The sequence below is a fragment of the Pithys albifrons genome, chromosome 1, assembly GCF_047495875.1.
Source record: "Pithys albifrons albifrons isolate INPA30051 chromosome 1, PitAlb_v1, whole genome shotgun sequence".
Taxonomy (NCBI): Eukaryota; Metazoa; Chordata; class Aves; order Passeriformes; family Thamnophilidae; genus Pithys; species Pithys albifrons.
This window is the reverse complement of record NC_092458.1, coordinates 69,823,833-69,962,672: the sequence shown is the minus strand read 5'-3', so window position 1 is coordinate 69,962,672 and position 138,840 is coordinate 69,823,833. Positions and strand designations below refer to the sequence as shown.

Genomic DNA, 138,840 nt, shown 5'->3' with positions numbered 1-138,840 from the left:
AGTTTTAAAGTAAAATTATAACTGTGTGTATACACTATATGTATGAAAAAGAAGGCAAACCAACCAATCAACCCAAAACCAACATAAGCTGTGGAGAAACAGTTCTCAGACTCTTCAGTAAAGTGTAGTCCTTGGCTTTATGCCCTAATTCTTTCTCTAGTTCCTGTCACAGAGGTCACGGTGGAAAAGTGCAGGAAGGGAATAAGCACTGGCATAACCCAGGGCAGTACCAATTCCAGGTAGGGAGTTGAGGCAGTTACCCATCAATGCTTGACTCCATATCCTGCCAGTTATATGGCTTAAAAAAATGTGACCATAGAAGCTGTTAACTTGTTCCATGTGTAAAATATATATGGATATTGAGCAGTAGAATTGTTTTTATTAACTATTCATAAGTGAGAGAAAACAGATCTTATACCGAGTAAATAAATGTTTTGGTTGCATATGTGGAAGGCATGTCATCTCCAGAAAGTAAAAATACTACAAATTAAAATGAAAACAACAATTCCAACCTTAATGTTATTGAAAGCAGTGAGAAAATAATTGAATACAAAGCAGGTACTCAGGTAAAATAAAATGAAAATTAAAGATACGCTTTGATACATCTATGTTGATACGTCTGTCAATGACAAAAAACAAAACAAAAAAGAAACAAAAATCCGCCCCAAAAAAAAACAAAAAAAAAAAATGGGGAAAACAACCCCAAACAAAACTAAACAAACCAACACACCCACTCCATTTTCCAGTCTGTTTCAGTGACTTCTGGAGATTACTCTTATTATCTTGAAATTATTCTTTCTTAATTTGCTGTATTCTGTGTGTATGAATTTATAGTGCTGCCTTTTTTCCTTTTTGTTTTTTACCTTTACCATTTACCTTGGAAATTGATTTTCCATTTTTCCATCTGATTGTACACCTACAGTCCTACTTCTTAATACCTGCAAAACTTGTACCAATGCAACAGATATTAGTACGGCTCAAGTTTCATGATTTTTTGGTTGGGGTTGTTTATCATCACAATGTTTTTCATTTCTTGGTTCACACAGTTATTTGCAATCCAGTCCAATTTGTTGTTCTCAGAAGTCCTAAGCATCTTTTTCTCATGAAAGCTCTTGGGAGAGCTGAAAATCAAGACAACTGAGACTGCTTTTTGTTGATTTGGAAGCAGTATTGTTATAACTGTTTCTATTTACTGAGCAAAAGGAACAAAACCAGCTCCAACACCCTCAAATCTATTACCAAAGTGCAGCTTTCACTTTTAGAGATGGTGTTCAGTCACAGGGTAGGTATTTAGTTACTCTAAGGGAATGTAATGAAAGTTACATTTGATTCAAAAGTCCTGATGCTGAAGGATATGACTACATGTATATAACCTACCATAATTTTTCTAAAGAATGAAGATTGAAATCTAGTTTTCATCTTCAGGTTAACACTAGACATTCAGCAGTTTGTCTGGATGGGATTTCATTTTGCAAAACTTTTTTGTTGCTAATTTCATGCTGAAAAAATTATTTATCTTCATATACTAGTTCTTTATTATGATGTTTCAGGCTATCACACTTCTCCGGGGACACCCTCTTGTCGCGGGGGAGAAGCTTGCGTGCCCTCATGAGATTGAGAGCTATGCTGGAGGTGGTTTGTGCCACCAGTAGGGTCTCCTATGCCAGACAGGTCTTAGCTGAAGGGTCAGACAAAGTGTGTCCACGGGCAGGATGGGCTCGCTGGCCGTCTGGCAACCATCCTAGGAGAAGGACAACTCCAACCCCAAACCCGGGCAGATGGAGCTCGTTTAGCCCTGTAAGGCCATCCATCTAAGAGAAGGATACTCTAACCAAACCTACATCCTGAGGTATTCGCTGTCACCGTCCAAGCTCGCTAGGCCGGGGCAGATGAACCTTAGGAGTAAAGGGTGGGACCAGTTCTGCGCACGCTGTGCCTCACCTAAAAAATCCATTGCGCAGGCTGGAAGGATTCACCCACATTGCAAAGCCCTGTAGCGACAGGTGAGGGTCGAAAAAGGCAGGTGATGGAAGCAGCTGGAAGCTGCAGACCCAACCCTGCATGCAGGCGGTTCAGGATATGGGTCATTAGAGACTTGACCCCAGAGATGACAGTCTCTTGCGGCAGCATCCTGAATGACCAAGCAGCCTTTTCTAGGGACAGCACTGCTTGCTCCACACGGAGAGGGGCCTAGCAAAGGTGGCCTAAACAAAGCTCATCTCCACACCCGGTTGGATAACCGCGGCCAACCAGCATCTTCCATGTGGTCAAACAAAAACAAAGAGATTTCAAAGGCATACACCTGCCTGCAAAGGTGTGCTCAAACTAACACTCGCATGTTGGAACATCAGAACCATGCTTGATACTGGGGATAATGGATGTCCTGACCGTCGTTCTGCTCTAATTGCCCACGAACTGTCACAGCTCAACATTGACATTGCTGCTCTCAGTGAAGTTCGTCTTCATGAGGAAGGTAGCCTTAAAGAACACGGTGCTGGCTACACACTCTACTGGTCAGGCAAACCCAAAACTGAAAGACACCGTTCAGGAGTTGGCTTCATGATTAAAAACTCCATTGCCTCCAAACTTGAAAATCTGCTGACAGGTCATTCCGATCGCATTATGTCCTTACGCCTCCCTCTACACAACAAGCAACATGTTGTTCTTTTTAGCGTATATGCCCCAACTCTCCAAGCTGACCCAGCGGAAAAAGACAAATTCTACACAGACCTGCACCACCTCACCCAAAATGTTCCTGCAGATGATAAGATCATAATCCTTGGTGACTTCAACGCCAGAGTAGGTAAGAATTCTGAAGCCTGGAAAGGAGTCCTGGGCAAGCATGGCGTTGGAAACTGCAACGACAACGGACGCCTCCTGCTAGAGTTTTGTGCAGAACGGCAGCTCACCATCACCAACACTGTCTTTCAACAGAAGGACAGCCTGAAGACAACCTGGATGCATCCTCGATCCAAGCACTGGCACCTCATTGACTATATCTTAGTACAACAGAGAAATGTCAGTGATGTCCGTCATACTCGAGTGATGCCGAGTGCAGAACGTCAAACAGACCACCGCCTTGTGCGCTGCAAACTTAACCTCCACTTCAAGCCCAAACCTAAGAGAGGCAGCATTCCAAGGAGGAGGCTCCAAGTCAGCAATCTTCAAACAGCCACAGTGAGAGACAGCTTTCAGGGAAACCTTCAAACTAGACTTAAAGATAATCCCATAGATCCCTCTCCTGAAGCACTTTGGCAACATATTAAAAGTTGCATTCTGCAGTCCTCTGAAGAGTCCCTAGGGTTCTCCTCCAAGAAAAACAAAGACTGGTTTGATGAGAACAATCAAGAGATCCAGGAATTGCTGAAGAAGAGAACTGCTCACCAAGCACACCTTGCTCAGCCATCTTCCCGTATAAAAAAAGCCGCCTTTCGTCTTGCATACAGTAAGCTCCAACAGAAACTTCGAGACATCCAGAACAAATGGTGGCTCGACCTAGCAGAAAAGACACAACTACGCGCAGATTTGGGTGACCAAAGAGGATTCTATGAGGCCCTGAAAGCAGTGTACGGACCCACACACCAGGTTCAAAGCCCCCTACTCAGTGCAGATGGTCAACTGCTTCTAACAGATAAAACCTCCATCCTGAAGCGATGGTCTGAGCACTTTCAGACTCTCTTCAGTGCCAACCGTGTAGTCCAAGGCTCAGCAATTCAGCACATTACACAACAACCAGTGAAACATGAATTGGATGCAGCCCCTACTATGGGAGAGATACTCAAGGCCATACAACAGGTGAAAACTGGCAAGGCAGCTGGGGTTGATGGAATTCCACCTGAAATCTGGAAGCATGGAGGTCAAGCACTCCATGCCAAATTCCACGAGCTTGTTGTGCATTGCTGGGAACAAGGGGAACTACCACCAGATCTCCGTGATGCAGTCATCATCACCCTGTACAAGAAGAAAGGAGAAAAATCAGACTGCTCAAATTACCGAGGTATTACTTTGCTCTCCATTGCTGGTAAAATCCTTGCAAGAATACTTCTGAACAGATTAGTACCCACTATTGCAGAAGATCTTCTACCTGAAAGCCAGTGTGGTTTCAGAGCCAATAGGAGCACCACAGACATGGTGTTTGTTCTCAGACAACTGCAAGAGAAGTGTAGGGAACAGAACAAAGGTCTCTATGTAACCTTCGTTGACCTCACCAAAGCTTTCGACACTGTGAGCAGAAAAGGCCTGTGGCAGATCTTGGAACGTTTAGGATGTCCCCCCAAGTTCCTCAAAATGATCATCCTGCTACATGAGGATCAGCGTGGACAAGTCAGATATGGCGATGCACTCTCTGAGCCCTTTCCAATAACCAGTGGTGTGAAACAAGGTTGCGTTCTTGCACCAACTCTATTCACAATCTTCTTCAGCATGATGCTCCAAAGAGCCACAGCAGACCTTGATGAAGAAAACGGCATCTACATCCGATATCGTACCGATGGAAGCCTATTCAACCTAAGGCGACTGAAGGTCCACACCAAGACCCTGAATCACCTTGTCCGTGAGCTGCTTTTTGCTGATGATGCTGCCCTCGTTGCTCACACAGAAGCAGCTCTGCAGCGCTTAACATCCTGCTTTGCAGAGGCTGCTGAGCTTTTTGGGCTGGAAGTCAGCCTGAAGAAGACAGAAGTTCTCTACCAACCTGCACCTCAAGAAGTCTTCCATCATCCTCACATCACCATAGGCAATTCAGAGCTTAAGTCAGTCCAGCAGTTCACCTATCTGGGAAGTATCATTTCCTCAGACGGTAAGATTGACAAAGAGATAGACAACAGGCTGGCAAAGGCATACAGAGCCTTCGGAAAACTCCATAAAAGAGTCTGGTCCAATAAACACCTGAAGAAAAGTACAAAGATTAGTGTCTACAGAGCCATTGTACTGTCTACTCTTTTATATGGGTCTGAATCATGGGTCATCTACCACCACCACCTGCGGCTTCTCGAACGCTTCCATCAGCGCTGCCTCCGTTCAATCCTAAACATCCACTGGTCTGATTACGTGACCAATGTGTCTGTTCTTGAACAGGCAGGGGTCAGCAGTATCGAGGCCATGCTGATGAGAACGCAGCTGCACTGGGCAGGGCACGTCTCCAGGATGGAGGATCACCGCCTTCCAAAGATTGTGCTCTATGGTGAACTCGCCACCAGCTGCCGCAAGAGAGGAGCCCCGAAGAAGAGATACAAGGACTCCCTGAAACAACACCTCAGCCTTGGCCATATTGACTGCCACCAATGGTCCTCTCTGGCCTCCAATCGGGATTCATGGAGACACACCATTCACGACGCTGCTGCTTCCTTTGAGAATGCACGGAGAGTCAGTCTTGAGGAGAAAAGACAACGCAGAAAGAACCGTTCCTTGCCAATGTCACCTAGGGAGACGTTCCGCTGTGCCTTTTGTGACCAGACCTGCCTATCCCATATCGGCCTTTTTAGCCACCAACACGCTTGCAGCAAGCGTGGGTAGTGCCCTTCTCAAATCTTCGTTCGCAAAGCCTAGCCATGATGATGAGGAGGCTATCACAGCACAGTATTTAAGGGGCATACCTCATCTTAATTTCTCTGATTCCATTCCAGGTTTTACTCTGAAAATGAGGAAGACACTTCTTTTTTTATTTTTCCCCAAGATTTTGAAGTTGCAAAATACAGTGTCCTTGAAAAAATATGCCTTTCTGTTATTGTGAGAGAATGTAGGAAGGTCAGGAGATGAATAAAAGGTTTACAGTTTTATACACAGCAACAGTAACTCTCCTATGTTATAATGTACCGCAATGCAAAGAGGAGTATTAAAAAGTGAATCCTTTCTGCCTTTCAGTGCATCCTAATTCTACCCAAATAAAACTTTTCAATTATCACTGTACTGTTCTCACCAAAATATTGCAATAGAATATGTTTCCTTCTGATAAGATATATGTTATCATGGCTGTTGGGTGTTAAATCTTTTTTTCTGACTTTTTAAGCCTCTATATAGTTCTTTTTACTAACTTTCCTCTTTGAAATTAGAGGATAATAAGCAATTCTTAACTAATACTGCTCAAGAATTAAAAGAGTACAGGGCTTATGTTGCAAACTTGAAGAGTGGGGATTTCCTGCTCAGGGAATCTTTTCCACCAGAAGCAGAATCTTCAGCTTCTACAAAACTGCAAAAGACTTGTACAACTTGAATGTTTACACTTTTCTGTCTTTAGCGATTTGGTTTATGTCCGCTAGTGCTCTCAGAAGATGTGCAGTTGATGTCATATAAACAAGTAATGTAGAATGTCCAAACTTGTGTGAGAATAGTTTAATGGCAGCCTCTGGAGTTGTAGAACAATGAGAAAAAGCTAAAGTAAATGCTTTAGCAATGATCCTAAGAAGAACGTGAGAAAATCTGTTTTCACAAATCTTTTTAATGTATGGATTGCACTGATTTTCATGGCCTCTCTATTCTCCTGTAGGTTTGTTACTCCAATTTTTTTTATTTTCTCGGGAATAATGTTTTTCTCACCAGAGCTTTCTGAACTGGAGATCAGGTGTCATCTGTTAGAGATGTTATAAACACTGGCCATTTTGAATCATCTGTTCTTGTAGCAACTGTGCAAAAAAGGAAGTGGCTTGGGTCTGCAGAGTATTGTGTTCATGTGCTTGATAGTACAATGCAAGACCTGGATGGTTTACTAACTGAATCAAGAAACAACATCAGCCTGAGTGACCTAAGTTAATTCTTGTTACTCTGTGAGAATGAGTATATAAATGCTAGGAAGCACATATGTTTTGTTTCATATTGGGATTGATAAATAGACTTTTGATACTTCTGCACTTCAGCAAATCCTTAGAATCATAGAATTGTTTAGGTTGCAGGAGACCTTTGAGATCATCGAATCCAACTATAAACCTAACTCTGCCAAAACTATTAAACCATGTCCCTGAAGCACCACATCTACACGTCTTTTAAATACCTCCAGAGATGGTGACTCCATCACTTCCCTGTGCAGCCTGTTCCAGTCCCTGCTTCAGAGATTTTTATCTCAAATTTGGCTTTAGAATTATGACACTAAAACATACTGTACTTCCCTGGGGCATATGGCTGTCCTCTTAATTTTATAGCAATATACACAATTCTTAGGATTCCTTTCATGAGGCAAGTCACATAAGAAAACAGTCACAGGAGGCAGTTCATACAGCAAGTTTGAAGCATACTTCAGTCAACCATTCTTTTGTAACGAAAAAAGAATTTTAATTATAGTCCTTGTATGCCTTATCAGATGACACATAATTAATGAACAGGTACTGTTGAAGGCCTTTGGATATTACAGCTGTTATTAAGAGTTATTCAGCCTTTTGTTAAGTCTATGGCTCATTTAATCCCACTTTCTTACATACCTCAATTCCTCTCTTTTGCTAACTAGACATTGAAAAGGATAACCTTTATTCATGTAATTTAAGTTCCTATAACTTAATAAACAACCAAGAAACCACTGTTTAAGATGAGAGTTTTGTTCACCTCTGTTATCACTGAAGGCAAAACTACCTCAAGATTGTCAGTCTTAAATTGGAAGACCTTGGCGAGTCGAGGGTCCCCAGTTCTGGAATGACTTTGCCATCTTATTACATGGAACTCACTTTTGATGCTGTTCCTCAACTGACATTTGGTAGAAGAAGGTTCCCTCACTTTCTGATGTGGAAATAATACACATTTATGTAGGTTCTGGTGACTAAGTAGTATATTAGCAATATTGTGAGAGTGTACTAAGAGACTGTAATAAGTACATTTGTTGCAGGTTAGGCCTAGCTGTTGCCAACCCTGGTCTGGCCCCCCTTCCCCCTCCCAGAACTTTCCCAGCAAAGGAAAGAAAAAAAACTACTGAAAAGAAACGCACTCTAAAGAAACTGATCTGAATAAAAAGAATAAATTATATTTACTAACATCTACAAACCACACTGTATACACAATACATAGGATCCCACGCACCAGGGGAGAGGGGAAGGGAGAAAAAGGGATTGATTAGCTGGAAAATAGGGAAGACACCAACCCAACCTAAAGAAACCGAATGAATCAAAACAAACACAATTAAAAACCTCAAGGAAGGGGAACAAGAATGAAACAATCTCACCCAGGACAGGAGAACCACCAGGGACCGGAGGGACCAGACTCCAACCACCTCCCACCAGCTCCTCTGCCAAGGAAGGGAAGCGCAGCAACAAAAACCACACCACACCACACCCCCCCCGCCCCCCCCCCCCCCCCCCCCCCCCCCCCCCCCCCCCGCTAAGTGGAAGACACGTGTGGAATACTTGTAACTTCCTTAGATACAATGGTTACTGAGGAAGCCATGGGTCAAACCATTACATTCTCCACCCCTTATTCCACACTGGTCTTTCCACGCAATCCTTGTATTCTTGCATTTGCTTATATCCCACACACATATATATAGTCCATATGCGGTCCTTTGAGGCAGATGTCTTGTCATCAAGGATCAACACCATCATCAGTTCAGCTTTAGTCCTTTGCCTTTTGGTTAGAGTCACAGTTCCAAGTTGAGGCCTAGTCCACAGTTTAGGGCTGCCTTATCGTTGGGCATCATGGGATATCAGTACCGGCTTTGTTTGGGTTTTTCTCATCTCATGTCTGGTTTCCTGCAAAACACAACTCAAAGCACATAATTAGTTCTTCCCCAAGGCTAGATTGCCTTGGGGCACACACTGTATCTCACCATCTTTCCTCATTATCCATCAGGTGTTTCCGGACCCTTGGGCAAAAACAATCCCACGAATGGGTTTGTCTTGGCCTGAGGGAGGGGTAATCCAGACAGATTTCCCTAACATGCCTCTCAAGTGAATCGCTGGAACTTTGTCTCCATCTACCGTGTGGAGGGATTCTGCTTGGGCAGGACCAGCTCGATTGATGGAGCCTCTGGTGTTAACCAACCAGGTGGCCTTGGCTAAATGCTTATCCCAGTTCTTGAAGGTTCCTCCACCTAGTGCCTTCAGAGTTGTTTTTAACAGTCCATTACACCTTTCAACCTTTCCAGCAGCAGGTGCATGATATGGAATGTGATATACCCATTCAATACCATGCTCCCGTGCCCAAGTGGCCACTAGATTGTTCTTGAAATGAGTCCCATTATCTGACTCAATGCGATCTGGAGTGCCATGCCTCCACAAGACCTGTTTTTCAAGGCCCAAGATAGTATTCCGGGCCGTTGCATGTGGTACTGAATATGTCTCTAACCATCCGGTGGTCGCTTCAACCATGGTAAGCACATAGCGCTTACCTTGGCTAGTCTGTGGCAATGTGATGTAGTCAACGTGCCAGGCCTCTCCGTATTTATACTTGTCCCAGCGTCCACCATACCAAAGGGGCTTCAACCTTTTTGCCTGCTTAATGGCAGCACAGGTTTCACAATCGCAGATAACCTGGGAAATAGAGTCCATAGTTAAATCCACCCCTTGGTCTCGTGCCCATTTATAGGTTGCGTCCCGGCCTTGATAGCCTGAAGCATCATGGGCCCATTGAGCTAGGAACAATTCTCCCTTTTGCTGCCAGTCGAGGTCTACTTGTGACACCTCAATCTGTGCAGCTCGGTCTGCCTGTCTGTTATTATCATGTTCCTCATTAGCTCGACCTTTGGGCACATGGGCATCTACATGGTGGACTCTCACGTTCAATTTCTTTACTCTGGCAGCAATGTCTTGCCACAGATCTGCAGCCCAGATGGGCTTCCCTCTACGCCTCCAATTCATCTTCTCCCACCGGTCTAGCCATCCCCAGAGAGCATTTGTTATCATCCATGAGTCGGTGTACAAGTAGAGCCTTGGCCATCCTTCTCTTTCAGCAATGTCTAGGGCCAATTGGACAGCTTTGAGTTCTGCGAACTGACTCGACTCGCCTTTCCCCTCAGTGGCTTCTGCCACCCGCTGGGTGGGATTCCACACAGCTGCTCTCCACTTCCGGCTCCTCCCTACGATACGGCAAGAACCATCAGTGAAAAGGGCATAGCCTGTCTTTTCATCTGGCAGCTGATTATATGGTGGAGCTTCTTCAGCTCAACTCACTGACTCTTCCTCTGCTTCATCTGCCAGGCTGAAGTTCCCACCTTCAGGCCAATTGGTTATAATTTCTAGAATTCCAGGGCAATTCGAGCTCCCAATTCGAACACATTGTGTAATCAAAGCAATCCACTTGCTCCACATGGCATTGGTGGCATGGTGTGTAGGGGGCACTTTTCCTTTGAACATCCAGCTTAACACTGGTAGTCGAGGTGCCAGGAAAAGCTGGGCTTCAGTACCAATTACCTCTGAGGCTGCTCGTATGCCTTCATATGCCGCTAGGATTTCCTTCTCCATAGGGGTGTAATTGGCCTCAGAGCCTTTGTAGCTTCGGCTCCAGAAACCAAGTGGTCGCCCTCATGTCTCACCAGGCACCTTTTGCCAGAGGCTCCAGGAGGGACCTTTATCTCCAGCTGTGGAATAAAGTACATTCTTCACATCTGGTCCCGTCCTGACTGGTCCAAGAGCCACGGCATGTGCGATTTCTTGCTTGATCTGCTTGAAAGCTTGTTGTTGTTCAGGACCCCATTGGAAAATGTTCTTTTTACGGGTCACAAAATAGAGAGGGCTCACCATCTGGCTTTACTCTGGGATGTGCATTCGCCAGAAGCCCATGGCTCCCAGAAACGCTTGGGTCTCTTTCTTGTTAGTCAGTGGAGCCATTGCTACAATCTTATTGATAACGTCGGTTGGAATCTGGCGACGTCCATCTTGCCATTTCACCCCAAGGAACTGAATCTCTCTGGCAGGTCCCTTGACCTTGCTCTTTTTGATGGCAAAACCAGCTTTGAGGAGAATCTGAATAATCTTTCATCCTTTTTCGAAGACTTCTTCTGCTGTGTCTCCCCATACAATGACATCATCAATATACTGGATGTGTTCTGGGGCCTCACCCTTCTCCAATGTGGCCTGGATCAGCCCATGACAAATGGTTGGACTGTGTTTCCACCCCTGGGGCAATCGGTTCCAGGTGTACTGCATGCCCCTCCAGGTGAAAGCAAACTTTGGCCTGCACTCTGGTGCCAGAGAAATGGAGAAGAATGCATTAGCAATGTCAATAGTGGCATACCACTTTGCTGCTTTGTACTCCAACTCATACTGGAGCTCCAACGTATCTGGCACAGCAGCACTCAGCGGTGGCGTAACTTCATTCAGGCCACGATAGTCCACAGTCAGTCTCCATTCTCCATCTGATTTACATACAGGCCAGATAGGGCTATTGAAGGGTGAGTGTGTTCTGCTGACCACCCCTTGGCTCTCCAGCTTCCTGATCATTTTATGGATGGGAATCCCAGTATCTCGGTTTGTACGATACTGTCGCCTATGTACAGTTGCAGTGGCCATTGGTACTTCTTGATCTTTGACTCGGAGTAATCCCACAGCAGAAGGGTCTTCTGAGAGACCAGGAAGAGTAGACAACTGTTTGGACTCTCCTTCAATCACTGTGGCTACACCAAAAGCCCACCGGTAGCCCTTCGGGTCCTTAAAGTGTCCTCTTTTTAAATAGTCCATACCCAGGATGCTAGGGGCTTCTGGTCCTGTCACAATGGAATGCTTTTCTCATTGGTCTCCTGTTAGGCTCATGTCAGCCTCTACCACCAACAGGTCCTGAGACCCTCTGGTAACTCCAGAAATAGACACAGTCTCTGTACTCTCATGTTCTGATGGCATTAATGTACATTGGGCACCAGTATCTACAAAAGCTCGGTATTTCTGAGGATCCGATGTGCCAGGCCGTCGAACCCACACAGCCCAGTAAACCCGATTATCATCCTCGTCCCTCTCCTCCTCCTGGCAGGAGGCAGGGCCCCTCTATTGTTGTTCCTGGTCGGAGCACTCTCCATCTGACATGTGCGATGCTCTGTCAGAGGCTCCTTCATCAGAATTGGGGAAGTTGCTTCTTTTGCGTCTTGGAGATCGATGTTTCTTTTCCGGGCTCTTTGCTTCAACTATGTGGACAGCTTTCTTGTCAGCTACTTTCCATTTTAATTCTTGCACTCGGGCTTTAAGTTTAGAGGTGGGTTCACCGTGCCATTTTTTCATGTTTTCCCCTAGTTTGTGCAGAAGGGCCCACAAGAAACCATGCTCACTCTGTGTCTTACTCCTGGGGCTTCCAGTTTCCTCTCGTGCTGCATGAGATGACCGAGAACGGGAACGGGAATGAGAACGAGAACTGGAACGAGAATAAGAACGAGACCTTCCTTTGCGACCTCTAGAACGTCTGCATCTAGGTTGTTCTTCATACACAGAGCATCTAGTATTCCTCTGGTGGCCTCTAGTTTTCCCTTGTGCTGCATGAGGTGACCGAGAACGGGAACGGGACTGAGAACGGGAACGGGACCAAGAACTTGAACTTGAACTTGAACAAGAATGAGAACGAGACCTTTCTTTGCGACCTCTAGAACCTTTGCCTCTAGGTTCTTCTTCATACACAGAGCATCTAGGATTCCTCCCTACCCTTTCCCCACTGTAGAGGGAAGAATGCTGGTAATTAGAGGGGACCCTCATGGTTTCCGATATTCTCCGTATCCAGTGACACATTCTGTCAACGTGTATCTCATTCTCGTCCATACTTAGAGGGTATGCAGAAATCAGACACGGCATATAAGACTTAGGGGGCCCATCCATCACCTTATCCCACATCAGCTGTGTGCATGGCATCTTCTCTGGGACCAAGATGTCATAGTAATTTGGATCGGAGTATATAATCTCCAGCATGGCCGGTTCCCGCAGATACTGGATGCCTTCTTCTGCAGTATTCCACTCTCTCGGAGCACTCATCAAATACTCTTTAAATGGGTATCTTGCCCTCACGGCACAGAGGATTCAGGTCCAGAGACTGGATGCCATCTCCCCCTGTCCCATTTCCTGTTCTATTTCACGGTCTCAGGCAAGAGATCCCAATTGTTGTGTTTCATGACCTTCCAGCACATGACTACTGGCCCCCTGGTCCCAACATCGCACCAGCCAGGTGAGGATGCGTTCATCGGGCCACCGACTGTAATCCCTTCGTATATCTCGAATCTCCTTTGGGGTCAATGATCGTATAATTTCACTTTCCCCCATTATTTCCTGTCCATCTCTCCCACGTACTATTCTCTCTACCTGTGTTTTTACTCTTCCACTCCTTCGTGGAACCTCTCTCACTTCCTTTCTGACCCTCTCACGTGAAGATGGGGATTGTTTATGCCATGAGGACGAGCTTCTATGGTGTTCACTCCGGGAGGATGGGCTCCTACATCGCCCACGCTGCGGAGAGAGACTTCTACTTCATTCGAGCCGTGGGGAAAGACTCCTAGCTTGTGCACCCTGTGAAAGGGAGCTCCTGCGTTGTTCATCAGGTCTGATGAATGGAGGTAGCACATAGTCCTTGGAAGGCCGGGGTAAGGGCCTTCCCCGGTCATCTATTCCCTCAAATGCAGGTCTAGTATGGGGAGGTAGAAGCACACCTCCAAAGGAGGGTTGCCTTTGGAGAGGCTGAAACGGTCCTTCCCTCAGGCTGACGGAAGCGCGTTGACCTCTTCTCTTCCTCCACTGGGTACTTGCGGATGTAGTCAGAGCACCAATCGTCGAATGTTATTCTATCCCAGGATGCTCGCACCACCCCTTTCCTTTCTCCAGGCATGCCTCTGGTCTCTTTTGCACGTGCCCCCAGTCCCATTAGGTGTGCCCCATCCCTTGTGGCCACTCCTCCCTCTCTGGCGGCTGCTCCCTCTTCTACTGTGACTATTCTTTCCTCTCGTGCCGTCGCTCCTTCCATCGTCACAGTAGTTTCTTCCTCTCTCGCAGCTGCTTCTTCATCTGCTTCTTCTTCTTCTTCTTTTTCTTCTTCTTCTGATTCCTCTTCTTCTTCTTCTTGTTCCAATTGCAGAGGTGGCTCTATGGGTTTTGTAGTCTCCTTTGTCCTCGTTGTTTTCTTCTTTATGGGGGCAATGCTAATCTTCCGGTCCGTAACTTCAGTTTGAGTTCCCACAGAGCAAATAGGAACTGTATCCGCGTCAGCTTGAGTCTGAGCTTCGACTGTGGTCTTGGTGGGTTTAGTAGGAATGGCTGCTTCCAGATCTACAGCTTGAGTCTGAGTTTCCACAGAGCAAATAGAAACTGTATTGACGTCGGCCTGAGTCTGAGCTTCAACTGTGGTCTTAGCAGGCTTAATAGAGATGGCAACCTCCAGATCTACGGCTTGAGTCTGAATTTCTATGGAGCAACCGGAAGCTGTATTAGCTTCAGCTTGCGTCTGGGTTTCAACCGTGGTTGTAGCGGGGACAGCAGAAATAGCCTTGTTCAGATTTGCAGCCTGAGTTTGGGTTTCTGTCGAGCAAACAGAGACTGTATTTGCTTCAGCCTGTGTTTGAGTTTCAGCTGTGGTTGTAGCAGAGACAGCAGAAATAGCCTTGTCCAGATTTGAAGCCTGAGTTTGGGTTTCTACCGAGCAAACAGAGGCTGTATTAGCTTCAGCAACTTGAGTTTGGGTCTCTACAGAGTGAACGGGGGCTGTATTAGTTTCAGCTACTTGAGTTTGGGTCTCTACAGAGTGAACGGGGGCTTTGCTGGCCTTGGCTTGAGTCTGAGTTTCAACTGTAGTTTTAGCAGGGACAGCGGAGATAGCCATGTCCGGGTCTGCAGCTTGAGTTTGGGTTTCTACAGAGCGGACGGAGGCTGTATTAGTTTCAGCTACTTGAGTTTGGGTCTCTACAGAAACAGCATCGACCTCATGCTATGTTTGGACTCTGCTTTCGGTAGTCTGAACGGGGACGACACGGGTCTCGGACGGCATATTTCCATATTCTATCCTGTCCTCAAGCCAGTGACAGCAGTCCATGGCAGAGCAATAAGCACTAGCCAGGCCCCAACACAAAGCAGAGACTCGGGTATACGGGTCCTCGTAGGAAAAACACTCTTCTGATAAACAGCAGGCCACCTCAACAGAGTCACACACTTGTTCTGACTTGAGCTTCCAATTAATGGGGGGTGAGATACACCCTAGCACTTTACCGAGATCCAACCAAGCCCCATCCCACCCCGGGACTGGCCTGTCCGAAGCCCCTTCCAAAGTTCCAGCGAGTCCCCCAAAGGCATAGCCTTTCTTAGGTCTGAAACAAGGGAAGCACCGAAGTGCCAGCATTCTTCCAATCTTATACAACAGTTTCATTACCTTCATAAACACTAGTGCTGTCACAACACAATTTAGGTAATAACTGGTACCAATTGTAACAGTAGGGATCTCTCTTAATAGGCCATTAATGTCATATTTTAACAGACCTTTAATGTCACATTTCAACAGGTCTTTAATGCCAAGATTCAGGAGGGCCTTACATGGATGACAATTATCAGGCAGACCTAGGTATGTCCCTAGGAGACCCCTCAGAGTGGGAGTAAGCGTTAGCACCATCAGTATGTAAAAGAATAGAAAGACACTTAACAGGAGGCCTTTCACTACAAGAGACTGCCAGGCCAAGCCAACATGGTTGGAGTGACCTCCTCTGGTACCTCTCAGGTATTTGCTAAAAAGGGTAAAAACCATTCTTTCTATTGTTTACCTTATGCCTGAGTCCTCTGTTCCCAAACAAAAGACCTTGTTTATATCAACAATGTACTCTTGGCTGCCTTCACAGTGATTGTTTTGAAAATACCACTTCAGCTGGGAGTTCTCCCGGACACTGTTCTCTAAACAGAGAACTATTTACAAAACAATCCAAGGTCAGTATCTCCGTGGAACCTCCAATAATGTCGCAGGTTAGGCCTAGCTGTTGCCAACCCTGGACTGGCCCCCCTCCCCCTCCCAGAACTTTCCCAGCAAAGGAAAGAAAAAAAACTACTGAAAAGAAACGCACTCTAAAGAAACTGATCTGAATAAAAAGAATAAATTATATTTACTAACATCTACAAACCACACTGTATACACAATACATAGGATCCCACGCACCAGGGGAGAGGGGAAGGGAGAAAAAGGGATTGATTAGCCGGAAAATAGGGAAGACACCAACCCAACCTAAAGAAACCGAATGAATCAAAACAAACACAATTAAAAACCTCAAGGAAGGGGAACAAGAATGAAACAATCTCACCCAGGACAGGAGAACCACCAGGGACCGGAGGGACCAGACTCCAACCACCTCCCACCAGCTCCTCCGCCAAGGAAGGGAAGCACAGCAACAAAAACCACACCACACCACCACCCCCCCACACCCCCCCCCCCCCGCTAAGTGGAAGACACGTGTGGAATACTTGTAACTTCCTTAGATACAATGGTTACTGAGGAAGCCATGGGTCAAACCATTACAACATTGCATAAATCAGCAAAGACACAAGGAAACACTCTTTGTGGTAAATGCTTTTTATAGGTGCAATTGTTTGGATATTTTGATTCCTAACATATTTCAGATAGGTGAAATTTGATAAACATTTGGTAAATGATGTTCAATCTTTGTTAGTTTTTTCAAGAATTGAACCATAGACATTAAAGATTCTGTATCTCAATGCATCCGTCTGTAAGACTATTGTAAAACTCTTTTCACTAACTCTTCACGCTTATAATTAATTTACAAGAGAAATAGCATTTGTATTGAAAGAAAACAAATCTCAATATTTAAGAAGAGGTGTGCTGTTCTGTTAGATTAAACCTGCCATTTTTTCTCAAAGGCAGTTGAGAGACAGAGACTATTCTTGAATAAATACTGAACTGTAGTAAGACATTGCTATGCAGCCTCTAGTGTCAACATTTTACTAGCTGTTGCCTGTGGTTCATATAAATTAAACAGTATTTTGCCTTTTTTTCTCTTGCCTTGAAAGGACAAAATAATAGATTATTCATTGCTTTTATTGCATCTGTAGGTTGCACTTTATAAATAAGACTTCTATGTAGATGCACTGGTGCGCTTAGACATTCAGTAATAAATTTATTCTCCTCTACTTTCTGTTATTTCATCAATGCATTAAAGCTGACAATATGAATCAACAAGATATTATTATCTATCAATGTGATTTACATTCCATTTTATTTCAGAGAGGTTATTTTACTGTCTCTTAGCTCTGCAGAGTCATATCCATAATATACTGTGGATATTGCACTAAAAAGTTTCATTTCAGTGTGGAATTAAATGCTCTGTTTTCGGTTCCTATTGCTTTGCTCTCTTTCTCCGATTTTGCAGTAGCTTTCAGTTTAATAATCTCTTCTTTTAAAGGTGAGCAAAGTAGAAGGTGTTTTGCTCCAAGTACAGAATGCACTGGATGAGGGAGCTGGCGAGGTGGTACTACAAGAGATGATGATGGGATTCTACGAAGTCAGACATCACAACGTTGAAATAGAACATACAGTTTCCAAAAAGTTGTTATCTGGAAGACAGGACCTGTGTCAGGTAACTTTCCCAGATTGCTCATAAACCCTGATCTGCATGGTGCTACACCAGTTTTGAACATGCTCACTAGATAAACTGACAGGATACTTTGAACAGCTAGTTAAAGGCTGTCAGTTAAAAAAAATAATTTATTGGAGTCTTGCTAATAGAGTAACACTCATGGGAGAAACTGAACAGTGCTTTGAAGAGGAAGACCAGTTGCTGTCATGGTGACAGGAGCTTCCATTGCAATCATTGTTATGGCATCTTCAGCTGGATCAAATGAGAATCACGGAACTGTTGTAGTCATCCTCCAGCTGGCCGTAGCAACTACTCCAGCATATACATAATCAATTTCTATCGATTATCTAAAACTATATGCAAAATATATCTAAGCTACTTTAACTACATGCATAGACTATTCTGTGTACCCTTTCCTTTCCTGCAGATGCAGGAACAGTTTATGGAGGTTATTTAAAATTACCACTACTATGTACATTGTGGTCTCTTCCTATGCCTGCAGCACAAACTGCCAGAGGGAGTTCCCTGGACTGCCTGGATGGTGAGTCCAAGAAGTTAGTCAGAGTACCTAAACAGATAACATCTTTACATTGGTCTGAGCACAGCTGGCCTGCCTAGGGAGTCTCCAAGGAACTACCCCATAACTCCCCCCCCACCCCGCTCCTGTGTTATGTAGTCAGTTCTTTCATTTTTAATCTGGGTAAGAGTTCATCAATCAGGAGTTCAGTTACTGTGCTGCAAGTCAGTGCATTGTCTCATCTTTGCAGAAACTAGCTGGGGAATTCCATCCTGTTGGGGGCGTTGCTGATGAGGTGTGCTCCACCAGGTGAGGCTTGGGTGGGAGTGAGCAAGGCCAGGGCATTTACACCTCTGATCGCACAGCACCCAAATAGGAAGAGCAGAGCAGTGATTGCTGGTGATTGTAGCTGGGTCAGCCTACATGGTTTCCTCATGGTGGCTTGTCTGCAGCTCCAAGATCAGACCAGGAACTTGAGTCCACAGGGTCTGGGTGAGAACCAGGGAGGTGGGAGGCTTGATGCAGATGTATTGGCAACATGGTTCAGCTGACACCAAGGGTAAGAGCCTAAGCTCAAGGGCATCTCTTGAGCAAAAGAGAGGCAGGAGTCTTCTCACAGCTCTCTTTCAAGGCTCCACAGCAGCACTGACAAAGCTGGCACTAAGCCCAAGCAGCCAGGCCCTCTAGAGAGTGAGAGACTGACAGAGCTCTGCATGAATCTTGTAACTACGGAGCAAACTCAAATTTCCTTATTTTATTGCAATTATAATGCAAATTCCCTAGATTCTGCCAGAAATACCTGTTTCATTTTGCAAAGGATATCCAGAAGTTTCGCCTTGCTGAAGATCAACTAAAAGCATTTCAACCTGCAATTGGGGTGGAACCGGAATGAGAGAGCAATGAGACAGAGTCACAATGTCATTTACAGCATGAAAGTAAGAAATCTTTCTGTTTGTATATTGACTTGCTCCTTGAGTATCCTAAATACTTATCAGAACCCTTTTGAGTACTTGTATGAAGATGAAATAATAAAATATAATTTGTAGTTTGTTTGCAAATGTTACCAAATTAGTGATTACCATGTGGCATCTGTGTAGCATCTGTTTAACAGATTTACTACAGGCATAATTACCAACAGCAGTTGCAACTCCTTCTGTCACAGTGCATTTCAAGAGAAGTAAAGAAAGTACTTTTGCATAAATCATCAGATGGTTTTTAAATAATTCAAATACAAGGTTCAAAACAAAGACCTTGTAAGAGCTTAAAGAACTACCATGAACTCGTGATCCCTTAGACAGACTGCAGCTCAGCAATATAACACAGGTGTTCATAACAGAAACAGAGTGTTACTTTTGTGTTCTGAATTGCATAAAATAAATGTGGGCCACTGATATAGGATTAGTTTCACCATCCTTCCTGAACGTACATTTTAAAAAAAATCTTTTAAACCTTTTATAAGCTCTTTGTTTAAACTGTGCATTACCAAATGCAAATCTTTTGAACCCCATAAAAAACTGGTCTCAGGACAGATTGGGAAATCCTGTCCCTCTAGAAGGCAAGGATCATAGTCTTAGTAGCACAGGTAGAGTATGCTATTTATTGTCCTTTTTCATAACTCAGCCCTGAAAAATTAATCCATTTGTTAAATAGTCTTTTAGTCAAAATACTACTTAGTGTTTAGTTAACTGTTAAAAAAAAGGCAATTCAATCCCTAAATGAAGGTAAATTGTGAAACTGAGTGGAAAGAGCTTTTATTCTTAGAGCTCTATAGTCAAAAAATACCTAAAGCTCTTTGGTCAGTGAAAGGTTTGGCTTTATTTTTAAGTCTGTTTCTGCCTATGTGTAATCAAGTGACTATTGTACAGAAATTTCCTGCAGTTAAGTGTACTCATTCTGTCCCCTTTTAGGTTTGACTTTGGTTAGACAGCTTAAATTAGCTGTCACAAGTAAAGTATCAATCAATTGAGAAGAACCTGAAAATAGGCTAATAAAGTTACTCTAGCAGGATCAAATAAGGCTCAGCTCGGCTTTAGTACATATGCCCTAAGAACACACGCTGGCAAGTCGTGAGTCTTTTCCAATCACAGCGCATAATTCTATAATCTCCTCCCCTTTCAATGGCATCCAGCCTGGAGCAGTCTTAATCATGCTGAAGCTATGGCTTTACTAATTTCTGTCACATGTGTGTCTACACAATAATCTGTATTCGGGGATTTCAGTGTCAAAAGAGCTTCAAAAAAGTAAATAATGGGGTTTTTACTATTATAGACATATTGCAGTAGTGGCATCTTTTGTAGGTATCAACTTGACACCTCCATCTCTGCCATAATATCAAATAACTTTTAGAAGGTCATTTTTACTCTTATTTTGAAAGAGTTGATTAATGTTTTAGAGATTAAAAGATTCTACATCTCCCTATATGATTCTGGAGATATCTATTTGTCAAGCACTGATGAATATTATACCTTCATTTCCAAAGTACAAATAGAAGTTCCAGTCATGGCATGCTGATCAACATTTTGTAGAGCAAAGTACTGTTATACTGAAAGTATTAATGTTTTAATCACATTTTTAATAGTGCACAAAAACTTGCACAGAAACTACTAATTTTGAGTAAACCAAATGAATTGAAGCTAAATATTTCTTTCCTTTGGATGATAAAGTTACTGTTCACAGATTTTAAGCTTTTATCAATGGCAAACACATCACTGGAGAAGTAAGATATTATTGTACTTGGCCTTTGATGTAGCTCCTTCAGTGCCAAGATCTGAAAGCATTTAATTAATAATGAAGGTATGCAACTCTAATCTTGATTTCTCTCATGTCCTCTGTTGTTACCACTTACCAGGATTTCAGTGTAGTCTCATGATTTAAGAAAATATTTGTGAAGTTTTCTGTCTATCGAGAGTAAATGACTTATTTTGAGGCAATCTTTCATAGGTTAAAGAAAACAATGGTAAATAAGAATAGGGAATATTGAAAAGCTATCAGTCAGGTTCACGCAGCTTATCTAATGGACCAGAATACATCAGTATGTTGAAGATTGTAGTTTAGTGCCTGGTTGAAAATTTTGCAATTGTTCAGTTACTGATTCGTTGCTGAACCATGTCTATTTTGTGAAACTTTACTAGAACTTATCTGGACCATACAGTTGATATAATTCATCAGTTTTTTCCAGAAATTAAGGAATTATTAAAAGTTTGTCATTTCATATCATAGTACTATTTTTTCTTATGCTTCACTAAAACTAGGTAGTATTTTCTGTGTTAGAATTTAATTTCAATGTACCTAAACACCATTTAAATTATTGTTTTGGGAAATACAGGCTTTAATGATGTCATTAAAGCTAGTTTGTGGCTTTTGTTTTGGGTTATTCTTAGGATATTTTTATAATGAGTGTTGGAAACTAATCACCAAATTCTATAGTTGTGATCAAAATCAGCTGTATCACTGAACTGAGTTTTCAGAATGTCTGTATCACTTTTCATATGCCTGCTTCTGTGTCACCATGGCAACAGACCAAAGCATTAAATGAAAACACATTGTTAAAACACAGCTTTACAGTAACACCTTGTTTTGAAGCAAAAGTTCTGTGCCTAGAGGAATGGAGTTACATTAGAGGCTTCAGTAAGTTTATGATTGTTTTCCTTTGTAATTTCTTCTGTTTTGTTAGAAGATAATTGTTTGTAATCATTCTTGTCATAGAGCAATCTAAACACAAACTTAGGCATGCTGTGATAGGGTAGAAAGCTCGTAACTATCTCTGAGGATGTATTTGCTCCTGCAGAACTTGGAAAGTTGACTTGAGTTGGCACGTGTTAGATCTCATATTTGGAGTTACCTGCTGTGTCTGTGCTCATGCTTCTCCTGTGGCTTGCAAAGACATTGTGATGTTTCCTCTATGAAACAGAAGCTGAGTGTCTGCTAAATGCTGCTATTATCCTTTTCTGCTTCAGTGACAAGGTTCCCCATGATGGGTCCTGAATTCTCCAGGTGGAAGTTGAGGCCATTTCTGTGTTTAAATGCTGACACAGAACCAGAGATGGCCCTTGTCATCCTAGTCCCTGTGAGACCACATAGACACATCATACACCTGACTAACAATTGTACCTCCTCCTTCAGAGGTGTCTTATGTTGAGTTCTGAACTCCTCTGTGACCTTGGGAGAAAAACATGCACAGTTTCATCTGAATTTTAGCTGCTATGACACTCAGACACCAAATCTATATGATTAAATAAAGTTAAGAGGGTTCTACACAATGCCAGCTTAATGACATAAGGGAAAGGAACTCCAAGGTGATAAAACCATTAGGAATGACATATAAATATTTCATAACTGGTGCAGCTAAAATTTTTTTTCTTTAAAAGATTTCTGTTAAACAAGTAAAAACACGTAAGAAGTAAGTTGTTTTCATTAATATTGTTATCTGCTTTATTTTATCACTGCCTTAAATGATTAAGTTAAAACATTTAAATTTAACACTTTTTTATTTATATAGATTATTTGATGGTAAGTGGCATTATCAAAAAACAAGTTTTATTTCCACTTTCACTCTAATCTGGTTTTATCCTTAGGTAATATCATAGTGGAATATCTTTTAATTGTATACTCTTTTTCTTCACTAAATACTCCCTTTTGTTTCAGAAACATTTATTAAGGATTATATATAAATTCCCAAGTCACAAAACTTAATGAGACCATGATCTTCATTTTTTTCAATATCACTGCCTTTCTTTGCATTTGCATTTAAACTAAAAATTTACAGTTATCTGAAATTTTGATGATCCTGGTCAAGTAAGATTTCTTGGAAACTGAATTCTCAATCAGACTAACAGGCAATGCAAGGTACTAATAGCAGTAAATGTGTCAAAACTTAATATTTTCATATTTCCATATTAAAAAAAACCCACAAAAAATGCTTTCCATGAGCATGTCCTAGTTTCTTCTCTGTTCTGTCTGCAGAGCATGCGCAAACCCACATCTAAGTTTCTAGAGTTATATTTAATCTTGAAATAATGTTCTGTATAATTAAGTTGCTTTTATTCGTACAGTTACTATTGGTTAGTAGAAATATTGCACTGATCAGCTAAAGATTTGATACTATTTCTGACATATGTGGAATAAATTTACAAGTTCATACACTACTCATCCAGTTGTAGAAAAAGAATTTAAAATGATAACACCATTTAATATGTACTGTTAAGGGAAAATTTGACTAGAAAACACAAACATTGGGAAACACTTAAGAATAGCTATTGTGTGAGGATGAAAATAGGGCATCTATATCTCACTCTTTCCAGCTTCAGGTTCTAGAGGGAGCAGCACAAAGACATCTGAGTTAGCTGCAAACTTGTTAATATTAACTTGTTAATATTATGTTAATAATAATAATGTTAATAATTACTGTGTGAACTTTTTAATATTACATTAATAACATAATAGGGTTTCCTGGCTGCAGGTTGGTTCTCTCTGAATATACTTTGTGGCTGTGATAATGCATTGCATGTTTTATCTACAAGCATCTTAAGGATAATGGAGATATGTCTGTAAATAGAAAATATTTACTTATAGGATATGCAGAGGATACACAGATTCATGATACATTAATAATAATTGAGGTCAAAACTCAGAATAGTCAAGAATATTTATTAAAATGTGCCCATGTAAAAAAATGCTATAAGACTAGCAAATGCAAGGCCACAAGTAGATGTAATGGTTGCAGCTCTCACATATCAAACTTGGGAGATTATATCCTGAAACACAGTGACTACCAATAACCCAAAGTTTACTATTCACCCAATGAGTCAACAATGTGGAATGAGTGGCAAAAAGAGGGAATGCTGTTCCAAACTACACAAATCAAGAAGTAGCAAAGAGAGATTATTATACTTTGTCAGGCAAGTCTTAACGAAATTGGCAAAATGACAATCAGAAGACCTTAAAAAAATAAAAAGCAAACCAAAACAAAGAAACCCAAAACACAAGACAACAGCAAGAGGAAAACCCAGCCTCAAGGCCACACATACTGACCCATCAGCCAGCTGGGAGGTGAGTCCATGATATTGTATGGTATCTTGTGCCTTTTTTGTTTCTTGTTTGTATTATCAGACGTATCAAATTGATTTTTAATGTTATTACAGAAATAAAGTAAGAAGCAAAGTCTGAAAACGAAAGCTGAAAACGGAAAAAAAACCCCATGCAGTTTTAGCAGTGAAGTTTGGAACATTTAGCCAGGGAAAATTATGAACTTGCCTTGTCTGAAATCCAGTTTGGCTGTCTCTTATAAAGCTTAGGTTATAAAGATTAGGTTAAATTAAGAAATAATTGGCAAAAATGCTATGTAATATATTATAGAGGAGATCATGTCAAATGACCTGTTGATCTTTTCTAACCTTTTAAGCTATGAATACCCGTGGTAAATCAACATGGTTACTCTTTGGGTATCCTAGAAACAGAAATTGTCTAACTAGTTTGGTATTCTCCACTTTCATCCAAAGAATTGAAAAGGACAGGAAACATAGCTCCTTCTCCTGAAGATGTAATGGCATGCAAATTAAACACCATCTTCCCTGGAGAGCCAGTCAGGGTTTTTATTTTTCTCTTTATTTAGTGGATTTTTCATGGATATGTCTATTTAGGAGCCATCTAGTATTAAACACATACATAGTTGTATAGATAAAATATAAAGGTAAATTAATTTCTCTGTATCTATACCTCTGCCTTGGTAGTGCTGCCATGTATTTAAAGTGGAACTTTTATCCTAGAAAATACTTGTGCCTCATGTCTTCAGCTTTGAGCAGTGTTCATTCTGCAAACAGCTTGGTTACCTGTTTCTCTCAGATAAAAATTTCTGTTGTGCTTGAAGCCTTTCTGGTTTGGCTGTCTTCTTATCTAAACATGCATTCAGGAAAGTGAATGGTAATTTAAAGAATGAAATATGTAAATAGGAGCTGTACCTTGTAAACTTTCTATAACCTTTTTGGGAATAAGTTATGGGACTACATCTATTAAATTTGCTGTTGTCATTCCCTGTCCTCACAAAATAAATAATACTTTATTGTTATTAAATAAATATTTAAGTGCTTATTTTTTCCCTCTGCTAGAGAACAGACTGCAAATCTGTAATTAAATTAGTTACCAAGGTGCTGTTCTAGATATCTAGATTTCTCAGGTCTACCTACTTCAAAAGTGGGTAGAGAATTATCCTAACAAAATGAGTGACATAATGCATAAGTTGTACCATTTATGAGGTAATACTGAATATGCTAAAACCAAATAAACAGGAACAGTTTAGTTTTGATGAGAAAAATGTTAAGAACAATTTCACACCATGAACAGCAATCAATTTAATCAGCTTTAATTTCATTAAGCTGAGTATTCTCCAGAAGATATTTTCAGTTGCTTAGAATCTGGTGGGGTTTGTTTTCTCTTTTGCCTCATATGAGTAAATGTTTCAAAAGAATGACTAATCATTTCTGTTAAATCACAGGGGTTTTTTAACTGTTGTGCTGCTGTTTGTATATACTAGAAATGTCCCTACAATGTTTGATACAGATGTTGCATTTGCAGCAGTGGACTGGAACAAACAAGTCATGGCTGAGGCTGGAATTAAGTTGTTTCAAAGGCATACAGTTGCTCTACTAATTAAAAATAAGCAAATTATTAAACCATTAAATTTGTAGGACTGTGTTTACATTTTACACACAAATATTTATAGAATCTCTCAGTGTTTTATTCTGCTGTAGTTATTGCTGCTGTAGTGGTTTTTCTCAAAGGTATTTGAATCCTTTTCACTAGTAAGTGAAAAAGACACAGCTGGCACTTCTAGCTGGCGGCCAGTCACTAGTGGTGTTCCCCAGGGGTCAGTGTTGGGTCCAGTCCTGTTTAACATCTTTATTGATGATTTAGATGAGGGGATTGAGTCCATCATCAGCAAATTTGTTGATGACACCAAGCTGGGAGGGAGTGTCGACCTGCTGGAGGGCAGGAGGGCTCTGCAGAGGGATCTGGATAGACTTGAGAGATGGGCTGATTCCAATGGGATGAAGTTCAATAAGGCCAAGTGCCGGGTCCTGCACTTTGGCCGCAACAACCCCATGCAGTGCTACAGGCTGGGCACAGAGTGGCTGGAGAGCAGCCAGGCAGAAAGGGACCTTGGAGTACTAATTGACAGGAAGCTCAACATGAGTCAACAGTGTGCCCAGGTGGCCAAGAAGGCCAATGGGATCCTGTCCTGTATCAAAAATAGCGTGGCCAGCAGGACCAGGGAAGTGATCCTTCCCCTGTACTCTGCGTTGGTGAGGTCACACCTTGAGTACTGTGTTCAGTTCTGGGCCCCTCAGTTCAGAAAGGATATTGAGGGGCTGGAGCAGGGCCAGAGAAGAGCAACGAGGCTGGTGAAGGGACTGGAGCACAAGCCCTATGGGGAGAGGCTGAGGGAGCTGGGGGTGTTTAGCCTGGAGAAGAGGAGGCTCAGAGGTGACCTCATCACTGTCTAGAACTATCTGAAGGGCAGTTCTAGCCAGGTGAGGGTTGGTCTCTTCTCCCAGGCACTCAGCAACAGGACAAGGGGGTACGGGCTTAAGCTCTGCCAGAGGAAATTTAAGTTGGATATCAGAAAAAAATTCTTTCCAGAGAGAGTAATCAGGCATTGGAATGGCCTGCCCAGAGAGGTGGTGGATTCCCCATCCCTGGAGATTTTTAAATTGAGATTGGATGTGACACTGAGTGCCATGATCTGGTAAAGGGACTGGAGTTGGACCAAGGGTTGGACTTGATGATCTCGGAGGTCTTTTCCAACCCAACTGATTCCATGATTCTATGATTCTAACACTCTGGAGCACCTACAAACAGAATCCAGCTGTGGCTATGTCACAGAAAAGCTCATTATCCCCACTAGAAAACATTAATAAAAGGTTAGGTAGGAAAGGAAGGATCAATCCAACCCCTTTTGCTTTCACTCATAGGAACTCCTTCTGTAAGAAATACATTTAAAACTCAAGAGGATATCTTAAAATATGTGATTCCAGGTTATTACTCTTACACATGTTTTGTCAAGTCCCTGGCACCTGGTTATTTTCAGCTCCTTTTTTCTCTTAAATAAGATAACATGCTGCAGAGATTAAATACAAAGTCTTCACATTAGTGATCTGTCTATCCAATGCTAAAATTGATTAAAATAAGTAAAATGACAGATAAGATTTTCTTTCTGACAATTATGACTTTTCTCATTCCTCCTTGTCATTAGAGTTGCTTCATTTAAATGTATTAGTTTAGAGATTTCTTTCTGATGACTGCAATAATACAGCGATTCCCCCAAGGAAAGAAGAAAGAGATTCCTATTTGTGCAAATCTTTCCTTCTCTGTTGGAAATACTTTCACTTATTCGGGCATTTCATTGTTCCACTTTGGAAAGCCTTTGGTTTTTATAGCATCTTTGTTCATAGCAAGAACAGTATGCACTTCTGGTTGACTTATTTTTTAATTCTAGTACTTCTCACAAACTGATGGTGGCAGTGATGACTTTAAAAGCTTAATCTGTGATTTTTTTTGTAACTTGTAGAAGGGAATCCAGTGCTGTTTGCAGAAGAGTAAACTGGGGAAGAACACAAAGCCATCAAATTCCTTTTTCAGTTTTTCATGTAAGACCTGGGATACAGGTAAAGGGCAGACAAGTTGCACTTTTCAGGCACTAGAATTACATATATTTGTTAAAACTTCAAGATATGGCTATATTATATTCTTACACCATAATAAGAAAAATTAAGATGCTTGGGTATACATGTCTAATGCTTTTTTTTGAGTCTAGGAAGCTTCAACAGTGTTCTTTTTCTCCTGCTGTTACTCTGTATTCGGAATTTATGCTTATGAAAAACTAACTCATTAATTTTATTTTATACCAGACCAAACACTGAAGCCTAATTACAAAAGCAGACTAACAGTGATTTATTTTAATTTAATGGGCTTTTCACAGGTGTGAACACATTATGTTTTCTAAATTAAGGTAAGGAGCTTTGTGGTCTGAGGAAATGTAGTTGGAGCCAGCGCAATGGTTTGCACTGGGGCAAGATCAAGTGTATACAGAACAGTCTACACTTGTTTGCCTGTCCTTTGAAAATAACCAGAAGCAGAAGATTTCATAGTGCCGTAGGTGATGCACTATATTGCCCTTGCAAATGGAGAGTGCTCCTGGCAGTGACAGAGGAGGGTTATAAGAGGTTACTGGGGAAAACTGTGGAATCTCTTTCACAGATGTTTCCATGAGAATTTAAGTAAACATGTGCTAAGGGTGGAGTAGATACACTTGGTCTTGTGGAGGAAGTTGCCAAGAGGGATATCCTGATGTCCTTCTGTTTCCAAGGTGCTCTGAATTGTTTTCATATGCATAAGATAGAGGCTCTTTTCAGTAAAAATACAAAGGAAATATTTGTACATTTTATATCTGAGAAGAGCTAGGATACGTGTTTCTTAAGCACTCCTTAATATAGACAATGATAAGCTAGCTTCTAATCTGCTGTTTAGTCTTTGCATGATCAGTTGTTATTACTAGAGTTACCTTTGAAAGTAAGTGCTGGCAAAAATATGAAGAAAGGGTTTTTTCCTTCACCATTGCAACAATATATCACACATGGGTTATGTGTGAAAGGTATACATTCATACTAAAGGCTAAATTTAGTCTGAGTGATGTATGTTCTGTAAGGACCTGTTTCTGAGGCACAATATATTTACACTCTGCCTCTAGCAAAGGCAGTGGAACAAGCAAATAGGGTGTGGTTTATTTGCTTTTTGTTTAAGACTTATTTTTCCCCCTCCTACATGTTACATAAAAAAAATGTGTGCTTGCCAATTACTTTAACATTGAAACCAGTTCTTTTCCCTAATGAGAAACCCTATTAATGCCCCTACAGGACCCTGTCCTGAGGTGTCTGTCTGCATCTTTCTTGTGCCTTTCCCCAAACCCTCATCCAGCTGAGGGCAAAGGATACCTTTGATTCAACAAGTTCAAGTGCGAGGCTGGGAGATGAACTCATTTAGAGCAGCCCTGCAGAGAAGGACTTAAGGGGTCCTGTGGATGAGAGGCTGGACATGAGCCAACAGTGTGTGTGCACTTGTGCCTGCAAAGCCAGAGCTGTCCTGGGCTGCATCACATCAGCGTGGCCACAGGGCGAGGGAAGGCATTCTGCTTTCATGAGACCCCACCTGGGCTGCTGCAGCTCTGGGGGCTCAGCACAGGAGACACGGACATGCTGGAGCGAGTCCCGAGGCACCAGGAGGGTGATCAGAGGGCTGGAGCAGCTCTGCTGTGCGGAGAGACCGAGCGGGGCTGCTCCGCCTGGAGAGGAGGGGGCGCGGGGAGAGCTCACAGCATTTCCCAGGACCTGGAGGGCGATTATAAACCAGAGAAGAGCAGCACATGTACACGGCCGGGTTGTGATAGGACAAGGGGGGATGGTTTTAAACTAAGGACAGGTTTCGATTAGATATCTGGAATTCTGAGCGGTGCGGGTGGTGGGGGCACTGGCGCAGGCTGCCCCTTCCCTGGCAGTGTCCAAGGCCGGGCCCGAGGGAGCCCTGCACACCCCGGTACCGCGGGTGGTGCCGGTGTTGGTGTCGGTGCCACTGCCCCTGTCCCGCTCTGCCCCTGTCTCTGCCCCTGCCCCTGTCCGTGCCGTGCCGCTGCCCTGCCCCTTTCCCTGTCCCTGCCCTTTCCGTCCCTGTCCCTGTCTGCTCCATCCCCTGTCCCTGCACTTTCCCTGTCCCTGCTCTGCCCTACCCCATCCCCTGTCCCCATCCCCTGCTCTGCCCCTGTTCCTGCTCTGCCCCACCCCCTGTCCCTACCCCATCCCCTGTCCCTACCCCATCCCCTGTCCCTACCCCATCCCCTGTCCCTGCCCCATCCCCTGTCCCTGTCCCTGTCCCTGTCCCTGCCCCATCCTCTGTCCCTGTCCCTGCCCCATCCCCTGTCCCTGCCCCATCCCCTGTCCCTGCCCCATCCCCTGTCCCTACCCCATCCCCTGTCCCTACCCCATCCCCTGTCCCTGTCCCTGCCCCATCCCCTGTCCCTGTCCCTGTCCCTGCCCCATCCCCTGTCCCTGTCCCTGTCCCTGTCCCTGCCCCTGCCCCATCCTCTGTCCCTGTCCCTGCCCTTTCCCTGTCCCTGTTCTGTCCCCGTGTCCCTCAGGCCGCTCACGCCCAGCACGCCCCGCGCGGAGGTCACGCGGCCCTGTCCCGCCCCTGCGTCACGGGCTGCGGGGCCGCTGATTGGCTGGGTCGGGCGAGGCCCCGGCCCCGCGCGCCGTCGGGGCTGTCGCAGCCGCTCGGCGCCGCAATCGCTGCAGACTCGCCCAAGATGGCGGAGGCGGCGAGCGGGGCCGAGGCGGCGGCCGGGCTGGACGGGGCGGACGGAGAGCAGCGGGCGGCGGCTGCCGCGGCGGCCGGGGATGAGGAGGACGGGGAGGAAGACGGCAGCGGGGCGCGCGTTGCCGTGGATGCTGCGGCGGCAGCCGGCGGGGAGGCTGGCGGCGGAGAGAGCGAAGAGGAAGAGGACGAGGAGGAGGAGGACGTGTTCGAGGTGGAGAAGATCCTTGACATGAAGACCGAGGGGGTGAGTGCGCGGGGCTCTAACGCTGCGGCGAGAACCACGCGAAAACAGTAATCCCGTTACAAATGTGATGTAACCCACGCTATGCACGGCTTTGCGAGAAACCTTTTTGTCCTTTACTCCACATTCGGTCTCCTCATTTGTGTATGTATCCTCTTCCATCTGGACTAAGTTTGGTTTTTTCCGTTTGTCTGCGTTGTTAAACTGCTCTGAGCTCTCGGGGCTGAACTGCGGTAGCGTTTTATGTAAAAGGTTTCAGTGCAGGCCCGGGCGGGATTGGATATAATGGAGAATTTAGAGGTGGATTCAAGGTATGTGCAGTGAGACTGTGGTCACTGCGCTACAAAACGTGTGAGAACCTCCTAAAATAAGACAAGCTCCTCCCGATTGAAATAACTGGCTGCAGTGATCTTCCCATTGTTTAAACAGAAACACTAGACCTTCATTTCTTTCTTTGAAAGCAACCTAGGCTGATTGAAGTTCTTAAAAAATTTCCTAAACCTCAAATAAAAAAAAAAATTAAAGGAGTTATGGGATTTTTTACGATTTTGTGTTAGAAAAATTTTGTTTTTGCTAATAGAAGGGTTTTATTTTAGGCTTCAGTCAGGTCCATGACTTTGTAAAATTCTGCCTGTTTCATGTAAAATATCAGTGTTTTGAAACCCTTAGGCTGGAGAACCTTCAGATCGGCAATTTCCTAGATATTTGTTATGATATAAGTGAAGTACCTTGGCTGAAATATGTTGATGGCTTAAGAATGTTATACTTTTGGGGCAATACAATGTTTATAGCTTTGCCCTAGAACGTGTTGGTCAGTGTAAGTCAGGCTGGAAAACAAGAGGATTCCTTTTTTCCCTTTTTTTTTCTTTGCCTCCCTCCCCCCCCTCCAAGTGATGGAACCTGAAATCTGTAGGTTTAGGTGGTGGTGATGAGGCATATCATTCCACAGACTTTGGAAGAGCACCGGAATGTATCAGGTACCATCTCCTGAAAGTGTCACTGATGTGTGCTGGTAAAGGGTGTCCTCCTTGCATTCTCTTCCAAGCAGCCCGTTCCACACAGGTGCTGAGCTGGGGCAGTGCAAGGAGCCTCACCATACCTGTGTGCCCAGCAGGGGTTCACTGGGGCTTTGTACCATGAACTCCAGATGCATCAGGTCCCCTCCCCATTAGAATCATAGAATCGATTGGGTTGGAAAAGACCTCCGAGATCATCAAGTCCAACCCTTGGTCCAACTCCAGTCCATTTACCAGATCATGGCACTCCAATCTCAGTTTAAAAGCCTCCAGGGATGGGGAATCCACCACCTCTCTGGGCAGCCCATTCCAATGCCTGATTACTCTCTCTGGAAAGAATTTTTTTCTGATCTCCAACTTAAATTTCCCCTGGCAGAGCTTGAGTCCGTGCCCCCTTGTCCTATTGCTGACATCCTATTGCTCTGCAGTGGGACCTGTGTCCCTGTGTGTCACAATTACAGGCAAGGCAGGAACTCCTGACTTCCCCAATGCCTGGGAAAAGCTGTGTATTGCCTGGTGGTGGAGTATGCATTCGAGCTGTGGTTCCCAGCCTGCAGATTGCCCAGTCTGACACAAAGACCAGGGGATAGACTGGGTTGGCCACTGTCCAGCACAGCATCACTGTGTCCTGTGTCACAGAGACAGATGTGTGGGAGCCCGAGAGCGCCACACAGAGCAGCTCTTTCCAGTCACAGGCCTGGTGTTGCTGCACCTGGTGTGGGATGAGAGACTGCACTCTTGGGTTGGGCTTGGGCTGGGGAGTGAGACCTGCAGTTAAATAAAACATTAACATGTCCTCCTTAAGAGAACAAGCAATGAAAGCTTGGGCATGTATTCTCTCAGCATTTCTAGAAAGCCTTTCATACTACACCACAGTTACACTGAAACTACAGGCTCCTGAGCAAACTGTGATGTTCCACAGTGGAAGTGGGTAATGCTCTGCTGTTTAATGACATGGGGGTGCCCCTTTCCATAGGAGCTGGTTCTAGCTCATTGCGAGTTCTCATTGAAGCTACAACATTATAAAAATGCTTGGAAGTGTTCTATTAATTTTAAGTGAAACAATGTTGACAGGTGAGTGTAAGGCTGCCTGTGTATCTTTAGTGTAATAATCAATCTCCTGTGTTCGTTTAAAATGCATTTTTGTATCGCTCTCCATGTATGGGATGTAGATTCATTCAACAGGCCAGTAGTCTGTGTTTCCTTTAGACTTCATTTTATCCAGCTTTCTAATTGAAAAAGGACTTCTAGCTCAGTTTGTATCAGAGTTGCAAGGGTGTAGCACTGACTCTCCCGCTAACAGCAGTCCAGCATCTCAAAGGAATAACCCTGTGCCCCAGGGTAGAGGGGAGAGTCCAGATTTGCTGGAGAGGAGCTGGAAGAACCCACAGACAAGTAAGCTGAACATGAGTCAGCAGTTCTTGCAGCAAAGGAGGCCAGCAGTGTAGCAGAAGATCAAGGGAGATGCTCCTTCCTCTCTAATGAAAGCACCCGGGTACTGTGTCAAGTTCTGAGCCCCCCAGGACAGAAGAGACATGGACACACCAGGGAGAAGGGCTATGGAAGTAGTCAGGGAGCTGAGAGCCGTGTTTCCTCTGCCATAAGAAGGGAAGAATCAAGGAAGATCCTAGTGGTATCTGTATCCATTGAATGGGGGGATGTAGAAAGCACAGAGTCAGATCCTTCTCAGAGCTGCACAGTGAAAGGATGAGAGAGATGGTGGAAACCAGCAGGGAATATACAGAGATTTACTTTAACAATAAGTGCCAAGGGGCAGTTCTTTTGAATCTTTCTTTCTCCAGACTTGGTTAGCAGTGTAAGGTCTTTCAGAGCATTATCAGTCCATGTTTCAAAGAAAGCAATACTACCATTTTTGCCTCTCCAAAGGTGCTTTCCACAGTACTTTTGCTAATAAATTTATTTTTAATGGTAAAAAACTTTCTGATCTGGCAGAAAAAACTACATAGAGACTAAAAGGTGCAATTTTATCCCCTGGTGAAGTTAAATACTGTTGAAACAATTGGTCTTGGCTTTTTGTATGTTATCTTTTACCAAAATCTTTGTAATTAACTCCACTGAGATGCACACTCAGATTTTTATCTAAGTTTAGGTTGATCTTATTGGTGTTTTTTGTGTTTTTTTGTTTTTTCCTAGTTGGTGTTTCAGCTTATCAAAAATGTAATTGATAACAAATATAACAAAAATGATAAATTCCAGTATGGAACTAGGTGAATGGTGTTAATTCATTAGATATCTTTAGGTTTTATATCAAGTTCTTCAGCAAAAAAAAGTAATTCAAGCTTGAAATATATATATATAATAAATATTAAACTTTAAAAAAAAGGCTTAATGAGAAAATCTACTTTGTTAAAATGCCCAGGAATTTATGATTTGTACAGTATAGCTGTGGTTCTAAACAAATGTGAGATATTACAAGTATTTTGGGTAAAACTGCTCCCATGACACTTTACAACCTTCTTAGTTAAGTATGTGATGCTGATGGAAATAATTGTGGGAATTCTTATCTCAACATCATATGGGTTTCTCTGTATACAAAATGATCTGTCTATGATGATCCCCAAGAATTGAGTAGCCAATGCAATGCTGTGCTGTATTGGATTAAATGTTGTGGGTTTTTCTTACAGGGTAAAGTCCTCTATAAAGTACGGTGGAAAGGATATACCTCTGATGATGATACCTGGGAACCAGAGGTGCATTTAGAAGACTGCAAAGAAGTGCTGCTTGAATTCAGAAAAAAAATCGCGGACAATAAGCCTAAACCTGTTAAAAAAGACGTACAGGTGTGTTTTGCCTTCCAGTATCTTACACTGAATGTATTCACTAACTGGGCTCTGCTAATGGCAGGACAGAGAAGGGAAGACATTTGGAATGTGGAATTAAGAAGACTTAAGGAATCTCTCTCATCTGAAACTTTTGTTTCTTGTGAAACTTAATATTATTGCTCTTCTCTGATAGGGATTTTTGTTATAACTGACAAGTTTGATTGTATGCTCTGAATCCATCCAAACTTTATTTCCATTTTAATGGGACTATATCAAGGATGTATGGCCAGTTTAGTTTGTTTTTGACAACATAAAGAACCACTTTTCCCTACCACGTGCATATTGTCTTGTCAGGACACACTGCTCCAGTCACCCTCCTGCTTTCTGCAGCAGATAGATGAATTTTTACATCATCATTAAGTTTGGTAAGAGAGGAATCAGAAAAATTAGTTGCAAAAGGGTAGCACATGGCTTTTTCTTTTCTGCTTTTTAACTGCTCAGTTTGAAAAAGAAGTGTAAGCATCCTTTTTGAAAACTGGTACCCTGCTTCTGAGAAACTTATAGGTAAATTTTACAGAATTAATATTTTTAGTGTAAAATAGCACAGATTAGTTCTGTTCTGGAATCTGGTTGTTGGATGTATAATTGCTTTACTTGACTTGTTTATGTGTTCATTCTCATCCAAGCAGTTAGTAATGTAAGTTAGACAAGCAAGCTGTAATTGTATTTACAAGTTTTGCTATTTGGCAATGAGGAATGATCTTGGCAGTGACCAAAAGATTAAAAGGCTTAAAAATGTGGTTTTCCCAAGGACAAATGCTACCATTTTTGTATACTTTGCACCAAAATGATAGTTTATTGGGGAAAGAAATATTTCTTTTTCTTTACCTTTCAGAAACTGTCTCTAAACGATGATATATTTGAAGCAGAATCTGACAGTGACCTGCACAGTGAAACAAAAGATGATGTTTCACCAAAGAAGAAAAAGAAGAAGTCAAAGGATGTAGAGAATAAAAGTCCAGATGATCCGAAGAAGAAAAAGTCTAAATCAGCAAAACTCAAAGAAAAACCCAGAACAGAATGTGAAAGTTCCTCAGACACTTTGGTTTTAGATTCGAGACCAAAAAAACGGCCTGCAGAAACCAAGGAGGACTCAAAGGACCCAAAGAAGTCAAGGAGAGAGGATAGTAAAGAAACCAAGAAAAAAAAGGGAGAAGTTAAAGATATAAAGATAAAAGCTAAAGAAGATTATAAAGAACATAAAAAATTACTGAGGGAGAGGCATGGAGATGTTCAGGTTGACTCAGAATCAGGTACTCCAAATGATTCATTTTCTCAAGGGACTGATAATGAAAATGTAAATTCTGAAATTAAAGACGAGAAGGAAAAGGTGATAAGTGGAGAAGAGAGAATGGAACAAGAAATGCATGAAAAAGATGCTGTTGCTGATAGGCATCTTGATGGAGCAGCAAGTAATGAAGATGATAGTATTGATGGTAACATTAAAAGAAAGAAGAAAAAAATTCAGAAAGAAGACACTAGAGAGGAAGGTGAAAAAGTGGAAATTCAGGATACTTCTTTAGAGAAGAAAGGCATCCTCAAGAAGCAAACAGGGCAAGAAAAAGGATTGGGAGAGTTGGAGAAAGTGTCACCTGCTCCTTCACCAGTGCAGAAGGGTTTGAAATTGAGTGCTGATGACACGTTGTGCAAGACCGTGGATTCACCTGGGGAGGTAAGCAATGCTAAGGTATTAGGGTGGGAGCTGGGGATAAAATCGATCAGTGCTGAGGTACAGATACCTTGAACTGTGGCAGTTCAGGATGGTAGAGAGAGAAGTACAAATTGGAAAGGTATTGAGCTGCATGAAGCTGAAGAGACACCCACTGCACAGTGTATAAGAGGGTGGAGAATTTCTGGATTCTGAACACTGTAAAGGGGGAATGCTTAGGAGAGAAGGACATACTACATGTGAAAGGGTAAATTTCTCCTGTTTGTTATGTGCTCTTAGAATGAGTTCTGTTCTTCCAAAGCATGCTGTTGTTTTTAGCTTTGTTCCTGCCTACCTTCAGCAGTTGCCTCAGTTTGACTTTTTTCTACTTGTGTAGTAAGAGAGTCTTGAGCAACCCTCCATCCAGCACTGCACAGTGAAGTGCACTTTTGAGCTGAAACACACTTTGCTCTCTCTCAGGTGCCAGCCATTCCATCACACCTCACATGCAGTAGCACCTCCCTGAGAACTGGAATGCTCAAACTGCTTCTAAACCCAAGTCTCCCAGATGATTGTGCAGCAGTCGTGTCGTGTGTCAGAATTCCTGGAGTGCTCACAGAAAATGTTTACTTTCATTACATGGTTTCATATTAATAAGGAATGCTCTACCTGTTGGAAGAAATGAGCTGAGCAAATACAATACTGCTTATTTTTCCTTATTTAATACAGTAGCGTTTTAAGAAAATCAGTATTTTAAAAGCAAAAAAAAAAAATTTATGGAAATTTTTTTTAATGTTTCTGGGAAGATAATTTCTTTCAGCTGCTTCAGACTGTTCTAATACAGTTTGCAGTTCATAAAACATTGGCAGCGCAGAGAAACCTTGTTCTGACATAAGAGGATTGCAGCCAAACACCTTGATACTTACAGGACTATATCCCTCTTCTGAGGCCATAATTCAGTGGTGGGAATTACAGGAGGAGAAAGGCAAACTTTGGTAGAGGCAGTTGAGTTCTGTTTTGACAAATTTAATTATATATCTACATCTACAATAAATTTTTTCTGTGATATTAGGTATTGCTAAGCTCGAACTTATGTGTGGATATCATGAGTTTGGGTGGAGTTTTCTGAGTATGTTTCACAAATTGCTGTAGCTGTAACATTCTGTATGTGTAAACTGGAAAAGTTGGAACCTTTTGTGTCCAAATGTCAAGTTTTCTCAGTTGAGGTTCAAGTCAGTGCTGTCATAACTGCTTTGAATATGGTGGTACAAAATAGTTAAATACTTTGAAATAATTACTTTCTGTTCAGGTTCAGTATTTGGAACAAATGAGAAATCCATAATTTTGGATTTCCTTCAGAATGCTGGTTTTGTCTTAACTGGACCTCATGCCATAAAGCAACTTGCATGGCTGTGATGCAGTGAAAATACCAGTTGAAGTTGGTTTGTGTTGGAAATAACACTTCTCCTAGGGAAGAAGCCTTCACAGACTGAACTCCCGACTCCCCTGGTTGATTATTTTCTTAGGAATATCCACAAGTCTGTTGCATACATGTTTCAGTAGTATTGATTGTAAATATATTTTTTTCTTGGATTGGTGAACTAAGTTTGTTTTCCATTTTTTCTCTACCACTGAAATTTGATCTCTGTTCTCAGTATCAGGAGAAAGAAGTAAAGAAAATGGAAATTAAGGAAAAATCTCAAAAAAAAGAGTCTGAAAAAGAAGACAAAAGTAGAAGAGAACAGAAAAGCCTAAAAAGTAAGTTCTAATTGCTTAGAAGAGAGAAGGGAACAGCCCATCAGGACATTCTCCTCTTGCTCTACAAGGGTGGATATTGTATAGTTTCGTAACATACACAACAGAAACCAGGAATTCTGCTTTTATTTGATGAAACAAAAGTCTTCTGTTCAGTGGCTTTGTTAAAATGTGCTTCATGATGCTCTTAATAGAGGCTTCATGTAGGAAGAATGGAAGTGTATGGAGGTCTCTGACATTTTTGTAGGCAAGTCAAGATTTTACCCTTCTTAGTTTAATATTGACAGCTGTACTTCTGTGTCATGTAATAATAATATTTTTTTATTTTTTTAGAGGAATTCATCCAACTACTGGCTATTTTCAGAAGTGTTCTGATGATACTATGCATATACTTTTTTATATTTAGAAAAACTAGTAGAGATGCCCATCAGACAAACTTCTTGTCTCCTGCTTTAGCCCCAAGGATGAATTATACAACCTTAAAATATCACGAGAACTGAATGATGGGATACACAAAAAAATGTCTAGGTTGTATTTCTATTCTTAATAGTATAATGGAAGAGAAGTGTTAATGCTCTTGATCTCAGTAAAACTGGATTACTTACTCAGGATAAATTCCTTCACTACTTTGGTGAGGATGAACCGAGGAAAACTGGGGAACTCCACCTTTGGTAATCACAGATGAATGAACAGTAGCAATAACAGGTTATGCTGCTGATCACTGAAGCTGTGGGAAGGAGTGGATGGTTTGGAAATATACAAGTTATTTATTACTTATTTTAGTTCTTTTTCTTCCATATAATCACATAAATGATAGATGGCAAGCAACAAGTCCTGAGTTTGGGTATGGACATGCAGTTAGAATGGCTGACACTGGAAGAATTTCAGAAGCATCTTGATGGAGAAGATGAGAATCATGTATCCACAGAACCAATATCAAGTAGTGAGTATTTGCTGTGAGGAAGGGGTATTTCTTGGCTGACATTTCAAAGGGAAATATCCTATAACTGCATTGAATATATTTTCTAGCTCTCCTGAGGGATGCTGTTAAAAGTGGAGATTACATGACAGTGAAAATGGCACTTTCTTCAAATGTGGACTATAATCTGGATCAAGAGGTAATTTTTCTGCAACAGAAGTATTGGAAGGGAGTGGGAGGGAAAACTATAAATTTTGATGTAGTTGAAAAGCTTTCCCCTCTTGCATTGTAGCAGATTTCTGTCTCACCTTGGTAAAAAAGCACAAGGTGAAAACAGAGAGTACAAACTTAGAGACTTCAATATTTGCTATCCATGTCTTCCAAAGAAAAAGTCAAATTTGACAGAACCATCCCCGTAGCTGGATTTGCAGCCAATATGCCCACTGTGTTTAACTGAATATTACATGTGGAACTTTGCATGCTATAAGGAATGATAACTGTTAGGTCAAGTGACTAAAATGTGTAAAACATTATATGTGGTGGGGAAAAAAAATCCTAAAAAAACCCCTCAAAAACCTGAAAGTCTGACGCACTGGAGTCACTTCACTTTGTAATTAGTTTTCTGCTAGTTTATCATCAGCTGTATTCTTACTGGGTTTTCTTTCAAGGATCTATTTTCCTGTTCAATAGCACTGTAGTTCCATTTTTTTTAGTATCAGAATCTCTGATACCAGTATTTTGCCTGGTAATCTTGTGTAGTTGTGTTGTGTAGCATTTTGGGAATGCTACCTTAATGCTAAGGTTTGTGTAGTATAGTAGAAAAGATGCCAAATAGACTACTGAGGCAAGCATGTGTGCTTTGAGTGTCTGGTGGAAAATGCAGGAATGAGTGAGGAGATTGGCCACTGACAGAAGTGTCTTTGTACTTAAACTCTGATAAAATCAAGGAAATCTGTAGTGGTACCAACTGGCTGCAGCCTTAGTGGTTTCTCTCCAGTGACTGCTGATTTTTGTTCCCCATTGTCTTGCTGTTTTCCTCACCCTCAGATAAGATACCTTAACTGCCTTTCTTCCTGGTTCTTTCTGGGTTTCCTCCTTGTGCTGGTGCCCAGAATGTTACGGATTTTGCAGATTGTGGAGCTCAGACTGAGCCCTCTGGACCAGCGAACTGGGAGGTGATACTTTGTTGGTATCTGGCAGCCATGTATGCGTGAATTCTGCCAGGAAGGGAAGTCTTTGTGAAACCTGCTGAAACACTTTGCAATTCTTGTCTTGCAGCTTCAATGTATCTTGAAGTTATTTTATTACTATTTTTGTTAATGGCACTGCTTTTCCCTGCAGGACTCCAGTGGAATGACGCTGGTAATGCTTGCTGCTGCTGGCGGGCACGACGACCTTCTCCGCATCCTGATCCGGAAAGGAGCGAAAGTTAATCGCAGACAGAAAAATGGCACAACTGCATTGATACATGCAGCTGAAAAGGTTGGCTTGGTTATTGCCATGTTTGTGGTTCTTGGCTCTTTTACTTAGTGTTTAAAGGTGGTACACAATTTTTGTCCTTTTGATGATGCCTGGAAGTAGCTTACAAGATACAGCAGGGTGACATTATATGCATAATTTTAGCAGCTCTGGTTACTGTAGTGTGAAGTATGTTCTGATCACAAACCTTACCCTGAGTAGAGAATATTGTAGTGGAGGCAAAGAATATCTCTGAATTTTTGTCTGTCATGATCTCTGGCTACACAGGATCCAAACTGGGGAGGCTTGGAGAGATCACTGAGTAAGCAGGGTTTACTCTTTAAAAGTTGGACAACAGACACAAGTGTCTTGGGTTAAGCTGGCAAAATGCCAACTGTCCAAGACAGAGTGAAAAGGAAAGAAGAGGGAGAGGAAGAAAAAAAACCAACTCCAAACTAGGTTTATGCTGAAACGAACTATATGTATTTATACAGAAAAGAGAAAATTAAGAGAAAACTACAATATAACACACACTTACACAAGTTATATATAACAAGAAATAACCTCCCACTCCCCAGTTAATACAAAGTCTCTTACTTTAGATCTATAAGTACTCTAAAAGACACCTAGCAAGAAAGAGAAAGAGTAACAACAAAATGTTTCTACTTCCCTGAATTCAAACAAAATGCAAGCAGTGGCAGCAGGAACAGCAGGGCCTACTCTAGCAAGACAGGAGCTGCACTACGTCCTGTCTGTACCTCAGCCATAAAGGAACTGACTAAGCCACACCCACACGCTGGATTTTACCCCTTTTGAGATGGTGTTGTAGTATGGTATGGAATGCAACATTACTGGCTAGAAGAAGTCAGCTGTTAGCTAGCCCAGCCCAGCTCAAGTCAGCTGACAATCCCAAGCCTGGTCTGAACTTTAAAGCCTAAATTTAGGCCTACTCTGCTAACCCATAACAACAGGGCAAGGTCTTCTCAAACTAAGACCAGCTAAACTAGTAAACTAATAGTAAGTTGGAGTTTCACGGGTGTACTCCTCTGTTCGGGTTGGTTCGTGTGCTTTCCCTTGTACAGTACATAGAGGCTAAAAGGGAGCTTGATTCCAGTTTGGTGACTGATGCAAGCACACTACTTTCTTCCTCTGATGCCCATATTGCACTGTTTAGAAAATAGTAAGAATTGTAAATAATTACAGCCATCTACTTGCCTGAGTCTGAATTGTTCTTTACTAGCCATGAGAGAGAACAGGCTTCATTGTGTCATGACTCACGGTTTGAATTTTAGGGATGGATTTTAAGTAAATGTCATTTTATATTCTGAAGCAAAACTGGAATATTGTTCCTTACTTGTCTTGTGGTTTTGGGTTGGGTTTTTTTCAGAATTTTCTAACAACAGTAGCTATTCTTCTGGAAGCTGGGGCATATGTGAATGTGCAGCAGAGCAGTGGTGAAACTGCCTTAATGAAGGTAAATTCAGTGCTTGTCCTGACACAGTTTAACAGTAAATACTTTTGGCAAACTAATAAAACATTAAAATGTATTTGTAGAATTCATTTAGGGAACTTATGCTACATTTGAAATAAAAGTACTACTCATAGTTACTCTAAGCAGTGTTTTAATCCATTTCTTTTAATGTACTGTAATACCTAAACAATAAATGCAAGTTCTGTCAGCATGCAGTGCTAAATGGGGTTCATCATCCTCTTCTGTTGTTTGGCTCAAAGAAATGCAAATGTGGTCTTTAGACTGAGATAACAACGTTGTCAGCAGGAAGAGAAAAATTCCAGACAGGAAAATCTTTCCGTTGGGTGTTGCTATGATTGACACTTGTCATTTCATTGCAGGCCAGACATAAAATAGCTAGTTTGCAGTCTCCTTCCCACTGCCTGTTCTGCAGCTTTGCTCTCCCTGTCACAAAGGAATTTTTTTAAAAATTTTGTTGTAATGGGAAAATTCTAAGACTCTTAGAACAGTCTATGTTCTTAATATTTCTTCTTTATATCAAATAATTCCGCTGAAGTTCCCCTTTGGATAAACTTGGCAGTATTTATAAGTAGGCTGTTTATGCAGTTTGTTTACAGAAGAGATACAAAAGCTTTTCTGTGATACTGTTTCTCTTTTACCCTCTGCAAGGTTAACAAGTGTGGGGATTTCACATTTTCTGTAAAGAAAACATCACACTTGGGGTTTCCTCAGCCACTTAAGTCCAAAATCTTTTCATAATTTGGCTACCTCCAATTTGACCTTCGTTGTTTTTAAAGGTTTTATTAGTATTTGATGCACAGCTGTACATATTTTCTGGCAGCCTAGAGCTAGTTATTCTGGATATTTGTTTTGCCAAACAAGGAATAGTATCTTCATCCAGTAACTTACTGGAACAGGTTTAGCCCTGTGTGGATAAACATATCAACGTGTTTATTCAGTCACTCTTATATAACCTTAGGAGCTGGATCATACTTTTTAAGAGGGGGGAAGTCTTGGCACTTCTTTCCTTTCTGTGAGGTGATGTGGGATTTTTGTGGTTTTTTGGTTAGAGGGAGGCAGGTGGGTTGGTTTATTTATGGAAGATGATGGATAGAAGGCACAGGTAAAGTTCAGAGTGGAAAAAAATTTCAGAAGTGAACATCTGAAAGGCCTTATGAAGATAGAAAGTTGTATCTCTTGTGCCTTCCCTAATTTATCTGAGTGCAGTGTTTGAAAACAAGTGACCAAGAGCACGTGTTTGCATTCCTCAGAGGAACAGTGTTTTTTAGATTCTTCCTGTCCTTTTGCCTAGTCTTTGGTAACATGCCCTGAAATTCTTGATATAAGTAACAGTGAACAGCCTTGGACATTTAAGCAGTGGATAACAGGGACTGTCTAACATAGCTAAGTAATAGTCTGGGGCAAATTCTGTTAATTTACTGCACACCCAAAACACCATTTGAACTGACATGCCTCAAAGCAGGCTCTGGGAGTGTTACTGTAGTCATTCTGAATAGTTCTGCAGAAACATGTTTGTTCAGGTGTACAGTTCCAGGGAAATTTACAGTTACTGAACTCCAGCAGATTAGACATTTTCACAGAACTTTTTGGGTTTGCTTTATACATTTTTTCCTAATATTGCTGTATAAAGATAAAGTATTTATGGGGCATGTTCCTGAGTTTCCAGTTGTGTTACCATTCACAGACCAAGTACCTAAACTTGGCTTCTGAATTGTAACTAACTTTGGATTTTAATTCAATTCTGCAGTTCTGCTTTCTCTCATGTTATACTCTGTTCTGACAGGGATTTGTCATTGTTTTCTGTCCTTCCACCTTCTCCCTTTCCACACAGGCTTGTAAAAGAGGGAATTCTGATATAGTGCGGCTCATGATTGAAAGCGGCGCAGACTGTAATATCCTGTCTAAGCATCAGAACACAGCGATGCATTTTGCTAAACAGTGTAACAACATACTGGTGTATGAACAGCTCAGGAGCCATTTGGAAACGTGAGTAAACCACTTTGTAGTTTGTAATACCAGACATCATAACTTTGGTTTAAGTCAGGGGGAGGAGGGGGAAATTTCAGGAAAAAAACTAGATTTTATTTGGGTGGAAAGCTAACTAATAAATCACATGGAATTAAAATTACGAGAGCAGCCAGAATTAGCATACTCTTGCTCAAACACTTTAGTAAAAACATGGAAAGGAGGAAAAGGTAATTACTAGAAGTGAAGGATTCCTTAAACTAGGAATACAGCAATTGTGAAAAAGCACCAGCAAGTTGAATGTAAACACTTAATAGGACATGCCAAATAAAATAGCTTGCTAGAAAGCATAGGAAAAAAATCAAACAAACAAAATCACTGAAAAGTAAGTGCAGACAGTTGAGGTGTTATTGCACATCTAAATATCAGCTGTGAGCTCAAGTGCCAGGGATAAAGCTCTCATGCCAGTAGATGATGAAATAAAAATCTTTATCATGCAGTAGAATGACTGAAAAGTAGTGCAGTGTATGTGATATGTGAAGTGTTCATGTCATATGGTCGTGCAAATATACTGAGCTAAACTGAGACAAAGAGCAATCTCTTTAAGTGTCAATTTAGAGGAATACTGATAGTGTATCAAGTCATTTGTAGTCCAAGCTCATTCTCTTTTAGTATTTAGAAAGCCCTGGCTGTTTTCTGCCTCAGATCTCTTGCATTTCCCATCGACTAAGATCTTAAAGCTATCTTGTCAGAAACTGCCTTGTAATGGTCAGTGTGTATCTATCAAAAAACACCTGAAGTGACAGGGCAAAGAGGACAGAGTCAGGCTCTTTTGAGTGGTATCCAGTGACTGCGCGAGAGGCTGTGGACATAAACTGAAACACAGGAAACACATTTGTACTGCTGAGGGTAATGGAGCACCGGCACAGGCTGCCCGGAGGGGTTGTCAGTTCTCCATCCTTGGAAACTCTGAAAAGCCATTTGAACAGGGTCCTGGGCAACCAGCTCTAGGTGGCCTGAAGGAGCAGAGGGATTTGGCGAGAGGACTTCCAGAGGTCCCTTCGAGCCTCTGCCTTTCTGTGTTGTGATTCTGTGATTTCGTATCCGAGTTCCCAAAATCCCTTGAGCTTTCTCTTCTCCGAGCTGAACAGTCCCCGCTCTCTCAGCCTTTCCTCCAAGGAGAGATGCTCCAGTCCCTTCATCATCTTTGTGACCTTTCATTGGTCTCTCTCCAGTATGTCCATGTCTCTCATGTAGCGAGGAGCCTGGAACTGGATGTAGCACACCGGATGTGCTCTCCCCAGTGCCAGATTGGGGGAAGGAGCCTGTCCTGTGGCCTGCTCTGCTTCATGCATCCCAGGATGCTGTTGGCCACCTTTGCAGCAAGGGCACATTGCTGACTCAGGGTCAGCTTTGTGTCCACCAGGTCATTTTCTGCCAAGCTGCTTTCCAGCTGGGTGACTCCCAGCATGTCCTGGTACCAGGGGCTGTCCCTCCCCATGTGCAGGACTTTGCACTGCTCTGTGATGAACATCACAAGGTTCCTGCCAGCCCATTGTCCAGCCTCTTGAGGTCTCTTGTGGATGACAGAGATACACCAGAGGGTACCAGGCACTCCTCCCAGGTTTGTCTCATGTGCAGACAATGCTGAGGGTGCACTGCCCCATCATCCAGGTCAGTAATGAAGATGTTAAACAGAACTGGACCCTGTACTGACCTCAGGGGTGCAGCAGTAGTGGCTGGTTTCTAGCCAGACTTTGTGCTACTGATTTTTACTGAAGTAACATGTTCTGATTCAGTTTCATACTGAAAGTATTGTGATGTCAGTGTTGTTAGTGTGCTGTAAGGCTTGTCTGAGGTGTTGTAAGTCACTGCATCAAAATTCTGACCTGAGCAGATGAACACTGTAAGAAATGTTTTCTTCTTGTACAAGGCTTAATGGGAAAAAAAGTTCCAAAAGCATAAAAACTAATAATAATTTTTCAAACACAGAAAACTTGCTAAAGTGAGCAGGGGCAGCTGAAGTGGATAAATAGACTATGATGATTTTTCCCTAAGGGACAAAATTGTGACCTGTGAGTTAAGGTCTTGAAGGCAACGGAGAGCATGCAGATAAGTGATCTGGTACCTGCTGTTCAGTTTATTGAAACTTCCACTTACTGTTTGATGCTTTTCTCAGTTTGTTTTCTATTTAACATCTGCCACCTTCAGTTTTGTCTAATCTGAATAATGAGTTTTGCAAGATATTGACCGTGTAATTTTGCCAGTGAAGTGGCTGTTGAAATTAAATACTGATAATTGTGAAGTGATGTCCACGGGGTGTTACTGTCATAGTGTGAACTACAGAGGGAGTAACCCAGATCATGCCAACTGAGGAAGCTTCTAGACTTGTTATCTGAAAATAGTAGTGCAGTGCTTTTTATCAGTCAGAAAGGAGGATAATACAGTATAGTGGAGCTGAAAATAAAATTATTGAAAGGTCAAAATCCAAAATCAGAAAACAACAGAAGGTAACCCAAAGCCATGAGACAAGTTCTGTGGGCCATCCTAGTAAATTATTTAGTGACAGGTTTGAAGTGGAGGAATACTTTTGCACAAAAAAACTGAATTGTGGATCTTGTTGCAGAATGCTGTGTTCAAAAATGCATGGGATTTTGCAATGGATTAAGTAGATTTAATTTGGCTGCAGTCTCAAGTTTTGGATACCTCTAAATCAGATTGCTGGAAAATAGGACAGTGTACCAAAAAAAGACGACTGTTTAATTTCCGACATTTAATACGGCTTTGTCAAGCATCTGGAAACTAGGCTAGGTGGGCTTCTGGGCTTGCTTTGCCAGGGCAGTTCTTGGAGTTTCTTTCCAGTGAAACTCTTCAGTTGTAGCTTCTGCAGATGATAATCTTGGCTAGCAAGGCAGGCAAGTGTGCTCTGAATAACAACTGAAAATCTATAAAGCTGCAAGACTCGGGAGCTTTGCCATGCAAAAGCATTTAAAACCCATTCCTGACAGAACAGTTTTTTGAAGGGGATCGCTGAGTCACCTGCATGCCAAGGTGCCAAACACTGGTGGTTAGCCTGGCCTCCATTTGAAGGCCAGGCCGCTCACTGCACCCATCCCCCTGAAAGAAACAAACAAGCCGAATCTGGCTATTAAATGCTAGTGTTGCTACTTTTTCACTGTGTTACTCGTAGAGTTTAACTGGCAACTGCATTTTTTTCAACAGAAGTAAAATTATACAGGGACTCATTTGTTTTTATGTTGTACTTATAGTCAGCCTGATAAATCAGCCGGGCTGGGGAAGCCACCAGGTGCAAACAGATGTGTCAGGGATATCTTTCTTCATAAACAGCCTTCAAAATACATGGATAGTTGGAATTCTTTTTAATCTGCTGCAAAGCATTTTCTTTTTGTGGACATGCTAGATGAATTTCACATATGGCTGATAAAATATTATAGTAATAAAGCACTGGAGCCTGCATCTATGCATAAATGCTAGTGATAAAGGCATTCACTCCTGAAAATCAGGCCTCTAAAAAGATGGTCTGGAATCCTTGCGTGTCTGTGTGTGCGTGTCTGTGTGTGCGTGTCTCTGTGTGTGCGTGTCTCTGTGTGTGCGTGTCTGTGTGTGTGCGTGTCTGTGTGTGTGCGTGTCTGTGTGTGTGCGTGTCTGTGTGTGTGCGTGTCTGTGTGTGTGCGTGTCTGTGTGTGCGTGCGTGTCTGTGTGTGCGTGCGTGTCTGTGTGTGCGTGCGTGTCTGTGCGCGCGCGTGTCTGTGTGTCTGTGTCTGTGTGTGTCTGTGTGTGTGCGTCTGTCCGTCTCTCCGTCTATGCGCGTCTGTGTCTGTCCGTCTGTGTCCGTCCGTCTGTGTGAGTGTGAGCTCTCACTATGTGTGTGTCTGATAAAATAATTCACTGTGTGAAGTACAGGCCTCACTGCTTTGGTTTCCCAGGCTCTCCAAGGTAGCAGAAGATACCATCAGGAGTTACTTTGAAGCTCGCCTTGCGTTGCTGGAGCCAATCTTTCCAATTGCATGTCATCGTCTCTGTGAAGGGCAAGACTTCTCAACAGATTTTCACTATAAACCCCCACAAAATGTGCCAGAAGGTAGGGGTGGGGGGTTGGTTTGTTTAAAAAATGCAGAACAGTTCATTTTAAGTATGTCTTACAGTCTGCTATGTGCAATTATTTTTTTATGACATTGCAGTAAGTTACGTGAAGGATGCTCTCTCTCATCATGGGGCATGGGGAGAGCAGTTACATTTTGGTGTATCATGGGTGGGGTTTGTGTGTATCTTGTTTTTAAGATTTTTTGATTTTCAGTTGCCACATGCACAGCTTCTTTCTCTTCATGACTTCCATTAGCCAAGACAGGCATTATAGGAAAGGAGCAGTTTACCTTAGAAATAGCAGTTCAAGAAAGTCTCATCTTACTGAGAAAACGTCATAGTGGATCATGTTTTGTAGACAGTACCTCACACACTGGAGTTTTGGAGTATTTTCACTATCCTGATACAAATGCAGTCTAGAAACACTACTATTAAAGGAAATGGCATCAAAACTGTTTTGCCCACAAACCCCTTGAAAAAGCTGGGCATCGAATTCCCAAGGGACTTGGGAATGTCTCTCCATTCTTTCAGGAATTCAGATACTACTCTCTGTTGCTTAGCTTAGTTGAGGGTCATTTTTATTGAGTATATCAGGTACTGATACCTACTTTTCCCAAAGTAATGCAGTGTTGGATTCCACTTAAACAGAAAGGGGCTGTGTCTGCCCAGTTTTCTGGTTGTTCTGAGCTGTAGTGTAAGTCTTCCAGTTCTTGATTATAGATATTCTATTTTACAGAATTTTTATATATTAAAATGAGTTACGTGTGGGTATTTAAAGTTGCTGCTCGTTGAATTTTGGTGCAATTCATACGGATCTATAATTCACTGGGCTCAGTTTTCTGTTCTCTTGACTAGACCCAAACCTCATTCAATTTCATAACTCTGTAGGTAAACCCAAAGCCATTGAGGTGAACTGTGCTGAGGATTGCTGTTCCCATTTTGCATTCCTTTCTAGTAGCCACATAAAATTATTTCTGCTGCCAAAAGACCTTAATTTAGTGACCAAGTCAGTTGTTTTCTGGATCCACTGGCTTGGCAAATGGGATTTTTGCATGTTGCTTTGATAATCCATTGGGGGCTTATATTTACCATGTAATGGAAGTTTTTAATATTTTTACATATATATATATATATATATATATTTGTACCGAACTGTCTTCAAAGGTTCAGTGTAGGCAGTTCTAAATAATGGATCTCATTTCAAATTGATGTGACTGAATTGCTTTTCTCTTTCAGGATCTGGAATTCTTCTCTTTGTATTCCATGCAAATTTCTTAGGTAAAGATGTCATTGCTCGGCTCTGCGGACCATGCAGTGTACAAGCTGTGGTTTTAAATGACAAATTCCAGCTCCCTGTATTTTTGGTAAATCTTTTCATATAACTGACTATAAAACTACTTTATAAATTCTTCATGGAGCAGCCTTAGTAATCTCAGTGCTGTAATTTGGATTTTGAGTACTGTGATGAAGCATTTTCTTGCATTCTATGTTTGGGTTTTTTAAATGAAACTTAATTTGCTTCGTATATGGAGAGAACTACAAACCTTGCTCATCCATCCTAGATTCCGTAAAAGTTTATGACTTAAAATGCAGGTACATAGTGCTGGACAGCCTGCTCCTAAGTGGCCCTGTTTGAGCAGGAGGTTGGATTAGATGCCCTTGAGAGGTCTCCAACCTCAAGCCTTGTGTGATTCTGGGACTCCAGAACTGGATTTGAGCAGGCTGGTGAGAGTTCTGAATTGAAAGCTGTGTCAACTTCTCAAATTCACCTAAGTCTCTCACATTCCTGATACAAGTAAGTTCTTAAATTTTTTTTAACAACCTACTAGTTCTAATTATTAATTTCTGGGGTTTTTTAAATTTATTAAATGCATCACTCTGCACAATTTTGAAGTCCTCTCATTTTCTCAGTGGTTGCACCAAAGGGTCTTTGCAGTATACATGACATTCTTTCAAAAAAACTGCACAGTGAAAATGTTGTGTTCCATGAGTCCTCTCACATAGCTCTTTCAGCCATATCCTGCCATTAACTTTGTCCATTTTCTTTTTCCTTTTAGGATAGTCACTTTATTTATTCCTTCAGCCCCACTGCAGGCCTTAACAAGCTTTTCATACGGCTGGCAGATGCTCCTACTGCCAAGGTACAAAATGTTCTCAAAATTAAATGTGCACATCAATTTGTTGTGCAGTAACTCTTCCATAGTCTAAATGCTTCCAGTTGTATGTTGCGAATGTCAAATTTGAGGATTTTCCACCACCTCCTTATCCCAGTTCCCATCAGTTACAGCTCCATCATTGCCAGAACTCAGGAATGTTGCTAAGGATTAGCTCTGTTGTAATTGAGTTTTTTATGCTGCAGTCAGAATAATTCATGCACCAGGATAAACTAATGTTATATCTAAACATTTACCCCATCTATATTGTGAATTTAATGACCAAAAGATACATGGAGTGTCCTTTTTTTTGCGTACAGGTGTTTTTGCTTGTGCGTTGGAAGCATTTACTGGGGTATGCACGTATGCTTTTAAATAGTCGGTATAGTCTGTTGCAATTATAGGTGGCTTGGGCAGTACTCTCCACTACATGCTGCAAGATGCATCCTGTTCTGGTAGCGTTTATTTTATCCTTGGCAGATACATCAGTAAATTCCAGATTTTCATATTTAAAAGTTACACTCTTAAATTGATTTTATTGTGCTTTTCAGGTTTTTTTTTCTTCAGGGGAAAAAGGTATATTCAGATGGAAGTGGTATGTGTAGTTCTGATTTGGGGCTGCCTTGTTCAGACACCACCTGATGCAGCAGTGTTCTATTGGAGTCAAGCCACTGATAGTTCAGCAGGGCTACTATAGGCTGATTTTATTAAAGATTTTGTAATTTATTTTTTTATTTTTCAGTCACTACCAGTTGTGCCTTTTCTTGTGCCATTCTGACTGTTAAACCCAGTGGCTACATGTGAACAACGCTGAAATGACACCTTTGTTTGCTTTGCAGGTAAAGCTGCTAATAGGAGCGTACAGAGTGCAGTTGCAGTGACCTCCCAGCTGTGAGTGCGTTGAGTGGACTGACACTTGGGATACGCTTCTGATTCCTCTGTTCAGAGACTGACAAAGCAGTTTGGAACTTTTTAGCACCACACTCTTAAGGGTCAGTTCCCGGCTCACTGTTGCTCCCTGCAGTCATGCAGGAAGGTGTGTTGGAGAGCAGCTGAATGCGCTGCACTGGTGGGACAGGGTTGTCAGCTTTTGTACTTTGTACAGATGTAGATGTAAGTATTTGTGCCAATGATACATATAATTTTGTTTTTAACTCGTGGAGTCCAGACTGCATATTTCAGCTTTTCCACAATGTGGAATGGTGCATGTAAGAACTATTTAAGGTAATAACTACATGAAATGTCTTTTATAATAGAAAGATCTTTTTAATTTGTAAACTAAAGTTTTCTACTTATTCTAACGTTTCTATGTGAAATGCAGAACTGTCACATTCTTGGAGCCATGGGTAGAAATTACACCTTAAAATGACTGCATTAGATTTAACTTTGAATTGCTGAGGGCTGTGTTCTGGTTTAAAACTGTTTCCTGCCTCCCAGTGAGACAGCAGTTGTGCTTAGAGCGAGTCCCTTGGAGCTGACACGGTTAAGTCTGCAGGCATGGACAAAGACATCTGAGAGTCGCAGTCAGGTTCCTGGTTATGTCAGTGTTTAAAGCTACTTTTGTATTTGAGAAGCAACTGGTAGTTTTATAGACATCCTCACTCTTGGGGTCTTAGGTGACATCTGGAAACACAAACACAACCTGAAAATAGCAAACCAGAAAACATGTGACCACCTTCAGTGTGCAGGCAGTGCTTTTTTGTTGACAAAGAGATACACAGAGAATTTCAGATGTTCTCCCTGAGACATGAGAACACACATTGTCCTTTATTTCAGAAATTCAGTTCCTCAGTGCAAAGAGCTGCTATTTCTTTTTAATTATTATTTTATTTAAATGGCCCATTTTATCATATGACAGCAGTTTTATAATGGTTTTGTGCTGTAAAATACAAATGTAATACTTCTGCATGGAGTATAAAATATTTTTCTTTGTAAATTAACCAATGTCTTGAAAGGTAGGAAAAAAGGAAAAAAAAAAACCCAAACCAGATTGTGCCTTGCTGTTCTAGTTGTCACCTGTAGTTTACATGCCACTATGTGCCTACATTATTAGCAAAACTATTGTGCATAAATTCGTTGTATATTTGAGTGTTTATCATCAAAATTATGCAGATGTTTGAATTATCCTTTAAAGAACTGTGACTTTTTAATATAAAGTTCAATTAACCAGTTTTTAATTTTTGGTTCTTGAAAATTCTAATCTTTCCAATTTAAGAGATGCCAAATGAGTGAGGAACAAAGGACACTTTCAATTTTGTGGAATGTCACATTAAGCTATATAGAACTAGAACAGCAACATGACATACAAGTACTTATTTCTGTTTTGATTTAGAATAGTTGCTTATCTTTTTGCAAACAGTATTGATGGGATGTTAACAAGTTTGGCTTTTAAACTGACTTGGTACCTCCACCTCTCTGAAATACGTTAAGATACCTCACTTTGCCAAGTGACCACCTGAAATGCATGAAAAGCTCTGGCTGAGAATCAGGTGTGTCACTGCCAGCACTTGGACTTTGTGTAGCTGTAATTTTAGTCACTGTGCATGACTGGATGCTGAATAAGCAAAGGGGACATTTGTTTTCCCTTATGTTGGAGTGACATTTCCACATTTGTGGCTCTCCTTCCTCAGTTACTCTGGCACTCCACACGGAACAGCACAGTGTGTGTGCTCCTGTCAGTGCAATGGTGGAGCTGCTCAAGGCGGGGATAAAATGTTTTTAAACAAATGTCCATTATGATATAGATGCTGTTTAGAAGCTGTTGTACAGTCTAACCTAAAAGTGTCTGGTAATAATCCAAGAGTTGATATAGTAAGTAGTTTGTCAAAGGCCACTGATTTCAGGGATTTGCTTTGTTGTTTAGCTTGAGACACTTGGGAGAGAGGGAGGGAGTTCTAAAGAACATCGGAATAAAATTTGTGCTCATGATGCTTTTAAGGGATGGATATTTTGCAGCCATCTTTCTCTTTAATCCCTTCTGAAGATGCATAAAAGGCGTAAGAAAAGCTGTTTGAAGCAGGGTTTTGTCCAGGTTTTTTTATCCAATTGCTAAAAACTGTTTTGGTGGACAAAGGCTGAATAGAAAGTAGCTACAATAAAAACCAATTCTTTAGGCAATGTGGAGAAATACTTTGAAGTACTTGCTCAGTTTCTTCTTGCTGCATCAGCATCTGCAGTTCCTGTGAATTGCAGTGGCAGTAAATGGTTCTGAAGTGTCAGGTTCATTGTCTTCCACTGCTCCATCACCAGTACTTGTTTTCCTGGCTTCTCCCATAGGGTATGGAGGGTTGGTGGGTGGGGCAGCTGACTGTCTCACAGGTATTCAGTGCTTTCTGTGTCCATTTTTCAACAACAAGATGGGTTTTGATCAGTCTGGATTTAAGAAAGCTGTTCCAGCATGGGGAGGAGACAGCACAGAATGCAGTTGCCATGTTAGCCAGCTAGGCTTGCCCCAAGTGCATGAGAGCTGTCCCAAAATATCCTGCTTGTCTGTACCTGCTCTGATTCTGTTAGTGCCATTTGCCTTCCCATACAGTCCCAGAAACCAGCAGGTGTAACATCTTTTCCTTAGGTCAGTCTGTCAGAGTGGTGGCAGCCCAGGAGCTTTGGAGCACTGATGACCCTGCATGGTGCATTCCTATAGCGCTGTGTTTAGTCTTGGTGGAGTCCATAATGGACTCTTGCCTTTTAAGAAGCAAGAGAATTATAAAGGCCACATTTCTTAAGCTACTGGTGCAGCCATGGGCATGCACTGTAAGGCCATCACCAAATCCTGACACTTCAAAATGTCTCTGTTTTCCTGTGTCCCATGTAAACAGGGAAAATATTTTTCACCTTTTGACTGTTTTAAAATGTTTGAGTGGGTGAAGGACAAAGACAAATTTGGAAAAAAATACTAAAAATAGAGAAAAGACACCACAGACTACAAATCTGAGGAGGAGTGAGGCAGGAGGAAAAATTAAGGTTTAAAAAGAGTCTTTAAAATCTCAGATATCTCAAATATAGCAGCCAGGAAGAAGGGAGGAAAGATGGTTCTTTGCCATTTCAAGCCAACTGGTTTTCCATGGCAAACTCTCACCTGTCATGTGAGCTAGCTACAAAATACTTCCTACATGATTTGAATTGTAAGGAACTCTTTGGTTAGTTACTGTTGGCACTGGCTCTGTTATGGTAGATGGACCAGAGTTTCCTTGCCTTGTGCCTCTGCTGTGCCCACTGCTCTTGCAGGAGGCACAGCTCTGCTGCTGAGACACCCAAAACCACATGTGGGAACTGAAGACACTGCCACATACCCAAGGACACATGTGCTTCCTCCAAAACTGGAGTCATTGCAGCTGTAGGGGCGTGCATGGGCCACCAGAGCTGGAGGGCGGTATCATCCATGTGGTGACATCTCGATCTGTACCACAAACCCCAACTTCCTGATGAGAAGTGTTGTTCCTTGGAGCTGTTACTTGTACAGACCTTCCCTAGCCAAGTACAGAGAATATAGATTTGGGGAAGAAAAGCCCAGTTAGGCCTTTAGCAGCAGTTGCATCTCTCACACTAAACACAATCATCCATATGGGGGGAAAGCAGCTGTCCCAGCCCCAAACAGTAACTGCCAGAGCCCCATCCTGTACAGGCTGTGCTGACATAACAGTTTGTTTTTCTCAAAAGGCTTTATGAAGCTGGGTGAGACAACCCATCTGGAAAAGCTTGCACAGCAGATTTAAAAGCTTTGAACATTCCCTTACTTTCCCAGATCTGTCACCTCTGCTGTGTCAATATTGTAATAGTTCTTTCTGTGCCCAGCTGGAACAAGATCCCTAAGAGAGAAGCCCCCAGACCAGGACTCCAGCACGCACCCTTTCTGAAACAAAATGATTACCAGGAACCCTGCAATGGTTCCATAGTGCAGGGAGTCCAAGTAAGTACAGCAACAGAGCACTGACTTGCACCGCTTTTATTAGTGGTTTGATGCAACACTTGCATACACTGAAACAGTGATACCAGACTTCCACACTACTGTGCAACCCCAGGGTGAGCCTGGCTCCATCTCCTCTACCCCTTCTCTTACACAGCTGGAGTAAGAGTATCTCCTACCTCCTGCTATCTCCTGTTCTACAGCCAGAACAAACCCTGCTGCCCATTCTCATGGCTCCTGTGCTCCAACCTTCTGATCATCCCAGTAACCTCCATGGGACATGTTCCCAATATTTATCTTTTGTCTTCAGAAGCCCAGAACTGGTCACAGTGTTCCAGCTGCAGTCTGGGACATGCTGCACAGAGAGAACAGACTGCTGTCATGGCCCTTGCTCAGCTGTGCACTTTTAATGGAGCCAGAATGTGGTTGGACACGTTCGTCTTCACTTGTCCTGAAGAGCTGCTTCGCAAACAGTCCGTGCCCAGGATGCAAAACGGCATTAATTCAGTTCCTGCTGCAGGACTTGTGTTCACCTTTTTTGAACTGGGTGAGGCTCCCGTCAAGCCTTTAAGTTCACTGCCTTGTTCAGGAAATAGAAAATAAACAGCCTGTTATTAATTTAATTTGGTACAGTTTTACAATAGCTACAGAAACACTGAAAAAAACCTGGTGATGTGTTACAGGCTGACATTATTCGTGTCACATAAAAATTTTTCATCATTCATGGTTCTTCAGGGCTACACTAAGACAGCAGGCAGTTGCAGCATAACTTCTAATGCAATTGCACAGACAGTGAAAGCTTAATGCAGCTGTGACCTCCCCTATGGTTAACATTTCCTTCCAGTTCTTTCCAGCTGTCACTGGGACCTGTCATTTTTCTCTTTAAACCCCACCACTCTCCTCTATTTTGTCGTATGTTGTAGGATCTGAAAGTATTTTCTGATTTATTTGAATCTTAAGGCTTTTATTTAGTCCAAAAGCAATAATTTAAAGTAAGCAGCAGTTTTTTAATATATCACTTACTCTAATTCTTGTTGTAGAATTAAAACCATTGTAAAATGGTTTTAACAACACCATTTCCCTAGCACTGTTTCTGGAAAGAGAATCTCCTCCAGTGCAGTCCAGATGAAAGGGTGGTTGTACCTCAGTTATACATCAGAGTTGGTTAACACGAGCCTTCTGTGAAATGCTGGACTTGGGTTCTCACTGGGCACCACCTTTTGCGCAGAAGGCAGTAACATCACAAAAGCCTTAACTCCTCTCCTCATGCAGGAAGAGGTCTCTAGAACCTCCCAAGCAGACACTGTTCACGTTCTTCTGATACATCTTTTCCAAGCCCAGGGTGTTGGTGGGAGATGCATCACCTCCAGGCTGAGTCCCTTTCCATCATTTCAAATAGCACTTTTTCCTCAGGTCTCACAGGACAGGACAGTCTGCAAGCAGAAGGAAAACAGCTTTAAGTGAGAGTGATCAGTTCATCCCTCTCCACCGTTCAGACAGGTGTGACAGATTTAATTACTATTTTATTAGATAACACCATTACTCGTGTGCCCAAGAACTATGTTAAGCACAAAAATAGCACAAAGAGCCAGATAAATAAACACCAAGGAAACTGGTACCATCACAAAAGTCACAGCCACTGTTAAGTGCTCCAGCAGGTGGAATGCAATTCTCACCCTTGATGGTCCATGTAACTCCAAGGTGAAGAGCAGCACTTTGCACATCATCACTGTGTAGCAGAAAGCCATCTTCAGTTCCCAGGGTGTACAGCCACCAGAGGCTTCACTGAAACCTAATGCAGTCAATGGAGAGGAACATTTTCAGGAAGTATGATGCAGGCCAAGGAGCTAAAAGACAAGTTACATGGTAATTTCCTTGAAAATGTACTTTTCTAATCAAAGTATAGCACACAAGACTCAAACAGCAAATCACAGAGCAACACATTGGCAAATGCAACCGGATAAAGAGCTGAGAAATGCCAGGATGTTCCCAGACTGTTCTCTCTGGAAGTTAACTGGAAGTCTCTGTGTTCAGGAACCCCAACAACCGGCAGCCTGGGGTCTTGCAGTGCATGTGCTGGTACAAAACAGGACAGTGCACACGTTTCCTGCAGAGCTGAAGAAAGGAATGTGGTGACACATGGAGGCCAGCTCCCCTCTGCAAATATTGCTCAGCCACAAGCTCAGGAAGAACCAACTGAGGTCATTGACTTGGCTCCCCCTCCCAGTCTGGGGCATGCTCTGCCCAAATAAGAGTGTAATCCACTCACATTGCTATCTAATCTTCCCTTAGTTTAAAGACAATTTCATTAGGCCATTAGGCTTTGTCAGCCAGGTTCACACTGCACAGCCTGGGGTGCACATACACCGGTGAAAAATGGGGAAAGAGAAATAAAGGCTTGTATCACTCTGTTAAGATAAGTTGTTATTTAGCCAGTCAAAGAAACACTTGTATCTCCAAGAAACCTTGTCCATCCGCTTTTTCCTTCACAGGAAGGAAGTTGTAAATTGAGGACAGAAAAATTCTGAGATGCCTGGGAAACCTGCCAAACACCAAGGCTCCCAAATGGTTCTCTTGCACAGGAACACTCTTGATACATAGGGACAAGCAAGACTGAATTCCCAATGGCTACATAATCAAGACAAAATGTCCCCGGAATAAAAGTTTTTTGAGTGCAACACTGAAAAAATTAAGCAAGTGTTTTTCCAGTTCTACTTTTCTGATGAAGAGTTTTAGCTGCTTAACTTTTTTTAGATTTTGTGAGTAAATGCTTGTAGCTTGCTTATTTCCATAGCCTGGCTTATATTACACATTATTGTGTGATTATACCGTGATTTTACTACAACTAGAAAACAACAGAGGACTCCTTTGTGAAGGGCAAGGCAAAACTACAAAATGAGGTGTGCAACATGTTTTCTCACCTCCTCAGTGCCAGTATCAGAAGGTTAACAGGGTCTGGGTTAGGGAATAAAAATGGGACATGTCACACATTGTAGGCCTGATGGGATGCAGCCATGAATGCTGAGAGAGGAGCTGGCTGTGGGCACTGCGAGGCCACCCCACTGCTGACAGGGCATGGCAACGGGGAGAGGTGTGCGAGGACCAGAGAAAAGCAAATGTCACTCCTGTCTTTGAGAAGGGCAGGAAGGAGGACCCAGGGAACTACAGGCGCTAGGAAGACAACAGACCGACTACTCCAGGAAACCATTTCCAGACCAAGGAGGACAAGAAGGTAAGCGACAGCAATCAGCATAGACTTACAAAGAGGTCATGTGTAAATTCTGAAGGATCCTAACCTGCAAGCCTCTGTGATAAGGTAATCCAGTCAGAGGGCATGGGGGGCACAGTGGATATTTTCTACCTTGACTTCAGGAAAGCTTTTGACACTGCCCTGATATCTCCACTGACAAACACTACAGCCTGAATAAGTGGACCATGAGGTGGACTGAAAACTGGCTGAACAGCCAGGCCCACAAGGCTGTGGTCAGTGGCACAATGTCCTGCTGGATCCAGGGAGCAGCAGAGTATCCCTGTACTGAGGCCAGTCATTTTCAACATCATTTATGACCTGGTTGATGGGACAAGGCACTTCTCAGCAAGTTTGCAGGTGATACAAAGCTGAGAGGAGTGGCAGCCAATGGCAGAGCAACATGCTGCCGCCATCCAGCAACACCTGGACAGGCTGGAGAAATGGCCCGCAGTATCTCATGGAATTCAAGTGGGAAATGCAAAATCCTGCACCTGGGGAGGAATAATCCCAGGCACCAGGACAGGCTGAAGGCCAACTAGCTGGAAGTAGCTTTGCAGGTAAGAACCTGGTGATCCTGGTGAACACCAAGTCCAAGACCCACTAGAGCAAAGAACATGACCCAGCCACAAAGGCAGCCAGTGGCATCCTGCACTGCACTACAAAGAAAATTGGCAGTTTATAAAGAGATGATCATGTAGTTTGACCATCCTGCCATGGACCTTTTACATGTAATTAAAAAATAGGCCAATGATTCTTGGGTTTTATGTATCCAGTTCTCTGTTTACTGTTAACACAACTATAGAGACAGCTCTGAGTCCCTTTACTAGGCCAAACACACCCAGAGGAGAACTAACCCAAATCTGTCTTGCTTTACCAGTAGAACTTGAACATTGTGGTCAAATTGAATCAGTGTTTAAAACTGGTAATTTGGAATTTCTGAACTAAGGTACATAAAACTCCCTCTAAAGCCTTCCTGTCAGTCCCACCGCAATGTTGCCAACAGCCAAGGCAGACGACACCATGCACTTACTGTGTGTGCTCTGAACTCTAGCTCAGGTTTTACAGAGCACATGGACACAGCCTTCCAAACCAAAGCCTACTGGCTAGTGCGAAGGCCAGTTTAGAATCAGAAACTACTACCTTGGTCATACAAACAAACTGGATTCTGAGTGCAGTGCATCAGCAACCTCCAGTAGCTCAGACATGACATCCATTAATGCGGCACTGTGAGTTTTGGATGTAGTTTTGTAGCCACATTGTGGCTAGTCAGAGTTTGAGCTGACTGCTAGAGGCTGTGTACGTACACTTCAAGTCCCTTAGTAACATGTTAACACATGGCAGGAATTATGCAAGGAATCACATTATCTGAAATAAAGTATTAGTTGATGTGTAGAAGGAGAACTACTCTATGCCAGATCACAAATCTGAACAAAAAGAGGGCTTCTAATTTCAGTAACTGCTGCATAAAAGCCACATACCCTAATACGTACCTTGTACTAAAACTTGGTTTAGGATTCCCTTTCCTGTGCTTAAGATACACAAGGATTCTGCACAAGCCAGTCTTCATCTGCATTTTAAGATTTTAATTGCAACCTAAAAAATAAGCAGACAATAAATAACTATGACACTTTAAAAAACGTAGAAAATACAGTAGCTTCTCTTTTCAAACTCCCGTAAATTATAGAATTATAGAAAAATCCATTCTCTACCCATTCTTACCATTTACTTGTTACTACAGATTTGTAAACCAATTTTAATTTAATTTTTACTACCTCAGCACTTTAACAACAGCTGTTCCAAGAACATTAACAAGTTCCTACATTTTCATACTTCTGCTTGGAGAAGATTAAGTGCAGTTCTCCTCCAAAGAGCCCCAGGGCATTTATCTCTGGAGGTTTTCTAAAACCCACATACTTCCAGTGACATAAGACATACTAACATATTGTCTCCTAAGCCTGCCAATGCACATGGCCAAAGTGACATTTCATCCTCCTCATATTAGTGCCACTACAATAATCAGGATCCCTGCACACAACACCTGAGAACCAAGTGCTCTCACTGCAGTCTCCTCCTCATTCCACAGCCTCCTGTGGCACAGACATAATTTATAAGGGGCAAAGCTATATATCAAAATAATACCACTGAACTGCAGTGAAATGTCCCACTATGTAATAACACATCAGAACAGACCTGCATACAAGTATCACTAAAATACACTTTAATAATAAAAGCATGTGATACAAAAGTTTAAGACTACAATTTTACAGCTTCTGCAACAGATCTGCTTGTATTTGCAGTAAGTGCAGTTAGAAGAACAAACAGCTAGTCAGAGTATTACTTTATTCCACTTACATTTATTAAATCATAATTAAAATTATTGTAATTCTATTAAAAGTGCCTAAATAAATGTGTTAATAAGGGTATGCATCATGAACTCTGTGTGTCTTCTTACAGAGTCATGTGCAAAATAATTATCCGAAGTGTTTAAAATACAGTAGCTCTGTGCCCCAGCCATTCAGGCTTCAAAACAGCTCTTGCCTGTACACACACATTCCCTCCTCCCCCCATTAAAAATCACCTCTTCTCCATAAATGCCTCCAACAAAATTACATGTGAGCACTGCAATGTTTGATAGGCTTAACATAATCCACTACTCAGGCACAGAAATGTGTTGCAGAGCCCAAGAGTCCTAACGAAATGTCTGGTGGAGGTGTCTGAAAAGATCCCAATTACTGCAGCACAAAGGGGTGAAGAAACTTTGTATGTTCTCCAATAAAGACTTCTTAAAACAATTTATCATCATCTTGAGGTCCTGTTTGATGATCAGAAAACTGAGCACACCCTGCAAAGTACTTGTTACAGAAAGAATTCCTTGGAAAGCCACACACAGGTAGCACCTTTCAGGTCAGCTTCACTTCAAGAATGGTCCCAAAAAAGCAACTCAGAAGTGACATAGGTGTAAATTACAACACACAACCACAAACATTTACAAGAAAGATAACATTTACCTTTTCAGACACAGCTGAAAACAGGCTGAGACCCGCAGCTCAGAATAAATACAAAGTTGGCACAATTTGTAAGTCCTATTCAAAGCACTGTTAATTCACCAATTCTCCCATTTGATTCCTTTTCATCTCCTCCCCCAGCTCTCACTCCCATGGTGCAGATTGCTATCTATCACATTTCAAAAGTTCCATTATCTATTCTGTACTGGACATTCATCAAGATGTGTATCTTATTTCTAAAGTAGAAATGACAGAGCAGAGCCCATTAACCCTTTCTAACCACACCTATAACTTTGCAAGTGCCAGTACTAAAATCATTAGGCAGGTGAAATGTAATAATGGCCATAGTGATGAACTGTGAGTCAGGCAGACCAGGCTGGAACTGCCATCTGGACAAGCATTAGTGTCCTGAGACATTACCTCCACATGGTGTAATTAATGCAGCTACTGATAGCTATGTGCCCACCTTAAGGGGAAGCTACAAACTGTACATATTTCAGTCTCCATTTAAATATAAAACATCACAATTATTTTCCCCTCTTTTTTCTTCCCCATCAACAAAGCTAAAGCATCCAAGGCCTAATACAGTCCTTCCAGTTTCTGTTACAGCCAGTGTGTATTTCGTGCTCTTGGTCACCCAGATTTACTGAGGATAAAGCAGTGAGCAATATTCTTGGCAACTAGTAGATACTAGTAACAAAACTGTAGCTACATAAATCTGCCTTGAAACCAGCCAGTGAGACTGCTAGTAGTCACAAAGTTCGTAGGTTCTGTTGGGTCTGTGCCTCTGTACTGTTTCTTCAGGATATTCTCTCCATAAAAAAATTACAATAATTCCAACATCTCACCCGGTATAAACCTACAAAAACCCTACTGTTTATGATTAACAGCAACGACTTTGTTAGAGCCAAACATATCGTAGCAGCCAGTGACGAAAAAAGGATTTCTAAGAGAGAACAGGAACACAGCAAAAAGTTATTTTCAAAGTAACGGACTCTGAATTTTCATTAATATGATAAAGCCTTTCTTTAAATTAAAGCTCCAAATGGGTATGATGCCAAGCAAAATGAAAGTGAAATAGTCTAAAAGTGTACCAGCATGATAAACATGCCTATTCTGAAGTGAACAGATGCATCACACATTAACTGAGTGATACTGTGCATATATTGTGCCATAATCAAGGAAAATTAAAAACCCACTGCCCATTTCCTCTGTCTCAAGTAATGACACACACTCAGGGTAACAGGGTACCTCCACTACTGTGTTTCCAACAGGGAATGGCTGTGTGGGAGAAGCACCAAGCTGCCAGTGCCGCATACTGAGCACAGACAGCCATGGCACTGTGACACTCAAGGACATTTACATTTACCTTGCACTCTGGGGCTGGGCAGCTTCACTGGCTTGACTGACACAGTAGGCCTTGAGATTTGTTTGGCTGGGGCTTTTCTGGGGTTCCGTTTTTTTAATTAACAGGATTTTTGCTGGCCACTATAACAAAGGGCTTCCCCCCTAAAATTACCCTGCATTTTCCCCTTTAGTTTAGGTCTACTTTGAAAAATACCTAGCAACACACAACGGCAGCGTGGGTAAATTTTGACCTCCACTCAAGTGACCAGATGTGGCATTTTGCATCAGCAGGCATAAGTAGCACTTTGAGAGTAGCAGAACCACTATCCAACACACAGAAAGGAAGAACTCCAATGCCGAGCTGTTCTCAGGAAAACACACAGTCCCTTGTGGCCACATATTTGGGGTTTCCAAAGGGAACCCGAGATGATCCGCAGAGCTGTGTTCATGTTTGCTTTTGTTCAGGTTTACCTATCAAAAGGTAACAGATAACAACATTGGCTGCTGACATACTAACACAACACACAGTGCTAGACATTTAAATGGTCAAGCAATCTCACCGTCCCCACTCTCCTCTTAGTTTGCATTTTAATCTGGCCAAACCTGCTCATCTCAGTTGTGAGTAGTCCCTGCTGAGGACAGTAAAACCATCACAGAATAAATTGTCACTTGGCATCACTGCATGGCTGCCAGGGATTGTAACAGACAAACTGCAGCACAGTTTTCCCCAATCCCTTGTTTGCCAAACTGTCCCCGTAGGAGCAGATACTTGCAGAATAGAAGCAAGTAAGAATTTAAGGAAAAAATTAACATTACCAAATTTAGTCTCAAAAAGAGTATTCAGTTCCCAGAAAAAAAAGGGGCTAATACTACTTGAACTGAGGTGGCAGTGCATTGAATTTCCTTGATAAGATTATTAAAAATACTCAACATCTATTTCACAACTTTCAATTTCTAAAGTGTAGGGTACCTGAAGTTAGCATATTACACAGAATGAGGAATCTCAAAGTAGTAACATTCCTCTTCTGGAATCAGGTTTCAAAAAAGGAAAAAACAGAGGCAGTTTCCAGCAGCCAGGCAATAGACACATACAAGTGACCACACTGTCATCAAGGGACATTTGTTTTTTTGTTTTGCCTAGATTGCAAAACTTCACCATACAGAAACTGGACTATTTCTTCAGTATTTAGGGAATGATGAGCATGTCTGTAAGTATTCAAACAGAAAGGACAAAGATTTCACCTGTGCAGCTTCAGCGAAGTCTGAATTCGAAGATACTGAAATTCTAAGTACTTTGAAAGATTAATAAAAATTGTTCATTTGCAAGTCATTATGTTCCTAGATGCAAGGCCATGTATTTAAAACAAAAGGAAGATCCCCCCCTTATTTTTTTGTAAAAATGATGCCTCACAATTTCAAAGAAGTTTGGGTTTCATCAGCAGAAGGGTTCTGAAATCTTTAACTTCTTAACATCACTCAGACTTCTATTGCACAGTATAATCATAGTGTTATATATAAATATGTGTTATATTTTTTGCAAAATCTTGTACACTGCCACGCTGTAGTCAAAATCACTGAAACACTCCTATGTGAAACAGCAACTCAATTCTCTACTCTTTAATACAGCCCGCTCCCCAATATTGCTGACATTCCCCTGTCGAGGAAACTGCAGCACCAGAACAGCTGGCTAAACACTGATTTTCATAATTATCCATTCTACTCATGTTGTTATTAATGCAGCAGAAATACCTTCTAATGTTCAGTTTTCTACTTTCAATGACTGTGTTCACGCCAAGCATCTTGGAAAAACCTCCAAGAACGGTATAATTTTCTCCATTCGGAACTCACACACCCTGTTACACGGGTGAGAAGTTCTGAGCATGTTGTAATACTTTACCTTGCCACAAACAGCTACAAAGTACAAAACTGTCGAAGGAGCAAGGGCATAACCCTTAACTCTCATCATCTTTCACCTAGAAATAATGACATACAGATGTGACTTCACAAATTAACAAAGAAAACTTAAGAAACCTGACAGATCAAAAGCATCTGAAACCTCCGTATTGGAAGCTACAGTTAAAATTTCATGAGCTTGTTTTGCCAGGTTCTGTAAACTCTGAGGTCCCCTATCACAGAAACTTACAGAATTTGAAACGAATTTAGAAAACTCTGCTGTAAACAAGATATAGCTGAGCCAGCACAGCTAGCAAAGAGTTAAGTGGTATCAGGATACCTCTACTACTTTAACAGAACTCAGGATACCATTGTGCCACACTGTGCAATCAAGTTTACAATTATGCAGTGTAAGAGAACCACTAAGATTTAAGAAACTTTTAAATAGTTCTATTAATTTTATTTCAAAATATTTTTAAATTGTTTTAAAGTAATAAAAATGTGTACAAGCAAAGCCTGAAGACAGTCTTCACAGATTTTACAGTTTTAGGACTACAGAAAACCAGCACATATTGTATCACAGAAAAATATAGAGTTGAGATGCAATGACCTCACTAGTGTGAGGATACTTTGGATCTTTCAAAAACTAAGGGGGAATTTAGTTTCACAGGAAACTTCCTAGACTGTGTATAATTCAATTTCCTCTAATTTAAAAGCTCACTATTGCTCAGGAATTGTGAAACTCACTGACACACAGCTTCTGAAGTGTTAGCAATGCTGCTTGACACAACTTCACACAGTGCTCCCCATTCCCTCCTGTAGGGTTCCTTACCTGTCATTTCTGCAGCAGGTGCCAAGTTAGGGCAGTGTCCTAACCTCCTTTTCCAACATAATGACAGCAGAACTGATTATCTTTGTGGGGCTACAATCTCTGAAGCTGTAAGACTGTGTTGGGGGAAGGGGCAGGGCAAGACGTGGTTACACAGTCCTTATGGTCAGCAACTCAAGATTCACTCAAAGAGCTTTCATCTTTGATGAGCTTCATTTAAAAATGTAAAATTTAACAATACTCCTCAATACAGACACCCATATTGAAATGAAACCTAATAAGGAAGCATTCAAATACCTAAGCATGTAATAGGGTTTAACATATAAAGTTTAATAAAAGCCAAAACTTTATTTAGATGACACAATCACAAAAGGGTCTAGCGACAATCTAGGTGGCTCATGCAGGGCCACCTAGTGCCAGTGCCCAGAACAATGTCTTCGCTCCACCACCTCTCTGGGCAGCCTGTGCCAGTGCTCCGTCACCCACACAGTAAAAATGTGCTTCCTGATGCTCAGAGCAAACCCACTGTGGTTCTGTTTGTACCCATTGCTTCTGGTCCTGTCAAAAGATTTGGTAATTCCTTGTGCAATTAAGTAACTTCCTTCCCGTGCTAACTCTACTTCTAACTCAGATTATTTCATAAAACACACACACCACCAATTTTTAGCTTCCACCAGAATAAAACTGTACTTGTTAAGAAACTGAAAATGTTATGTCAAATTTGAAATACACAGGAAATGGAATCTTATTTCAAGACAAAGACAATGGAACAGCAGTAAACACAATAAAGTGCAGGGCATCCTGCAAATGCTCTACTGCATATTGGTCCACGGACTTACCAAAACCACAAAGCAATGCTGAATAAAGGTACAATTTCTTGTGAAAATTTGTGTCTTGTGGAGAAAAAGCATTTACAGATCTGTTTTGATATGACCTAACTATTCCTTGCAACAAACCAAGTCTGCACTTGCCCAGTCCAGGCAGATTACTATTCAGACCCGGGCTAACAGCTGAGTGTAATGCCACCAAGAAACCTGTGAACATTTTCAAGACAGGGTATGCAGCAAACTCAGCCACATAAAACTGAAGAGCAAAGATTCTCTACTTGCTATTGCTGTACAAGCTTCATCATCGGGCAAGCCAGCACTCCAATTTGCTTTTTTGTCCTTTCTTGCACAACTGGCCACATTGCTGATGCTGCACCAGGCAGGATTTATCGCAGCTTCCAAGTACCATTTTACATTCCCTGGTTTAGTGGAAGTCACTACTACCTGCAAGACAAAGTTATTCTTCCTACCCAAAGTGAAACAGCTTTCTAAGTGAACAGCAAACATTTTTTTAAAAAGCATTAAGCCTCATGTCTCATACACAGAGCAAAGGAAGCACCTAGTAGCACGTTACAAAGAGGATTGAAAAGCAGTGTATTATCAGTAAACTCAAATCCGAATAAAGGAGCAGGCATCTCAGTAAGTGTTAGGAATACTAGTAACCCTTCCACCACATACTCCCCTTGAAAGACACTCCAGTTAGTTATCATTTTCTTCACTTAAGAGCAAAGTATAAAGACTTCAGTGATGAAACCCCCTTTGTGCAGGACTAAGCCAAAACCACACGGTAAGAAATGGCTAATTTCCTTTTGTTATCACATTACATGCAAAGGCAGTCAGTTGGCATCATATTCAAGACTAAATATTTTTAATCAAAAAGACTGATTCTTGCTACTATTTTTCACCACGGCTCATTCAGATTTCAACATGTAAGCTCATACTACAATTCTCACATTAAAAATATTAATTAAAACAAAGTTATCAGAATTATTTCAAGGTGACAAATTTTTAAGTATCAACACATTAATGAAACAATGGTTACAAACAGAGACTAAAATATACAAGCTGTTACTTCAGTTACCTGTTTGTGACTTTTGATATTCACAAGGAAAGAACAACCCTTCCAATGCACTACAATGTCTTGAAAAAGGAAACTCCACATAAGCAAGCAGCAGCTTCTCCAAAGCAGTCCACATTTCAAACCGAAGTCCTGCATACTGATGCATCCACTTCTTTTAAAGGTTAACAGAGTATCTCTGTGCTATCAGAGTATCTATGTGATAGCAGATTCTTGCACACTGCTTTTCACAGACCACCTTCAGAGCTGTTTGTTCTCACTTTGCTCAGCCTTGTTCTTACCTTCTTGCAATTTTATTTCCATCTTATTTTGGTCAACTTACTTTTCACTCTGAGCTCTCCAAAATCTCACACCTGATCAGCGTCTGACTGCTGGGTATGCTCTGACAGGGTGTGTTTATGTATAAAGTTTGTGTGATTCTAGTTCACACCAAGCTGTGTAAGCTAAAATAAAAGCAGATATCCCAATAGGTTTAAAGGTGATCCTTAGAACATGGAGGTAGCACAAGGTTTTCACATCCTTATTATAAAATTAGGGAATCAGAATCACCCAGCAGATTAGTTTACCTGTAACACACCTTGAATTACTAAAGGAATTTGTATCATTGACAGTACAAATGCAAACAGTTGGTATTTTCTGAAAAATCTCTACATGGTCTTTCTTAAGTCTCTAACTCTAGCTTGCTCAGATCCATGCCTCATTGAGAATACCACATTTCTACTAATGAAGTAGTATTTGGAAGTGCACTGCCATGACTGAAAAGGTGTAATCCAAGACCACTGAGGCTGGGAAGAGCTAATGCTGATTTAAGCACCCTGTGACTTTACCACTCTGAATCCCCACCCGCAGTGGCTGTCACTGTGCAACTCAAATTTGCTTGGCAGAAAAGATGGAGACACTGAAAAACACCCCTGTAGCCATAAAAGAACTGCATTACTGAGGCACACAAAGCAACAGCTGAAACAACAAAGGCACTACCACATTCCAAGTACTGGGAAGGCTGTGACAGTCGTGCAGCTGTACAGACACTCACTCATCAGACAAGCTACCTAAGATGCTGACTCTTTGACCATTCAGATTTATCACTATGGCAAAATAATTCTGTCCTTCATAAACTTAAAGCTTGATAACCCTATTCTTGTTTTGTCAAAATCAAGGCAAACTGGAAGGATGGGTATGTAAACTATATATATTTGAACTTCAGCCTTTTCCCAGCACAGTTTTGTCTTGCATATTTAAGCCTTTCCCTGCATGTCACTAATGTAGTTTCACCTTCTTTTATTTAAGGTTGGTTATGTAGACAAAAAGTAAAAATATGAGAAAATATAGCAAATTCCCCAATAACATAACTTTTCTCCATATCTTAATGAAACATAGGTTTTCAGACTCACTTTGACCATTAAAACATGTATTTTATTTGGATGTTTACACTGAACTACTTTTATTTATAGTAGAACTCTGAAATAACATCTAAGAATTTTAGATGAAGTTTCTAAGAGTCATATTTGGGGTGTTTAATTCCATGAGTTTTCAAATTCTTAGGTGCAGCAAACAAAGATGAGGTCAAACCATGACCTCCTGTTTTCCCACAATATTATCTCCCCATCTGTAAATCTATGAAAAGCACTTACCTACTTTTACCTTTCCGTATCAGTATTTCTACCCACTTGTGAATTCAGAAAGGGTAGCTAAGTTCTCATGTATTCTGTCACCTAATTTTTGTGTATTCTTTACACAAAAAAGAAACTCTGGAATCTAATTAATCCAGAACAAAGTCCTTTTTTTGCCCCATTAGAAAGAGCCATAAATTCTTTTTAAGGACATAACAGGTTAAGGATACATAAATGATGTTCATACACTAAGAAAACATATATGGAGAGATGTAACAACTTGCCAAATCATATAAAGAATTGTTTTTACTGTGCATCTGCTACCTGATGCTTTCCTTGAGCCCATTTCCATCCCGTTCAGTGTTAGAATCCTCAAATAAGGCTTTATAGCTCCTGTCTTCCATATCCTAAGGAAAATTTAAAGCTTTTACAACAAGCAAAAAGCTGGAATACACAACAGGAAACAGTCCTAAATGGAATGGATTAGGATAACCAGAGCAGGCCAGTAACAAGCTTCAAAGAAGAATGATTTGACCCATCCTGTAGTTGGTATGTCACCTCACAGCCTTCACATTAAAGCCTTGCAGAAGTTTGTGGCGTTTTCACCACAATTGTAACAGCAGGTTGGGGTTAAGGCACAATGTTCTCAATGTCAAACCAGTGAAAGACTGAGAGCTCAAGTAAGACATCTAGTAAAATAAACTTTTTCCACTTTGTTTGAAGATATACCATTTGACTTGTCCAATGATAGTTTTGAATATACACCAATGTTTTAAAAATTGGGGTTTTTAAACTGTAATAAACAGAAGATTCTACATTATCAGCTTCCTCAACAAATGCTTCAGGAACTAAGCAACACAGAATAATCAATCCTTTACCCTCCTTCACGTATGTACATGAACACTTTCAAACCTGTGAGTACTTCTGTGACTGCTACAGCAATAAAGCAGAAATACAAATGTAGTATCAAGGTTCTGAGCACTGAGTTTTAAAACAATGGTATGCTCAAGGTCAGCTTCTATCAAACTAGGCCTAAAGATGCAACATCCTCCAAGTAACTACAAGCACTTGAATTACCCTAATTCTGACATTCACACTACATGCCATAATCTCCAGTAAGTACCTGTACCTAAACTAACCAATTCTATTTGTAAGATGGTAGCAATGAATTAATACTTATAACTGGATAAAATAGGACAAATCATATTTCTTTTTAAGTCTCTGTAACAACATAATGGTCCCAATGTAAGGACTAAAAAATGCATGCCCAGTAGCATAATGCAACTCACGAGTATGATTTCTCCACAGATTTGTGCTTTCTCTGGCCCCCTCAAGGAGACTTACTCTAACTGTGACTTACTCTAACTCAGCACATTAAAATTTTCACTGTAAAAAATATGAAACTTAAACTAATTCTTCTTTTTCATGTTTAATCCAACTTGGAGAGTTAAGATTACTATTCAGAACAAACATCAAGACTTTTGGGCTTAATTTACTGTCTTGTACACATGCTTGGGATTAAAACCAGATGGAAACTAAACAAAACTCTTAAACTTTTTAATGTTAATACTGAAGTGTGCCCTAAACAGGAAGAAGTCTGGATTAATTGTGCAGAATATACCAAGTGATTTTATCCTCCTGAGTCAGCTGTCATTTCAGAAGCAGTAAGAGGCATACTGGACACTTCATTTACTTTCCTAATCAACACCTTTTCATGACTTGCTACTTTTTCCTCATATGCAATAGAAAAAGTGTATTTTGCTCAAAACATGCAGAATGAACACAAAACAGAAAGGAAGCTTAGCAATGAAAAACTCCTCTAGACAATTTACTTAATACCAATGCTCTAAAATCCCCCTTTCTACAGACATTTTCATTCAGCAATGAGACTAAAATATGAAACTGTACACAACCATGATGCAAGAATGATGGTGAACATGCAGCAAGTGGTATTACGAAAACTACACAAAGCGTAACACGGCAACAATAAACTGACACATATCCCAAAATGGTTCTAAAAGCATGGCCATCCCAACTGGCAAGTTTGCACAATTTTCACTTATAAACCAGCAAATTAATATATGACAATTCCTTCATACATTTTCTTTCAAAATTCTATAAATATTCAGTTTTTGAAATGCAGTAATTGTACTCTTCACACACTAAGGCAGAAACTTTATTTGTATTATTTGGCACAGCTCTGGTTCTGAAAAAGTCAAGATGTGGAACTGCTCCTGAAACAATGCTGAGAAAGTTCTAGAAGCACAATGTTCTAGAGTGGGAAAACACTGAAGACGAACTACGGCTTCATTATTACAACAGTTTTCCTTCTGTGCCTTCTGGAAAAGGCTTTTGATTGGAAGTTGATTAGAACTGGAGCTGCGGCTTACCTGTCACATGCTCTTTCCCTTAAAAGCAGAACAAAATACATGGAAAACCACAGTGCTATCATGTCAAAGAATGAACAACGTTAGCATTTCAAAAGACAGTATTTCCCATCTTTGTAATTGCAGTTTATGTATTTTCTTCCATGAAAAAGTACATGTGAATGGTCCTGCTTCTTTAAAGCAACTGTGCATAGCATCTTTCCTGGAGCAATCACGAAGAACACTATTTTCGATATTTTACTTGCTTGCATGTAACCTTCTTGGCAACTGCAGAAAGTGAACAGACAGGTCAAGCTCACATAAAATTTGGCTCAACAGTTTAGTGTACATTTTTTTCATTACTTCAAAGACTTTCCCTCTCAGATCAATTATCACTAAGAAGGTAGAACACAACATGTTACTTAGATATCTGAATTCCTCAACATGCTTACCTATTTGTTCTAAGATACGTATGTCTTAGAAGTACTGAAGATGCCTACAAAGTCACTTAATGAGAGCATATATAAAATTACATTCTCAGTCCACAGCACGAACTAACCCATGTGTGCACAGTGACAAAGAGTCTCGCTCTCCTGTCCGCTCCTCGCTCTTCTTTCCTTCCACACTGAAGGAGCAGAACTGTAATTCTCCCTGGGTCTCCTGTCCCCTGGTCCCTGCCTGGGGTCAGGGATGCAAGGGGGACACAGAGCAGGCAGGAAGCAGGACTGAGCAACAGGGAGGCCAAAGGGCTTGTCATATCTGCAGCAATGCAAGTACTGAATGATTTTAAATATGCACACAAGTATTTCCAACTTCCCATGACCATAAAAATATTTAAAACATTTGTAAGCAGTCTGAAAGACCAATTCCAGCTGGCAGTTCAAAGACTGCATTTTGTGGAACTGTGAGAGCTGGTTTATGCAGCAGAGGGTTTTTGTGCAATTTGACACTACATAAAAATATTTAAAGCTTAGTAACAGCACTGCACAGCAAATCCTTTTACAGCAAATAATGAACAGTAATGGAACTTTTTTTTAGAAAAAGAAACACATTGAAGTGCCCAGAACATCAAGAGCAAACAGATGCAAAACGAATTGCAAGAAATGCTTGTGATTTTTATATCTTTTTAGATTTATTACATTTCCTCTTCCACCTTGTATAAGCACATGTGTTATTTAAATACGAAAAACCAATTTTGCGTCAGGGTGGGTTGTGCACTGAGGTTTTTTGGGTTTGGGGTTTTTTTTTGAGAGAGAGGTGTTTTGTTTTGGCAAGGATTTTTTTCTTTCAAATATTCACTGGTCATAAAATTACTTTCCCTGTCACACAAATATTTATTACAGTGAAATTAAGGCCAAAAATTAATTAAAATACCTTAATCCCATCCCCCAGCTACTTGATAAATATGTACTATTTTATTTTCCTTTACCACAGTCTTCTGTTTGGTGCTTCTCTGTCTGACCCAGGTGTAAGAGTGGATTCTCCCTGGTGTGATGAGAGGCTAACCGTGTTAAAACCAGCTCCTTCATACTTACGACACCACGATGAGTGCACACTGTATACACCTTCTGTATCCAGCCACAAAATCAAGCCCTACAGAACAACTTCATAACAACAACACAGCAGAAACAGAGCCAACTGCAGTGACCCCACCCTACGCCCCAGAGTATTACAGTATTTTAGAACATCAATTATTTTCAGTTTTCCTGTGACTCTTTGGCCACCTGCACAAAACTAAACTCAGTTTAAAAAATCCAAGACATGAATGTAACTTGTATTTCCATATTTCCCATTAAAAACTAGTTGGTTTGTGGTTTTCATGTAGAACTAGATTTAAAGTTACTTTTGTGAATCTGCTGCAGATATAAAATTAAACCACACTTCTCCCACTTTCATTATGTTACTTTATTCCCTCTCTCCCATGTTTTTTCCAATTTACACAGAGGACCCTTCACACTTATTCCTGGTCCAGGATCTACACAGTTTTTTTCACTTAGAGGCAAGAACAGTATCTTTATTCTCACTGCAATTCTTTCAAATCAAGCACTTAATGTCCTGCATACAATTAGCATGTAAATTCAATCAAATTAATTATACAGCTATGTTTGACTCTATAGATATTGAGATATAAAAGCACACTGTAAAACTAGGAACAATCAAAGTGCTAGACAAATTATTTACCAAAACAAATGGAAAAACCTTATCAACACATGTATGTAGTAAGACAGTCCAGTTCCTTTTGAATTTCATACCTCTTATTATGAGCATTTTGTTCTCTGCTAAAGGGACCACATACAAACCAGTCAAGATTTTACTCATATTTACAAAATCACTTTTCTTTTAATGTGATTTGGGCACATAATAATCATTATATGAAAGCAGGGGTTCTTTTAATAGTTTTACCTACCTGCAAGTGAAAGAAAGCTTATCTGAATTTAAACTCTTTTAAGTAGTTCCTTTGATGAGGAAAAATGGTTGCTGTTCCAAACTCTTTTCCGAAGAAACCCATCTCTTACTGCTTTAAGAGTCAGGCTGAGTCCATTAATAAGAACACCTCCAGAATTCAAGGAAGTTCAAGATGGAAAAGACCTATTAAATCTATCCCACTAAAAGTGAACAGATGAAGGGTTTGTTTTCATGCATTAAAAATAAAAGTACTATTTTCATGAAAATTTCATGTTCAGTTTATCTACTCTACAAGTAACATTTTAAACATAAAATGTTATAAACTTCAGTATTTCACGGGTTACCATGAAAACATGCCTTAAATGCCTACAGCTGTCATCTTTTCTAAATATTTTATGAGAAAAACCTCAGAACTATTAACAAAACACCAAACTGGTGAGACCACCTACTAAGATTATTTCACAGTATATCCCAAAAGGCAACAAAACACCAATTCAATGGGAAAAATTATACCTGACATGAGGTATTCTACTTTTTAATCAATCCTTTTATAGTCACTGTGTTCTCACATTTCAGTAAGTGAATTTTTAAGAAAGCAAATACTTTTGGGTTACTACACTCCAACATTTTCCACTAAACTAGCACTGAATAGTCAATCATCTCAAGTAGTAATGTCTTAACTCTCTTTCCCACAGGCCACACTCACTCACTCCCTCCCTCCCATTCATCAATCAGGGACGTTTGGACGGATATTCCCTCAGGCTCCAGAAGTGAGGTAACAGCCCAAGGAAAGCACCAAACCCCAAGATAATTCTGCATCTTACAAAAGCACAGTTGCCCACATTAATAATTTCAGGGCTGCTGAGAAGACAACCACATTCCATTTGACGTATGTGCTCTCTAAAATCTGCCAGTCTTGCGCATGAGCACAGGCTAACAAAAGATACTGGATGCAGACTCTAAAACCACCTATGGATATGCACCACTTCTAGTCTTGGGAATGAGATTTAGAATCCCTTCACATTTGTGCTCCGATGTAAACTGACTCCAGCTGCTACTCCCTTCATTTTTCATGAAGGGAAAAATTACAATCCGACTTGTTAAAAATATTATAGAGAGGTACACAAAAACATTAGTTTCTGCAACATGCTTAAGTAAAATGAACTGCATGCCATCAGAGCACACCATTGATCTGCTAAACATCTCACCTCCAAGCGTATTTTTCTATTCAAAAGGCCTAAGGGGTTTTGGTTTTCACTTAAGATTCTGCCTTTGGATGGGTTATTTCAGAATTTTGGGGCCAATTTATGTCAAGGCAGATTAAGACCAATCAGCAATGTCTAGTTCATCAATGTCACTGCATTTCTGTGTAGTATCTTTCAAAGAATTTGTAATTAAAGATTATTCTACATCTGAAATCAAAAGTGGAAAAAGGAGAAAATTAGTTTGGTGCAACATTTTAAAATGTGACAAGAGTAATTCAGATCAGAATGCTCCTCAAAGGCATATTATAAAATCTTACTGGATTATGGTAAATTAATGTAATAGTCAGTTTCTGTTCTCTTCCTGCCATCTGTTTTAACCTTCTGTTCCAGTAACAATCTTCCGTTCACCCCATACCTTTATGTACAATTGGGCAAAACATATGTGGACAATAAATAAAACGACTTAAGGTCTGGAATTTTCTTTCTAGGTGATCCATAGTGATTTGTATTTTTCTGAGGAAATAAATACAGTAATGTATTGCCACCAATTTTCCTAAGATACCAACTTGCTTTATCTAATGAGCACAATGGACGGAGAACTACAAAGACATCAACTTGCAAACAAAATGAATTTTTTGTTTCTTAAGTGCCCAGTAGTTCTGCCTCAAGTGACTGAGGTGACAAATGCAAAAGCAGTTAGATAAGGCAAATTCTGGTAGTGGCGTGGGGTTTTTAATTTAAATGGAATAATAAAGCTTTGTTAAGTATTAAAATTGTATCTCACATGAAAATTAAACCGTTTAGACTGAAATGTCAGGAATAAGGTAAGAACTCAGTAAGTACACTACAAAAGTAAGTGCACTGCAGTTGTCCATTTCATATACATTTCAAGACTATTTGTTTTAGCACAGCATAATACAGCAGGGTCAGGACTCCACTGGACTTTCTACTCAAACAGTAGTTCAAAACTTAAGTACAGAGGTACAACAGAAAAAATGATAAACCAGCCAACCAGTTGAGGAACAAGAAAAATCAACTGCTTCAGCACAAGGGGAGAATCCTCAAGCATCAACACTGCCTGGCCACACCTATATACCATTTTTAGAAAACAAACTTGGACCATTCCTTTTTTAAGGAAATTAGGTGTTTACTGTATAGCTAGAATCAGTCTACCACATTTGGCAAAAGAAGCTGGGCCCTTATAGTTGAGCTCTGTAAAATCAACACAGTCAGGTGGCCCTGAGAAAGCTTTTATTAAGAGCTGAATTTGGAAGCTACAAAATGCAATCCTTATGAAGTCAACATTTCAGTATTTACTTGTTAGGACTTGGACCATGGACATTTAAAAAGGGATTATGTGATTTTCTGCTGTAAGGACAGCTGACAAAGCCACTGCTGCCACACAGCAGAGCCATCCAAGTCAGAGGTTTGCAGGAAGGGCAGTTCACAACTGCAGAATGAAAATCACTAATGGTAATTAAAATCTGCGGTAACTCTCCAATACAGACACACCTCTGCTTGCTATCAAAAATGCAGTGCAATAAACATGCATTTAACATAGCATGAAGCTGGCAAGGAAAGAATGAACCACTTTTGCAGATTTGGGATGTTTAACTTACTTCTGAAACACTCAAGGCACTACAAGGAGGAAGTTATCTATCTAGTAAAAAACTACACAGGAGTTAAACTACAAGGCCTGAATGACACAGCCTTTTCCTTAAAAAAAAATAACAGATCTCTTGAATTTAGTTCAGGTTATATTTAAAACATGTTCCTTGTACAGCTTTACAGTTTAGAAGTACCAATTCACACTGATACTTTCTTAATCCCCTAAAAATGTCACATACAATTGCAGAAAAGATGAGAAAAAAGTAATCTCATATTTAGACACCTTACTGGACATCAATGTAAACTGCATTTTCAACTGAATGCAGGACAGCAAAGCAGTGAGCTTAAGCAGTTGCTACATGCAAACACTGGTTTACACTAGTGAAAGGAAAAACCCATAATTTTCCCAAATGTTGAGTTAGGACTAGTGTGCTAAGTAAAACCAGTTGCAGGTTTGGCTGTGGTTTATTTTAAGAACAAGTTCCATAATATGATACAAATATCAAGTAGGGGAAACAGTATTTCAGACTCTGAGCATAACTCACTATTGTATTACAAAGTGTAGCATGTATCTCAAGTCAAGCAAAAAATGGCAGCATTAAACAGTCTAGAGCAAAGTTCTTAGCAGTTACAGATGTCACAAGTGAGGAGTTACACATATTACACCTCCTGAATTTTATCAAAACAATAGCTATCTTAAGCCACATAACACCAGCAATTTAAGTAACAGTGTACTTCCAAAATGTCAGCAATGCCACAATTTGCTTGTTACCTATTGCCTCAAAATTAAAGCCACCAAGATCATAATTTATATTAACAAGTAACACGTCCATGCCCTCTCTGCTCTTTGCATCCCATGCTCAGCTATGTATGTATTATTTTGATTTAATTAGGGAACCCAGGTTATCTCAAATTAGTTTTTAATCAATTTAGCATCAGTATTCATGCAGATAAAATTAAGTAATCTTATCTCTGAAAATGTGAGTGAACTGATAAAAATAGAACACTACTATTTTGCACAGGAAAAACAGTCGTGGTAACCAACCAATAACCCTACTCATTTGCCACTACAGGAATAGAACCAATAGGTCTTTTCCATCATCTTCCATGACTGACAAAACCAGAGTCATAATAAGCTTCCTAATGACTCAATCTGCAAGTCTGGCCTGGGTTGTGCTATAAATGGATATTTTTTCAAATTCATCATTCTGTAAAACCTTTATGAAGGATACTCATGGTGCAATCCTAAACGCATATTACTCAACTGTAAGCGAACACTTATTTTCACTAGAAAACGTGTATTTGCTTCCCTTTTTAAATAGTTAATCATTGATAACCAACGTGCTTCTATTCAAACCATTAAGGGAAATGTATAGTTATTAATAACGATGCACTACACAGTGGAAAGCTTTAAACCAGCTTGCAGAAATTTCTCCTTCCTTGCAATGGCAAGATACTTTAACCATCAGCAGAACACACAGATGTCACAGCAGATTTTCTTTTTGGTATGGATTAGGTAAATTCATTCATACTGTTACAAATAAAGCATACATACAGATTCCTTTCCCAAGGTTTTTTTTTAGCTCTCCAAGTTAAATTTTCTAAAGATTTGTGTAACAGATATACTCTGTTGATAAGCCCTACTGTGCCTAATTTGCAATGGTGGACTGAGATGCAAGGACACAGTATCCTTGAGAACACTTGGTATGAAATTTGTTGCTCTTCCAAAGACAAAACAAAAGCAGTTGTATTGTAAGTTGTTCACAGTATGTACTGCACCATGCAGTTTAGCTAAACAGATTCACTATTAAGAACTGAATTTTCTTGACGCACAGTAGAAACTACGTAAGAATGAAAATGATGCCACATAATTAAGCATAAAATTATTCTCACTTGGTATTAGTAATAACATTCCCAAATACTTTCCAGTGATTTTTTTATTGTAATCAGATAACTGCACGTTTTACAGCATAGTCACACATTGTTTTTTGCTATAGTCACAAACACATTGCCTTACATAATGATCCGCATCATTTCTGCTCTATACTACAAAGCCTATGACTGAATACAAAAAAAGTTTTACAAAAGAAACCGTTTTAAAGACTACAATAACAATAGAATTGTTTCCAGATAACAGCTAAAATTATAAAGGCATATCACTGTATAGTTTTACTGGAATTGCTAAAACAGTAAGGAATGAATTAAGATTCAGTATCTGCGACGCTTGTTAGGTCCTTCAAAGTTGCCCCCTGGGTTTCCTCTACCAAAGCCACCAGGTCCACCACTCACGGCACCCACACCACTCATTGGCGACTGAGGAGTTTCAGAGCCCGTTCTACTAACCAGAGGTGAACCCATCTGGGATGGGCCTCCTTGAGGGAATCTCTCATTATGCTAATACAAGTCCATTGGAACATGCCAAACGTGAGTTACAACAAAAACCACAAGTGATGTTGTCATGGAGTTCAGCAGATAGTCCAGCAGAATCAGGATCACACATAGAAGGAAGAAAGGAGCAATTCAATTAGTTACTATGGGAAAAGAGCTGGAAATTAAAGAGTGCTAATGTTATGCTCCAAATTTGCAAAGTAAATTAAAACTTAAAAACAATACTTAAAGACCAACTCTGGTGCTCAAAACAACTTCATCCTTACAAACACATCTGAAGCAATATATATTCTCTGTGTAACAGAGGAGTTTATACCTGAGCCCTATTCTGCCTTATATACCAACTACAATGCTTCTCCCTTCAATTAATTAGACACAGAATCATGGTCAAACTAAGGGGGAAGGGTGGAGAGGTGGGAGGATGGATCAGCTGTTTTATTTCCAGATACTGCATATTTTTTCTTTTAACAGCAATATAACCCAAAGACTTCCATACCCACATATCTGTGGATACTCCAAGACCACACTACCTGGAGTCAGTCTTTTACATGGCACCTTAGAAATCTTCAGTTAAGACTTTCAAAACCCTATCCAAATAAAATTATATTAGTTACAAAATGCATAATGGACTGTGCTTAGTTTAAAAAAAAACTTCGTATGTATCTAAAGCATATTCTGAAATACCAAACTAAGATAAAAACCCAGTTAATATTCCACATTTGTTTTCCTTAGCTCTGTGTCTAATATTAATAAAGGTATATATGGTTACACAACATTATTTGCTTAGCAATTAAGGCCTAAAATAGGAAACATGCATCTGAGCACTTACAGTTCCGTATTTATGCAAGTGTTTAAAAACAGAACCCCCACATGATGAAATTTAAATTCAATGTAACATAAGCCATTAAAAGCATAGATACATGGTGCAATTAGATCTGGAAATAACTCATCATTCACCTGTAGAGGAGAGTTATGCTTTCAGAAGAAATTCCTTCTGTACAGAGACCTACACTGACTGCCCAGGTATTCAGAATTTGACAAGGACATTCAAGACCAGCCCTTTCCTTACATGCCTGAATCAGAAAAGAATTCCTCTGAAAGCCTAACTCCAGAAATAGTAGTAGAGCTCTGCAGTTCTAAAGTCTGCTAGTTCATATATACATTACTAAAAAACAGCATTGTATCTATACAGATAAAAATATATGCAACTTAGATCATGATTGTAATGCAAGTGTTTGACGTTGTATAAGGTTCCTTCAAGAGCTGCATGAACAAGTACTACTGAGCCAAAGTACCTTTAAATCTGCAGCACTGGGTACATCTGATTAAAAATTATCTTTAACTCACGCTAGAACTTGTTAGCTACAGATAGGAATTTCAACAAATAACTTGTCATGAACTCCTAATCATTTTTACAATTTGAGTTTTGGACAAAAAGTCAAGTCCTCTTCTCAATAAGGACCCCTTCTCTCCAGCTAATGAGAAAAGTGAAGTCATTAATTACCTGTAATAAAGTATGGGGGGAAACTACTTTTAAAATGTTATATTTAAAGATAATCTGTGTTTCAAAAGACTGGAATGGAAGAAAAAGAAGAGTGCTTCAACTTTCCCCTTAAGCCTTCAGAAAAATATTCAATTTAAAAATTTAAATTTTTATTTCTAGTCTATAAAGCATATTCTCCATTTCCTTCACTGGAAATTAACTGTTAGGGTGTTTTCAGAGAGCCCTCCCAGGACCTTTAAAGTGTCTTTCCAACAACAGGAACAATAAAGACTATGCCGTTCTGCAGGGGCTTGCCCCCCAAATTAAAAACTCTTCAAGTCCAAAATGAAGAAAAAAATAAAAACTAATTTGTCCTTCAGAAGCATGCAGAAGAAAACAGAAGTAAAAAATATTTTTTAAAACATGCATTTCGAAGTGTCAGTATCCTCCATACATTTCCATACCTGGAATGACTTTTTGTAGAAAAACAACAGTTCAAGTTACATACTATGATTTACAGTATCATGTTCTTTTCAATACACCTCTTTTTCAGTGTCTATATAATTGTAACAGAATGTTCTAGAAGTGACCAGTAACACACTGGTCTACAGCAAAAGCATCTCCAAAACAAGTATTTTGTGAGTAGCATCCTACCCACTTTGTGAGAAATTACACAACTGATAAAATGAGCTGGCTCCGATGATGGGAAGGGAGACCCTCTCCTTTTTAACTTGTAAAGACCAGACTCATCATGTATTTAGTGCAAAATCAAAATCTCATTTTTCCTCTATAGAAAAAAAGTTTTTTGTTTGAACTTCATTATACAGATTGCTCAATCACAGACAACACTGTTGAGAAGGCATATGTAAAAAGATGCAGCTACAAAATGCTTCTGTGTTCCAGTGAAACTATAACAGAGCCACTGTTAATATTATATACTCCTTTATATTACACCACCACTAACCCAAATATCTATTAACAGAACAGTAGTGAAAAAAATCAGATTTTAAACTATACAGTTGTTTCTCTACATAAGACATTACAGCTTGGAAAAGTGACTGGCTATGAGCCCAAAGCAAAAATGGCTAGTGCTTTAATTGCATCCCAATGGCACAACAATTTTGATTAAATATTCCACATGTATACAAGATGGTCTCTACCACCCATAGCAACTGGGCACTGTTTCCTGTATTGATATGAGAGTTACACCTAAAATCTGTTGGCATACTGATTTTCTAAGTCGTGTCATTACTGTCGTAATCTCATGCACTTAACAGTGTTAGAAAAGAAATAGAACACTAAAGTTGCTTCAAAAAATAAATAGTTTACACAAAGATATCTTCACACTACATAGCTTCCAACATTTAACCATTTATCAAAAATCCTCATAAGCTAATTCACAGAATTTAGTCTTACAAAAGAACAGCAAAAGTCTAAATTTACAGATTACAGTTTCTAAGGGAAGTAGGATTTTTGCTGTAATGTCAAACAAATATTGCCATTCTGTGTTGTGAATTATTTGTAAGCACAAGTTTTATCAGTTATTTTTAGCAGATTGAAAACACGTAACATGTTCTAACTAAGCGTGAAAATACCTTTGGTAACAAGAATGGGCCATGAGACACGACAGCTATTCAAAGTAATTAAATTTGTGATACGTTACCACTGTTCCATTATCTGGCATCATTGGTGTTCCCATATTTGCAGCTCCTTCTGGTCCCATGGAAGGACCAGGACCCATTGCAGGGCCAGGCAAAGTTCCTCTGCTGTTCATATTCATACCCATCATTGGAGGAGGGCCTTGGTTACCAGCAGGTGCTGGGCTAAACGCATCTACGCAAAACAATCTGTACTTAGAGCTGTCCTATCTTCATTTTACAAGAACAAACAAACAATTTACAATATTTAAAAAGCCAAATGTGCAAGACTTCAAATACTTGAAATAAAAAAGTATATTCTTTGAGACTGTACATTTATCTCAATCATCTGCTTTTAAACAGATTTTCAATAATCCCTATTTCTCTGCATTACATAATTTGCCTCATGTATTTGAAAATCCCAACCCTTACAGCTTTATAGGTGTACAGTTTCTGTGCAGGAACTGAAGCATTCATATAGCATATATATGCAGTATACACACTACAAATAAGCGAAGCTCTCAAGTGATTTTACAGATATTGGCAGCTATAAGGCAACTTGGCTCTTTAGGGATGCTAACACATGAAATTTACATTTGGAAGTACTATTCCACCAGTATTATTTTAATTGTATATAGCATAAAATAGATTAAGGTCTAAAACCAACACCAGAGACGGCACTCAGTTTCACAATAAATTATGTGTAATACAGCATCAATAGAATCTTGTATTTAACTGTAATTTATTATGGGAAAAGTATCAGAAAACTAAGGAAAGTTTTGTTAGAACTGAAGTGACAGAAGAGTCTCCTCGAAAATTCTGATCAAAGTAAGAGGTACAAAGAAGGCTTGAAAACGTATTTTGAGACCATTTAGCTATAATACTGCATGGCAAACACCACTCTGTCAGTTCTCATTAAGATAAGGAACAACCAGGCAAAAACACCTTGCCATAACATTTTCTCATGTTTTCGTAAGAAAGAAAAAAGTCTGATTATATAAATACCTCACATGTGCCATCATGAAATATCAGGACTGGTGGTGATGTATTTCCCCCCATGCCAACAGTAATCCATTCTTTTTAGCTCAAGTGTGCAATTAAAACATAATAATGGAAAAAGACATACCTCTGGAATCTAGTCTACACTTAAACGTATGCACCATAAGAATATAAAGAAATTTGCTATGTTGCTAGACTAATAAGCTTGCTATTTTAAAATAAACCCTCTCACTTCTGATCACAACTGCACTTCTTCAGTAACGAATATACAAAGATACACCATTGTAAGAGGGCATTTAGCACAGACATAGTGCTGTAACTATCCGCAGGAATGCAAAACGACATCTCTATTACCTGCCCTGAGTGTATGTATTGTCAGATTCACGAACACAGATTTGGGCAGGGCTCTCCCCACATGCCCTTCCAGCCTGCACAGTGGATTTTTCAGGTCAGGCACAGCATTTGCAGAACTGGCCCCACCGTTTCAGTCCTGAGGTCCATCTGCCACGGCCAAGCGAGCTTGGACAGTGACAGTGAAGTCCTCGGGACTGCCACAGCACCCGGTACTAACTGGGGCTGACCCTGCTGAGCATCTGAGATGTGACGGGATGGGATGGCAGGGAGGCATTGAACTGCCAGGGGACGGTCCCCCACTGAGACTGGAACTCAGGTCCTTGGGATTCAGAGTCCAGAGTGCTCTCCTTTACACCACGGGACCACCCTGAGTACACACACCACAACAGTCAGTGAAACCATCATGTCAAATATACTGCTGCTGAAATCCCAGACCTGGGTTTGATCATTATGCCAACTGCAAACTGCCTTGCAAAAACAATCCAGGTAACACAGTAGCACATGTAAAGTGCTGAAAAGTTTACCAGAAGAGATAAAAATACTATAATTTTGCAAAGCAGAACTCCTTTGAGCTTAATAATGAGGAACTCCAAGACCTCTCCCTGTAACACTAAATCAATACAAAGGTATGCTCAAGTTGGATGCTTCTTACCTACCCACACACATCAACACTTCATGTAGCAGGTAGAAGACTGTGCTACAATTCAACAGAATTACCCCAAAATTGGGTATTACTATCATCAATTCAGTGGCTAAGTAGAAAAGGAAAAGTCTATAAACTGCCAATATAAGCAGAAACCTTTATTTTCAGAGGCTCCTCCTGTTTTGCAGGACTCCCATGATGGCAGTGTTCAGTGTTCAGGCAGTAGTGCCACTAACTGTTAAATTACTTGTTATTGGCTTGCTGATCAGTCTAATTAAACTGAGCCAGCTGTAAACACACAGGTGGTGTCACTTATGTGTCAACTGCAACAAAGTTCTTATGCTCTGTATCATACAAATACACCCACAGTGCTTCTAGGGTGATGGACTGCAACCTGTAATATTAATCCTATTTCAGGCATAGTCAGCTCTAATGGGAGGAAAACTACACAGTGTAATGCAAGGAGAGAGGGGGGCCCCTGAACACTTCCAGCAAGTGGCCACTACAGTATTTTAGCTGTAACTCAGAGGTCCTCCAAAGTCCTCCTAGCTCCAGAGCAGATGCTAAAACCTACCCACCTGATCACCCATTCTTTTTGGTGGGACACTGATGTTAGCAATTAATTTACAGGACCAGGTTCAGCATCGGATGGAAAGCAGGTACCAGTGTTCATGCAACAATGCACAGACACTGAAAAAACCCAAAGGTCTTTCTTCTGCAACCTGGAGGGCTGAAAAAGTACACTATAAATGTCTGAACTAAATTTGGCTATTTCAGTTAGGGATAACAAAAAGTCCTTTTATAAATACATTAATAACAAAAGGAGGGGCAAGGAAAACCTCCATTCTCTGTTGGACTTGGAGGGAAATATAGTTAAGGAAGATGAGGAGAAGGCTGAGGTACTTAACACCTACTTTGCCTCAGTTTTCACCAGTAAGACAGGTGGCCCTCAAGACAACTGGCCTCTGGAGCTGGTGGACAGGGAGAGGGAGCTGAATAGCCCTCCTGTATTCCAGGAGGAAATAGTGACCGACTTACTGAGCCAGCTGGATCCTAACAAGTCTATGGGACCAGATGGGATCCATCCCAGGGTGATGAAGGAGCTGGCAGAAGAGCTTGCCAAACTGCTCTCCATCATCTTCCAACAGTCCTGGCTCTCTGGGGAGGTCCCAGATGATTGGAGGTTGGCCAATGTCACCCCAATCCACAAAAAGGGCTGCAAGCAGGACCCTGGCAACCACAGGCCTGTCAGCCTGACCTCCATGCCTGGCAGGGTTATGGAGCAGTTCATCCTGAGTGCAATCACACAGCACCTTCAGGGTGGACAAGGGATTAGACCCAGCCAGCATGGGTTTAGGAGGGGCAGGTCCTGTCTGACCAACCTGATCTCTTTTTATGATCAGGTGATCCACCTGGTGGATGAGGGGAAGGCTGTGGATGTGGTCTATCTGGACTTCAGCAAGGCCTTTGATACTGTCTCCCATAATATACTCCTGAAAAAGCTGGTAGCCCATGGCCTGGACAAGTGTACCCTCTCCTGGATTAAGAGCTGGCTGGAGGGTCGGGCCCAGAGAGTGCTGGTGAACGGAGCTGCATCCAGCTGGCGGCCAGTCACCAGTGGTGTTCCCCAGGGGTCTGTATTGGGTCCAGTCCTGTTTAACATCTTTATTGATGATTTAGATGAGGGGATTGAGTCCATCATCAGCAAATTTGCTGATGACACCAAGTTGGGAGGGAGTGTCGACCTGCCGGAAGGCAGGAGGGCTCTGCAGAGGGATCTGGACAGACTTGAGAGGTGGGCTGATTCCAATGGGATGAAGTTCAACAAGGCCAAGTGCCGGGTCCTGCACTTTGGCCACAACAAACCCCTGCAGCACTACAGGCTGGGCACAGAGTGGCTGGAGAGCAGCCAGGCAGAAAGAGACCTTGGAGTACTAATTGACAGGAAGCTCAACATGAGTCAACAGTGTGCCCAGGTGGCCAAGGCCAATGGGATCCTGTCCTGTATCAAAAATAGCATGACCAGCAGGACCAGGGAAGTGATCCTTCCCCTGTACTCTGCATTGGTGAGGCCACACCTTGAGTACTGTGTTCAGTTTTGGGTCCCTCAGTTCAGAAAGGATATTGAGGTGCTGGAGCGAGTCCAGAGAAGAGCAACAAGGCTGGTGAAGGGACTGGAGCACAAGCCCTATGGGGAGAGGCTGAGGGAGCTGGGGTTGTTTAGCCTGGAGAAGAGGAGGCTCAGAGGTGACCTCATCACTGTCTAGAACTACCTGAAGGGAAGTTCTAGCCAGGTGGGGGCTGGTCTCTTCTCCCAGGCACTCAGAAATAGGACAAGGGGGCACGGGCTTAAGCTCTGCCAGGGGAAATTTAAGTTGGAGATCAGAAAAAAATTCTTTCCAGAGAGAGTAATCAGGCATTGGAATGGGCTGCCCAGAGAGGTGGCGGATTCACCATCCCTAGAGATTTTTAAACGCAGATTGGCTGTGGCACTGAGTGCCATGATCTAGTAAATGGACTAGAGTTGGACCAAGGGTTGGACTCGATGATCTTGGAGGTCTTTTCCAACCCAATCGATTCTATGATTCTATGATTCAATACCAAAGTCTGCTGCAGCTGGCAACAAGCCAGGGAGTAAGTCTCATCAAGGCAGAGAGTTCCCCAAAAAAGTCCCTTTTTTCCATTTTTAAGTTTATAAGCTGCACTTAGCACTACAGATCCAGTCACGTGCTATGATGAGGTACACAGATTCTCTCAGAACCTGTCACAGAAAACTAAAATGAGCAGTTCTGCACACAAGTCAGCCCAATACTTATTAAATCTGCCACAGAGGCACTGTGCTTCCTAATAATATAATGCAGATATTTCCATTACTAAAGATACTCCAGCTCTCTACTGTCACACATGATGAGAAGTTGTAAATGGCAAAGGCAAAGGTCAGTTAAAAATAAAGTTACAACTGTGACAGATGTGGAGAACAGACATTAAGGTCAATAATTAAATATCTACTATTTAAAGGTCTACTGTAAGGTTTTGGGGTCAGATTATTTTGGTTGTACAGGTGGAATTGTTAATATGCTAAAGAAAAAACAAAATCTCTATAGTGAGCTAACCTAAAATCCAAACACTGTGTTTATCTACTTGCTATGGATATTTTAAAATAGCAACTCAGTGTTACTGTAACTTCCTTTGGAACTACACAATTAATTTCTAAAAGTATCACGTTTAAAAGCAAGTCGCAACACAAAGCTTAGAAAACAAGACCATGAATATCACTGTTAAGCATTAAAACCTGACAAGAATTGCAGTAAATACACATTTAAAATCTGTATGTAAAAAGTGTATCTTATGGACCTGGACAACTTGGCACAGTATCGATATTTACAAAGTCTCTTAATTAAATGAAATTTTCAAGTATGCTGCAATGATATGCAAAAGTACAACTATAAAATAAAAAAATCAGTCACAATTTATGCTTCAGTTCATTATTTACAGGTAAGTTCACAGTGTCTTCCTTTAGAATTATTTTTAAAGCTTTTTATTCTCCCTGAAAGAAAAAGCCTATTTCTGTATTACAACTATAAACGTGTCTCAACTAATAAATGCAAGAAGTGGTGAATAATGTATTTTAAAATCTGATTCAATCAAATTTTTCAGTCTATAAATTCACATTACTCAAAAGGTCAAGTAAAAATGTTTACTCAGTTTTGTAGAAAAATCAGTTCTTTTACTATTACTTAAATCATCATCTTAATTTACTTTAAATTAACAACAGGAATCTTCCAATAGGTATACATTCAATACAGTTTAGTAAGATTTGGTGTTTTTGAAGAAATACTCTACATTTCAGTCTTGTTTAAAAGCAGATAGAGTGGATAAGTAAGATTCCAAACTGTTTCAGTCTGCATTTAGGGAGCAAGCACTAATTATCATACTTATCTAGATTTCACAGTAACACTTCTTAGCAGTGACAATATTTAAAGAGTAAATTGAGAATATTTGGAAATACAGATTTGCAGTAAATTAGTAGACCACCAATCACATTATTCATTAATGTCATCAAGAACTTGCCAATTTTGACCTCTACATCAATTCACTACAAGCAATTACAGTACCCACTTCCCTGAATAGGCAGTCCCTCCAAAAGAATGCCAAATATTTTTTGAACATAAAATTTCTCCTTTGTATCAGATAATTTTCAGAGCATCACCTTTTCCTGAATTTTGTTTCTCTTAAGTTGCACATTGTATTTTTTTCCCATGTGTAGTCAAAGCAATAAAATAAAGATACACTGGGAGGGGGAGGAGGGGGGTGAAGTTTGGAAACAAAATGTGTGGGGGTTTTTAATTCCTAATATTGCTTACTCCTTTTTACCAGTAGTTGTCACTGATTAATAGTGCTTGAGTACCATGTACAGTCCCAAAGAAAAAAAAAATTACATTACAGAAGCCTTTTTCCTTCAGATCCCTACCTCCCATGTTAATTGCTCCACGAGGACCCATATCACCCATTCTCATTTCCTGTTCTCTCTGAAAGCAAACATAGTTTTCATGGTCAACCTATCATTCTTAGAACTTAAAACATTCCCATTTACTCCAAGAAAATAAAAATGTTAAAAGTTTCCAAGGTTTTCAATGATTAAAAATAGTAAAAGGAATCAAGTTAACTATTCTCCCTAATATCAAATAGCTTAATAAGTTCAATATAACAATGCTGTACACTTCTGCATGTTAAATATCACAAATTTAATTTATCATATGCAGCAGTCTAAAGCTCCCAAAGAGTTATGTGATCAACTTCAAATGAATTTATCTTCATGCAGTGTTTTTCACAAGTAAGAAGTATATTTACATTTTAACTGTAAATAAAGAGATCTTATTACAGTATTGCCTAAAGGCCGTGGTTCAATAATAGTCCATCTGCCTTCATGATTCAAAAAATGCTTGGGTTGATTGGAAACAAGCTCTGATGTGTTATATTGTGCTATATAAACTCAATCTGCCAGTTCATCTTTTTTCCAATAGTTTGGACTTGGTCATGGCACATTTTCTGATAAATTAAATTATGTTATTGATACAATAGTTCAGATACTGACCATCCTTTTGAAACCAGAATAAATCTGTAGTATCAGCAAAGACTGTATCATGTATTTATACTAAACAGACAATTAACAAGTCAAATTGACCCAGATTCAACTGGTGCTCAGTCACCCAAGAGCAAGAGTTCTGACATTAATGAGCATGAACCACGGCCTGCTGTGAAACAATACTCAAAGGATAGCACCCAGAGCTGCAAAAAATCATCACTGAGAGGAAAACAAGACACACTATCAGAGATAATTCCAAAGGATTTTAGTATTACTCTTTACATCAAAATGATTAAACAGAAACAAATTCACACTTCAAAACAAAACCTAATGAAACTTTTCTCCTTAATTAAAAATTTTCTCTTTAATTTTCTACAAGAATGGCAGCATGCATTCCACTCCAGTGAACATGTCTGCTAAGAATAAGCATATGTAAAAAATTTTACCTCATTCTGAAAATCATTCCACTTACGATTTAAAAGCATAAGTACAGATGCACTTTGAAAAGAAATGTATATGCTAGGCAGCTAAACCAGTCTACAAGAAACTTTTACATGGAAATTATTAATAAAATCACAATACATTCATAGTGTTTTTACAGGTTCACAAAATTCCATTTTGGTAAACCATATTTGGGATGTCTAACATGAGCCTTCTGTCTTCACACACTTGACGCAGCAGACACCACTACTTGACAGGACAGAATCAACAGAAATATCCTGCTATGAGAAATTGCCGTAAGACACAGGACAAGAGGCTCTCAGGTCAACAACACTGTTTCTAGAAACTCATATTGACCTATAAAATGCATTAAACATAAGATTTCTTTTGAAAATAGTGTGTAAAGTACGAAGAGGAAAAATAAGGCTGGTAACTAAAAGACACAGGTAGGTTTTAAGGTCCAGCTACAAAAGGCCACTGATGGAATACTAAGGAGCTCTTCTTCTCACCCTAGAAACCATGTTAAAAATATGTAACAGAGCATGCAACTGCTTTGACAGACCTTTCATAGTAACATCAACTGGCATTTTAAGTAAAATCAGCAACCTCGTTAGGGCCAATCATATCGATTAAGTGATGCCCATGCCATAGAATCACCTCACTACTTTGTTGATATTAGTCTGTCCGCCTGTACACCTGAGCCCTGCCATGTGGAAGCAGAAGGAAAAGTGGTGTCTCATCCCTAATGTCAATGCCTAGCCCCAAATGATACAAACCCACTATGGCTATCAGTTTAGCAGCCTGTGTGTGCACCCATGCGTGCACATGTGCATGTGTGAAAACGAGACATGCAACAGACAGCTCTGAGATACCCATCAGCTACAAGGCACAGTACCAGATCTCGCACCAGTGCACACAACCTGATTCCCCTCAGGTTCAACCGAGATGCGACAACTTTAATGTCACAAGTGCCATGTAGGGCAGGGCCGACTACAATACTGGCTAGGTAAGGATGTTAAGTACAGAGCTGTAAAGTTGCAGTTACTAGAACTTGGCTTGCTTTCTCTGTAGCAGCACTGGCAAGCTTTAATGTATATTTTCTTTAAAAAAGTATGATAACTCCTCGCAATAAACCATTTCTTTTCTCAGCTTGAAACTTACACTACCAGTCTTCAGCTAACCATAAGTACAGCAAAAGTGGGGTAGAACTTGCAATTTTACTTTTTTAAGTCTAGTCTAACATTCATACCCAGGAATTAATTATTTGACATTTTTTAGCTTTAACGTCAGTGTTGAATTATTACAGTACAAAAAGCATTTTGACTATAGAATCAAGATCCATAAATGTGCCTTATGATCTCTGCTGCCTTTTAAGTTTATCAAAGCACCTACAAAAATTGTTAACATGATTCCTACTTTTGCATGTCCACAACTTACGATGTTCCCTTGAATTTTATAGCACAGGAAAATTCTATACCATGAAACACAGAATTTGCAAGTTTCCTGTCAGAGAAAATACTCAATTTCAAATGTTAACCAACAGTATATATCATCAATGTCATTAAATGCTCGACATTATTAGCAACTTGTATTTGCAGGAGTCCAGATAGTAACAAAAATTCAGTCCTATCACACACAAAATAAAGTCCTAGGCAGCTCTATACTATGTGAGCATAAACATGTTATAGCAGGTAAGTCAGGTCAACTAGACCATGGGTGTTGCCCTAAATATGACAGAGAAAGGAATACCAACAGGCAGTTTGACAGAGCAGCCAAACCAGTGCTGGTTGGTAACTCCAGCCCACCCGAGAGCTTCATTTTTGGATACTCCAGCCCTCTGCAGAACTCAACCATGAGCGCGTTACCTTCTCAGAGCTTCTTTTCCTCACTCTATGACTGCCCATTCTTCTGCTGAGTAGCAGCCTCCTTCAGCCCCTTCCCCAGAGCCACCCATAACTACCCTTAACAGGGAGTTAAAACTGAGCAGCAAGAGAGCAGGGCTAAACTCAACAGAGAAATATGTGGAGCGATTAAGAACCTCTGAAGTCACCTGGTACCTGGGAAAACAACTTAAAACTGGAAGAGAACAGGAAAAATGGATAATATACAATATAGGGGACAAAGAAAGCCATAACACAAAGAATGTGTAGTAATATATAAGTTAGTATTTGAGAAGATCAGGGGAAAAAACAAACAAACCAAAAAACCAAAGTCAAGTAAACAAAAAAAGTCCTATTGCAAAAGCACTACTTACACAATTCAAAAGAAAGCTTTCCAAATTACTTCTGTTGCAGGATTCTTGTATAATACTTCAGAACTCACTCACACAAACAACTCTCAACAATGTCCAATTCATCTGAGTAAACTGCTGTGATGGCAAATACAGGATTATACTTGCTGGTTGCTTCAGATACAAACATTAAAAATTGTATTTCATCACAATTCCAACTCATTTTAATGTCACTTGTAAAAAGTAAATCTACATCAAAATATTGAATTCACCTAACAATTCATACAGGAGAATGTATCAGATGGAAATTCCTTCTCACACCAAAAGTAAAAATACAGATAGTCATAAAACTGATGTTTTTTCACTAAGCAATAGCATTTTTTCCTTAGAAACAGGCCTTGCAATTGCAGCAGCCCAAAGAAAATTTCAAATATTGTCTCCAAGTGATACAATACTCATAGTAAAGCTATCAAAACATTATGGTATGAAATAAATACAGCATGGAATATCTCAGAACAGCAAAAAGCAAGATACCAGGAGAAATATTAAGATAACAGACCATACAGTTTTTAAGTGTTTGAGGCCAGGAGATGCACTTCCCATTTAACATGGGACTATTTACTCACCTTTCAGCTAAAGAATGGTGACCACAGTAATGCTAAGACACAGCAACCAAAAAATGCCTTTGTAAAAAGAGAACACTTACCCCATAAACTTGCCCATAGTAGTTTAATTAGCATTTTATCTAGGTTGTGTATGTAGAGCAAAATGTAATTCCCAGTGCTATTGATTCTCACTTGTTTTCATAAACATGGAAACCAAATTCTACTCTCTAGCAGTTAAAACAGGTATGACATTTCTGTACCTTTTACTGGAATTCATTAAACCACTTCTACTGTGGTTTATTTTATAAGTTCTTTCTAGAAAAGAAAATTATTTCTACAGACCTCTTCAGGAAGCATAAGACCCTTAAACCTTATACGAATTAAAATTTACTGAAAGATGCCTATATTTTAATGACATATATTATGTAAGTTATTAAAATTGCTAGTTGGCAATCAAAACTAGAATTTGGGGGGTACTTTTGATTGTGCATTAATTGTCTTTTCCTCAGAATGTCTATTTCATTCCAATGACTAGTTCAATGGAAGTTAAGCTGCAAGCAAGAAGTAATAAAAGCTTTCTCTTCCATCCATCCTTCTTGTCACCCTTCCCTCTTTGGTTTGTTCCTCAATTAAGATCCGTATATATAAGTTACAATATCCCCAAATGGTTCATTTTACTCCATCACACGCAGTAAGTAATTTTAAATGAAAATACCCATCTTTCAAAATCCAAGATTTCTGTGCATTCCTTAGCACTGCAGTCTAAATGCAGAGCTGATCCCTCCTCCTGGCTGGCATCATACTACCTGATTGCAGAGATGTCTTCCAGCCTTAACTACTCAAAAACCCTATGAAGCTGATAAGTGATAGCTCCTACCCAGGAGTTTGGAAGAACATAAGCTCACAGAAAACTACACAAATACCTTAAACTAGTTAACAACTAAAGTACATGTAGCTATAAAACATGTAGTAAACAGGAAACTACAGAGCTCTGTTTTTAAATAGGAAGCCTAATGAATTTTTGTTAGGTTTAATACCTGTCAGCTATTCAATCGAGACTCAATCTGTTAGAAAAACATTCAAAGAGGGCTGAAGGAGATAAGAGCAATTTACTTCTTGGTGACTGAGTCATGAAAAGAATTGATGGAGGTGACTCACTAAATTACAACATTAAAACACCCAAAGCATAAAAAACCCTATCACATCAGTAAAACCAGGAACTCACTTCACATGAAATACAGGCAGATACGTATATTCCAGTAAACGCTACAAATTGGAAAAACATCCCTAATGGTAGTAATAACTATAATCATAGCTGTTGACAATTTAAAAAATCTGATTTTCCCTTACAGAAAAAAAGGATTCATTATTAGTGTGGTGCATTACTCAAGTATTTCCATTATTTCAGTAAGATTGCAAAGGAAGCATCGATTTTATTAGAACAGGGGAATTTCTCTTAAAACTAATTAGCAGCAAATGTATAGGAATGTATGTAGGAGAAACGGCCATGCATTACATCTTTGCTCTCTGCTTGTAGTTCTGAGAACAAAAAGTCTTCTACTTCTGTGAGGCCTCACTTTCCTTCTGCATCAGGTGCTACAGACAGTCCTCAGCATTTAAACCCCACAGAAAAAAAACTTCTAACGAAACAAATGCCATTAAACTACTCAAAAATATTTAGTGTTTTAAGCTATTCTTTAAAAAATATCATACCTCGAAATATGTTTCAAAATCACAGATAAATTGTAATAAAAACTCATACTACATTTACATTAATGTGCAAGACAGCTACCACAACATATTAAAAATATCAATCTTAATATACATTGTAATGTATATTAGTGTATTTTATACAGATCAATAAAGAATTGGGTAGATAAGTACTCTGTTATACAACTTCATTAAGTACTGAAAAGCGTCTCAAGTGCATCCCCTAACACTGCAAAAGACAGAAATGGACTGCAGTTTTGTGTGTCATAGAGAGCGTGCACATACACTCAACACTCCTATTTTACATATTTAGGAGAAATGATTTTCAAAAAATTACATACTCACTCAGATTCACCCTAATTTGATAACAGATACTTCTGATCTTTGCAAAATGGAAGACAGTTCCGGATCCCTCTTTGTTTAGGCAGAGCAAGTTTCTACTTGCCAAAACACACAACTTGCTGGGGCTTTTTCTAACAGTAAGGTGTTAAACAGCTGTGAACTTCCTAGGATGCTTTGGTTTTGCCATCCTCCCACAGCTGGATGCAAAACCCAATCTGAAGTAAAGCTGACTTTCTTTCAATACATTAAATCCTCACATGATGTCTAAATCAGGTCTACACTGACAGTTTAAGAAAAGAAAGCCGTTTAATTGCACTAAGATTACCAACATTACAAAGACATTTAGGGGATACCTCACTAACCAAGAACATTTAATAATCCCCTGAAAGGAAATACTATTTAATACACAACAGACAACCATGAGACTGGTATTTTAAAGAGAGATGCTCACAGACCACATAGAGGCCCCTCAAATTTGCGAGCATCGAGGAGACTGAAAGACTCAAGAAATAGATTTTAATACATTGTACAAGCTGGCACTCAGAAATACTGTCATCTGTATCAGCTGCCAAATCATCTTAATACAATCTGATTACAAGTGCTAAAAATGAACAAGAATGAACAATCATGACATTACTACTACTCTCAAAATTAAGTTTCTAAAAATAATCTTTTTTCTTAAAATTAATTTTGGTGTGATTTGTGAGATTTTTCAGTTTTCCTCAAAATCTAAATAGAAGGACAGCCAAGTACAGTAATGAATATGCTGCTCTTCCATCTTGGCCAAAAGAATTGTATTTCATCCTTTCCAAATATGACAGATGTTTAGAGAGGCAGCACTTCATGTGCTATTCTTTCCTTTGTAATGCAGAAGAATCACTATCTCCTCTACCACATTTTACTCACATTTCAGGTGTCCTTTTCCCTTTTTTTTAAATCTAGAACGTTCTAATTAATTTCATCTCTAAGAAAACAACACTGTGACATTCTGTAGATGAATAAATATTTACACAATCAAAAAGCAAAACTGGGGAAAAAATTGTATTTTCTTCTTGTAAAAGGTGGACCAAAACAGCACCACTGAAAGACAGAAATAAATTAATTTTTCAGAACACAAGACTTCCAAGCCTCTCTATTCATCAACCTCCATATGCCACATTGGGCTCATCCCAGCCTGGAAATATATATAGTTCAGCTATTACTCAAAACTAGCAAAGAGAAAGCTGAAAAAACTTGTAGAAAAATACTGATGCAAGAAGGCAAGTTACGAGCTGGTTGAAATGCTTTCAAGAGAGAGAATCACAGAACAGTTACAGTTGGAAGGGACCTCTGGAGATGATCCTGTCCCACACCCTGCCAAGGCACAGGCACCTGGAGCAGGTGACACAGGAATGTGTCCAGGTGGGTTCTGAATGTCTCCAGAGAGGGAGACTCCACCACCTCCCTGGGGAGCTGTTCCAGTGCTCTGCCACCCTCAGTGTAAGCAAGTTCTTCCTCATGTTGAGGTGGAACTTACTGCATTTTAGTTCATGGCCATTGCTCCTCATCCTGTCGTTGGGGACCACGCTCCAGTCTGGCACCATCCTCTTGGCACCTGCCTTTGAGATACTTACATGTATTGATGAGATCCCCCTCTGAGTCTTCTCTGGACTAAACAGGCCCAAATCCCACAAGTCTCTCCTCACAAGAGAGATGCTCGAGACCCCTAATCACCCCTGTGGCCTCCTCTGGACCCTCCTCACCAGCAACTTGTCTTTCTTGAACTGTAGGGACCAGAACTGAACACAGTGCTTTGGATGTGGTCTCACCAGGGCCAAGGACAACTCAAAAGTTTTAGTCCACTGCAAGTGGCCAGTACCACAGAGTGAAACCCACTGCATTAAAAGGTCACTCTGAGGACACTGTTCAAAAACTGTGGGGCTTGTTTGTTGTTTGTTTTTTCCAAATTTAAGTTTCTGGTAGAAAGTAAATGAGATTAGGAAAACAGTCCAAAATACCTGCAACTCTCAGACAAACTGGTAAACTTGAGACTTGCAATAACATAAGCTGCAGCAGCTTTGTTTTACATAGAACTTATACTTTCAGAATGCTATGCTACAGGTCAAAAATTCAAATTGCAACCTAACTTGTTAACAAAAGAGAAAATGGTCTAAAATAAGCCAAGATTTACCCTAGAACCTACTCTGTCAATTACAGAACTTGGTTCCATATTGAAATTTATGTCTTTTCTGCTTTGTTATTTTGTCTTGTAGTTACTTGTCCCTTCTCTGAACTTTAATACTGCATTTAAGCCACTGCAATAATATAGTTATTTCTGAGCTTTTCTCCCTCCTCTCCCATTCCCATTTGTTATAATACAGTAAAACATTATGTGTGTGTGTGTGTGCATATACATATATATATATATATATACCTTCTACAAAATAAAACCTAAAAAGGTATCTCGTTTTCTCATACCCTGTGGAAAATGCTGTCCACCATCCAAAAAGATTAATGTATACAGAAGGCAAAATCAGGCCCCAAACAAAAGGCATTCATATAGTAGCTAGGAACAAAATCCAAACATTTTAATTCCATGCCTCTATTCAATCACCTTTGTATCATTTGTTCAGGTAAAAGAAAACCCTACCATGTCCCTTCACTGTCTGTGAAGCACTCTCTGGGGATCTCACTGCAAAAAAGGGCGATTTTTCCAAATTCCTTTGCTGTTGATTATTTGAGAGAAAACAGAAATAGGTATTCTGTCAAATTTTCCCCTTGCTATAACAACTAACACTCACAAGAAAGGTAAAAATCTGCTTCTCAAATATTTTAAGGTAAAATCCAAAAACGATTTTTCACAAGACAAAGTTGCTTAGAGAAGGTAAACATTTTTAACAGATCTGGAAATACTTTGAAAAATAAGAGGTACCAGTACATTACCTCTCTTAATAGCAACTTTCTCATTACAACAATTAATCTGGTTCTGCTGGAGTTTAGAGCCATCTTAGATCTATGGAATCAACACATTAAAAATATTTCTCCCATTTCTATGAGGTTCATTTTTTCAATGACAGTAAAGAAATTAAAGCATAAATTAAATACAGATCAATAGCTGTAACATAACACAAGTATTTTTCAAAGGGACTTTACTTACCCACAAAACTACTTTCTGGAAGAAATGTCCACCATACCACCAAGTTCACAATGGACACACATAATGGAATTACACTACATTCACAACATATTCACATCTTCACAGGCACATTAGAGGACTCTATGCTGCATCTGAGAATTATTCTGGGGTTTTTTGAGCTAAAGAAACATCACGAGAATAGGTTAAGTATCAAAACAGGCTTCCATGGGAGCATGGAATACCTTCCTTCCACAGAGCAGACTGCAAATGATTTAATTTAAGGTGCATCCCACAATTTATCTTGGTGGGTGTGCACTTGAAGGGCTGTTCAACTGGTAACAAAGACTGGCCTGACTGTACCATCATGCGCTAATACACTAATTAAATGAAAATCAGGTGTTATAAAACAATGCTGCATTTTAGTCTTCCCAAATGTTAAGTTTTCCTTTCACAAAACCCAAACCTATACAAACACTGAAATAAACACTAGATTGATTCAAAACAACTTTCCTCAAATGAAAGATTTAAAGATGCCACTTAGTGGAAGTCATCAATGTTTAATTAGAAGAAAAATTAATCAGCCAAGAATACCCTTTGTATCATTGTTTTATGTAAAATTAGAACTCCTTCTTAATTGTCAACTAAAACACTGCAAAATCAACTTAACACACTTTACAAGTAGCCCCAGTTATAGCCACAGCTCTTTGCCAGACTTTTGTATTAACAATTTTTCCTCACCAAGCATATACTATATATGCTGATTACATTATAATAAAAAAGTCCAATTGTAGTTGTTATCCCATAATGGATCTGAGTTATCAAGTGATTAGAATATGTACATATCTGCCAAAAGGAAGCTGAAAGCCCAGATTTTATAATGTTACAAAGAAGTCCTGAAGGAGAAACATCTAACAAAGTACAATGTCATTTATACATGTTCTGGATGTTGCTTACAACCAGAATATTTCAATTTTTGAGATTTTTTTCCATCAACTTTTGCCTGTCCACACATACAGCACATAAAACATAGAAAAACATGAATAGAGAAGCATCAATAAAACTTCCTGGCGTAAAACTAGGCTCTGTAATTTTCCAGCTAGTAATTTTTATGACCTGCAGGTGATTTACTGTAGAATGAGAGCAACATGAGGTAGACTTGAATGAAGAAAGATCTTGTAATTTGAATAAACAAAGATCTGATTGAGGAAAACAATACACTGTACCAGGCAATCCCAGTATTTGCATTGAAGTTTAAGAAATTGGTCATCTGAACAAATCCAAACAGATTAAGAAACATTGTTTTCTAATTAAATAACCTGACCCAAGTCCACACACAGTAACTCTTCAGCTACAGTGTCTGCTTTCACCAAAAGATATCCAACAAAGACTACTATTTAATTTATGTACCAAAGACCCCAAGGTCAGAATCATGTTAGGGATGCAACGGGGATCACAATCAATAGGGATGAACATGAATAGCTGGTTCTCACCTAAACAAAGAAGTTCCCCTACAGTTAAACAAATGTTTGATAATTCAAAAAAGGTGGGGAAAATGAACACAGACTCCATAAGTAAATAACACTTAGAAAGTATTATAAAAACCAGCACTGTACAGAGAAGAGAAACAAAGCTTGAAGAACCTAATTCCATGTCTTGATTTGATCTTTTATGTCAATACATTTAGAAGAGGCAACTACCAGCTCTTCCTGCCACAAGAAGATAAACAAAACTGCATTCAGGAACTCCAGAGAAAGCAGAATACTTTGTGCCATGTACAAAACAAAACTAATACCAACACTTCTTCACCTTACATAATTCTCAGCCTAAATGAGTGAGCCACTGACCACTGCAGGAAATCATAATGGTGATAAATGTTTTTAGTAGGGCCTGTTATGACAGGACATGGGATAATGGTTTTAGACTAAAAGTGGGTAGATTCAGACTAAATGTAAGGACGAAATGTTTTACAACGAGGGCAATGAAACACTGGAACAGGTTGCCCAGACAGATGGTGGATGTTCCATCCCTGGAAACATTAAAGATTAGGTGGACGGGGTCTGAGCAACCTGATCCAGATGAAGATGGCCCTGCTTATTGCAAGGCGGTTGCACCAGATGGCTTTTAAATGTCCCTTTCAAACGAAGCCATTCTATGATTCTAAGACAAGGTTCAGGAAAAACATCTCTAAATGGCAAACCTTGAATGTATTTAATTGACTCTTTTAAGTGTTAGTTTCTATAGAACTCCCCATCTGAATGGCTATGACACAGCTCTACTGAAACTCCTTGTCTTACCAAAAAACACTACTTATTAAAAATGTTAACTAATCTAACACCTTGTCTCTGGAAAATTAAAGTGTACTTGATGGAAGACAGAAGTATCAGATTTGAAGTCCATTTTCCTCATGGGAGACATAAGACAAGCACTATCTGTGGTAATGAGATAAACCTACTCTCACAAAGACACCTGTGAAATATTCAGGAGAAAAACATTTTAATTAAAAGATAAAATTTAGCCTGGTATCTACGAACAGGCAACTGAATTAAGACAAATTAATTTCTGTGTCTCGGTTTACTGCATTACCACTACTAAAATTTTCTGCTCTGTGAGAGCTACTTAAACAAAATGCTACAGGCAAAGCAAGAGGTGACATTAAAAAACCCCTACTTGGAATGCACTGCCCTGAAGAGAGAAACCAGATCTATGAACAAGGTTTCCTCACACGATGCACCAGAGCCCTTAACAGGTCTCCCCATATCAAAAAACACTATTTCCCTTATTGCTTCTTGAATGTTTTCTTCTTTCTTTTAACCTTTTAAATAAAAAGACAAACTTTTCTACCCAGAGGAACTTATTTTGGCTGCGAGTCTCAATGCCACCAAGTAAAATCTCAGGATTTAGACAGGTGGATGAGTCAAAAATAGGTACCAAGTAGACAATTGAAACTGAAAGTTAGTTTCTTCTTAGTCGGGGTAAATATGTGTACAAACTCCAAGTCAAACTTAACTCCAGTAGCTGAGGAAGAAAAAATGAAAATTATTAAGGCAAACATTAATTTTGGCTTCTTCAAAATATATATATGGCAATTATCAAACACATAAATAAAGGACTTTTCTAAGTTATTCATAAAAGCCTCATCCTTACTTGCCAGAATATGAAAAACTCCGTATGTCAGGAACTTAGACTGGATAAGTAGATTTTCTTTAAATTGTGACCAGTAATGATTTTCAGAAATAACATTAAAGTATAGAATATAGACTTATTAAATCTGTTCTTTAATAGATTATATCATTTTTATGATAAAATTTTTATTAAACAAGAAAAGCTAAGGATGCAAATGGAGTATTCTATAAACACACACACCACATGCATTTGAAGTCTATTTGTAATTGAACAAAAATGGCATCTGCTCAAGCTGAGACCTCACGAAGCACCAAAACTAAGAGAGAAGCCATTTTGCCATTACATATGAAGCATCTGAAAAGTGGTATTTTAGTTTCTTGATCATCAGTCTTACTGAGAGAAAATAAAGTTATAAACCAAACCAGAAAATCTAAAGAACATGGACAAAAAATTCCTTATCAATTACTGCAAAAGAGAACAAATCTGAGAATGCTTAAAATCAGTACCGCAACATCTAAATTCATACTGGAGATTTATGCACATTTGACAGCACATTAAGGTACAAAACTTATTTATGAATAGTCATTTTTGTTTGCAAGTTCACATGAAGTACATATTAGTATTTTCTCAGGCACTCGGTGCCATGTTAGACGATGACTGCAACAGAGTGAAAGATTAGTCTCCTAAATAAAACACAAAAACATTTATCACATTGCCTACTTACAGTTCACACATACAGAAATACAAAGTTATAAATTAAATATAACATTGTAACAATTATTTGCTCCATTACTGAAAAATAACTTTCAGCAGCATCCTTGAGACATAAAAACAACCCAGAAAGCCAACTACGACACATGCTAAAATGGTCACAGAATATTTACAACCAAAGGATAACTTATTCCACAAATTGCTTCATTTTAGGTATAAAAGCATATAATATGCTAAAAAAAATGGTTGAAGTCCTGCATTGACTTTCATGCAATCTCTTTTCATACTAAAAGATGACAGTTAAAGTATTTTTTCTACCTGACAGTGTAATTAAAGGCTGAAAACCATGTATTTTGTTTCTGTAAATAATACAAATTGAGTATTTTAAGGCCTGTTAAGGGAGTATTATTCTTTCCTGAAGTAACAAATTTAGTATGTGAAGCACAGAGGAACAGAAGAAATGCATGATTTAAGAATCACTCTACTAGTGTATATCACAGCACTCCTGCAAAAATAAAAGTAATATAGTGCTACTGCCAAAGCTGGGACCACCCACAAAATCACAGACTGCACATATATAAACTGCTTGCTCAATGGCCCATCGTATGTTGCTTTATGCAAAGGAAGAAACTTGATCACTGAAATGAAACCACTGCCAAGAAAAGCAGGAATGTTTTGTCAGGTTGGTGCTTTTCAGTTCTATGTTTAATGATATGCCTTTCTCCAATCCAGTTTTACCTTAGTAGGCTTTTAAAGAGCCAAACATGACCTACTGCTTCCACGAGTATGTGTGCTGGATTGCAGTAAGGAGCTCACTCCCATCTCCCAACCATACTCTGCAAAAGAGATTTTATAAAGCAGCAAGATGCAGAGACTTCATACAACCTCAAAACACCACCATCAGGTTAAGGACATTAGGCTGTCAAGATAAAATAACCAACGTTTATTATTAGAAAATAGATGAAATTTGAAAAGATCGTTGGAAATTTTTTATTAATTTATTACTGGCCATCTGCCTTAGCTTAGTTTTGAGTAAGGTAGGCTATGATTCCATGGTAATTCAAACTACTTACATTACTGCAGCTTTTGAGCATAAAGCTGTCAGAAGAGGGGATAAAAATACAGTTCTATTCACTTCAGAGGCAAGAAGTGCAAAAATCTACTCCTGAGTTACAAAAGTCCACAGAAATCTGACAATCATTTCAAACATGTCTAATGTTTACCTTGAAACTGAATGTACAAGTAAGGGGTAAGACGTGCCTCAACAGGCTCCAAAGAGTAACACATGGAAAGCTACACTTATAAATGCTCCAAAGAAGGACAAACCTCTTAGAACAAAACCTGAATATGTTGAGATGGCATTCCTGAAGCTACAAACTTAGCTGTTATTCTGCAATGTGCTTTTTCACTCCTTTGTTCTTGACTGTCTCACAGCTTTCGATCCAAGTCCACTACAGTCTGTACTGCTGAAGCAACTCCACTGCTTTAGTGGCTGCCACTTCATGCTGATACTCACGCAACACACCTGAGCAGCTGTGCATCTGCAAGAAACACTAAGGAAAGCAAAACAGCACCTACAAACAAGTTCTGCAAAGACTGTGGGATTAAAAAGAACAGTATTTAATATACAAAGTCTTACATGAAAGAACAGTAAGCATTCAGAAGTTTAATTTGATGATTTCAAAGGAAACAGTTCCTTACATATGCAAGTTACCCTTGAAAAAGGGGAAGATTCCTGGGAGGGAGAGGGCAAGGACATCCAAAAATCTTAACTCACTCTTTAAACCACCAGTAAGAAGAGCTGTGAGCTGTAGGGTGGTGTTGCAGCTCTTCTTTCATTAAGTACAATACCCATCTGACACTATTTCATAGTGTTACTACAGAATTAAATCTGTGCACCACAAAACTAGGACTACAACTCCTGCATATTTTAGTCTCTATTGTAGACACATGGAAACTATTAAACTACGTTGGTGACATGAACAAAAGTAGTTCCTGGAATGGGCATTATTTGGTAAAATGGTTCAGACTGAGATCTAACAGTGTAAATCTTGGCAAATGATTCACAACTGTGTAACAACCATTGCATGGCTGAATAATAATAATGCATTACTAACACTCAGAAGTACTTTTTAAAAAAAAATACTTGTGTTCTTGAAAAATAAAGTACTGTTCTCAATCACCATCAGCAAGCTCCTCTTTCAGACAGAGGAACGTATGCAAAATAAAAATGAGCACAATACTACAGGAAAACAAGTTTGCCAGTTAAGGTACTGTGAAATTAGAATGCATATATATTGATATGTTAACAAGAGATTTCAACTAAGTGACTTTTAGAAAGCAAGGGGAAAACCATAACCAATATGAGTGTTTACCAATAACTTATCTAGTAGAGATCACTGAACTGGACTAACACATTGTTAAGGCATCACTAGGCTGCCCATTAGATTAACAATCAATGCAATCCAATTTCTACTGTACAACATCACCAGAAACAGGAATGCCCAAGGAAGGGAAATCCCCCCACAGAAAATATTTTTTCATCTGTAACTAAACAAAGCAATTGGTAACTGCATTACATTTTATTACAAGATGCTTTTCAAAAGTAGTTATAAAAATCAAAGTTTAATGAGTTACGGAAAAGATACAGATAGAAATGGTCAACAGGAAAGCCTAATACTGCAGTCTTATACGAGAGGTTCCAATTCTGGTTGTCATTGAACTTACCATTTATCTTCCTCTTTTAGACTGAACAGTAAAAAGGGATAGGATATAAGTGAAGGAAGCTTACTTTTCAAAGCTTTTAAGAAACAAAAACAAGGATTAGAAACAATTATGATTCTCCTTCTAAACACATGGTTGGTAGAAGAGTTTAGTATGTTACAAGGATTATGCCAAAAGAGTTTATCAAGACCTGATATGGTAAAAAGGCATCCACCACTATGAAAAAATGCAATTCTCATCAAGAGTCAACTTTTAAACTCTTAGGAGAGAGCAACTTTTTCAGTATGTATACAATGGTAATCTGAGACTAGAAGTGTCAGATGGAATCTGTTCCCAGAAAACAACTGTTAGTAAGAACAAATAAAAACAAAACAGTTGCGTAAGAAATTCTAGGTTGAAAACAGATCTTATGTATCATTTTGCAACCTCCAGAAACAGTATACAACTTTTGTCTGCTGCAAAATGCAAAGGCTTTTCAATTCCCATTCTCACTATGTAAGTATCTAGAAACATGTTGGTATGTATGTATGTACATACGTATGTATGAATGGCCAGACTTCGCAAACGCAGATTTGGGCAGGGCTCTCCCCACGTGGCTGTGCCCTTCCAGCCTGCGCAGTGCATTTTTTAGGTCAGGCACAGCGTGCGCAGAACTGGCCCCACCGTTTAAGTCCTGAGGTCCATCTGCCACGGCCGAGCGGGCTTGGACAGTGACAGGGAAGTCCTCGGGACTGTCACAGCACCCAGTACTAACCGGGGCTGACCCTGCTGAGCATCCGAGATGTGACGGGATGGGATGGCAGGGAGGCATTGAACTGCCAGGGGACGGTCCCACTGAGACTGGAACTCAGGTCCTTGGGATTCAGAGTCCAGAGTGCTCTCCATTACACCACAGGACCGCCCTGTGTCATGTTGTAATGAACACCTACAAAATGACAGGCAGGTTTAGTCGCACAGGTGCCCTGATCAGAAAATGTTGCTGAAGAAAATAAGCAAACATACCACTTAAAAATTTGTCTCATTCTTGCTTTTTTAAATTTGAAAGAACATTAGAAGAAAAATTAAGTCAAAACACGATCAGAATACTACAGACTAGTCTAGAGAAAAGATTTTTTCATATAGTACTGCATAGGCCACTTCAACTTCATATGACAGTTCAAACTTAACACCTGTACTATATATCCCTTTATATATAACATTCAACACTTCTCGCAGGGCTGTTACTGCCCAGCTACATGTACATATTCTTGCAGTGCATGATTAGTTTCAGATGAACACAGTAATGCAACTCACTGGGAGAGGCACATTCTTCCAAAGCATTCTTTGACCCTCACCATTCCCCTCCAAAAAATTCAACATAAAGTCACAAAAACGGTGCACAGTGACTGAAGTGCTTTCCATTTCAACCACTCCCTTCCCTTCTTACCCTACATTTTTGCCAAGTCCAGCACACCAACTTGAAACAGTTTCTATTTCCATTGAGTTTGGAATTTAAAAAATGTAGAATAAGCAATGAGGAAGGCCCAACTGAGGCAAGCAACTCAAAGACAGAGACTAAATAACATTATCTAAAGAAAGACACAAGAAGAAAACCAGTAAAGGCTGTGATGGCCAACATTATCTAGTTTTCCCCAACACTCCAAGCTGCAAAATGTAGGCCATGATCTCCTGACAGCAGTGGAATCTGAGGGACCTACTGCCATCCCAAGGCTGTGGGTTGGCTCCCCAGCTTTCTGCTGCTGCAGCTCTCCACAGCGAGAGGTCTCACATCAGCCACAAGGAAACTGTGACAGGGCAGCCTCTGGGGTCAGGAGTCAGGCAACCCTAAAATATGCTACATTAAGACATTAAGGTGAAATGGAACTTCACATTTGGCAATACAGAATCACAATCAGTAAGTACTATTTCTAAATTATATAGACAACTGTTATATACTGTTTACCAAAGTATGTTTAATAGTATTTGGAACACTTGAACTCTCGGTCTTCATCACCCCCCCAAAAAAGACATGTTGAAAGCAATTTTCTTTCAAAGTGTGAGCACACATGGAAATAAATGACTGGTTGCTTTCTGATGCAAGTCCCTCAAAATACAGCGTGCAAAATCAGCAGATACCTGTTAGTGAAATCAAAAGAACTATTTTGCCTCCTCCTCATCTTTACTAAAACACTAAGGGGCAGAGGATGGGGAAAAATGCCCTGCCAAGAGCAGGAAATTATTTATTTTCTAGCATCTTTTAGGATTCCTCGGAACATAGGTCATGAATTCTTTGCAATCTTACAGAAAATTTTGTTGTATATAATGTTAAACAGGCATTTCTTCCACAAAAACAGAAAGTAGCTGAGAAATCAGCAGTTCATTTCTGATTCATGTATCATGATCATGTATGTGTGAAGGAGAGCAAAATTCCCTCCTGCAGACTACGGTTGTTATAATAACATAAAAGAGCATTGTGTGAATTGCTTATTCATTGCTTCCTCACTAAGAATAGCTGTAACAGTAACAGGTGTCTTAGTAATATGAAAAAAAGCATTTGCAAGACAGGTTGCATTCATTTAACTGATTTGCTTGGTAGAAATAAAGTCATACTCCTTGACCAAAAAAAACTTTGAAGCTTACTCTTCTGATACCACCCTTTTGCTCGTCCTGCAGAGGCAGAGATATCTAAATTATTGATGTAAATAATGTAGAATCTATAGCAGAGGACAAACTTTCCCCCCACCTTTATAACCTTTCAGCCTTCTTTAGTAAAGATTTTGATGTTTTCCTCATCTAGTTTTACAGTGGGATCAAAAAGGGAGAGTGATTTTAAGCTCCATATGAAATTAACACTATTTTGCTTCTGAAGGATATTCCTCTCATTAAGTTTTAAGCATAAATCAAAACAAGCAATTCAAACAAGCTTAACAGCATGAACTGGTTTAAAATTTAAACCTTCAGACAGACTAGGACACCTCCTCATGGAAACATCAATTCCCATCCCATTTTCCAAATAAAAAGACAAATTATCTAAACACCTTAAGGTCACTGAACTGTTACATCACCAGCTTGTAGGAAAAATAACAGTGATGTCAACATACAAAGAGAATAACTACAGTACTGAATATGTACCACTTCACTCAAGAGAAGGATGGAATTCCAAATTAAAAAGAGTAAACAAGAAGATGGCAATTCAATAGCTAGTGTAAAAAAATAATACAATTAAAAAATTACTGTGCAATGTGGACTTTCATCGTAGAATTTTACTTACATTGTCCATGAAATTTGGTTTAAATCCTCCCTCCTGCTGACGTCGTAACTCCTCCTGTTCCCTCTGCCGTAGCATCTCTTCTTCACGACGTCTGTGTTCTTCTTCATGTCTAGAATATTTTCCAAAAATTATGTAAACTTAGCATCTTGTGTCTTCAGGCTTGTATTCAGTGTCAGGACAGAGGATCGAGCATATAACTGAACTGGCAAATATTTACTTTTTTTATGCAGTGTAAGCCACTGATCTACTCCACTTGATGAGTTTGAATATTAAGTATTTTTCAAGTTTTTTAAACTGGAATACAGGTAATTACAATACCAGTACATACTTGATCTATTCTTCCAGCTACATATTGATAACCAGATTAAAATATTCCTTTTTTTAACAAGCGGATTAAAATATTTCAATACTGCCAAAAGATACGTTTTTAACTCTGAGATGTGTTTGTGTTGCTCTTTTTTACTTCACATTTATTGTGATATTTAACATAAAGAGTACAAATTCAATCAGCAAGATGATACTATGGCTATTTTCTTAAATTTTAGCAGAGACACAAAAACAAGTATTTGCATGAATCAGATCTCAAAGGAAAAATTGTTTGCAACATACCACAAGTGAAAATACTCTTCAAAATCCCACGTCAGACTGTAAAATTGCAATGCTATGATTCTATTTGCAGATGACCTGCCCATAAATCCTAGAAGCATGTTCATATCTATCACAGCTATGGTTCAGTCACAAGGTTAAAATAAACATGAAACAAAAAGAACTAGGTTAAGACATTTCTACACTATTCAGAAATCACCGAAATTTACAACAGAACTACTAGAGCTGATATAAATAAAAAACCTGAAGCAGAACTGGAAACCATTGTTTAACATTATGTTATGGGTTCACCTAGGTGGGCCTAGATTCGGGCTCTGAAGTTTGGATTAGGCCAAAGCTGTCAGCTGACTTGAGCTGGGCTGAGCTAACAGCTGACCTCTTCTAGCCAGTAATTTTGTATTCCATACCACATTATGACATCATCTCCAGGAAAGCAGGAACCAGTGTGGGAGTGGTTAAGGAGGAACAATTCTCCCTTTTGCTGCCAGTCTAGGTCTACTTGTGACACCTCAATCTGTGCAGCTCGGTCTGCCTGTCTGTTATTATCATGTTCCTCATTAGCTCGACCTTTAGGCACATGGGCATCTACATGGCATCTTTACTCTGGCAGCAATGTCTTGCCACAGATCTGCAGCCTAGATGGGTTTCCCTCTACGTCTCCAATTCATTGTCTTCCACCGGTCTAGCCACCCCCAGAGGGCATTCGCTATCATCCAGGAGTCGGTGTACAAGTAGAGCCTTGGCCATCCTTCTCTTTCTGCGATGTCCAGGGCCAATTGGACAGCTTTGAGTTCCGCATTATATTAACACTATCAGAAACAGCGCATATTACGTTTCTGAAAGGCAGATTTTTAACAGCAGAAACATTTCTACTTAGTATCAATAGCAGGCTCTACAAGCTGAAGTATTTAAACTCCAGCAGGCCCACAGCAGCTGCCACACCTCTGCACATGAGAAGACAAAATACCTCAATTGTATCTGCTTGCGTTTCTGAAGTTCCTGATTTCGAAGTTCTTCCAAACGCCTCAATTCTTCCTGACGGCGCATAAGATCTGATGGGATTAAAAGTGTATTTAAATATAAAAGCTGTCAATCAATAATATGGCAACATAAAAATTGTTATTACTGTCAGATAACAGTTCTGACATTCAAATTGCAAACAAATACCTCAATGCATTTAACTCCTTTCTTCCCATAAAGCTACAAAGAAACACATTGGATCCAGGGCTCACCAACACAAAAACATACAGGACAGGCAACGCCTCCACAGCAGGTTATGAAAAAAGAAATCTGCAGTCCTCAAAGCAAAAGAGAAAAACCTCTCAATTCCTTAAATCACACCCTGGTTTTCCATCTAGGGCATGGCACCAACTTTCTGACAATGCTTACACTGCTGAATGCACAGCACCATGTTCACCACACTCAGTACACCACTAGTACAATACAGATGCACTTACACTCTCCGGTACCCACTCCAGAACACTACATGGCACACATCAGGAAAACAGAAGTTACAAGATTCAGGTGCATGAAATTCAAACTTCCATGGAGATGCATCACATGACTCTATAGCACCTTACAAACGACTAGCCTTTCAACCCCCACCAAAAACAAAGAGCCACAGTCTCCTAAAGAGAACTTAAAATGCTTTTGAAAAGCAGGGCACAACTCACAGTTACTACTTTTGCTGACCAGTCACATTACTGATTTCTGCCTGGAAATTTTTGCTTTCCTCAAAGAATATTAATTCTACCTTTTGTTGGGAAGCAGTTGCCCTTTCTATCTTCATAGTAAATTGGTCACAAGACACTATTTATAGACACCACCAGGAACATTCCAACATACCACCTTTTGCACACCTTTTATGCTTTAGTTAAACTATTCTGCACATCTCTCTATGCATTTCTTCACTATACTTTTAATTTTTTAGCAACGCAAATCCCTTTCTTCAAAATTCCATCAGCATAAATTATTACAACTTGAAATTTTACTTTAATACCCAAAATCGATACTGATCAGTACATTTTGCCCAAGTATCATGTATTTGTTTCCTTTTCTAACAAAGTGTATTATCAGATTTTTACTCTCCTCATGTCAGTTGAGAAGTCCTTTCTCAAGCATGTTTTGCAGGATGGCCTTTCCAATCTCTTCTGCAAAATCAGCCTATTTCCCATTTGAACAGAGTATGATTGCACTGAAGATTGACTCAAATCACCAAGTCTGAGAGCTGCTTCTTTCCAAAAGTGCTTTCGACACAAGGGCTGGCCACTGTTATGCTGGTACTTACAGAGTGTCACAAGCACAATACTTCTTCCTCTTAAATAACCTTTAGAGAGTATTTCAGAGTGCAAGTGTACTTTTCTGTTAAAAGGAGCCTTTAGATTGTTTCAGGGTATGACTGAGATCAAGAACTAACCCATTTTATACTCTACATTGTGGGGGGCATTGACTTAAGAGTTGGACTCGATCCGTGTGGGTCCCTTCCAACTCAGAATAGTCTGTGATTCTGTGTTGAAGAGATGTTTCCTTTTCAGTTCTTTGTTCTTGCAATTTCATGTAGCATTCCCTATTCCTGTGCACACTGGCACAGAATCACACACACAGACTGTTCTGAGTTGAAAGGGACCCACAAGGATCATCGAGTCCAACTCTTAACTCAATGGCCCACACAGGGGATTGAACCCATGACCTTGGCATTATTGCAACCAAGTTTTAACCAACTGAGCTAATCACAGGATTTCCTATTTCTATTACTAATTGCTACAAATTTATCATTTACTGCCCTCTGCTTTTAAGGTGTAGCAGTCTACTTTTCCCAGTGTTCTCCTAATTTTTTCCACAACACGGTTGGGAATATTGCCTTTCCTGAAACTGTTAGTACTTTAAAGTTCAGCATAGCAATTCATGATTCAGTAGCACCTGATAGTGGCAGACTCTTGGCACAAAGCCTTTCTAGCCAAGTGGAAATACAGATATGCAGGTTCAGGCTGGCACAAGAATCATTGATATGAAAAGCTCTGCAATCGTGGGAATTCTTTACTGACATATGCTGGACACAGGCCCTTGCTCTAAACTGAAAAAATCGGCAGTAAAGCAACTGTGGAAAAACACCAAAAACCCTCTGCGCTTTCCTCTGCTTCTGAAAGGACAAGGGCTTGATTTTATCCTCATCCCTCCCACAGCAGAGGGAAGAAAGTGAAAGTGTACTCTCACCTCAGCAGTTAATCCTATAAGCTGGAATACCAACTCCACAAAGACTTTTAAGCAGTTTTAGCTGCTGATTCAGTCAATTTTCCAGTACTTTCATAATCAATTTAACCATCTTTATGAGAGAATATTTACCAAGTTTGACATACACCACCAGTATGTATATCAGAAATATCATGTAATTTACTTACACATGGAAACATGTATTCTGCTTTACAAGTTACTTCTGACTCAGTCTGTCAAAACATGACACTTAAAAGTGAAAAATTACACATACCAAAAGAATTAAATCTACCTTCAGTATTAATACACCACCACAAAAACCTGAGTACTTAAACCAACCTATTCCAGAGCTGAGTCCTACTAGCTCCCATAAAGCAATTTCTACAGAACCTTCACCTGCAGGAGTGTATGGACCAGAAATCTCATCATTTCTGTCTTCTTTTTAGCTTCTACAAAATTAAAATATTGCATTTCATATTTCACAACTACCTCAATACATCTTTAAATGTGACTTTGTGCATCAGATACACAAAAATATCAGTTCTAGGTTCTGATGCCTTAGAAGTTTCATTGCATCTTTCTTAAAAACCCCTGAGATGCAATCTCATTAATATAATTAGTGAACTTAGACCCACAGACACTGTTCAGACCAACAACTTTTAAAGGCAGCTAATCTCAGAAAAACAAGTGAAAAAACCAATTTTCATACGTACTAAAGATGAAGAATTGAGATAAAAACAGAAGGATACTTGCTAACCCCTAGATCTCGGAAAACTAAATATCTGCAGGTGAATAAGCAGAAATTTAATTATCTGAACAAAACTTCAAGTTATCTGGTACCAAAAAAGTACTCTGCTAATCAAACTGTGAGGGGAAAAAATCCTCATCCCACACTAACAAAAGGCACATTTAAATCCTCACTGGAATATTAACACCAAATGCTCGTGGCTCTTTCATGGAAAGAGTAATTATCTTCCTTTTCCATATAAAAGGGGAGCTTAACAGATATTCCAAAAGAAGAGTAACTTTTCCTTAAAAAACCATCAATATCCACAAAACATATCTAAGCTGTTTTCCCAGGTTTGACCATAGAGAGCTTTTCTATGTTAATAAATAGGCCACTATCACGTCTCAGTTTAAAGCGAACTAATGCATGATAATTTACTAAAAAGTAATCCCTAATCTTGCACTCAAGTACAGGCAACAGGTGAATTCTAAGAAAATTTGAGAGCACAAGTTCTAGAACTGGCCATTAGCACTGCTAAATAATAACAGTTAGGTAAGTCAATGGTAAATTTATCCAACCTACATGCTCAGCACTGAATCATCTTTAGAAGTATCAGTCACACATATATCCAAAATTAAAAATGTGTGTCTAATTGAAAATGGAGGGCTGTGAGGGGTATGACAGGCACTGTTGTTACACCACATTGACATGCACATTGCTCACCTGTAAGAGAAGAGACATCTGTGCTTACAAGCAAACTGAACACTTTAACCTTTTTTCTTGGAAAATAAACCAAAAAACAACTTGACATTGTAATTTCATGTGCTGCAATAACTATCTGGCATTTCAGAAGAGTTTTCTATGTTACTGTGCTCTCTGTAAGACCTTACGCTTTTTATGTTATTAGATATATACAAATTATGTTACATTTTTATGTAATTATGCTCTGTTTAAGACCTTATGAAAACAGCATGGCTGCACACTGAAAGCATGTGTGCCTAGTCAAGAAAAACAGGCTACGTAAACCTCCTCCTAATGACAACTTCCAGTTGCAGTAGTTCTAAGAATACTATATAAAAAATTAAGTATATTCCATTCCTTTTCAACTCCATCCCAGTTATGAAAATGTTTTAAAGCTTATTTTAGAAGACTATGCATTTACATGCAATATAATTAAGCATTAACATTCTCCAATTCCACCACTCTAGTGACTACTCTAATTCAGCTCATATATTTAGAAAATGTCTTTAAGCAAGCAGGAAAAAAATGAAAATAAACCAATCCATACTGAGAAGTCATACTATCAACAAAAATGTTCCTCCTTAAGTGTAATCTTTAAGTAAAGCCAAGTCATTGCAGTAGACAACTTGTAAGTTATATCACAGAATATATCACAGACTGTTCTGAGTTGGAAGGGACCCACAGGGATCATCGAGTCCAACTCTCAAGACAATGGCCCATACAGGGGATTGAACCCATGACCTTGGCATTATTACAACCAAGTTTTAACCAACTGAGCTAATCTCAGGGTCTACTTGGGTTTAAGTTTTGAAATGCATCCCCTACTTAGAATCTCAACAAGTTCCCATTGTTTTGAACGGACAAGGACTCTTACTCAGTCTATCACGCTAATTGTTGTGCTGTCTTACGATCTAACACTCTTAAGGACAGGAATTTTTTAGGTAGCCATGATCTCCCTTTAGATTTAAAAACCCAAAACCTTTAGTACTTGCCCTGTTACTGTTCTCTCTGCCCAAAAAAGACAAGCTTCACTCTGTTCCATTTCCAAAGATAAGGCTTGAAAGCAACTGCTAGAGGACTTTTAGCCCACAACTAGAAGACAAGATGTTCAAACAATACAAAAAAGGGATATATAAGCTTAAAATTTGAAAAATGATTGAAATTCATGGCAACTGCGTGTTACTTTTAGTTGCTACATGCATACGATACTACACACACATCAGACTTCTCAGCTGAGTTTCAGAGGGGGGCAAAAAGTAACGTGGGCTACTGGAACATTTAATATCATACCAGAGGTGTACAAAACAGCCACAAGTACAAGCTATCATTCTTTCTGCACATGACCCACAAATAGTACTTAGTCCTATCTAGTACCATAAGCAGTGTCAAAAATGGAGAATAATTTTATTTATGAGTGTGAAGTTACCATTCAATCATTTTACATAATTATTTACATAATTTAACTACCTGTATGTATGGCCAGACTTCGTGAAGGAAGATTTGGGCAGGGCTCTCCCCACGTGGGTGTGCCCTTCCAGCCTGCACAGTGCATTTTTTAGGTGAGGCACAGCGTGCGCAGAACTGGCCCCACCGTTTAAGTCCTCAGGTCCATCTGCCACGGCCGAGCGAGCTTGGACAGTGACAGTGAAGTCCTCGGGACTGTCACAGCACCCGGTACTAACCAGGGCTGACCCTGCTGAGCATCCGAGATGTGACGGGATGGGATGGCAGGGAGGCATTGAACTGCCAGGGGACAGTCCCCACTGAGACTGGAACTCAGGTCCTTGGGATTCAGAGTCCAGTGCTCTTCTTTACACCACGGGACCGCCCATACATGAACTACCTACACTAGACAAATTTAAGAAACGAAGAAAACAGACCCACACAATCACCCCTTTATCAGTTTCTTAATTCATTTCTTCAAATTATCAAGGAATATGTGTAAGGAGAAATATTACTTCCTTTTTCTCAGTTAAATGCATTTAATCAAATAGTAGCTGGCAAAATCTCCAAGTATAAAGTGCAGGTCAAAATGCTACACAAAACAAACAAAACACAATAAATACTAGTAGCTTAGCCAATTTTACCTTGCCTCATCAGCATTAGCTGATGCTCATGTCTAGCTGCTTCCATTTCTGCCTCCAGTTTCTCTTTGGCTTCTCTAATGTTCCTGTCAACCTGTTCCCGCTGTTGCTTTTCCATCTCATCAAGAGCCTTCCACCTGGACGCATACTCAAACTCGAACGTTCCAGGCTGAGCAAAACGTGGAGGCTGCTCTCTTTCCCTAATAAAAAATTTGCAGTTAAAATATACAGCAGCAGACATGTAGATCAACAGCTCTAACAGGCAGAGAATGTACAAACAATCACTTCAAGTGTGGATCTGACTTTAAATCAAACTGTCAGATGAACACGTTCCAAACCAGATAAAACTTAATTCAACTGGCACGTCAAGTAACAAAGACTATTTTCCGAAAATTGTCCAAATAAAGACCTGTCCAATTTAAACTGAAAATTCATATTTACATCAGTACAAAATACTAAATTGCAACACTACATTAACTGTGTTCAGCCTTCTAAAACAAGCAGTCAATTCATAAAACCAGTCATTTAGATTGATATCAAAGCTTACTAAGGTAGCTCAGAATGTTAGCCAGAATCTGTAGACATTAAAAAGCGTCAACATTTTATTTCCCATTTTAACACTAATATTGTACCTAACAGTGACTAACTTTTAGGAATTGGTATTCTACAGCCTTAACAGAACAAACATTTTACCTTCAAGCAACATGATTTTTAATGGTAAATTACAATTTAAAAACAAGCATTTTCAGATTAGGTGACTTCTACGTCCTATCAAGACTCACTTCCTCATGTCATGCTCCAAGTTTTATCTGAAAGCTGCAAAGATGTACCCTTCACTGACTGGGAAAACAGCTGAAGAGCTATTCAGAGAACACAAAAATCTGTGGATATGTAAATGTCTGCAGGATTAGACCATCCCTGTAATCCATAACATACTCTATCTGGTCTGGCAACGAGCTCCCACTGATTGCAGTGCAGGCCAAGAATCTGCCTACTTTAGTAAATGCACAGAATGTTAAACCAACAATGCAAGTCTCTGAATTGTACTATGATTAGTAAATTTTGGGAGGGCCCTGTTTAATCCTTTGACACAAAATAATACAACATACAAAACGCTACTTCCTGCTACTCAACCTCAAAAATAAAAATTAGTGTATGTTTATCAAAGTAACTACTTACATAAATCATGTTTAATAAAACAAAGCTAACCACAACTTACTTGTGGTACTGTTGTGTTTTTTGCATGAGCTTCTCTGGAAGTCCATCCTCATCATCAAACTGCTCCATTGGTTCTACAACAACAGGCCGAGGTGTTCTGGAAAACATTTTCAACTTAATAACTGAATCATAAACAAAGCAGTTAAAGTTATTTTAACACTTTGAGGAAACACTCCAGAAAGCTGACATGTACTCTACAACTCCTGGATCTTGCCTTAAACCATAGAATTCCAGTGAATCCCAATTTAAGGAATTACCTTTGAAAAAAATTGTTTCTGTGCCCCAAACCAGCCATTCAGCCTAGAAACCACAACTTACTTGACATAGTTCTGTTTGCTATTAAGTATTTCACAGAATCACAGACTATTCTGAGATGGAAGTGACCCACAAGGATCATCAAGTCCAACTCTGAAGTCAGTGGCCCACATAGGGGATTGTATCCATGACCCTGACATTATTACAACCAGGTTTTAACCAACTGAGTTAATTTTTTAAAATATCAAACCCATCTAACAACAATTACAACATATTTAGGAAGTATGAGAGGAGATGATGGTTTAAGATCCTTAAGATTTGTAGCATACAAATTTTTAATAATACAGCTGCATAGTTTCTGACAGTTTTAAATAGTGGTTAACAGTTACTAAGCCCCTTTCTTATGTTTTATATCACAGTCTCAAAATTCTTGAAATTTTAATTGTCTTTTCTAGGAAAAATTTTTTAGCAAGGACATCTTGTTTGGGACACATACACAAAAGGACACAAGAAGGCATCACTGTAGTCAAAGCAGAAGGCTCAGAAACCTTGGAGAAGCTCCAAAGGCATGTGATGTAAGGGTGATGATGGTGAAGAAGTCAGGGGCCTTGAGACCTCCGGCCCAATTCTGGGGAGGTGTGCCAAGGGCAGACCCGAGGGAGGTTCTGAGGGCAGACAATCCTCAGGCTGTATGTATCCATTAGATATGATAATTAATTAGTGTTATACATTTGTAAGAGCCTTACACTCTGTGTGCACTTATGTATTCACTGCACCTAAAAGTGCTTTTAATGAAAGGCCTGCTCTCTATTTTATCTATACTAATATTGTCTGGAAAGCTTTCTTCCATTTTAGCATCAGATGGAACTCCCTTTTTCTTTCCATCAGTGAAGCAACACAGGGGCCATGATTATACTGGGAAAGCCTCAAATCCAAAACAGAACAACACAACCCATTCATATCTCTACAGACTTTCAGAACTGAGTTTTGAGGAGTTATCCTACAATTGAAAACAGCTTGGTAATCTGTCATTAACATTCCAGTGTTAATTAGAATCTGCTTAAGTTATTTAAAACTCATTCTTTGAACAACCATATGCTCACAAATCAGAATGCCAGTGTATCTTTGAAGCCTCTAGCTAGCATTTGGTGCTAATATTCCAGTGAGCTCCCTTGAAATGTAGCAACCAGAGTCAAGTATTAGCCAGTACTACCAGAGATAGCAGGGTAAGAACCCTGAACTGTGAAAAAAAATCTCTGCATCAGTCTTGGGAGCAGAGCCTACAAAAAACATACTTTTAAGCACTAGAAACACTATTTTCAAAATATCAGCACTCATTTGTTGTGTTCCGTGCCTTTATTTCACTTTGCAGATCTTCACCTCTCACTTTGGGCATCAAGTCTGGACTAAAAAGATGAAGTCTGGAATCACAGGGCACAACTCCGATACTCTGATGTTACCTGCATGGCAATTGATGATAGTTCTGCTTTTTAAACACAACTGAACTGCGGCACTAACAAGTTATGATTTAAACAATTTTAAATCTCTAAATTAATGTTTCAAATGTCTGATTTTGATATATTCAACCCATGAATTTAAAGATTTTCTTTTGATCAGGCAAAGAGTTTTCAGCTAATAGATGTGAAATCTTAGACTCTGAAGCAAAACATCCAAGTGTCATGGCAGCAGATTCATGCCAGTAATTGTTTCCAACTGTGTTTTAGGGAACGTGTCAGCCACCTAAGCAAGACAAAGATCAAGTGGTTTTTATTCACTCAGGTCACAGTCAGATGGTCAATTCAACTAATCTATCCAGCTGGTAAAACAAGAATACCATCAGTCATACCCTGGCTTCTTTTCCACTGCCACATCTCCCATGCCAAAAATAACACTCATGTTACACTGGAATAGATTACTGCCCTTGTTTGGCTCACCACACTCCCATTCAAATACTAAGGCCAAAATCCCCAGAGGGTAAGAACAAATTGCTGGCACCTCCTGGTAACAGCAAAGACCTATTCAGATTGGATTTACTGTGTAACTATCAAATCAGTTCAGTGGCACACAAGATTTATGGGATTACCACACGAAACAGCAGTGCAATCTCCTTCTGGTAACATTTTCTCCTGCCTTATTCTCTGCTGGACCTGACATTAGTTAGTAAGCACCATCATGTGCTCTAACAGACTGAAATGAACCCAAGAAAAACCCAATGTTTTTCTGTTGTTTTAGCAAACACAAGTGGCTCATGGAAATATCATGAAGTTCTCAAGCAGATGAGAGATTAACAGGACAGCCAGGGCAGGAAAACAACTGCAAGTTCCCCAATTCGATGGAAGCAAATTTCCATGCTGTGAAACCACAGCCTTAAGAAACAACCATGAATGTTTATCACTCCACAGTCTTTTCAGAAATCATTTGAAAATGTCACTTGTGAATGTCGTTAAGTACAGCAACTGACAACTCTCTTCAGCACATACAGAAACGAGAGATGCGAGAGAAGTTCTGCAATTTTCAAGTTTGCTTGCCCTCAAAATAGGTTTTCCAAAGACCATTGTGAGAAACCTCTGCAGAATGTATCTTTATTTAAAAACAACAAATAAAATCTGGCCTTAGAAGCCAAAAATAAAACTTTTTATATAGAAAACCTTTCCTGAGTCTATGGAAATGTCAGCATTGTTGCTCACAAAGAAAGGAATATTATTTTGTCATGTTACAGGGCTCAGAAAGATTGCAATCAATGAAAATAAACTCTCACTAGAAAATGCCCTACTATGCAGAAAAGTAATAATTGCATATAGGTAAGAAAAAGCAAAATTTTGCTCTCAGACTCTCATGTGGTAATGATTTGAGGTATTTATGTAAATTATCTTAATTTCTTACCTCACAGCTCTTGTAATTTGAAAATTAAATCATAACTAGGAAACACCCACGAATGCAGCTTCTGTTCACATCACAACAATATATTCACATGAAATCAAAGAAAAGCCTGGGTGGGAACTCACGTTGTTAGCAGGAATGCCCCATCACTGCATCTTTCTAGAGCTTTTCGTGCTGGAGGTTTTGCTGCAAACTCTACAAAACCTTTTCCTGTAGCTCTGCCACGATCATCTACGACAACCACGGCTCTTTCCACTGGCCCGAACTGAGAGAATGCTTGTTCCAGCAGCTCATTAGAAACCACAGGGGAAAGATTCTTGACAGTTAAGGCAGCTCCGTGTGTAGCAAATCGAATTCGAAGCGGTCTGCTCTTCAGAATAGTACCATCAAGTTCTGCCTTTGCTATTTCAGCCAGGGTCCTAGATTCCTTTATCAAGACAGAAAATATTCACAGATTTCATTTTCAAAGACAACAGATACCACTTCCGTGTGTCCCCCCCACCCCGGAGAAGTAGCAAAGTTGCTTTCCTTCACTTGAGCACACTGGCATCATGGTCATTCAATTTTATTTTCATCTAGTCAAAAAAAAAACAAACAACTAACGTTGTTCCTGTTCTCTGATTGAAAAAAAAAAACCAACCCAAAACGTGCATTCGTCACCCACTGTGATTTATCCTAAGAAATGACATAGGTGCAAATTTTTGTTGCACATAACAGGACATAACAAATTCTCATTATGACAGTGCTGCTCTGTAAAGGCTTTGAATAAAGTTGAAAACTTAATGCTTTTTCCTATTTACCTACTCAAATATTTATATTCAGCATTTCTAGCTCCAGGTAGTGGGAAACAGTATTTTCAAAGATTACACTACAGGATATAAGGTGTTTTGGTTTGGCTTCTTGTTTTGCCTTTTCACAAGTGAAAATATCACACTTGCTCTCAATGGATGTCCCATTCAAATGTCACCAGTAAATGACGAAATTACCTTCTTTGCTCATATATTCGTTCTTCTCACATTTATGGGCTTTGTGCACCCACACGCATGAGACAGAGTGTATCAAAACCTGTCTTTTTCCTCTCTTCACCAAAGTTGATCCTGCAATCCCTTACATTTAAAAAAAATCACTCTTTAGTCCTTTCCCCACAGTTGAACTGACTAGGTAAGCTTTTAAAAGATAGATAGATAGATAGATAGATAGATAAGATAGATATAGATAGATGAGATAGGTAGAGAGATGAGATAGATAGACAGATAGGTGTATATATACACACACATATATATGTATATATGTATATACACACACATATATATATATTCCCTAAACATAATGAAAAGGGGCTAGGGTTAGGGTTAAAAGCTCTATCTAACCTGTATTACATATAAAACTGTAATGATACGTAAATTATCGCATTTCCTCCAGAAAACTGCTATTTCAGGCCGGGCAAATCTCAGGGTAAAAGATGCACGGCAGAACTCCACGCGCATTTTAAGAAGACAACCAAAAAGAAAGAAATCCTAACCAGTAAAAATACATGAAAACATCATAGCTAGAGACACCCAAAGCACTGTAAAGCCATTCCCGGAATGATACAAATCCGTACATTCTAGACACGGCAGTCATGAAAAACAATCCTACATATTAAACCGCATTTACATACAATATTATAAACTTTTCAGATGATTTCTTTTTTTGCATGCTCGACTCGAGCACGTTTGAACAAGTATTTTAGGTATTACCGCTAAAAACCTAGTCTTATCTGCGCACAAGCAATTTAAACAAACCAAGATCGCCCACTCTTTGCAATTCCGTGATTGCATGTTCGGTTTTCACCACGTGTGAGAAGAGATATTTCGAAACAATTCTGCCCACCCAGTGCCAAGGTGAGACCGAAAGGGCAGCGGGTGGGAGGGCTGCTCAGAACGCAGGGTCTGGCTTGGATGTAGCAGGGGAGGGGGCAGAGGGAAGAGGAGGCGGGGGGACGAGCGCTAGCAGGGAGGAGAGAGAGAATGGGAGGCACTGCCATTTTTACACCCGCCGAAAAGGGAGCGAAGGAGGCGGGGGGCGATGGACCGAAGCCTCCCTTTTGCAAAGGCAGCCCCCGGGTCACGGGGCAGCCACAGGGGCTCGCCCGGATCCTCACCAAGCGGATGAAGCCGAAGCCGCGGTCCCGATTGATGAAGACCTCGCTGGGCTCCCCGTAGCGCTCGAAGAGGCGCTTGAAATCCTCCTCGGTGATATCAGTAGGCAGATTCCCCACGAACAGTCGGCAGCGCTGCGTGTAGCTCTTCTCTCCGGGTTTCAGAAAGCTCTTGATGTCGATGGTGAACCCAACCTCCTGCTCCTCATCTCCGCCACCTTCTTTGCTCGGCGCCAGCGCCATGGCCGCCGCCTCACTCTCCGCTTCCAGGCCCCGCAATCCTTTCAGGTTGCCGCCGCCACCTCCCACCATGCCCAGCGGCGCCGCTGGGGAGCTATTCTCGATCCGCACTTGCTTCAAGTTCCTATTCGCGGCCATATCGCCTCTCTCCGTGCCAGTTCTCCCTGGGGGCACCCGCAGCACAGCTCGACACTCTCCGCCTCCTCCGACCCTCCGCCGGTTCAAAATGGCGCCGCCGCCGGACCCGGCGCGTTGGGCCGGACCCGCCGAGGCCCCGCCTACCGGCGCCGCTCGCGCGCGGGGCTGTGGCGGCGCCGCTGCCGCCCATGGCGAGGGGCAGAGCTGTACGCTCCGTGCCCTCAGCGCCGGCATTGCCGTACCCTGCCCTGCCCGACCCTGTCTGGCACTGCCCTCCGCGCCGCTGCCGGCCATGGCGGTGGGTCTGCTGTGCCCTCCGTACCCTCAGCGCCGGCACTGCCCTGCCCTGTCTGGCACTGCCCTGTCTGGCACTGCCCTCAGCGCCGCCACTGCCCATAGCGGGGAGTCTGCTGTGCGCTCCGTGCCCTCAGCGGCGGCATTGCCGTACCCTGCTCTACCCTGCCCTGCCCTGCCCTCAGCGCCGGCACTGCCGTACCCTCCTGCCCTGCCCGGCCCGGCCCAGCCCTGTCTGGCATTGCCCTCAGCGCCGCTGCCGCCCATGGTGGGGGACAACGCTGTGCCCTCCGTGCTCTCCGTGCCCTCAGCGCCAGCACTGCCGTACCCTCCTGCCCTGCCTTGCCCGGCCCGGCCCGACCCTGTCTGGCACTCCCCTCAGCGCCGCTGTCGCCCATGGCGGGGGGAACTACTGTGCCCCTCCGTGCTCTCTGTGCCCTCAGCGCCGGCACTGCCGTACCCTCCCGACCCGGTCCGGCCCGGCCCTCAGCGCCGCCAGACGGGCCAGCCTGCCCCTGCCCCGGGCCGCCACACAGCCGTGTCCGCTGCCGCAGAGGCAGGTCCGTGCCAGAGGAGAGCAGCCGCCAGCGCAGCCATGGTGTACCCGCGCCGTGGGCTACACAACCCCGGCCCAGGCACAGCCCCCGGCCGCGGCTCTCCCGAGGCAGGGGCAGGCAGGGGGGTGCCCCGGTGGGGTGTCGGGGCGCTGCCGAGAGGAGGGAGGCACGGAGGCGTGACGCGGCTGCAGGGACAGCCGGGGAATCAGCTGGTGAAGGGGCTGGAGCCACAAGTGCTGTGGGGAGAGGCTGAGGGAGCTGGGGGTGTTTAGCCTGGAGAAGAGGAGGCTCAGAGGTGACCTCATCACTGTCTAGAACTACCTGAAGGGAAGTTATAGCCAGGTGGTGGTTGGTCTCTTCTCCCCAGCACTCAGCAATAGGACAAGGGGGCTCGGGCTCAAGCCATCCCTGGAGGTTTTTAAACTGAGATTGGACATGGCACTGAGTGCCATGATCTAGTAAATGCACTGGAGTTGGACCAAGGGTTGGCTTGATGATCTCGGAGGTCTTTTCCAACCCGACTGATTCTATGATTCTATTCTATGATCACAGAGGTATGGAATCAGTCGGGTTGGAAAAGACCTCTGAGATCACCGAACCCAAGCTATGACCGAACACCACCATGTCAACCAGACCATGGCACCGAGTGCCAGGTCCAGTCTTTCCTTAAACACCTCCAGGGACAACGACCATCACCTCCCTGAGCAGTCCATCACAGTATCTAGTCACCCTTTCTGTGAAGAAATGCATCCTAATGCCCAAACTAAACCTTCCATGGTGCAGCTTAAGATTGACTATGTCCTCTCATCCTGTCACTATTTGTCTGACAGAAGAAACCGCCCCCCAGCTGGCTGCAATCTCCTTCCAGGTAGTCGTGGAGAGCCTTTTTCTCCAGGCTAAGCAGCCCCAGCTGCCTCAGCTGCTGCTCCTGGGACATACTCCGAACTCTTCCCCAGCTCTGTTGTTCTTCTCTGGAAATGCTGCAGCATCTCAGTGTCCTTCCTGTAGTGAGAGGCCCAAAACTGGACAAAAGACTCGAGGTGTGGCCTCATCAATGCCGAGCACAGGGGGGCAATCACTTCCCTAGTTCTGCTGGCCACGCTGTTGCTGAATACCTGATTGCTGCAGATTGTGAAAGGGATTTCTCTAGATCTAGTTTGAAAATTAACACAAGATTTCATGTGATTGGGAGATCAACTTTGTTTACCTTGAATTTATCTCTAAAACATTTTGTCATCTACTGTCATTGAACAGTTTGCAAAGTGCTGAGTTGCACAGGAGTCCAGAATTAAAAAACAAAAAAGTCATTAGTTTGCAGCACTGAAAATAGAAGATTGATTTTCTAAAACCTCCCATGGACTCTGGCTCACATCTCATCTACAATCTTTGAGGTAAACTAGTAACATTATGAGTTAAATAATTTGTTTAAGTTGTTTAAATAATTTGTTTAATAATTTAGTTAAATGAATTTCAACTATATGCTAGATATTTTTCTTCATCTTTTCATAATTTTTGGATTTCTTACAGTAGATGGACCACCCGGGCACTGTCGTGGAGCATGGGAGCACCTGTGGACAGATGGGGCAGGAAAAACATTCACCAAGGCAGATGTGAGAGATGAATCTGGTGAAGAGAGGCCTTGTTACATCTGCTGTTCCCAGAACAATTTCTTACAGGGCAGCAGCTTTCATTATAAAGGCAATGCCTTTCTTCTGAGGGATGTGAAGTCAAACGTTTCCTTCCTCAGGCACCGCTTTGATTTGAGGAAACAATGAAATCCAATAGAATAGGACAAAATTCTTCCTTTTATTCAGCACTGGGAACATGGGGGATAATTCCACCAAATACATGTTCAACAAGACTTTTGTCTTTTCAGGTTTATATACTTAGTTAGGACCAATAACCCCTCCCCAAAGTTAAGCTGTGTATTTTGGGTGAATTTTAACAGATCTAATGGGCTGCTCTTACCTCCGCAGCCCTGTGTTTCCTTTCAACTAAACAATGTTACAGCTTCAAGCCTCAGCCTAGACAGGTTTTCTGATTTATTTCTTACAGTTTAGCCTTTAATCTGAACAAGGTTTTGGTTTATTTCTTAAAGTTCAGCTTACAGCAACAGGGTTAAATTCCTCTTTGTCTAAAGCTATGCATAGTTAAGATAACTGACAAACTAAGGTACAAGCTAAAATCAAAAATTAATAAAAAATACAAATTTAGTACAGAACTAATCAAAAATTAGTAGTAAAGACCACATGATTTTATGGAGAAGGGATAAAATCCTTTTTCTTGAGGGGTCCCTGTGTCACCTTCTTGTAGCAAAGACTACATACATCTCTCATCTGCAGCATAAGACTATAGTTTGCTCTCCTGCTCACCTGTGGGATGCCTTGTATGCTTCCACCAGTAGTTCAACTGGTGCACAGTTTCTCAGACAAAGATCTCATCAGTCTTGCCGGATGCCTCATGGAAAGCCCGATAATCTGTTCTTGGCTCCTACTACCATAGTAGCCTGAGCACTTTAGGTGCCCATGTAGCAATGCATGACACAGGGAAACTCCTGGACAGGGGAGCAAGACTTAAGGGGAAAATAACCATATTATTTGTTTCATAAATAATCATATTATTTATTTCATAATAGCACTGTGTTGTTGTTGTAGTTTGGGATTATTATGTAAATTCTCTCCCCTGCCACTTAACTGCCCAGGCCAGCGGTTAACAAAAGAAGCAGTTAACTGTGATCGCTGGGGTGGGGGCAGGTTTGTCTCTTTTGGTTTTTTTTTGGATATTCTCCTCAGTCTTGGCTCGGCGGAACGGGGGAGTGGGGGCTCCAAGGAGGCAGGCTGCCCTGCTGGTTACTGCTGGGGTTTTCCCTGGCTGTCTTGCCGCTGCCTACTTCGGACTACTTTTTTTCCTGCCGTGCTGCTGCCTGCCTTGGATTTGCTGCTGGTTGCTCGTACCTTTCTGCTTCTTGGACGGGGAACACAGGGGGAAGAGACTGAGTCCATCTGAAAGCCCACTGCTCGTCTGTTTCGCTGGAGAGGGACTGAAACTCACTCTGCAGCCAGCCGGGCTGTGACAAGGACACTTAAGTATAACCTTTTCTCCCGGAGGAAAACCTGCTGGGTTTTGTTCTTGTTTTTTTTTTCTCTTATGGTGTTGGGGAAGTGGGTTGCACTAGTCTGTTTACATATATATATATATATATATATATATATATATATATAGCAGTTATCCTTCTTGTATTAAAATTCCTTTTCTTAAATTTGATAAAGAGTGGTGTGATTATTGTGGAGGAGGCCCCTCCCCTGCTTGTGGGTAAAACATTTTGGTTTTTCCCCTCAAACCGAGACAGTTGTAGTTTGGGATTGTTATGTAAATTCTCTCCCCTGCCACTAACTGCCCATGCCAGTAGTTAACAAAAGAAGTAGTTAACTGTTGATCACTTGGATGGGGGCAGGTTTGTCTCTTTTGTTTTGTGGGACATCTTTCCCTTCTTAGCTCCGTGGAACGGGGGAGCGGTGGCGGCCGAGGAGGGAAGCAGCTCTGCTGGCTACTGCTAGGGCTTCTGGCTGGGACGCTGTTTTTCTCCTCGCCCCGGCTGTTTCTCCTGGTTCCTGCATCTGGGATCCTGGCCTCTGTTGCAGCCACCACTGCCTGCACTGTCACGGCCTGCCCGCCCCGGCTGGGGCAGTGACCCGGGAGAGAGAGGTGTGCAGCTGCTTTTGCAGGACACGTGGTGGTTTCCCACTTTCAGCTTTCTTTTTCCTTCATCTGGGACAAGAGACACAGAGTTCATCTGAGAGCTAACCGCTCGTCTGTCTCGCTGGAGAGGGACTGGGAACTACTGGGAACTCACTCTGCAACCAGCCGGACTGTGACATTTGACACTGCTTAAGTATAACTTTCCTCCTGGAGGAAAACCTGCTGGGTTTTGTTGTTGTTTTTTTTTTCTTTCTCTTGTGGTGTTGGGGAAGCAGTTTGCACTAGTCTGTTTATATATAGCAGTTAAGAACAGTTATCCTTCTTGTATTAAATTCCTTTTTTCCTTAAATTTTATAAAGAGTGGCGTGATTATTGTGGAGAAGGCCCCCTCCCCCGCTTGTGGGTAAACATTTTGGGTTTTTTTTCCCCTCTAACCAAGACACACTGAGAAAGTCCAGATCATCACATGAGGTTAAAAGTTACTTCAGCTAGTGTGTGGCATGTACCGTTCTTTGGAAAAAGCAATATCAAGCATGATATTCAAGAACAGTTCTACAACAGGCATGAATCTGTTGCTCAGGGGTTTCCTTGTCTATTGGGGAATATTTTAAGTTCCTCTGTCTTGTTTTTCCATTTGAAGTACAACAAAGATTCTGCGGCCCTCAGTTCAGGAAAGATATTGAGGTGCTGGAGCGGGTCCAGAGAAGAGCAACAAGGCTGGTGAAGGGACTGAAGCACAAGCCCTATGGGGAGAGGCTGAGGGAGCTGGGGGTGTTTAGCCTGGAGAAGAGGAGGCTCAGAGGTGACCTCATCACTGTCTGGAACTACCTGAAGGGCAGTTCTAGCCAGGTGAGGGTTGGTCTCTTCTCTCAGGCACTCAGCAATAGGACAAGGGGGCACGGGCTCAAGCTCTGCCAGGGGAAATTGAAGTTGGATATCAGAAAAAAGTTCTTTCCAGAGAGAGTAATTAGGCATTGGATTCACTATCCCTGGAGGTTTTTAAACTGAGATTGGACGTGGCACTGAGTGCCATGATCTGGTAAAGGGACTGGAGTTGGACCAAGGGTTGGACTTGATGATCTCGGAGGGCTTTTCCAACGCAATCGATTCTAAGATTCTAAGAGCTCAGTTCTTTTTCTCCTATCTCTGAGCTTGTACAGGACCCTGAGAAAGCACAAGTTCCTAACTTTGTCGGCCCATCTCTTCCTGAAGCAGACTCAAGTATGTAGGTCTTCAAGCTAAACCCAGTTTTAAAGATCTGAAAATCAGAAAACACAGGTGGTAGAGGAAGGATATCTACTCACAGCAAAGGCAGGAAGTCAGGCAATGTAGGAGCATGAGGGAGGTATTAGAGTAGGATCCTTAAAACTTGATCATCTTGACTGTCCAAAGAGTTATGGTTTGTAGTATATTTAGGATTCATTAAAAAGTGTGAAGACAAACAAGAACTAACTTACAGCAAACCAGTAACTTTCTAAGTGGGTAATCATGTAAAGAGAATGATATATGTTAGAACTTATGTGACTATACGTTGTAGATGTATAGTCATCAGTAGATAAGGAAAGGGAGGTGCAAAGTAGTCTGCTTGTTAAGTTTTTGCCAGTGCTGTGTAATAAAATTGTCATGATTTTCAAATGCAGATTTCCAAATCAGGTTAATAATAAAAGCTATAACTGTCTACATATACAACCATAATATCCTGTGTATTATAAAAAAGTCAATAGGAGGACCAAGGAGTGTTTACAAATTCCATACTACTCTTACATTTCCTTAGCTGCACAATGTCTCAATAAAAAGTGATAGTTCAGTAAAACAGAGCAATACAACTCCCTAGAAGCAAGAAAATCCTTAATGTATCTGAAAATATATATCTGTTTTTAATGTGCTTATGGATCCACACAGTATCTTCATCAGTCAGATTTACAGTATAACCATAATGAACCTACATGGCCTGTTTAAACTTTTTTGTGGAGGAGCTATTTGCCCATGCCCTACAGTCAGACATGTCAGGGTAATATACAGAAAGAACCCAATATCTGCTGTGCTCTGTCACTTCCTCATGTTCATTTACATATCACTTTGCATTCTACTTATTCATCAGATCAGCCCCTGGCAGGTCACCTCCCTAGCTGCCCAGAGTCTTTGTGGCTTGATGATTGCTACACCTTGCCACTCCTACCAGCTAACAATAAATATTTTGAAAGGACACTAAGTGGAACTCTTGAAATTCTTGTTCTAATGCTTTCTTTCTGTTTTAATCATCTGCTGAAATTTTTATGATTTAACTAAGTCCAATTCATATCATGGGAGGAGTTCTGCTAGACTGTCCCAGCCACTTTCTATAGGTTTGGTATTGTTATATTTAATATTTAAATATATGTTTGTTTTAATATGTAATATTTAAATATTTAATATTTTGAATGGAGTTGAACTACATGAAATTAATTTCAGAAGAGTGGGGAAGTAACAGTTATGATCACATAGTGATTTGTTTCTACTCTGTAATCTTTGCAGAAAACAGGAGCAAAATTCTGAAAGTCACCTGTATTTTTCATTTCATCTGATACAGAGAAAAGTTCTTTTTGGTGTGTAAAGTGTTCATGCTATCAAGAGATTTAGGTGTTTTTCCAAGACACACACCATCCAGCCATGTACCATATGAGACACAATCAGAAGCAACTGTCCTAGCTTTTAATTTGCTATATCGTATCATTACTTTCCTACCAAATATCAGCATCCTGCTGAAAATCAGGGAGGCATCAGACCTCTAAGAGAAAGTCATGGGAGCTATTTATGCTGGAAACTTGTAAATGCTACACATCTTGATCTGCAAATAAAAATGTCAAACTATTTGTATTTACCTTCGAACAACTTCAAAGTGATTGCCCTGATGCCAAAACTCCATTTGTGACAGCTGTGTTAGTGCTGAAGCTAGTTTCTCAAAAGGCAATTGCATCTTACTGATCAACACATCCCTGGAATCCTAGGTTTATTTCTTTTTACTTCCTAAAATCTGCAATGGGTCACAGTCAGGATCAGGATTTGTACAGTGGTAGATCATGACAGAATGTATTAAGGAGAACTAGAGCTGAGAGGTAAATTAGGGTGTGTAAGAGGTTGTTCCACTTGAGAGGAGAAGGGAAACACGGGAAAGCACAAAATTCTGCACTGAAGAAGAGAATGGCATAAGGTAGTGGTTGACAGCCCAAGGATAGGATCCTTTTCAGAAGTGCAAGGCCCAGGAACTGAGGTACCACTGTGCATGACCTGCCACAGGTGGGAGCTGCTCCTGCTCTGCATCTCTTGGCAGTATAGACAGTGTTTGCCTTCAGTATTGCTCATGGTAGTATTGGGACAAATCAAGCTTAGGGTAGGTATTGGTCTCCACTACTGAGCTTTTTCTTACCAAGTTCAGTTGTCTAAGAATATTAAAAACATGGTCATAGCTGTGCCAGCAAGCCTGATGGTATAAACATAAAGATGTGGAGGAAGATTGCTTAATGCAATCTGAAATAGTGGTGCATACTTTGTAATCATCTGAGGATGACCTCATTATGTTACTGAATGAGTATTAAGAGTGGTTATGAGTGTCGTTGCAGTGTCATCTGGTGGCAAATACTGGAATTAACACAAGAATTTTAATAGGCTAATTCAAGATGAAAAACCTACAATAATGTTATCCTGTTGGTCCCAGATGGACAGCATGATTTGGATTTTCTATTTTTAAACCTGGTGGGAAAGCTTCCTTTCTCTGTTCTCCTTTCTTATTAGCATAATTAATAACAATGTACATTCATTGGTTTTACATGGATTGAAGTGTGTATGAATCACATTTATAAAATCTATGAATCCTAACCTAATATGGTTAGTAGCCACCTAAATGCATGCCATATTAGTAGATTTTTTAATGTGAATGAAGACCAGTATTTCAGAATTAGCTATGTAGTAGTAAGTCAGTATTATTGTTTAATATAACATTGGTTTCAATGAAACAAGAACTGAAAATATATGAAAATATAGTTGTCTGTGAAGGTGTAGTTGTCAGATGGGCGTTTAAGCTCGACAAATATAACCTGACTTTTCCAAAGCTACTTTCTCCACGAATATAACCAATGCATGCAATGCACTCATTTTTTAATATTTTTCAGCATACTGTCTGCCTATTCTGTAGAAGAGTGACAGTTAAGTACAAGAGGAAGCAGGAAGTTAAAACCTTAAGGATGCATTCCCCAAATACAGTCAGCCCTTAATTTATCTCTAAACAATCACTTGGTGTGCTGTCAGAATATCAGGCAATAAATTTCACTTTGGGATTCAGTAGGATGTGGTAGATGCCCAATGGCTTTTTACTCCATATAATTTCTCTCACAATCTGTAGCAAAATGTGTTTCTATTATTTGTATCCTCTCTGGTTAAGCTAGTGTATTTTGTATATTTTCTCACTTGATGCTTCTTTGTGCAAGAATTTCTTCTGTTGATTTTCCTTTCAAATTGGGGCATAAGGCTGTTTCCCTGTGAATTGACTTACTCTTCCACAATGCCACTGGAGCTGAAAATGTTCTGTAATCTGATCAGTGACTATGATCTGGAAAGGTCTGAGACATTTCTCTGTGATCTTTACTTTTGCTTTCCAGTTTCCAAGATTTGGTTTTGTGTTTGGCAAGGGAAGAAATTTAAACTGAATTAGGAGTGTGTGAACTCAGTTTTCAGTAGTTTATCTAATACTTTTACCAAGACCTCTGTGATCTCACTCATATCTGTCACTCACCCTTACAGCCAGATAAGAAATAGCATTTGTAATCTTTGAGCACAAGTATTTTACCATCCTGAAAACTCAATAACCTAAACATTTTATCTAATCAAAAATTAAGAAATAATGAACAAATTAGGTGATTTGAAACATTGCTTTGACACATTATTTAATATTTAACTTCAATTTTTAAAGTTTTTAAAAATTTTTAAAAGTAGAATGTGGTTTGTCTGTAGTGTAGCATGCAGGAATTCAGTAACTGCCATAATAGAGAAGCCTCAAGGCCTGTCTCATTCATCATCCTATCTTTGACAGGTAGTTGATGCCAAATGTTTAAGAGAAAAGTGTTGACCTCAGTGATCTCAATGTTGATAAATTAAAATTTATATCAGAAAATTAAGTTTTATGTCACATTAAGTAACCTGGCATTAAGCTGTTGTTAACTTACTATCTTTGATATTCAGTATTTGTTAATTCAAGTGTATGTCTAAAATTATACCACACATAGATCACATAGATCACATTTTCTGGATATTTACTATTTTTACAAAACTCTGGGAATGTAGGTTTTGTGACAGTGTGGCTGTGCCCAGCAGCATCACTTATACTGGTCTGTAGAGCCTCTGCTCCCTTCTTTCCTCTGCCATTTCTTATTGTCCCTGTCTTATTTCTTACTGCAGTGGTTTTTAACACCTTACTCTGCTGCTCATACAGCCATATGTGAAAGGGTTGGGGGAAGTCATCCAGTTAAAAGAATAGAGGGAGAAAGAGGAGGAGCAAGTGAAAGGTTGTTTAAGCAAGCATTTGTAGTTAATAAATGTGCTATTACCATTCCATCCTCTTCTCAAACAGCACTTGTTAGAGGTTTCCTTTTAACTGAGGGGAGGGAAGAAACACTACCTGAAGTACTATCTCCATCTATATCTGGAATTAGGAGGTAAAATTCTAGACAGAGTCTGTCCCTGTAACAATCTCACCTGAGAAATTTGAGGAGATCCTGCTACAGTTTAAAATTTTTCTATCCTTATGTCAGCCATCTTTCATGCAAGTCTTGCCAGCTTTCTGATCCACTGCCCATGAAAGTGGACTTGGGCTAAAAGAGTAAGCTGAATTGGACTAAATGAGGCAGGAGCACATATTTCTTGCTCCCAGCTCATCCTGGGTTTAAGGTAAAGTTATCTTGTCAAGAGAGGTGGCTCAGGTACCACACAGGCAGCTGGGAAATGTAACACACTAAATCATGATAGTAAAATCAACAATAAACCTTTAACCTAATGAAAATTTTAATGTAGACCCACTTTTCCCCCCAAAGTTGTAGCCCATGTAATAGTCTGGTATAGCCCATTTTGTCTCTTTTCAGACCAGAATAAAGAAGGGCACAGGTTCCCCAGTTAATCTCTCAAGCAAGATTTAATCCCAAAGTAAATGAAAGGGCAGTTTAGCTCATTCAGCAAACAAATACAATAAACTGCTCTACATGCCTGCAGGTCAGGCAGCCTCGCAGTGATAGAACAGTCTCAAAGAAAACCTGTAGCCAGCCAGCTTCCATTCTTGTTGGAATCCCATTGAAGCCTAGTAGCAGCGAGCTGTGGCCCTGAGTTCTTCCCCACACCAGTGAGTGATCAGTTACAAGGCAGAATAAGCTTCTCCTGCAGGTCCTCCGAGTTACTCCCACTGGGAGACAGTTACTGCAAGTCACTGGTTAAATGTGTGGCATAGGAAGATTGCTTTGTTGCCCAGCAATGAAGAAATCTGTTAGGAATTGTACTCTCCCATATAGAAATTTAAGACATAAAATAGCATATCTTACTAACTTCTAGATGAGACGCATATATGAGCTCCTTTTTGTTTTGGGATGTGGTTTGGTTTTTTTCTTGGTATGTTTTTTCCTAATATTAAGGACTGTAAAGAGAATTAAAGTAGGGTTTGTGTTTGAATGTCAGACCAAACAAAGGCAGATACTTGATGGGAACACATTTAATGCATCATCCTCTGAACCAAGCCCATTTATTTGACTATTTTCAATAGCAGGTGACAAAAGGTACAGAAGTCTTAAGCACTTACTACCTTCAAAAATAAGGCCATTTTTTATAGAGGTATCTATAAGGCAAACAACCTACAAAGTCTTGATCTTCTTAATATTTCAGTTTCTGCTCTGAGGAAAATGTTTACTTGCTTCACAAGGGTAATGTAATGTAATATGAATTAACTTTTCAGCATTCTGAATTCTCAAATGAAAGCAACTCTTCAAGTATAAATTCCCAAGATTACTAGCATATTATCACACACAAAATCCCAGTTACCCTATGGCAGGAATGTGAGCAGGACAAATCCCCAAAGAAAATTATGCTTATTAGGTGTTCCAATTCTGAGAAAAATTGGAAGAGTGGTCATTTTTTTTTTAAATCAGGCAAGGGACCAAGTCTACTGCTTGTAGAAACAGACTGGAAAGAATAATAACAATAAAAAATTAAAGCCAGGTACCCCTACCACAACTCTGGAAATCAGCTCATGTGGCCACCTGATGCCTCACAGGAGCATCCTCCATGCAACCTACTTTGGCATGTACAATGTACAAACCAGACTACATGCAAACCCTTCAGCCCATGGTGTTTACACAGTGGGAAACACACGTGCCTGATCCTAGCCAAGGATGTGTGCCTACTGGCTAGGCATGAATGGCTCTATTAGTATATATGGGAAATAGAATGAAATTTGAAAAAGAAATGATGATGTAGAAGCACCTAGAACTCAGTGGCATTCCAGACTTCTGGAATGTCCAAAATCCTGTCTCAAACTCCTTTGGACATAGTCAAACCTGGAACTACAAGGTCACAAAAAGTCACTAATTCAGCTTTTGTGGAGATGAATTTATTAGGAGGATACTCAATGAAGAGCTGCAAGCAGAACACTTGAGATACTTTTTCTCAAACTTGCCCAATCCTGACACACTATGCTGAGTGTGATGGATGCAGAACAAGTGAGGAGAGCATCCTCAGACATATGCACATACTTTCTAAGACATGTCAAGTATCTGTGAAGCCCTAAAATGGAAAGGCAAACTTGATGGAGAGGGAGACTAAACTGGCTGGGGTCCAGGGGTGAAGGGATGCTGCTGTCTCTGAGCCTGTGTACAGAAAATAGGTTTGGTGAGGGAAGGTTACTTACTATGACTCAATAACTTGATGACTTTTGCCTGAGCTCCTTCTGTCAAGAAATGTATTATTTCTCAATATTTCTCATGGATCAAAAGAAATTAAGAAGTAATCATCTCCTTGTGTTTATTTTTCCTTTTGCTTTCTCACATGACAAAGTAGAATCTCTACATGATTTGGTCCTGGACTAGGTCATCCACACCTGACTGGTGGCCACACTTGGGCAAGGTACCATGCATTGCAGCCAAATGTAAATGGTTTTGCACTGAATAGAATTTGAGCACAGGCAAAATTTGCCATAAATACAGCTACAAGAGTGAGTATTAAAAGCTAAACAGATATCTGGCATGCTGTTGGGCAATTTTGAATCATCAAGGTGCATTCTTTCAGGGGCTAAACTGATTAGCTTTGATTTGGTAAACCAACTAGAGAACAGATTCCATATTTTCAATGAAGAATAGCAGAAGAACCATGAAGCTTATATTTGAATTAAGAGAAGATAAGGAAAAGGGGACTTTCTGCTATAACCAGAGAAAAAGACCTGATGTTAGGTACACAGTTAAGCACTTGGTGAGTCCAGCCTTCACTTTGTTACGCTGAAGAATGGCAAAAGACATCTTTCCAAGCTGCATTGTTGTATGAGTCATAGAAGGAAGCTACAGATATAGGTCAATAACAGGGACAAAAAGGAAAATATCTGGAGAAGAGTGGCATCCAGCCCACCTATCAAGACAGAATGTCCTAGTTTAAAGGAAAGCAAGGCATGTATTTAAACCAGAGAAGGGAACTTCTTCTCCATAACCAACACTACACCCCTTTTAAATTTAAAAAGAACTTTAATTAGAAAATTTATATAAGAAGGATAACAGTTCTTAACTACTATACATATATAGATATAGATATAACTATGAACAAATTAGAACAAACTACTCCCCCAGCACCAAAAAAAACCCAAACCCCCAAGAAAAAACCTGTAATGTCCTCCCTGTGCAATTATATTTGTGGACAGCAGGTGGCAGTGTCGCACCTCAGCTGGTCGTGAGGTCAGCTCTGTTTCCCCAGAGAGGCAGAGACAAAGAGGCTGTATGACTCATGTAAGGGCAGGATGGAACATTTTCCGTGGGAAGGAGCACTCTCTCTCCTTGTCCTTTGTTCAAAGAAGGAGATGCTGGAAGCTGTGGGGTGGTGGTAATTCCCAGAAATCTCCTTGCAGTCAAAGTCAGTCTCCAGGAAAGAAAGTCTGCAGTATATCCCGAGGCAGCTGTGACCCTCCTTTCTCTCCTATCTCTGAAGCTCAGGGTGCCCAGAGATGGAGAGGGGAAGGCAAAGACCAGAGCCAGAAAATGAGCTCTCACCAGCTCAGCAAACAGTGGCTTCTAGTCCAGCAGCTGCCCAAAAATGAAGTGAAGCCAGCACACAGGAAAAAAAAGTTTCTTCCCCTCCCAGGTGCTGGGGGTCTGTTTCTCACCTCCGCCTCACCATTAAACCGGAATCTAGAGTCATCAAGCACTCCTTTGTTCTCAGTCCTGGCACTTCAACTCCCAAAACCTTTGTATTGGTGGGCAGAGAAAAATTTCCTGAAGGACCCTTCCCCTCCCATCTTTCTTTGTTTGAACCTTTAACAGGATTAAAGTCTTTATCTAACCGTATGGCAACATCACCCTCACTGCTTTCTATTTCTGATGTTAGTGGGAGATGCCCAAGACAGAGTGTTTGGATGAGGGGGAGATGGCTGGTCAAAATACCAAAATACTTTGAGAGCTGAAACTATTATCTGTGACATGGGTGTACACAGATACCAGTCCAGAATCAGGGAAAGTTCCCATAAATGACAGAAGGATGAAGAGTGTTAAATGGAAAAAATGCAGTAGGCACAAAAAGTTGGCAGTATTGAATGGATAGTAGAGTTGGGAGAAGGAGCAAGAGATTTAGCTGCACTTGCAGCAAGTGGCCAGGTTAGTTTTGAAGTGGGAATCACTTCCATGCAATCTGATGGGTGTGTTACAAAACTCAGACATTTTTTGTTATGTATATGACAATTCTCTCCTTTATTTTACATCCCTATACACCTTGCATAACTTTGCACATTTCTTATTCTAATATCATATCATCTTTTTAGTAAATGTGCTAACATGAGCTGCCTTTTAAAATACTTACTTGGCATTGATCATCAAACTTCTTGTTTATTGTTACTTTATTTTCTGCTATATCCGGAGGTTTACCTGTCAGCAGAAGTGGGCACATAAAGTTGCCGGTTAGGAAATCATGAACAATTGATCCTTTGCACAGTGCCAGCTCCTCCAGTTTTTCCTGATGTTGCAGGTTGATGTGTTTTGTTCTGCCATTTTCCAGCCCCATGCCGGAGTTCCTGATGGACTAAGCTCCCAGCTGAGCCCACACTCTGGCCACAGAGGTGCCACACTCCCCAAGTGGAGGACTGGGGGCACTGGTGGCTTCATTCCCTTTGAGAACTCTGGGAATTGCATGCCATTTTTAAGGAGGGAAACAGTGCCCTATGGCTTCAACCTCTGTGGAGGTTGTGCCTTCACCTCTGGGAGTACTGGGAAATGGTTGTCCACGGAGCACATTCCTGCATATGTTGCTGGAAGGATGCAGTGCTAGAGGTCCCAGTGGTTTTTAACAGTGCAGAAGACTGAACCATCCACATCGTTTCTATATTAGGGCAAAACTCAGAAGCGTAAGCCTACACATGGCATGGACAACTTTCAACCCACTCAGTTTTAACTTGTAGGCTAAGTAATTGATTTACACAATCCTATGACTGATTTTCATACTCAGGAAGAGAGCACTGAAATATTCAGAAGTATATTCTTATATATATGGTAAAGAAGTTCACTCTACACTGATCCATCTGTTTATGCCTGAAAATGTCAGGGCCAAGAGCTATCTCCCAAGATGAGATCCCTTCTGCCAACAGGACCGAGTATCGCTTACCTTGATGATGACTTGGATGGGATTCCCCAATGTGTATTTGCTCTTACAAGACATTTCTCCAATGGGCAATACATTTGAAAGATGATAATGTCATTTTACTGTTTCTTTTACAATTTATTCTTTTTTATGGAGCACATTCATCATATCTTCAGCAGAGGTGTGGCAGTCATCCCTGTCCATCCGCTGTTGCCTTGTGATACCTGGTATCTCAGTGGTTGTGGGTATGTTGCTCTGAAAAATTGGTGGTGGGCATGGCTGTAAGACCACACATGATCCTGGCTACAAATTGATACTGTTTAGTAAGACAGCAGTTGCCCGAATGCCGACTGAAAAATGCTGAGTTTAATTTAAAACTTTATTGCCAGATTTCACACTTTATACATAGTAAGAACTGTTTCTTGCCAAGTGACCTTTCAGAAGATCATGACATGCAAAATGGGTGAAAAATACACAGAAATCTGTGAACATAGACTGCAGTCCATCCAGACAGTGTGAATGCTTAACCTAGAGAAGAGCTTCCCCTGAGAAGCACTGTATTTACTGTTATAAAACACTATTTTTGGATTTCAAAATCACTTCAGGGAAGCCTACCCATCACCCTCAGATGCAAATCCTTTGAGAGTGTGATAAAAGTTTTGGTTAATAAAGAATTAAAAATATGTATTCCATATTCTGGTATGAATCTCTTACTTGTCCCAACAGATATGTTTGAGGATCAGAGGAGCAAACAGTACAAAAAAGGAAAACTGATCACATTGGAGAAGTGTGGAAAAAGCTCACCTTATACAGAGGCAAGCAGTAAGGCCATCAAAGGCAACTCATATTCTTTTTCTAAACTTGTGGAAAGACATAGAAATGCAAAACTTGCTCTCTAGGTAGTTTAAATGAATAGATAAATGGCAAAGAGAGATCAAGCTTGAATGAAGTCTCAGTGAAAAAATACCTTCAGAGATTACAGAAATCTTCTTCATATGCAAAGTTATTTGATGTAGAAAGTCAAGAATTACAGTAAAAAGTGGTTCAGAGATCATCACTACTGAGTCAACTAGTTATGTTACACAGTGAAATAATGATGAAGGAAGAACATCCATCAGCCTGCTTTTTTTTTTTTTTTGAGGCTAGAGCTGCTGTTAGAATTAACATTTTTATAGCAATATAAGTTCTGCCTTTCCATCTTTCTCCATTCAGCATTCTGTATGGAACTGGTCACAAAACTATCTGCCTACAAAGACACTGTGGTTTATATACCTAGTATCCCAAATATCAGAAGTTCCAGACAACATGGCTTTTAAAGTTACACATTTCTTCTTAGTTACCATTACCAATCCACTTCTACTCAACTTCCAGATACTGACTGGGAGTAACTGTAAAGTAAAAAGTAATTGTGATTACTTAATTGACTGCTAAGTGGCAGGATATTACATCTTCATTTACCCACGTGAATCTGGTCTCCCAATTTCATGATTATTTCACTAGAATACATGTTGCTTACTGTAGTTAAATATGCAATTCAATTGGTTCAATCTTACCTATGAAACTGTACTGCTACAGTTGTAGAACTGTCGTCAGCACAATTAAGATTTCATCTGAATTCTCTTTCATTCTTCACTTTTTGTTTTAGTAAATTTATTTGACTGGAAATGTTGAGCAGACTAGTTTTGAATTCCAGATGCTGGAGAAAAAAACCTGGTGCAGCACTGACATGTGTTTTAAAATTGCTTCAATCCAAAATATTCAGGTTATATAGAACTATAGCCTCTATAGTGTGATAGACAAATACTTTGGAGTATCCACTAGTTCAGAGGGATCTATTTCTATCTTACCTTTCCTTCTACCCTTAAAATTTCTGGGAAAAATAAAGAATGGAAAGTTTTACTAAAACAGAGTTGTAATTAAGTAAAACTATATGTAATTGTAATGAATATAATAAGCAGCCTGGTCATTTACTGGAATATTTCTCTTGATCAGGAGAAGCCTTAGGGCCTGGTTCCAAATTTGTAACTAGTGGATCACCCTTCAGATCAGATTTAATATAGATCAAGCATGAATAAAGCACTGCATTTCCATTACACTACCAAAGCATTTGATACAGCCTCTTTTATGATCACTGTCATT

The 138,840-nt window shown here is 40.4% G+C and overlaps 2 protein-coding genes across 8 annotated transcripts; one reads left to right on the top strand and one right to left on the bottom strand.

Moving 5' to 3' along the window:
- The first annotated feature begins 30,255 nt into the window (after positions 1–30,255).
- Positions 30,256–53,034, top strand: MPHOSPH8 (M-phase phosphoprotein 8). Of its 3 annotated transcripts, none has more exons than XR_011697734.1 (13): positions 30,256–30,555; positions 34,214–34,369; positions 35,247–36,083; positions 37,715–37,817; positions 38,632–38,757; positions 38,844–38,932; positions 40,075–40,215; positions 41,579–41,665; positions 43,515–43,669; positions 47,596–47,750; positions 48,989–49,116; positions 49,346–49,547; positions 49,810–49,861. XR_011697734.1 is itself a non-coding variant. In XM_071554445.1 (13 exons), exons 1-13 carry the CDS (start codon positions 30,301–30,303, stop codon positions 50,784–50,786), a joined length of 2,358 nt encoding a protein of 785 aa, XP_071410546.1. In that variant the 5' UTR covers positions 30,256–30,300; the 3' UTR covers positions 50,787–53,034. The 3 variants fall into 3 exon arrangements, 2 of the variants coding, with proteins under 2 accessions (XP_071410546.1, XP_071410554.1); XM_071554445.1 differs by lacking the exon at positions 49,346–49,547 and adding an exon at positions 50,745–53,034 and having other exon boundaries at positions 49,810–49,893; XM_071554453.1 differs by having other exon boundaries at positions 49,346–49,890.
- On the bottom strand, positions 51,518–121,402 carry PSPC1 (paraspeckle component 1). 5 transcript variants are annotated; one of them, XR_011697740.1, is made up of 10 exons: positions 120,941–121,402; positions 118,923–119,224; positions 115,664–115,759; positions 114,448–114,644; positions 108,650–108,734; positions 107,077–107,185; positions 59,552–59,654; positions 56,488–56,926; positions 55,955–56,244; positions 51,518–55,391 (listed from the first exon to the last, which is right to left on the bottom strand). XR_011697740.1 is itself a non-coding variant. In XM_071554473.1 (9 exons), the coding sequence occupies exons 1-9, from the start codon at positions 121,313–121,315 to the stop codon at positions 78,444–78,446; spliced, it is 1,578 nt and encodes a 525-aa protein (XP_071410574.1). In that variant the 5' UTR covers positions 121,316–121,402; the 3' UTR covers positions 76,367–78,443. The 5 variants fall into 5 exon arrangements, 1 of the variants encoding a protein (XP_071410574.1); XR_011697741.1 differs by having other exon boundaries at positions 56,488–56,658; XR_011697739.1 differs by having other exon boundaries at positions 55,835–56,244; positions 56,488–56,603.
- Positions 121,403–138,840: the final 17,438 nt, after the last annotated feature.

Coding starts and splice junctions, on each gene's coding strand:
- MPHOSPH8 (XM_071554445.1), top strand. CDS start 30,301: ATGGCGGAGGCGGCGAGCGGGGCCGAGGCGGCGGCCGGGCTGGACGGG. Junction 30,556..34,213: donor TTGACATGAAGACCGAGGGG/GTGAGTGCGCGG, acceptor TTTTTCTTACAG/GGTAAAGTCCTCTATAAAGT. Junction 38,933..40,074: donor ACTATAATCTGGATCAAGAG/GTAATTTTTCTG, acceptor TTTTCCCTGCAG/GACTCCAGTGGAATGACGCT.
- PSPC1 (XM_071554473.1), bottom strand. CDS start 121,315: ATGGCCGCGAATAGGAACTTGAAGCAAGTGCGGATCGAGAATAGCTCC. Junction 119,225..120,940: donor GCTTCGGCTTCATCCGCTTG/GTGAGGATCCGG, acceptor GTCTTGATAAAG/GAATCTAGGACCCTGGCTGA. Junction 78,630..81,769: donor TGCCAGATAATGGAACAGTG/GTAACGTATCAC, acceptor GACTTGTATTAG/CATAATGAGAGATTCCCTCA.